Source organism: Magnolia sinica, chromosome 15 (genome assembly GCF_029962835.1).
Source record: "Magnolia sinica isolate HGM2019 chromosome 15, MsV1, whole genome shotgun sequence".
NCBI classification, from domain to species: domain Eukaryota; kingdom Viridiplantae; phylum Streptophyta; class Magnoliopsida; order Magnoliales; family Magnoliaceae; genus Magnolia; species Magnolia sinica.
This window is the reverse complement of record NC_080587.1, coordinates 41,148,649-41,292,827: the sequence shown is the minus strand read 5'-3', so window position 1 is coordinate 41,292,827 and position 144,179 is coordinate 41,148,649.

Below are 144,179 nucleotides of genomic sequence, written 5' to 3'. Positions count from 1 at the left end.
TTTGTGTGTGGTGTGGCCTACAAGAGCCACAGATTGACTTGATTTTAAGCCCCAGGCCCCACCATAATGTATGTGCTAAATCCTCACCGTTCATCCATCTTACCAGCCCCATCCATTGCACGGTATCAAAAATTACACCCATTAGAAGCTCATGCAGGCCATGCCACTTGGACAGTGGAAATTGCACTCAAAATACTCATATTTTTCTAGGGCCCACCTTAGTGATGAAAAGTATATCCGGGCCATTCATCCACTCCTTCAGACCATTTTAAGACATGAGTAAAAGAATGAGGCAAATCCACGCCTTAAGTGGACCACACTATAAGAAACAGTGGGAATAAATATCCTTACCATTAAATCCCTTGAGTTCTACCATGATGTGTAACTGTCACCAAAGTTGGGTCGGTCATTAGACAACAGAGCCAACTCATTTCATATATTTTATATCCAGGTTGTCCATCATTTAGACCATCCATGTGTTATGGGCTCCACCCGACGTATGTACCTTATAGCCATGTCATTCATCTAGTAGGTGGTATCAACTATGATGTTGTATGTTGTACAAACTGTTCATGAGGTGGACCCCACCATGTCAATGGGACCCACAATTATACAAAATATAATAATAATAATAACATTAATAAGGAAAGGGAATTGCATGCTTACCAATGAAAACTTCCCTGGACATAATGTGATGCATGTGAAGCCCACCTAGGTGCATGTGTTGTATACCCACACTGCCTATATTTTTCAGTCACTTGGAAAGTGGGCCCAACTCCTACCCTTGGACACAAGATGAAGTAGAACTCAATTTTAGGTGGGCCACGCTGCAAGTAGAAACGGTGATAATAACCATTGAAAATTCTTCGACTTTGGTGTGCCCTCCTATATGCTCGGACGCTTCCCTGACCATGGACTCCACCTTGTAGTATGATGTAGATCCATGCAATTTATCGGTTTATCCTTATCATTTTAGGGTACGGTCCCATAGACTAGTCAGATCCAAATCTCATGCCATGAGAGCAATATTGATCACTTGTCCACCATTAAATGTTTCCTAGAGTTGCAGTAATGTTTGTGAGAAATCTATCCATCTATCCCTTTTTAAACCGATCATAGGCCACCTAATATACATGTTTTACCAATCATTCATCTATTTTGTTAGATCATTTTAGAGTGTGGGGCTGCCTATATATTTATTGCAATCTAAGTCATTTCCATGGTACCCATTGTAATGGTTATTCCTCATTTAGACCATCAGTTGGTAGAAATCATGTGGATCACTACACCATAGGATTTTGGGGATTTTGGGTAGCCCAACTAGTCGTGCGGATTGGTGGAAGTTGTGTAGACCACCACACTATGTGAGTGTGTGATTTTTATAGCCCACCTAACTATATGAAATTGGGGCAATCGCATGACTACTTGTCTAAGTAGATTTATGATTGTTGTGGCCCTTAACCATATGCTCACTAATGGGATGAATGGCAGCTAGATTTGGCAAAATGGTGTTGAATATGTAGCTCATAAATCTTATGATCATGCGGGATGTGGATAGCTGTAAATCATGTGGGTATTTGGGGAATGTGTAGCCCAACCACATGATCATGAGGTGCTTAGGTGACTACTAAACTAAGTGAAATTGTGGTACTGGCCGCTTGACTATGTGAAAGATTAGTAAAGTGGTTGCCCCATCATGCGAGCTATGGTATAAAATAATAATAATAATAATAAGTAACCATCTCACCTTAAGTCCCTTATTATGACAAGTAGAGTGACATTTGTGTGGCAACTCAACCATATGGACTTCTAATAATGGAGTGGCCATAAGACTATGTGGCCATATGAGAATTGTGTGATTACTTAAACTCGTGGACTATGCTAATGGTGTAACCTCTTGGGTATGTGAACTTAAGACGTATGTTAGATTGACTATAGACCCTACCCTGATGTAAGTATTACATATTTCACCATTTATCCATTAGGCTAGCTAATTCTAAAACATGATTCCAAAATGACCTAGATCCAATTCCTAAATAAGTCAGATGATATGAAATAATGTTAATTGAATGTTTAACTTTTGAACACTTGTGAACCCACTCAATGTACATATTTTATCTGTACTATTCAATTGTTTTGCCAACCAAACAGTTTGATCATAGAGCTCGCTTACGTGTGCCTTGTGCATCTGAACTATTCTTCATTGTACTGCCTTAATATATGTGAATTACCTATACTGTCTACTTGTTGAGACCCACTGTAATGTTTGTGTGAGGACCTATCTGCTTATAGTACCACTTGGAAGTAGGACCCGCTACGTTGTATGAGACAAACCCATGTCATCCAACCGTGACTAACTTTTATGTATATATATTATATACCCAAGTCATTCAACTTAGGGCTCACTGTATTTTATGAGGTTTACCTGTGTCCTTCAAACCATGTAGAATTATTAGGATAATTATTTGCAATCCAACCTACTAACAACCCACTTAAAGGTGAAGCCCACTACATTACACGAGTTTCACTAGTACCATCCATCCAGTGGCTCATTTACTATATGTTATAATTATGCCTTTCATCTTATAACAATTGGTGCATGTACTTTGCGTCATCACCACTCATTAACCATAAGGCCCAGTTAGGGTATAACCATGTGGTCCCAATAGAAGAAAATCATGTCGGGACAAAGCCGCTAATGGAATATCATCTTGCGAAGGATATGATGTAACTCTTATTACAATTAATGCTCGTGATTATGATAGCTATGGATGATATTAGTGATGTTAGTGATTATGGTTAAAGAAGCATATGATTTAATATCTTGATTAATGTTGTTCCACTCCCTAGCATATTAAATTCATCTACTTAACCATGTTGATATTGATCATACTCATGCACCATGAAATGATGGTATGTGCAAGTGTACTTGAATACATTTGTTTGTGTGTAAGATATGTCCTCTTTAGTTTAGTCACATGACCATGGATTGATATAGTTGATAGTGGCATATGATGATTATATGTCATTTTTGGCTTAAAGGTTAAGTAGACCCTAAACTCATGGCATTATATGCATACCACATGCACTTCAATATGTGCCTTATCATAATTGCTTGAATTCATGCATAATAATGACATACATGATAATCGAAATACCACAGTCATGTCGTATAACATGAATGGGATCTTGATGATGAAATGTGCATCTATGATGATGACTTGTGTTATCCCTAAAAAGGGAAGGGACACCGAAAGTGTGGAAATAGTAGGGGATGATGTGCCCCTTGGGTGGAAAGTCCCTAAACCCCGATGCTAGCTACGGAGACCTCATCGTCGGGCCGAGTGGATACATGGGTCATGTATTTGACTCCCACTGACAAGGTCGGGTTGAGAAGAGTTGGGTCTAACCTACTTAAGGGCTAGGTGCAAACAGGGACCGGTCTGACCCGCCGACAAGGAGAAGCGAGAATGAGGTCCGTTACTAGCATGCCGGGTGGAAGTCCACCACAGGGCGGGTATGCAAGGTCGATTACTAGTGTCTAGTGCATGGGTGTCGACCATGGTGTTTCCCGAGATATACAGTTATGAAATGGCATGACAATATGATGATGATGATGTGATTACGAATACGTGTAATATAGTTATGGCTGTCACATAGGAGAAATGAAAATATGACTTGGTGATGCTGGTAGCATTGACACGTAGTATTACTATGATGCATATGTATTGCATTGGCATGAAATACACACCTTTCACCATATATGATTTCTTCGTTGCATTTTATCTTATTTGTATGTAGGACACACCACACACGAGTGTGTACTCACTAGGCTTTTTGCTTAAGCTTCCTATTTTTCATTTTTTTCAGGGCAGGAGTAGCTTGGAAGACTTAGCTTTCTCGATACATTGTATCTATTTTTTAATTTGGCAATGTTGACGTTGTGTACCTTTTAAAAAACATTGTACTTGTAACCATCAGGATCTATAATGGAAAGTGTTGCTTGGTATTTTGATCATGAATCTTCATGCTTAGGTATTATTATTATTATTATTATATATATATATATGAAAAAAAATCAGTTAAAAACCTTCCTTGTGGTGCGCCGAACTCGGGACTTGGTGTATGGAAGTCGAGTGCCGGATTCGGGGCATCACGGAAGTTGTCCGTCCCCAAATTTGGGGCGTGACAAAAGCAGTCCTAAATGGCATCAACATAGCTATTTTCTGCCCATTTTTCTTTTATTGCTGGAACTCAAATTATTTATAAAGGGCATTCGGTTCTTAGGCTTTGTTCACAACACCAATTGTAGGGTCACTATGTAGTAATAATCTCGGTGAGACCGAGGTTGAATCCATAGGGAATGAGGAACACAGTTTATAACTAATTTAAGTCTAACTTGGTTAGTCTAGGTTTTTAATCCAGCAATTTAGAAAAAAAAGTTTTAAAATAATGAAGATAAAAGGATTAAGGATCCAGGAATCCACTTATAGAAATCCCAATATTAATCTACATGATTTAATGATAACTTAATTAGAATTGAAGTCATATCTTATCTAATCAGATAATGAAGCAATTAAACCAAATCTGAACTCTTCATTGACCTAGCCACACATGAGGGAGTATTGTGATGATTGGAAGGGATTCCATCATCCTACCATGCCCAGGAGACGATGGTGATCAATAGGATTTGCTAATCTCACAATCTCAAAATATGAAAATAAGATATTCAAAGACATCACAGCATCTATTGTAATTTGAGTCACGACAAATTATAGAAGCCTGAAAATATTCCTTAAATTCAAACTAGAAATCAATCAGGTTCAACATAAACTTGAATCAAAGTAAGATAAACATCAAAATAAACTACAAGTTTCATCCCTTAGCCTGAGAAGACTAATATCCCAGAAGAAGAACAAAATGATCAACTAGAACCCGTGAAGAAATCAAAGTAGAAGAACGTTGTCAGCGCTTTGCTTAAGCCTCTTATCCCTTTCCAAACCCTAGAAGATGTTGAAAGTGCTATGTTGATAAACCCTAAGTATTGTTAAATTTTGGTGTGCCGAACCAATTCAAGTTTGTATCTTGATTTGTATCAAGCTTGTGCATCTGTTCACATTGAATCTTTGACGTTCGTTCTATTCATGCTGAATCTATCTTGCCGATATCTACGATGAACTTACTGAGATCTTCAAACTGGAAGAAAGTGAAGACTTTTATATATTGAGTGAAGACAGAGTTTTTAAGAACACTGTGGTTCAAGATCTGGAACCAGAAAAGTTCAAGAACTCAAGACCTAGTTGAATATTATATTTTGGTATGTTGAGTTCAAGCTTTGAAGATTACAAGAATTAAAGCTACTGAAGTGATCGATAGATTAAGTGTTCATATGTTCTATCTCACAAGTAAGGTATGATTGACCTAGATAGACCTTAGATCATGATTAGATCATCTCATACTTTTGGTCAGTCATTTTGGTCATTTTATAAGTGTAAAATTTTATGAATTTCCTTGACCAATCCAGGATTTGTTATGAATTTTCAGATTTTTTCTGTTGGTCTATGACCAGTCCTGGAAACTGCTCGACTAGTCGTGTGAAAATTGCTCAACCAGTCGTGCAATGCTCGACTCATTTTCCAACGTGTAATCTGAACTCACATGACCAGTCGTGTGGTGTCCATGACCAGTCGAGTAGGCCAACCAACCAGTCATGGGACCCACAAGGCTAGTAGTGCAACTGAAAAATTTTATCACGCCAGAATTTTTGAAAATCTGTTTGGATAAGGTCAGTCGTAGCTAAACAAAGGCCAGTCGTGTGAACCGATTTTTCACTTATAAATAGTGCTCGAATTTAAGAGTTTTCTATTCAATTATTATCATTCTTAAGCAATCACTCTAAGATTATTTTGAGTATATTCTAAGCTATTTTGTGCATATTTTAGATTCTTTAAAATATATCTTGTAATTTGATTTTGAATCTCTATTTCATTCTTATATTAAAAAGGATATTTGATTTACTCTTTCTTGATATCGAAATCAATACAAAGCCCTTACTAATTTAATTAAAAATTATCTAGACTTAGAACCCTATACACTTGTAAGACTGAATGTTGAACATCTACATCGTTATCAAATTGGTTTTATCAGCCTACTTCAGAATCTTCATGCTGATAAGTATTTTTCTTTTTCTGTAATTCAATTCCTTTTTGGTTTATGAGATTGTTTTAGAAAATCTCTATTTTTGGTTTGTCTAAGGTGATCCAGAAAACTCAGAGTGTGGGGTTTTTGATGTGTAAGCCCACTTGAAGAACACAATTGTGAAGGTTTTAGGTGAACCTTGAAAAACCTATTTTGATTAGTGAATGCTAATATCCCAAGGGAGTGGATATTAGGAGTGGAGTAATTGTGTGGCTGCTGTTTAACAGTGGTGTACACACAAGCGAACCACTATAGTTCTCTGTGTTTAGTGGATATGTGATTTATTTCTTTATTTTTTATGGTTTAAGATTGTGGGATGTATTTGTGGATGTGAATGTTGTAATCTTTATATTTCAGCATTGTGTGGTGAATGTTGTAATAGATTAGTTTCTATTTCTTTCATATCCTCTTGAATTTGAGTTTTTGATACTCACCTACGTTCTAGTAAGGTTGTCCTGCTATAAACCATTGGTTTTTAGTGTTAGGTTGTCCTTAGAACCAAGTTTGTATCAACCTCTCAATACTTGATTTTTGAGGTTGTTATTTCCTTTAGTTATTTACATTTTATTTGGCTATCTGTTATCTTTATTCTGCTTATTATTTTTCATTTGGCATAGTCCTATTCACCCCCCCTTTAGGACATATAGCTCGGCCTTTTCAGATGCTTTGAAGCATCCTAGGGAGTCCTATTTATAGTTGAGGAACTCCGACTTTCGCACCAAGTTGGAAAAATTTAGAAACTGCCTCAAATGTACGCACTCTACGTAGTTTTTCAAAATAGGCTCAGAGTTTAAACTGTCTCAAATTTACGCACTCTGCACAGTTTCCCAAAATAGGCTCAGAGTTTTAGAATATGTTTTTTTAGGATAATTTCAGGAATACATTTGTTTTCAGGACAATTTTAGAATTCATTTTCTTCACTTCAAATCTTTGATTATCTTCATTCCTCACTTAGTATTTTTGGATCTTTGGCATGTGAATTCTTTATTAATGACTTCCAAATCTCTAAATCTTTGCATTGATGATTCTTAAGCATCAAATCCATGCCTTTAGCATTCTTTTCAATCTAAGCTCTCTGATTCACCTTGCAACACCAACATGTATAAAATATACCATTAAGCATTATCATGTTCATACAACCAAGATATAAATGGGGGAAAATATGCAATATTTGATACTCAACAAGCTTCTTGATGGGTCTTTCGAGCAACTAGAGGTAAGGTGATCCCATATGCAAATATTGCATCCCATACCTCTATTCTTATGAGTTTCAATCAATCTCCCTTGAGATTTCAACTATAAGGAGGATTTTAACCCACCTTTGGAGATGTGCTTGAACTCCTCCATTTTCTAGAGATTGCACTTAAGCATCTTAGTAAATCATTGTCCAGGTCTTCTATGAGACCCATCTAATTGAATCTCGGAGGATAAACAACTACCCATTAGTTGCAGGAGATTCAACCCACTCCTATCACCTCGGGCATCTTAGTGGAGCACCTATTACAAGGTGGTAATCATGGAGTTGAAGCTTTGACGAAGCAGTGACAACATGATTGGGGGAGCATCGAGGAGCTAATTAAAGCAAGGGAAAGCGGAGATTAAACAACCCAAGAGGAGAATTAAAAGGGACCCAGTCCGACAAGTAAGTGTCATATGTAAGAGTCTGAGGTTGTACTCCTTCCTCGTGTAAGTTGGAGTGCAAGAGTTTGTGTTCAAACTCCATAGGGCCTAAATTACGTGGTTCTTGTGTAGGACATAGGTTGTTGGTAGCTGAAGGAAAAACCAGCTAAAGTCCTTGTGTAGGCCTCAGGCGGGAGTAAACGTTTTGGGTTCTTATGTAGGACCTTAACTTTTGTGTAGGGCCTAAATTATTGGGTTCAAGAGTTAGACCTTTGCTCTTGTGTAGGGCATAAACCTTAAGTTCTTATATAGGACCTTTGCTCTTTGTGGGGCATAAAGCATTGAGTGCTTGTGTATGACCTTTGCTCTTGTGTGGGGCATAAACTTAAAGTCCTTGTGTAGGGCTGTAAAGGTTAGAGATTAACTTGATTTAAAACTTTCGATAGTGAAATTTAGTACGCTTATGGGTTGAGTGCATCCATCGGGAGTGGAGTAAGCATGTAGCCAAACTACTATATATGATCGTGTTTAAGATTGTTATTTGCAAATTTATTTTATTATGCTTATGTGTCTTTAATGTTTAATTATAATGCATGATTAGATGAATGTTTAAAATTAATATGAATCACATCCCACACACTCTTATACACTATCTCTTATATGCTAGTTTCTTAACTTGCACATCATTTGTAGCCCATGTGATTGGACCCTCTAGTGGCTTGGAAGCCTTTGAGTTAAATTGCCATGCTTAGTTTAATTGTAAATTAGTTTAAGTTAGGTAATTTATTTCTAATTAGTCCTAATCAGCCCCCCTCTAGGGCTTAGCCTGCATTCTATAGCTCCACCATACTTTCGCACTTAGACACATTGCGGCCCATTACCACAATTTTAGTTACCACTAGTTGGAGGATGTGCATTGACTACTAAAAGTTCAATACTGTCACAAGAAAAGATCACTTTCCTTTACCTTGCATTGATTAAATTTTAGAAATGTTAGATGGCCATTCTTATTACTTCTTTTTAGATCGGTATTTGGGCTACAATTAGATAGAGATAGCCCTTGAAGATCAAGAGAAGACCACGTTTACATGTCCCTTTGGTACTTTTGCTTATCAAAGGATGTCATTTGGATTGTGTAATGCACCTACCAAATTTCAACATTGTACGTTGAGTATATTTTCGGACATGGCGGGGCAATATTTAGAGGTCTTCGGGGTCAATTTCTTTATCTTTGGTCCATCCTTCAGGTTCTTCCTTGAACATCTTAAACTTATGCTTAAGTGATGTGAAGATAAAAATCTTGTGCTGAATTGAGAAAAATGACATTTTTTGGTTCCCAAGGGAATAGTTCTTGGATACATAATTTCATTAAAGGGAATTGAGGTAGACAAGGCTAAAATTGACTTAATCTCTAACCTACCTTCACTCAAAAGCATACGCAATGTGCGTTCCTTTTTAGGACATGCTTAGTTTTACAAGAGATTAATTAAGGACTTTAGTCATCTTTCTCATCCTCTATGAAATCTCCTCCAAAAGGATGTTCCATACGAGTGGAGCGAAGACTGCCAGGGAGCTTTCTCTAAGCTCAAGGCTATGTTGACCACTGCTCCAATCATGCAACCACCCGATTAGAATATTCCTTTTAAAATTATGTGTGATGCATCCGTCTATGCTATTGGGGAAGTATTGGGTTAGAGAAAAGAGAAGAAACCCTATATGATTTATTATGCAAGTAAAACTCTAAACTCTTCCCAAGTGAACTACTTTACTGTGGAGAAGGAGCTCTTAGTTGTAGTGTTCGCTTTGGACAAATTTTGGTCCTACTTGATCAGATCCAAGATCATCATCTATACAGATCATGTGGCTCTAAAGTACCTTATTTCTAAAAATAATGCTAAGCCTCGCTTGATAAGATGGATCATCCTGCTCCAAGAGTTTGACATTAAAATACGCAGTAAGAAAGGAGTAGAGAACGTAGTGGCTGACCATCTCTCTAGAGTCATCATATCTGATCCCCTTGAGCTGACACCAATAAACGACATGTTTCCTAATGAGCAATTGTTTAAACTTTCCCAATTACCTTGGTTTACTGATATTGGAAATTATCCTGCCACAGGTTTCACACCCACACATTAGACTATGCAAGATAAAAAGAAATTCTACACCAAGGTACACAAGTTTATCTGGGGCGATCTCTATCTTTTCAAGTATTACCCAGATTAAATTCTAAGGAGATGTGTGACAGACAATGAATATCAGAGTGTAATCTCCTTTTGTCACTCTCAGGCCCGTGGTGGTCACTTTTCTATAAAAAAGACCACGACCAAAATCTTGCAATGCAGCTTTTATTGGCCCACAATGTTCAGAGATACTCGCGAGTTTTGTAAAGCTTGTGAGCGTTTTCAGAATTTGGGAGGATTGACCCATCAAAACATGATGCCCCGCCCCCATTTTCATTGTTGAAGCATTCGATTGTTGGGGCATTGATTTCAAGAGATCATTCCCCCAATCCTTTGGAAATATTTACATCTTGTTAGCAATAAACTATGTTACTAAGTGGGTTGATGCGATCTCATGCTGGACCAATGATCATCAAACGGTCATTTAATTCTCAAAAGAAAATATTTTATCCTAGTTCAAAACACCTCGAGCCATCATAAGTGATGGTGGGTCACACTTTTATAATAGGCCATTCGAAAACTTAATGAAGAAATATAGCCTCTCTTAAAATTTTGGTACCCCCTATCACGCGCAAACAAGTTGTCAAGCTGAAGTTTCCAATCGTAAAGATTGGTTAATCAAATTGACCGATGCTTTATGGGCTTACTGTACAACCTACAAGACCCCCATTGGAATGTCTCCCTTTAAACTTGTCTATGGAAAGGCTTGTCACTTGCCTGTGGAGCTGGAACATAAGGCCTACTAGGTGATTAAATTTTTAAACTTCAATTTGGACAACATTGACTCGCTGCGCAAACTTCAATTGCATGAACTCGATAAAATCTGGAACTATGCTTATGAGAACTCGCAAATTTACAGGGATGGAATGAAGGTGTTCCATGATTAGAACTTTCTTCAGAAATCATTCATAATAGGTCAAAAAGTCCTTTTGTACAATTCCAGATTACACCCTTCGGGTAAGCTTCGATCTCGTCAGATTGGCCCTTTCATTGTTAAAACTGTTTACTGTTTATTCTCATGTGGCCGTCGAGATTGAGAATTCGATGAATGACAATATTTTCAAAGTGAACGGTCATCGTCTCAAGACATTTGTTGAGAAGTTTGATTCAGATGATATGGCCATCCCTCTAATTGATTATATTTATCAGGATTGACCTCCTAGTTTAATGGAGGTATAGTTAGGTTTATTTCTTTCTTATGATTAGGTTTGATAGATTTTTTTCTTTAGTTATTCATGCTTGTCATTGCTTAACCCTTACATATTGCATATTTTCCCTATTTATTCCTTAGTTTTATGAACATGATAGTGCTTAATCGGTCTATTTTCACTTATTTTCTCTTACGAGGTGATTTCAAGAGCTTTAGAGAAAAGGATGCTAAAAACGGTGAATTAATGATCAAAAGATTACCAAAGTAAGGCTTGGAGATTTAAAGGTCAAGAATGAAGAATTTACATGCCAAAGATCCAAAAAAACCAAGTGCAAATGAGAAAGAAAAGACTGAAAAAACCACAAGTGCAACAGACTGTTCGGTTCGATCTCGGTGCGACCGAACCCTAGTTTGGTGCGACCGAAATTGCACAAAATAGTCCAGTGACCAACACTAATTATCATAGCTAATTCGGTTTGACCAAAAGTTAATTTGGTCTGACCGAAGCCAGGTTCGGTGTGATCGAAGGCAGCTTAGGTGCGATCAAAAGTATATAGAAAGTTCCATTGCTAAAAGGAGTTAATTTGGTCCGACCGAAACAATGTTCGGTGTGACCAAAGTTAGGTGACTGAAGAAGGTGGAGAATTTGAAAAGTCGAGCTTAAGAAGTCCTAGAGGGAGGGTGAATAGGACTATGCCAAATAAAAAATTACAGTTTTGAAATATTAAAAAAATCAGAAATTTTAATCACACTAGTATTGAAAAATTGATTCAAAATAATTCGTAGGACAACCTACACCCAAACCAAGTTTAGGTAGGACAACCTTATTTCACGAACATATGTAAGAATCAAGATCTCAAACCAAGCAAGAGAAAATAAAGTTATTTATTACAAACATTCACCACTTTTGTATAAATGAAATTATAAACATTCTCCACAAATACAAAAAGTAAACATTCACCACAACACCATGAGTTATAGTGATTTGGTTTATACAACAACCGTTCTCAAACAGCCACACCTACTCCATTCCCAATAATCACTGTCTACATGATTTGGCTTTCACTATAAATAAGGTTTTCTCAGGGTCACCTTAAAACCTGATACAATTGTGATTTTAAAGGGCTATCACACAAAAAAAAACCCCTCTCTGAGAATTTTTTGGCTATCTTAGAAAAACCAACAAATGAGATTCTTTGGTTATCTCAATAAAACCAAACAAATGAGATTTTTTGGTTATCTCAATAAAACTAAACTATAAAAGCAAAGTATACTTATCTTTTCCTTTAAAGATGTATCAGTTGATGTAGTTGTAGAACCGCTTTTCTTGTATTAGATTGTTCAATGTTCAGTTATATAGACAAGGGTTCAAGGTTTTAGATTGATTTTAAATAGATTCAAACCAAAGGCTACTTGTTTGAATTCCTTAAGATCTCAAAGACGAGTATTTACTCTCTTTATAAAATAAAAGATCAGGGAATTACAAAAATACAATTATAAATATTATAAATACAGTGCAATAGCATGACGATAATGGGGCCTTTTCTCTCTCTTGTAGAAGAATTTAATAGACTTGAATTATTAATTTTTGATTAAGAGAAGACCTCTATTTATAGGCAAAGAAGTTGTTGCTTCGACTCGTCTAGGACAGTCTGAACTAGATTTTGTTCTAACAAAATTTTTAATTTGAGCGTGATAAGATAAAACAGATCTTCAACTGGTCGAAGGCCCTGCTCGACCAGTCGAGGGCCCTGTTCGACTGGTCGACCAAGGTCTTTGACTAGTCGAGGGACCATCTTCGACTGGTCAAGCAGTGTGCTCGACTGGTCGAAGAAGTAATGAAAAAATCCATTTTTCTTTAGCTTAAACTAGGATTGGTCGAAAAAACCTTAGACTAGTCCAGCTACTGCTTAGACTAGTCTAACCTTTGCTTAGACTAGTCAAACCTTAGCTTAGACTAGTCGAACTCTAGCCTAACATAAGTATAAAAAACCATTTAAGTTATGTTTTAAAAGTACCTTAGCCTAAGGTCTTTCTAGGGTTTGTTATACCTGAAATGACTAAACTTTGAAGTAGCTTGAACTTCATGAAACTTGTTCTTCTACTTGATTCTTCAATAGAACTTGAAGTTGAAGATTAAGCTTGATCCTCTGCAAGAACTTTAGTGGAACTTGAACTTAATCATCTTGAACTTAGTAGAATTTGAACTTTCCAACTTGATCTTGAACTTCAGTAGAGTCCTGAACTTTCCATCTTGATCTTGAACGTTAGTAGAGTCTTAAACTTTCCATCTTGATCCTCTACTTGACTTGAACTTTAGTAGTGTCTTGAACTTTCCATCTTGATCCACATTATAAGGTCTACTTCATAAGCTATTTTGTCTAAATGAAAATTGGCAAACAAAGGTGTCCTTTATATAATATATGACTTACAATCTCCCCGTTTGTCAAATTCGTGACAAAACACTTATTATTACAACAACTAGAATGACATCTTGTATTCTTGATCCCATGTTGTAGAAGATTTGTTGCAGCTTTGATGAATGTGCGAAAAATATACTACTCCCCCTCAATGTGAGCTTCCCCTATATTATGTCATATACATTTTCCATTTCAATACCAAATGCATACTCCAAGCATATATATATAATAAAGTAACATTCATATTATGCATCAATATTCAACATTCATTCTACCCAGTAATAATTAATCTTCTCCCCCTTTTTGTCACATTATGACAAAGGAAAGAATAATCATTCAAATAAACATATTAAAATTAGTAGAAGAAAATGATGAAAATATCAAGAGATATGTATATAAAAATGTCAAGTTAAGGGTGTCATCAAGATAATAAGCATTAAAGGTAAGTAGAGTATAAGAGTGATCATCAAGCACACACAAAGTTAAAGTTTTACAAACCAAATGTTTTTTAAAATTTAAAGTAGCCTAGTCGAATCTAGAGGAAGAGGGAGGAGGTATAGAAGGATTAATATAGTGCAGTCCCTTGGCAATGCGATGAAAGTACTTTCGCATGTATTTCATTGAAGATTTATGACTTTCTACCAGATTGTCTTAAGATACCTTCAACTCAATCACCTTTTCCTCTAAGGATTTGAGCCGATCAACAACCTGAGAAGGTTGATAGTCTGGATCAGCTTCATCATCCCACTCATCAAGCTCGAAAAATATGTCATCCATCGATGTGTCCTCTGGCAAAGGTGCATCTTCTTCTTCTTCTCCTTCATCTCACTGGCCAAGAAGGAACCCCAAGTTCATTTTGTGTAGATTTGTATTATCAAAGGGTAATTTCGACTCCTGTGCCTCGGTCGAAGGAATGACAACATTACAATAAAGAGCAATGCAAATCATGGATAGGCCAAAGGAAACGACCCATGACCAAGATGAATATGGAATTGAATAATCAAATAACATATCAAAGAAGGAAGACAAATAAGAATACTAGATACAACAGAGTGAAGGACACGACTCATGAAGGGAGTAAGTTCAGACTTATTTCAAAATCCTGGATACACATTGGATGTAAAAACGTGATGTTAGACTCGATATTTAGGAAGCATCTGGTTAGCATGGAGGGCATTGCTAAACTTCTATTTGGTGTCAAAGCAACATAATCTATGAGTGATCGCCCATTACTCAGTATGAGTCCTTTTTTCTATGAGAGTGGCAATGGGAATGCCATCATCAGTGACGTTTATGTCAAGCAAACCTGAAATCAGGTGGCAATCAATAGGGACTGTCCCTTCTTGAACATTAATTGTAAATGTCAGATTTTCAAGGGACATGTCGCTTATGGATGCGTACATGATTTGCGCTATGGAGCGATAAGCCATTCCACCCCAATCGAGAATAATTTTCCAACCTATAGCAGTAAGGATAGGTAAAAGTTGAAATGGTGTAATGTGGTATACATTTATAGTTATTTCAATAATAATTTCTCTAGTGTGGAAATCCCTAACATACTCCGAATCTTCTTCAAGATATCTTAGGGTTCCCACCCTAATGAGAGTCGACCTAGAGGAGGAGCTGCTAGGGCCCTTGCGAGTACCTTCCTCTTAGTACGATGCTCCATTTAGAGATTTGAAAAGAGAAGGTTAAAGAAGATAGATGGGTTGAGTTTAGATCAGATTTTTTCTCAAAACCCACTAAAGAAAGGTTTTAAATCATAAATACACCACAAATAGAAGAGCAACTAGCAAAGAGCAACCCAAATCTAGAAGGAAATTGGAAATATACCACTTACAACAAAGATTGTGAGATGGTTTTGTCGAGAAAAGCACCGACTAGTCGAAGAAAAGGTGGAAAATGAAATAGAAAAGTGATTTTTCCCTTTTAATGTGCAAACCCGTGCTTCTCGACTAGTCGAGCATGGTCCTCGACCCATCGAAGGTCGACTAGTCGAGGATGTACTCGACTCGTCGAGCAATCCACAAATTTGGAAAAATTTATATTTAAAATTTTAAATTTATTCACATGTATACATTTAAACATTATAAACATATAATAATAATAATAAATGCATAAACATCATGATTAGTTAATTAAAAGTATACAAACCAATATCTAATTTGGAATATCTATTTCTATCAGGCGGTTTGGTCATTATGTTTGCAAGATGCTTTTCAGTTTGCATATATTCTAATGAAATACTCTTGTCCTTAACTAATTCTCGAATATAATGATATCGAATGTCGATATGTTTCATATGAGAATGTTGAATAGGATTGTTTAAAATATTAATTATGCTTGAATTATCACAATATAATGCCATTATATCTTGCGCAATCCCATAATCAGCTAACATTCTTTCCATCCAGTCCAGCTGAGTGCTAGTATTACCAGCTACGATATATTCGGCTTTAGCTATTAAGAGCGATACAATTTTTTTTTCTTGCTGAGCTAGGAAACTAAACAATTCCCTACATAGAAACATCCACCAGTGGTAGATTTTCTATCGTGATGTTTCTTGCCCAATCTACATTGATATATCTGGCAAGTTGTACAGTTGTATCATTTGGATACCATGGACCTAAGTTAGCAGTACTTGTGACATATCTGATTATCCATTTAACAACAATTAGATGTGATTCCTTAGGATCAAATTGATATCTAGCACATATTCCAATACTAAAAGCAATATCAGGTCTACTAGCAGTTTTATATAGAAGACTACCAATCATACTCCGATATCGACGGGAGTCTATACTTTTACCTGATTCATCCTTAAAAAGTTTGAGAGTTGTAGTCATAGGAGTATCAAACTTTTTTCCATTCGCAAACCCAAATCTCTTTATAAGATTCAAGGCATACTTGGTTTGTGAAATGAATATACCATCTTCCTATTATTTTACTTGTAATGCAAGAAATTAATTTAGTTCTCCAATTATACTCATTTCAAACTGGCATTTCATCAAATCTACAAACTCATTGGACAAATTAGTGTATGTAGATCCGTAAATAATATCATCAACATAGATCTGCACTATCAATATTTCATTATATTTCTTGATGATTAAGGTTTTATCGATACTTCTCAAGATAAAGTTGTGACTAAGTAAGAATTTAGTCAACTTTTCGTACCATGCCCTGAGAGCTTGTATCACGCCCCAAATCCAAAGACGGACAACTTTCGTGATGCCCTGAATCCAACACTCGTCTTCTATACACCAAGTCTCGAGTTCAGCGCACCACAAGGAAGATTTTTTACTAAAATTTTATATATACATATATATATATATATATATATATAATACCTAAGCATGAAGATCCACGATCAAAATACCAAGCAATACTCTCCATTATAAATCTTAATGGTTACAAGTACAATGCTTTCTAAAAGGTACACAACTTCAACATTGCCAAATCAAAAAATAGATACAATGCATCGAGAAAGCTAACTCTTCCAAGCTACTCCTGCCCTGAAAAAATGGGAAATAGGAAGCTTAAGCAAAAAGGCTAGTGAGTGCACACATGTGTGCAGTGTATGCTGCATTCAAGCAAGATAAATATGCCATGAATAAATCATGTATGGTGAAAGGCATGTAGTATGCAAGGTATGATGCCAATGCCAATGCAATACATATGCTATAGTAATACTCCGAGTCAATGCTATCAGCATCACCAAGTCATATTTTCATTTTTCCTATACCACAACCATGACTGTATTACACGCATTCGTAACCACATCATCATTATCATATTGTCATGCCATATCATAACTGTATATCACAAGAAAATAATGTGGTCGACACCCATGCACCAAACACCAGCAATCGACCTTACATACATGCCTTGCTGTGGACTTCCACCCGACATGCCAATAGCTGACCTCATTCACGCTTCTCCTCACCGGTGAGTCAGATTGGTCCCTGTTTGCACCTCAGCCCTTAAGCAGGTTGGACCCACCTCTTCTCAACCCGACCTCGTCAGTGGGAGTCAAATCCATGACCCATGTATCCACTTGGCCCGACGGTGAGGTATCCTTAGATAGCATCGGGGTTTAGGAACTTTCAACCCAAAGGACACATTATCCCCTACTATTTCCACACTTCTAGTGTTTGGTTCCTTTTCAGGGATAACCCAAGTGTCATGTCCTAGACTCGGTGACTGGACCCATAAGGAACCCGATAGCTAGTTCTAGCCGCAACAGCCTCCGTAGTATCCCATTCTCGGTTCCTAGCTCAGGTTCCGATTCTGGGATCGTACAAGGAGGATTTTCATATCACAATTCCAATACAATTGAGCATACCCTAGATCATAGCAAGTAAATCTCAGAAACATAGCCACAAGGAACACATTGCAAGATCCACTAAGAATTTTAAACTTTACAGATTACAAGGCTCAGAAGGGAATTACATAGATAAGATAAGGAAATCTCCAAAAGGTCTTTGGTACGCTCTTCACTCCTGCCCTGCTACTATTACTGCCTAGCCTCACTTGCACGTATCAATCATGCATAAGCTCATAGAAAGCTTAAAGGGTAGTGAAGGTATGTGTCAATGGTGCTCAGAAGAAGATAGGGGAGAATACAAAGGAAACATGAATGATACTAGTCGTACTGAGGCTAAGCTATGAATGCGGTAAGCCGTACCAAGGCTATGCAATGTAATACATGAGTACTGGATGCCATGCCAAGGTGATGTAACATGAGGCTTCTAGAGCTAATGCTAATGCAATGCAAAGTAATGTCAGTCCTCATATCCAAACCATATATCAAGTACATTTCCATCATAAGGAAACCACCGGGGTCAAGTACACTACAGAATGACTATTGCTCTCTAAGACTCGCACAGTCAGATGAGGGTAAGAGACCTCACTACCCACCTATGGATGACTAATCACCAATGAGGCTCGACGGTAACGGATCCATTTCACGAGCTGGTCAGACTCAACCTAGTTATGCCCCCTCACTCAGGCGGGTAAGGCCAAACGTCATCCCAACTGACCATATTGCAGTGGGATTCATGACCTAATGGTATAAGGCCCTCGTGCAGTCATGTTTTCCACTTGGTCTCGGTGCTGGGGCGTCCCCTTGGTAGCGAAAGTTTAGGGACTTTCACCCAGGGATTTCCTATGCACCTCAATGCTCAAGTAACATTTTCGGTGTCCAAACACGGCCATCCACGATATACCTGTGGAGGCTACAGCCCTGATGAAGCAAGGGTGAATATCCATATGCTATGCAATGCCAGATGCATGAATCACACAATCAACCATGCATCAATCCCAAGCATCCACCGTGTTCAAGAGGGTAAACTCCATCCTTTGGGGAGATACCAACATGTCCTACACAATTGTACAACCATGGCCAATCATACCTCAATCAAGCATGCATATGATGCATATGGGAGTGGATCATGAAGATGAATGAGGGTGCCAATGAGGTAAATGAGAAGATGTACTCTCTACCTAACTATGAAGGGTCTAGGCACTTAAACAATTCCTCAAGGAATACAACCTCTAGTGGGAGCCCATTTACCTGGGGTAACCCATGAGACTAAGCATACAAAGCTAAGGCCTAGCAAGGGACTAAGGTGGGCATTTAACCACACCTAGCAACTAATGGACCTACAGGGGTCCAAATGGGGACTTTTAACCACCATTGCCCCAAGGCTTCTAATCCACAAACCACATAAACATAAGGCCCAAGGCCCATATCCAAACCATATGCACATAGGTCCCACAAAAGGCATAAGGAAGTAGGTCCAATACTACCTCTAACAATCATGGCCCAAGGAGGGGAACCAAGGCCCAAAGCCCAAGTCCCATTGGCCACAAGACCTATACATTTAAGTGAACTTAAGGGGCAGCCCATGGGCACAAAGACATGGCCTAAAAATAAGTCTAAGTTGGGTGGAATGGGCCCCTTTACATCAGCCCAAAAACTAGCACATTTAAATGGAAAACCAAGGGCCCAAAACCACCTTTATCTAGCCCACAAGTCCATCTAAATTGTGAAAATCAGCCCAACATATGGTTGGGCCAAGGTGGGACGTTCCAGCCCACTCTAGGCCCACTAGGAAGTCCCAACAATCTGGTCATACTTGGGTCCACAAGGACCATAAAAAGGGGTAGCCAACTATGCACTAATCAAGCCCAAAAAGGGCACTAATCAAGCCCAAAATATTACCAAAATAGGTGTGCATCATACACCTCAGATTTCTTAATAAGTTGGGCCCCACATCTCATACACTTATTCTAAAACAATATTCATTTGGGCCCTTACTGAATTTTCAGTCCATCAACAATTTGGCTTGCTGAAGCTCAGATACTTGTTAAAACATGTGGAAAATATTTCCATAAGGGCTAGCAATATTTATAAGGGGGCCTCACATGTGGAGAAAGAGGGTGGTACACAAAAAATAGGTGGGCCTGCTGTTGGGCTGCAGGCCCAGGAGCAGCCCATGGCCTGGGTGTCCTAGCCCATACACACATCAAAGTGGGCTCCACACATCCCTGAGGTGGCCCCACATGGGATGTCCACCTAGGGTGGTCCCACACTCCATGTGGGCCACCACAGGGGGGGAAATGTTGTGGATACAAAACATACATCATGGTGGGCCAGCCCATAGACGGTGCACTATGCTGGACGTCCAGTAAGGGACATTGGTCCAGTTGGTTGGCCCCACATACATGGCCCACATGGACCTCATATACATCAGAGGTGGGCCCTAGTAAAAATACACAAGTCTAGTTGGACTGGGTCCCGAAATCAACTACAACTCAAGAGGACAGTAAGGTAGCAGAAAATTCCAGCAATGTATGTTGCTGTACTAACTTTAGGCACTCCAATAGAGCAGGTTAAGGGCCTCTAAAAATTTAGAAATTTAGGAGGGAAAGTCCATAAAGATGGCCCACCATCAAAGAAAATATTTTTAAATTATGGTTTTATGTGAGACAATGCTGGTAGAATTTACGGCAAAAAAAATCCAGCAACATATCCATCTTGGCCCACTCTTTTGGAGACCCAAATGAGATTAATTGAGGCTAAAATTTGGCATGCTTATAGGTGGAACATACACCTTCAAAAATCATATATTACTTGGTACAAGAATTCCCACCAAAAGCCCCAAAATATGGCCTCAAGTTGACCTAAAAATTTGTCTAGACAGTTTTAGTCAACAACATATAACTTAAAAGAATTAAATATAAACATTATTTAAAATGGGATTTAATCCTAGAAAATCATGGGATGGACCACCTTAGTGAGCCCCACAAGCATTCAAACCTTCCCTAATAACCAAAACCCCTTACATGTGCCCCATTTAGGTAGATTTTTGGGGCCACATGTCCAAGGTAGATTGTCATGAACGTCTAACCTCCATGGATGGTCTGGATTTTTTTGGTCCATAAGGAGGGCCACACACACATGATCAGAGCTTATCTACAAGGGAAAAATAAATATCCGGCCACAAGAGAAGGGTCTCCGCCACATTAAGGCCCTTTCCTTCATCACACATGCATCCATTATACAAGATACACAAGATATACATGGATCATATGATTCCTACTTGGGACCTATGGTGGAGATCCAATCTCCATCAAGGATCAAGGGTCTAGATGACCCAGGAATCCCTAATCAAAGGAAGAAAAGGCCATGAAGGGGTCCATGGAGAATGGCCCCTTGCATGTAATATGCATGCAATGTAGGATAGGCTTCAAGCCACATCCATGGAGTTTTGGGGCCACCACTATCTCTTGATGGGCCCCACATACTCCAATCATGAAAAGAAAAGATGGAGAACATCCAAAATACAAAGAAATCTGAAATAGAAAACATATGTACCCACCTCTAAGGATCCAATCTCCAAATCTACATTAACATGATCTCCATGCTCCAAGAAAGGGGTTCCTAAGGTTGAGATGAGTTGTTGAAGGCTAGATTAGAGGGGATTTGAGGGAGAGGGGGCCGGAGAAATGGAGAGGGTGGGAACATCCATGGGTTTGCTAGGAGGAGAGAAGAGAGAGTGAAAGAGAAAATGAGAGGGAAAGGAGGGTTTGCTAGAAAAGAGAGAGAAATGATTACTTCTCTCTCCTTGGATAGACAAAACCATGATGAGGCTATGCTGGTACAAATAATGTTGTAGGCTCATAGGTTTTCTAGGTGTAGGGTGTAGGCTTGCTAGAGAGCCTAAGCCTAGGGATGACATCATCACATGGGGAACTGTGTGGTGCTAGGGTGGGGTCCACCATCACACACAATCAACGGTCCAAATTGAGCGTGGCCCATAACTTGCGATGTACACGTCGGTTTCACGCATGATACGCAGAGTTAGAACTACGTGCTGATGCGGATACAATGACATAGGTTTCGGGTGGATTCGAGTCGGTTCAACGAGACCGGACTTAAGGATAACCACAAACACTATCCGTAGGTCGTGGGTCACCGTGATTCCACCGGTAGGACCGCGTGACCTAAAGAAACAACGTGCACACTTGAGTTAGGGTCTTACACCTAGTCATCATCATAGATGCACATTTCATCGTCAAGATCCAACTCATGTTATACGACATGACTGTGGTATTTCGATCATCATGTATGTCATGATTATGCATGAATTCAAGCAATTATGATAAAGCATATGTTCAAGGGCATATGGTATGCATATAATGCCATGAGTTTAGGATCTGCTTAACCTTTAAGCCAAAAATGACATATAATCATCATGTGCCACTATCAACTATATCAACTCATGGTCATGTAACTAAATTGAAGAGGACATATCTTATACATGAACAAATGTATTGAAGTACACTTGCGCATACCATTATTCCATGGTGCATGAGTATGATCAATATCAACATGGTTAAGTAGATGAATTTAGTATGCTAGGAAGTGGAACAATATTAATCAAGATATTAAATCACATACTTCTATTAACCATAGTCATTAACATCACTAATATCATTCGTCACTATTATAATTATGAGCATTAATTGTATTCAGAATTACATCATATCCTTCGCAAGGTAGATATTCCATTAGTGGCTTTAGCCCGACATGATTTTCTTCTATTGGGACCACATGGTTATACCCTAACTGGGCCTTATGGTTAATGAGTGGTGGTGACGTAAAGTACATGCACCAAGTGGTTATGAGATGAAAGGCATAATTATAACATATAGTAAATGAGCCATAGGATGGATGGTGCTAGTGAAACTCATATAATGTAGAGGGTTTCACCTTCAAGTGGGCGGTTAGTAGGTTAGAATTGCAAATAAATATCATATTAGTTCTACAATGGTTTGGAAGGCACAAGTAAACCTCATATCATCCATCACTATTATAATCATGAGCATTAATTGTATTCAGAATTACATCATATCCTTCGCAAGGTAGATATTCCATTAGTGGCTTTAGCCCGACATGATTTTCTTCTATTAGGACCACATGGTTATACCCTAACTAGGCCTTATGGTTAATGAGTGGTGGTGATGTAAAGTACATGCACCAAGTGATTATGAGATGAAAGGTATAATTATAACATATAGTAAATGAGCCACAGGATGGATGGTGCTGGTAAAACTCATATAATGTAGAGGGTTTCACCTTCAAGTGGGTTGTTAGTAGGTTAGAATAGCGAACAATTATCATATTAGTTCTACAATGGTTTGGAAGGCACGAGTAAACCTCATAAGATACAGTGAGTCATAAGTTAAACAACTTGGGTATATAATATACACATAAAAGTTAGTCATGGTTGGATGACGTGAGTTTATCTCATACAACGTAGGGGGTCCTACTTTCAAGTGGTCCTGCAAGCAGATGGGTCCACACACAAACATTATGGTGCGTCCCAACAAGTAGATGGTATAGGTAACTCACATACATTAAGCTAGTACAAGGAAGAACAGTACAGATGCACAAGGCACACATCAGCGGCTCCATGATCAAACTATTTGGTTGGCAAAACAATTGAATAATGCAGATAAAATATGTACATTGAGTGGGTTCACAATTGTTCGAAAGTTATATGTTTAATTAACACTATTTCATATTGTCTGACTTATTTAGGAATTGGATCTAGGTCATTTTGGATTCACATTTTAGAATTAGCTAGCCTAATGGATAAATAGTGAAATAGGCAATGCTTACATCAGGGTAGGGTCCATAATCAATCTGACACACATCCTAAGTTCACATACCCAAGAGGTTACACCATCAGCATAGTCCACAAGTCTGAGTAATCTCACAATTCTCATATGCCTACATGGTCTTATGACCACTCCATTATTAGAAGTCCATATGGTTGAGTGGCCACACAAATGTCACTCTACTTGCCATAATAAAGGATTTAAGCTCACATGGTTACTTATTTTTACTACACCATAACTCATACATCTATGAGCAACCACTTTATTAAGCTCCCACATGGTCAGGTTGTCGATGCCATAATTTCACATGGTTGAGTGGACATATAATTAGTATCATGGTCTAGTGACCGCATCTTAAAGCATCCAAGGCACAATCACAAGCATACCTACCATACCTGGTTACACTACATTACACTAACTCTTAAACTATGACCGCCTTATACTTCATACGGAGAATGACTCAGATTCGGTGTCACATGATCAAGAGGCCAAGAACTAGCTTCCATCACATTAGATATAGTTTAGTGGTCACCGCATCTGCCTCACCTATAAGCATAATGTAAGGGTTGTATTTATGTTGCATGACACCAAATTGAGGGCCCCTCCATTATCAAGTTGTATAATCTAAACTATATCATAATTCTCATGACTAAGAAAAATCTGCACGTACAACCTAATTGTTCATGGTTTAGGTGACCATGGCTATGCCCATAAGCTTGTGGTCATATCATTGGGTGGTCACCAATGCCACTTGACTTCATGTAGTTCGTTGGCCTTGTGTGCATTTCGCAATCATACGATTAGATGACTACATATACTCCACAATTGCATAGGATTAGGTGGCCATACATACATCACATGCCCACATAATTAAGGGGCCAAACACGTATATCACATCCTCACACCACTAGAGTCTACATATTTGTTATAATTAAACATGTTTATGGGTTTAAACACATGTCATATGATCCTACTACTTAGGGCCACACTCTAACCAAAGTGCCAAGTGGTGAAGGGTTGTGCACTCGTTATATAATTAAGCAATCTAAAGCAGCAACACAATACAACCTATATCACAAACCAAGTGGTGAAGGGCTATACACACAACACAATTTCACATGATTTAAGATAGCATACATTCAACAATGGAGATCACAATCTCTTACTGAAAGAGGGCCAATGATTGGCCCAACAAAGGCTACCACTGATGGGCCCACATGACATTCACTCAAAATGGGCCTTAACATTCTTAGACCCACACATCAAAGAAATTTACAATGGGTTCTATGTGGTGGAGCTCATAGGGCTTTCGCATGAGGTTAAGCTGTGTGTAACCCACTTAAGACTTAGGTCTGCTTTGATTTTAGTCTAAATCCTAAAATGATATAAGGAAGTGGATGGTTTGCATGGATTAAATAGATACACCATGGTGGTCTTAGGTTGGATTCAATGGTTAGGCATTCATTCTCATAGCCTTGTATTGTATGGTCCATTTCAGGTTAGATTAACTGATCTTTGGGACAATGGCCTAAAGGGGACCCAGTATATGGGCTGGATGGGTTGAATATCTAATATATCATCAGGATGGCCCATAATAAAATTTCAATGATGAGAGTTCAATTTGTATTATTTTAGAATGTACAGCTGTTTAATCATTGGATGGGCCTAATTCTTTATAACATACCATCAAAAGGGTTGATAAAATAGATAAACGGTGCTGACAGCCTCCGTAATACCCCATTCTCAGCTCCCAGCGCTCGTATGCCAGGTTATGATCCTGGGATCCTAAAAGGAGGATTTTCCAACGTACATTTATCTCGTAAGAAGCATAACCACAAGTTTACCCAAATCATAAAGGCAACATCACCATCACATATCCACTAATATAAACATTTAAATACAATGCTGAAAGGGAAATACATATGTCAAAATCAAAACTCTAGAAGTCAACTATATGCTCCAAACTCCACGCTGCTACAACCTAACATCACCTGCATGCATCTATTGTGCATAATCTTATAGAAAGCTCAGAGGGTGGTATAAGTGTGTGCACAAGGTAAGTGCTAAGTATTCAATATAATGCCATAATCATACAATATCAAAAGTACTGGTAAGATCATGAATCATACGATATCAGAGTAAGCAGAAATACTGACAAGTCCATAAAGATATCATCAACCTCATCCAGGATATGCGATGAAAAGACATAGCAAGCTAATGTCATATATAGAGAGAGTAATGCAAATCGCAATATGTGGTGCAAATGAAATGACCAAGCTGCAGTGTGAATTCGGGATGATAGTATGTGGTATCGCAAGCTATGGGGCCTATTACAATGGACTTCTATCCAAACCAGTCTCATACCTAAATTTGGATAGATAGACCAAATGTGGTAAGCTCCTGATCTTAGGTTAGTCTCACGCCCCAACCGAAATCCTGGCCATTACGAAAGTACACATAACAATTAGTTGCGCACCACCAGTCCGAGTGGATAGTGAATGAATGAATGAATATAATGCTAAGTATGCAACTCCTGCTCCACAAATCAGTACTGTATATCTTTAGGATCATTACCGGGGTCCAGTATACTCTACATGCAATCGGCGCCCACTGACGTGTGACCATGCAACTAAAAGAGACCTCACTATCCGGGTGGCCAGTAGTCAGCCAATATCTACCCGGCATGTCGATGGCGAACCCATTCACGAGTTGGTCAAACTCAGCCTAGCTATGCCCCCTACCCTTGGGCGGGTAAGGTCACACCCCCTCTCAACCGACCATGACACAGTGGGAGACGCAGCCTCCTGGTATTCGGCACTCGAGCGTTCATATATCCATTTGGTCTTGATGTTGGGGCGTTCTCTGGTACCAAGAGGGTTTAAGAATTTTCACTTAGGGCCATCTATGACAGCCCGATGCTAATAACAGATTTCTGGTGTCCCATCTTGCCATTTAAAATATGCCTGTGGAGGCTACGACCCTAATGTCGCTAGGGCGTATAGCAATCACAACACACAATGCAAGGTGCATGAGTCATACAATTCAGTCATGCATCAATCCTGCGCATACCATGCGCTCATGTGAGATAACCTCTGCCTATCAAAGCGTCTCATAACAACCTACCCACTGACATATGCAATGGTCAACCACATCTCATAACAAACATGCAGATGATGTATATGGGCATGTATCATGATGCTATGCTGTCACATACTCATAACCGGTATTAATAACAGACATTGAAAATTGACCTCGACAATGTGGACATTTAACCAACATCACAACGGGCCTCAAATACGGGTAGCATATACATCACATTGGGCCTTAAACACAGGCTGAATGCACATCACAATGGGCCTTAAATACGGGTCGCATAAACATCATAATGGGCCTCATCAATCGGCCTCAATAATTGACCTCAACAATTAGCCTATACAATCGGCCTCGACAATCGGAATCAGTCTCAATCATTGACCTCAACAATCGGAATCAGTATCGACAATCGGAATCGGCATCAACAATCGAAATCGAAATCGGAATCAGAATCAGAATCAGAATTGACCTTAACTATCAGCCTCGACAATCAAAATTGGTATCAACAATCAGAATCAGCCTTGATAATCAGCCTCGACAATTGGAATCGAAATCAGCCTCAACAATTAGCCTCAACAATTGAAATTGGAATTGGCCTCAACCATCTACCTCGACAATCAGAATTAGAATCAGCCTCGACAATCAAAATTGGCCTCGATAATCGGCCTCGACAATTAAAATCAGAATCGGCCTCAACAATTGGCCTTGACAATCGGCATCGGAATCGGCCTCAATTATTGACCTCAATAATCGGAATCAGCCTCGATAATCGGCCTCAACAATTGAAATCAGAATCAGCCTCAACCATCGGCCTTGACAATCAAAATCAGCCTCAATAATCGGAATCGGTATTGACAATCGAAATCGGCCTCGATAATCGGCCTCGATAATTGGCCTCGACAATCGAAATCGGTGAGAATGAGCCTAATAAGGCCTAAGGGAAGGTCATAATGTGGACATCCAACCATCATTGCTCATTAATGTGGATATTTAACCAACATCGCTCCCAAGCAGTGGCCCACATAGAGCCAAACATAGAGTGGGCCCATGGCCTCACACAACGGCATAATATACATCGCAATGGGCCTTACCAAATGGGCCGAAAATACATCACAATGGGGCATGACATATGGACCGTAAATACATAACAGGTGGGCCTCAAATAGCCAATAGGTGGGCCTCAAATATACATCATAGGTGGGCCTTGCACATGTGTCTTATATGCATCAAATGTGCCACATATCTAGGTCTCGAATACATCAAATGGGCCACGCGTCATGGGCCTAATACACGTCATAATGGGACGCACGATAAGGCCCTAATACACATTACAATGAGCCTTTCCCATAGTCCACAAATACATCACAGTGGGCCTTGCCCATAGGCCTCAGATTCAAGTAGGCGGGCCCCATCATATGGGCCTTAAATACAAGGCAAGCGGGCCTTGTCACATGGGCCTCAAATATACATCACGATGGGCCTCATAGATGGGCCGCACCAATGGGCCTTAAGTGGACTTGGACCCCCCAAAAATCATTTCAATGGTTACAGGTGTAATATGTGTATCGCTATGCACTATCACTCTATGGGGCACGTGGCCACTAATGATGAGCAGCACTGTCCAAACATTGTCCAGCACTGTCTAACACAATCTAGATGGTGTGGAGAAAATCCATACAATTGAGGTGGGACCCACAGATCCTGCTGATGTTGATGTAGCAATTGTTGTTGCTGATGTGACCTACTGGCCCACCATCTAGATGATGGATGGTGCAGCAATAGAATACAAAAATCAAGGTGGACCACACCTCTTCTGAAAAACGGATGGATGGTGTGGGTCCAAAACATATATCAAGGTGTGCCCCACCATCCCACCTATTGGACGATGGTGGGGATACAACACAGAGGGATATGGGACCCACATCTAGGTGCTGGACCATGTGGTTAAAACACTTACATCGAGGCGGGTCCCACTCCCACATGCGCCACACGTGTGGAGTAGCCCTCATCACCAAACGGATGGACAGTATAGATAGAATACATACATCATGGGCAGCCCCTCTCTACACGGTCCAGAAATGGATGGTGTGGATTTGCACATCAAAACAAAGTGGGCCCCACTCACGGCCATGGTGGGGTCCGCGTCTAGTAAATAGACGGTATGATGAAACCCATATATCACAGTGGACCACACGTGTACAGTGTGGGTCCAAGACATACATCATGTTGGGTACCACAACAGCATGGATAGTGCTACTCGCTGCAATGTGCAGCCCACCAAAGCATGCCTTGCACATCCAGATGGATGGTGCAGGTTAAAATACATACATATAAGGGGCCCCACCCTCACACGAGTCACATGTGTGAGGTGGCCCCATGTCCCAGAGAAATGGACGGAAGGTGTGGATATATGCATACATCATGGTGGAGATCCACCGTCCCAACCAGGGATGGTGTGGATCAAACCATACATCATAGTGGTCCTCTCGGCACCGTCCAAATGGATAGTGTAGCTGAAACACATGCATCATGGTGGCCCACCACGGGGCTAATCCAGCACCGTCCAGATGGCCTGAACGATGTGGATGAAATAAATACATCATAGTGTGGCCTTCACAGCACCGTCCAAACTGTCCAGCATCATCCATACTATCTGGACGGTTTGGAATATCACATATATCATGGTGGAGACCCACCATCCCAACTAGGAGCAGTGTGGACTAGTGGGCCATGCCCATCACAAGGGAGAGGGAGAGAGAGAGAGAGAGAGAGAGAGATCGATGAGAAGGGGAGGGACCTCGCCACTATGGGCCCTCCCTATACAATGCATACACTGTGATGGGCCCCACAACAAGTGGTCCCTAAATAAAATGAAATCCAACAGTTGATCACCCACCTATTGGCCACCTTCTTGGTCTGATGGAACACCAAACTCCTTGGCTTCGGCTTTGACGAAGGATGATGGAGATTGGATGGTTGGATTGGGTGGTAGGGAGGTGGGCCACACATAACTTCTCTCCCATGGACGTCCAACTCTCCCAAGGTTGCTTGGAAGATGGATTTTGAAATGAGAGTGTAATGACCCGAAAAATTTGATGTAAAGACCCGAGTACTACCTCAAATTCTTTTGAAGTTAAATGTGAATTAACTAGCGCTAAACTCGATTGCTTGTGAAATTAGCACCAATCAATTTAAATTTGATCTGCAAGACCCAAAACCTATAGAATCGTTAGCATTATGTTACCCTGAAATCTAGGATTCAACACTAAATCCAGTTGCTCTCGGGAGTACTTAGAAAATTTGTATCGGACCTGGACCACACGTCGAAAGTCCGATAACGATGATCTTAGACATTTATGATCACCTTGTTGGGCTTGAAAATCACCTAAAAAATCAAGTCCAGATGATGTCCTGAGATGATTTGCTTGAGTCTGGAGTAAAGAGTGCAAGAAAGGTGAGAAATTAAATATGAATTTATGAAATCTAAGTCGTGTCGCTTGCGCGCCAATTTTAAGCATTCTGACCATTGGATTCTGACCCAAATTTACCCTCGGATTAGGAAAGATGGCCCAGGCATGTCGTAGTGCCGGTGGACCTGATCGAGTTTTGGTGACCGTTGAATTGAGATTAGTCCGCCATGAGCGATCTGTAAATCTGATCGGTACAAAAACTTAGCCTGACCTAGATCCATGGTCAATGAGCTTAAGTCCGACCGCACGTGGAAAAGGGACCACCAGAAGTGCTCCATTGGATTGAAATATACCCGATTTGGTTATAACCTTAGTATACCTTGGCCCTGGGGCTATTTTCATCAATTTTAGGCCTATATAAAGACCTTAACACCCTCAATCTCAATTGCATACGAATTTCCTAAACCCTAGCTAAGAGAGAGGAAAAGAGAGAGAGAGTGAGAGAGAAGTTGGTGAATCATCTTGAGATTTTCTCCTATTATTCTGCGTACCTAAACCATCGCATCTGAATCGTTATTCCGGCAATTCTAAGTTCATTCTTGGGTAAGTCAATCAAACCCTAGTCTATTTTAGAGCTTCAAATAGTCTAAGTGTTGATGTAGCTAATTTCATTCATGCCTTAGGTTATCCAGTCGCCATTGACGAAGACTTATCGTCTGAATCAGATCTGTTGCGCACTTTCTGGTTTAAAGTGCGGACTATATTCGTATAGGTTATGGTTTTCAAGGCTTTCAATGTCGGTTAATGGTTTATTATTGTTGTGGGTGTAATTTCACATGCCAAATGCGATGTTTGTATTGCGTTCCTGATATATATGAGCTATATTGAGATTTGTGTATCCTTGTATAGGTAGAAATACCGTGTGAATATGAAATATGAACATGTGTTTGCCATGATTACTTATCGAGTATTTGTGCTAGTTGTATGTGTATCAACTCCTTGGCGAAAGGAATTGTCCAAATGTGTGTTATCACCAACATACGTCATGTATGTTGGAATATGTAGCCTAAGTGTTTGTAGAAATGTCTGAATAATAAGTGTGTCATATATTGTACTTTTTATGGGCGTTGAGAAGAGATTCTCAACTATCTTATTGATGTGTATGATTTCCTACATGCAATTTACATTATTTGTTGTTTAAGTTCAGGCACTACTTATGTGTAAATCCATGTTAAGTTGATATTCATCAAATGCTCACATACTGTATGATTAGAATTGTTGATCCATTACTGTTCTGAATTGCTGGTATGAATATCTGTTATACTTGAATGCGTTTGGGACTATGAAATAGTCCAGGTAATCAGTAACAAACCTTGAGTTCGTGGCCGAGGTTGTTTTCGCCACGTAGGACGTATTTGATGAACCCAAGTCGTATTAGGGTTATCTGCAGTGGTTTGGTCGCACAGAGTGTTTGTGCACTCTATGTCATTCAACCCAACGTGCGCTCATGCTAGTCGAGCTCGTCAAGTAACCTGTTTGTGTCAGTGGATGTGCACCATGTATGGACACTATTGTTTGAATCTAGGGTACCAAACTTACCAATGCAATCCTGTTAACAATTGTACCTTGATCTGCTAAGACTCATGAGCCGGGCATGGTGGTATGGTACACCGTGGTCGACCTGTCGGCCTACGCTGGGGTGACAAGCCTCCCCGTAGTGACCAGTGAGCACACCAAACTCGTGAGCCGATTATGGTGGTATGTGACACTATATTTGTGTTGTCGGCCTACATTGATTGGTGATGAGCCCTTTGTAAAGACCTTGAGCATACCTTGATACTGCATTGAGGTGACAAGCCTTAGGGTAATAACTAAGGTATGATAGGCATGCATTGATTGGTGACGAGCCCTTTGCAGTGACCTAGAATTATAATATCGTATGAGATTGTCTAGGACTGACGACCCTAGAATGGATCACCGTTTGAGAATTGATATGAGGAAGGTACCTTAGCTTCCCAATCCTACTGTATGAAAAAGGACTAATAACAACTTGGTAATCATGTTCATGCACCACATTGCATGTGCTTTGGCGTCGTGGGCACTGCGGGAGGTTGTCATGCGTATCGTAAGATGAAGACGCTGAGGGAGTGCAGGCGAGAGCATGCATCATTTCTACATACATCCTTGCATTAACAAGAGTAATTAGGACGTATTTGATTGTATTGCCTTATCTTATTGCTTGATTGATTTGATAATATGTTAACTTTTACTGTATAGTTCCTCTGAGTTGATCACTCACTCCCACATTCTGGGACAGTTTTTCATCACCAACCAGACTCTGTCTTAGATGCAGATGATGATGCGACCCCCGAGGCAGAGCAGGAGTATGAGGATGACGAGGACGTGTTTTCTTTTATGCAGTTCTCAGGCGGGTTTATGTGAGTCATGCCCTGAGCTATGGGGATTCTGGGTCTTCTTTTGTAATAGATGATTTCATTTGATACTTATATTTTGAAATAAACACTTGTAATTATGACTTGGCAGAACATACATATCACAGGGACTTACACATATACACATGTTTCTTCAGTCTTCTGCTTGCAGATTTCACCTATCCCTGGATTATGTTTGCAGTTTGGCTTAATTTACTCCATGTTTTATGCACTCATACAGACAACATACATCCATCATTGCATATGTTCCATAAGTGATGTTTTGAAACTCAGGAGCTGAGTTATGCTCGACCCCCGAATTTCAGGGCGTTACAAGTTGGTATCAGAGCATGATTTGGATTAAACCAGGCCTGGGTTATGGTCACACAACGCACGTTGATGCCACCTTAGTGTAGGAGGGTGCGAGATTAATCTAGAATTTGTGTAGGTGTTCCTGTTGCTCTTATTGGCAAAAGTTTACTGAAAACGATCGCAGAGATCGAGTCCGTGCACACTCCTGATCACACACAGCGACCCCAAATCTCTTCTAGACCATCCATTGATGGGTTTAGACTATGTATCATCCCTTTCTAGCCATTAGAAAGCCAGTAATAGTGAATATGTATCAGATTCTATTCATAGTGGCCTGATTAGATTCGAATTGGACTAAGGGCCCAATCGGGGCATTTATAGGGGGACCCAGGGTGGGACCCACATCAAATGCTGACCTAGGGGGCAGGAGGACCTCGCCCAAATGGTGAGTCCTCGCCAGAGTATCCAGAGACCGGCGATGACCTCGTCGGTTCGGCGAGCCCTCGCCGCCGAGTGGGCCAGGCCGGGCGGGCCAGCTCGGGCCGACGCATGTGGGGACTAGTGTGGCCCACTCCTCCACAGCTGCACGGTTTTAACTCCCCCAAAACCCTCCTTCCTTCACAAAGCTACCCTCCAAGCTTCCCTTTTCTTGAAATTTCTCTCAAAACCCCACAAAAATCCCTCCCCAAACGCATTCTTCTTCCATTTTCGTGCATCCCCATTCTACCCATCTCAAAACCCACCTCCATTGCTGTTTTCCTTCTCTTTTCTTTCCATTTGAGCACTCAAATCCTTCCTTTGAGTCTCACATTTGTGGAAGCCTCACAATTCTTCCCATTTCCCTCTTTTCTCTCATTTTTCATGGCCCTATTTGAGCTTATTACAGCCATATTTTCTATTTCTACCATTCTCTCTTTCATGGGGAAGAAAAGAGTTCCCGTTGATGAAGCTGAGCCTAGCCGCCCAACCCGTGCACGGAGGCCGAGAGGTGCCGCCGCGAGCACGACCGCCACTCGAGAGTTTCAGACAAAGCGGGATCTTGATCCTCAGTCTCCTGTTGGAAGAACTTTGTTGGCAGAGTTATCTCATGGAGTTTATGAGGGCCGTAGGGTCCTTTTTGAAGCTCATGTAGAAATGCGGCTATTTGGTGAATTTCTCTTATTGGATGGCCTGGAAGGGGCCGGTTGGTGTCCACTATTCGAGGGCGAATACCGCGCCAATGTGGGTACTGTCCAAGCTTTCTATGCCGACATTCGAGAACCTTCGCTAGAGCCATTGTAGTTCAAGATCCCTTGCGAAAGAGATCGGGAGGCTACAATCAACGTCGCTTTGACATCCCGACTTCTGAACATGCCGCTTGGCGAGGTTCATGCAAGTGAGAAGAATCTTAGTAGTGCGCATGAAAGGGATCACCGCACGCGGTTCCTATGTGGTCATCTGGTCGAATGGCAGCCTAACAGAAGCCTTTTAGTAACCAACATGACAGACGACTTTCGCTTGCTTCACCACATCTGCACATTCAATGTTTATCCAAGGTGGAGCAACCGCAGTGAGTGTACGCGCCTGATGGTAGATTTCCTGTATCAGGTGGGGCACGGAGAGTGTGCCAATGTACATCTTGCGTCAGATTGTCCTTATCGCTCATTCGAATAGGAGGACTGAATTGCTCCCATTTGGCCGATTCATCTGTAAGCTTGCACATGAGTTTGGCTACAGGCTCGAGGCAGAAAAGCCGGTACATATCCGTTACATTAATGAGATGACTCTTAATCAGATGGATATCGGGCCTCATCGACGACGAGCCTTACTTGAAGAAAGTGAGGGTGAGAGTGAGAGCGATGAGGAAGAGAGTAATGGCAAAGGTGGAGCTGAGATAGAAGAAGAAGAAGAACAGGACAAGGAAGAAGTGGAGGCCCAGGACACTAGTGAGAGTTCTCCTCCTGCGGCACCAGAGCAGGGCACAGATTAGGCTGCCAAGGATGCCTGTATAGTTCGACTTGAGGGTCAAGCTGTCCTACGGTTGGACATTATGGATCTTCAGGGCCTCGTGAAACATAAGTTTAAGAAGGTGTCTCGCACTCTGAAGTCTATCCTGTGTTGCCTGTAGGATAAGGGTGCCCCTCCTCCATCTCCTGATTCCGACGAGTAGTTACGGATGTAGTCGTCCCTAGCTCTGTTTTGTTGCTTGTTATTGTGTGTAGTCATTATTGACGTAGTAGTTTAGAAGTTATTTTGTGGTTTGAAGCTTAAGATGTATTAGCTCGCATGCTTTCTCTGTCACGATCTATGTAATGCTGCACTTCTTGTATTGCGACAATTTTGTTAAATGAAATGCATGTTGTCTTTCCATAAGTTGTGATGTGAATGCTGTGTGGGTGGATTATATTGTAACGCCCTGAATTTTCAAGACCCGAGTATATGACTCGTGTCCTTAAAACCCAAGTGTTAACTTTAAAGGATGGTCAAATTCGAGTATACATTTTTTTTCCTTCATCAGAGTAAGCAAATGAGCGTAGTGTGGACAAATTGACATAAAGGAAAATTTCATTATCGTTCAAATTTATAAGAAGCTGCCCATAATGACTTATACAAACCAATGTATCTGAATTTAACAAGTACAAGATTTACAAGAATTTAATACATGAAGAAGAGCGGAAAGCATATAAATATAAGCCGCAAGATCATGCAGCTCCTCCAAACGAATACAGTCATGCATCCCTGGCGATCATACTCTACTCCTCATCAAGTCTAAACAAGCATATTACTTAAGCTACCTGAATTACCTGTACGGTTGTATATTTGATGGATGAGTGACCAACTCAGTGTGAATTCCCCTCAAGATTACGCACTGCCGCATTAGGTAAGAAATAGTATAAAACATCCGGACAACCAAAACAGAGTAAATGCAGTCTTATTAGGTGCATGGATGCATGAATGCAATCATCGACTTGGGTAAATCATCCGGACGGTCGGTGCCCCAGGAAAAACATCCAGACAGGCAATGGGGTCGTCACCCAAGGATGTGACTAGTCATTAGCGCAACACGCAGTGTAATCGTATAGGCATGAGTGATCCAAGTCATCATCATAAATCGATCAGCTGGTCATTAGTGCAACACACGGCGTAATCGTATGGGCATAATGATCCAAGCCGTCGTAGTATGCTATGCGTGCATGATTTACAAGCCCATTATTAGTCCAATTGCAATTAGCCATTTTAGAATAAGCTCACGGTCACTACGGGGAGCACAGGGCCCAGCGTAGGCCGACGGCTCGGGCATAGTGTCCCATTACCACCATCCCTGGCTCATGAGGCTACCATCTTAGGATGTTTAATGGAAACCTGTCGACTAGTGGCCAATCATATTATACTATATGGGGCTTACCATCGCATGGTTACATAGTATAAAACATCGAACCCATATAGGAAAAATACCAAAACAAAATCACATAGGGCGATATTAAACAAGTCACATAGGGCAATTATCAAAATAGGCCTCATAGGGCGAGTATCAAAATCATGCGATAAAAGACCATCCTTAAAAACTATTGGACACAACGACCCTTGATGGTAGGCCCACATCAATGATCCATTTAAACCACCACTCAATAACAACTAAGTCGAAGGTCTATTTTAATTACAACCAGTCGGGTTACATCCCAAGTATGGGTGTACATTTATAGGTGGGGGTTTCCCACTAATGTACCGGTTTAAAGTCCATAAGCAATACACAAATAATCCACAAGCATGAACAAATATACAGGATGAATATCAAGCAAGCAATATAACAATTCAATTTCCACTAGTTAACACATGTGATTATAAGAGAGGGATATCAATTATAGTTTTTAATAGAAACTATAACTTAAGCTAATGAGAAGATGGAAAGCTCAAGGGGCATAATCATCACCGTATACTTTGAATCACCTTCTAGTGTCGCTAAGTAATTGCACCGTTAGAATCGTATCCTATCACAAATCATGAACTTGTACAATTAGATCCAAGTTTTACATACTACCTAGGTTTAAAATCATATCCCAGGGTTTGAGTTATCTATCTTAGGGTTTTAATGTGGAATTAGGGTTTTCATCCTAGAGTTTAGTTAAACACCTAGATCCTAAGACTTGAATCCTGAATTTTTATTAATATTATTAATATTATTAATATTATTATTATTATTATTATTATTATTATTGTACAGTGGCCAATTAATGTTCATAATAGGAGTATAAATCCATCCATATTAGTAATGATGGTTCATAAGTTGAGATTTAGACCTACCAACAATATCTGATATTCCTATAATGACTAATAGTCGATTGGCTAATACAAGTAATAACAGTAATATGATAAGGACTAATACTATCAATCATGTTAACAAGGATTATACTAACCCTATAGGGAAAGTGACAATAATTTCTAATGAATATAACAATAGCTATCTTTAATCAATCTAGTTGTGATAAAAATCCTATGGTCTAACATTATGGAAAATAAAATACTTCTATTTGGTAATTACAACTCTGTTCATAATAACTAGTTTGAACATAAAAACCTACTAATGACAACATAATATTAATAATGATATTGGTTAATATTGAGCATCCATGATAACTAATATTAATAAAATTATCCCACCAATGGTTAACCATATATAACTAGCTGGGATTTTAGGGATCCCATGAATACGATCATTTAGGCCTGCATTGGGGTGACCAGGCCCACCAGATTTCATCCAACGAGTGGCCCAGATTGGGCCCAAAATTTATGACCATGGATGGCCCAAAAATGGGGCTGAACTGGGCTTGTTTTGGCCCAAATATTGGGTCTGATCATAAGCCAAGTGGGGCTGGCCCACTGCATATGTGGTGAGGCTCACGTGTATTTTGATCTTAGATGCGGCCCATAGAAGTTTCAAAATCCTAGAGTTGGGCTGGATTCAGCCCACTTCATGCAACAATCTGAAGGTTGTTTTCACGGCCCGGCTAAAGGTCTAATTTTCACCTCCCACATATGGCCCTCCAAGAGCCCCTTTTTAGCTAAGATTAGGACCCATCTACTGGGACTTTTGCAGCCCAAAATGGAACTGGTGAAAGCCTATTCCTCAGCTCAATGGACGTTCATTTCCAGCCCTGGTAACTACCCATATTTTAGCCGTTACATGGCCTGGTTCTAGCCTGTGTTTTAACCATCACACGGCCTGATTCAAAGAGTCAAATGGCTATAAATCAAATGGATTAATGGAGCTGGGTTGCTGGTGTTACCTGGGCTCCCCAACTCAATCGAGTTTTGAGCTAACTCAGGCTGCTGATGTGGTACGGCACCAACCCGAACCCAACATCGGCCCTCTTTCTTTCTCCTTCCATTTCTTTCCTTTATTTCTTTCTTTCTTCCTCCACCACTACTGAGGGCCCTTTGAATAGCAAGGATTCGAAATCAACTCAGCTTAAGCCGAGTCAAACTCAAGACAGACCCACCTGACCAGATTTAACAGGTTTTTGATGAAGTCATTACCTCCAACACGCTGATCTAATCTTGATGAAATTAACAGGAATTAGACACCATCAAATGAGCTACGGAATAGACGCCTTGCATGAGTAACTAATGGTCGGGTTGGGCTCAACGACTGGTGTAGCTTGGCGAGGAAGAAGATGTCCCCATTAATGGCAGATCTCGAATGGAGGCTCCCTCCTCTAATCTGACAGCATGGGAGGATTCCTAGGGGTGTATTGGGGCTTGTAGATGAGGGGTTTCGAAGCTTTGCAAAGGTTTTCTTGGTGGGTTCGCATGGAGAAGGTGGTGGTCGATTTTTCTCATTTATAGCAAGAACGTGAGAGAGGTCCGTTTGCCACATGATCCACTCACCTTATATCCAACCCTAGATGCTCTTAGGGTCGTAGGATCGCCAATGGGCATCCCAGATTTATCCTGGTATAAACTGCCTCCCAAACAATGGGTGAAAACCAAAACTATCCCTGGTTTTGCAAGGAACGTCCTAAGAAAATGGATGGCTGAGATTTTCCCAGACATACGGTCGGGATACATTGAATCAAAGGGCTGGGATTGGAGAGGGGAGAGAGCACACGGATTGCCCTCGTGGCAAGGAGGACAGTTGCCATTTTCAGGAATATGGTTTTGTAGGGCCGTTTTGCAGCGAGTTTTGTGTGTCCATAAATGAATGAAATTATGATGTGAAACTTGTGTTTTGGTCTCACGCACGTCCTCTATTAGATGGACGGTTTGGATCATCAAGGTGGGGCCCAGACGGTGGACCACCTCGTGACCAAAAATGGGCTCTGTCCATTTAAAATCTTAGCAGTGGAAGGAAGGGATCCTTCCTATTCGGGTAGCCACAGTCAAGTGCTTTTTGACCAGCATGGTGCATTGCGAGCGTACAACCCCTAGTGCACACACGTAAATTGTGCGGGGCCCACAGCGATGCCCTGAGTAATCCACTCCATTCGTAGGGCTCCGTAGGCCTAATTGGGTCCTTTGACCAAAGGTGTGGTAGATCAAATGCTTGGGTGGGCCATACTAATGAAACTAGGGTCCTACGTGGGGATTCTTGTCGATCTAAGGCTCGAATCCTCCTGAAATTGAACGTCGATGGTTAAAAAGGTCCAAGGGGCCATTTGTAAGGTTCTCATCCTATATTACTAGCTGATACTAATATCAATATAATTTTTGTTATTACTACTATACATTACTTATAATTTCAATGATTCAAATCTCATTCACATATAAAAATATAATTTCAATATTAACATAGTACTATAAGCATGCCATTGATCTCCTATTTATTAATATATAATTTAAAATATATAGTCTCATATTATACATGAATTGAAAATTGTACAATATCCTATTTAAAATCACATTGCTAAATAATATAAAATTTTATCTAAATATCTAATAATTTTTGGTATACATGCTTATAAAAATATTCAATACTACATTAATATTTATAATTCAATTATATGTTATAAATTTATTAGTCACTATGTTTAGTTAATATAATATATATATTTTTTCATAATATTTTATATACATTAAATATATACGTATTACTCTTATTATAATATATTTTCATACACTTCTATATGATAAATAATTTACATCTATAATTTTTTCCTTATCTATGTTTGTGTAAAATAAAATAATTATACTTATTAAATATTATACGACTATTAGATGGTTTGATCCATCCATCGAGGTTATCGAAGTCGTAACAATGGGTTGCGCTGATGACATGATGGTTCGTCTCAAAGATCAACGGATGGATAGCTTAAAACATAGGTGCAGACTGCTTTTAACAGTCAGGTTTAAACTAGGATGAATGTGAATGTTTACTTAAGTCAAGCTTGTATTTATACTAAGTTTGGTTATACGGTAACACCTGAGTACTGGAAAGTACGGGGTGTTACACATAATTAACAACATGGTTGGTCAGTTGGTGGACTAAACCCCCCAAATTTAGGTGAGCATGTAACGCACAACATCGGGTGTAAGCAACCCACGTAGTCCTACTACTGTCGTCCATTTGCGTCCACCCAAATCGGTCGACTCCTGTAATACTACCCATGGTTCCTCTAGTCACGCCTTCAGTTCCTGAGTCGAACCGTGCATCTTCGTCCGCTTCACCTCCTGATAGGCTTGAGCAGATGATGCTGTTGATGCATCAGTAACAGATCTAGCAGCAACAACAGCAGTTTTTGTCTTCTATGGCTGGCAACTTTTCTCAGTCGATGGGGGCGACAGCACCTACTTCACCTATTCACCCATCTGGGAACACTAGTGCTAGCGGCACATTTGAGCGATTCCAACGCTTACAACCTCCCACATTTACGGGTTCTCATAGACCCAAGGAGGTCGAGTACTGGATTGATCGCATCTCTAAGATACTGAGGCCGCTTCACTGTTCCGAGGCTAAGCAGGTCGATCTTACCTCCTTCATGTTTGAGAAGGAGGCCAGTCTATGGTGGGATAGTGTTCTTTGCACAATTGCGGAGGGTTTTGAGGGACATGGCAGACATTTGAGGCTCACTTCCACGAGAAGTATTTCCTGGTCACTTACCGACACGAGAAGGAGAGTGAGTTCCTTCACCTCCGTTAGGGAGGGATGTCGGTGACAGAGTATGAGAACCGGTTTATTGAGCAGGGTCGATATGCTCCATTGCTCTTAGGTGATCAGCCGATGCGGATGTGGCATTTTTCTGAGGGGTTGAGGCTTGAGATTCGATCGAAAATGTGGTGTGCTAGCATATCTTCTTATGCTGAGTTGGTGAGCATGTCCCTGCGAGCTGAGCAGGACGGGGACAGGTCGTCCCGTATGCGAGCACTTATGGTTCCCAGACAGCGACTTGACTTTTCGAGTACACCATTTCTCGACAAGAGGTTACAGGCAGATTCTCCTCCGAGACGTGCAGCGTCATCGGCTCAGCTGATGCGTTCAGACTTGCACTGTTCATACTGTGGAAAGATTGGGCATTCGGATCGTAATTGCTTTACGTGAATGCAGGACAGTGGATTTACGCCACCGTAGAAGATTAGCCGTCCAATGCCTTAGGTCATATCAACTCCACCCCTTCGTTCAGTGCCAGCTCACCCATCCTTCAGACCTTCTGTACCTCACTTCAGGCCACCTCAGCGGCCCATGGTACCACCGCCGAATCGCCCACATCAGGCTCGAGTTCACCACTTATAGCTGAAGCACCTAGGGTTGACTTAGCACCGAGATCTTTTGAGGTTATAACTCACATCCAAGGTATTCCTGTTTCCATGTTGGTGGATACTGGGTCCACTACCTCTATTATATCATATGCGGCAGTTAAGCGCCTGAGTTTGGGCGGTGTTACTATGAAGGGAGTGACACTCACTACCACTACAGGGACCTCCTCTGATATTACCAAGATTTGTTTGGGTTATTTGATTAATTTAGGGAGCAGATCGATCCTAGTTGACCTGTTTATCGCACCTCTATATCATTACAACGTCATTTTGGGTATAGATTGGCTCACGAAGATGCGAGCAGAGATTGATTGTGAAGCTAGACTGGTGACAGTCCATGGACCTGAGGGCAAGACATTTACTTTCCCAGTTTAGGTTAGTTACCCTTTCCGTTTTGGTTGTTATACTTCTCTGTTGGAGAGTATTGCTGGTTCGGCGCTTGAAAGCACACCAGTAGTTCGGGATTTTAAAGATGTATTCGAGTCGATTCCTGGATTACCCCCTCAGTGCGAGATTGATTTTACTATCGATCTCATGCCTGGTGCAACACCTATTTCATTACCCACCTATCGCATGCCTCCTAGTGAAATGGAGGAATTGAGGAGGCAGATAGATGGCTTGTTGAAGTTGGGCTTTATTGGACCTAGTGTGTCCCCTTGGGGAGCACCTGTTCTGTTTGCCAAGAAGAAGGATGGTTCCTTGTGATTATGTATAGATTATCGCAGGTTAAATCAGGTGACCGTGAAGAACAAGTATCCCTTGCCCAGGATTGATGATCTATTTGATTAGTTGAAGGGGGCACGGTACTTTTCAAAGATTGATCTGTAGGCAAGGTATTATCAGTTGCCGTCAAGAATGACGACGTGCAGAAGACCGCATTCAGGACTAGTTTCGGCCATTATAAGTTCCTTGTGATGTTGTTCAGTCTTACGAACACACCGGCCATGTTCATGGATCTGATGAACAGGGTGTTTCAGCCATTTTTGTTCCGATTCGTCATTATCTTTACCAATGACATTTTGATATACTCTGCGAGTCGAGAAGAACACGAGGAGCACTTAAGAGCGGTCTTGGATGCTCTCAGGAAGAATCAACTTTTTGCACAGTACAAGAAATGTGACTTCTGAAAGGAGGAAGTCAAGTTCCTAGGACATGTGGTGTCCAAGGAAGGGATAGCTGTCGACCTCGCTAAGGTAACTGCTGTTCAGGACTGGAAGCAGCCTAGTTCAGTTACTGAGGTGAGAAGCTTTCTGGGTCTAGCAGGCTATTATCGACGCTTCATTTGAGACTTCTCGAAGATAGCCAGACCGTTGTCTTAGTTGACACGGAAAGACTTGAAGTTTGCTTGGAATGAAAAGGTGAAAATAGCTTTTCAGGAGCTGAAGGACAAGTTGACGTCCACCCCTGTTCTAGTATTACCAGAGCAAGGGGTAAAGTATACGATATATACTGACGCCTCTCGCATTGGTCTGGGTTGTGTCCTTATGCAGAAGGACAGGGTAATTGCATATGCCTCGAGACAGTTGAGGAAACATGAAGAGAATTACCCTACACACGACCTGGAGTTGGCAGCTGTCATTTTCACATTAAAGCTCTGGAGACATTACCTCTACGGAGAGGAGTTCGAGCTCTTTTGCTACCAAAAGAGCCTTAAGTATATCTTCATGTAGCGTGACTTGAATATGAGGCAACACCGATGGATGAAAACATTGAAAGACTTTAAGTTCGATACTCTTACCATCCGGGCAAGGGAAACCTTTTGGTAGACGCGTTGAGTAGCAAGAAGGCTGTAGAGTTTGCGGCTCCGCTAATGATAGTAGAATGGGACATGATGGAGTTTGTGCGAGACTTTGAGCAGAAACTCACGGTGGAAAAGCCGTATGAGGTTATTGCACACATTCGAGTACACCCCCTCATTGACGAAAGGATCATTGCAGCTCAGGTAGATGATGAGCTATTGGCAAATATGAGAGAGCAGGTTTGTACAGATGAGGACTCCGAGTGGAGTGTTGGTTCAGATTGGGGCCTACGATATCATGGCCGACTATGTGTCCCAAACATTCCTAACTTGAGATGGGAGGTTCTCGAGTCAGCCCATAATTCGAAGCTTGCAATGCATCTAGGTAGCACAAAGATGTATCAAGATATGAGGAGATCCTATTGGTGGGACAACATGAAGGTTCACATTGCTGAGTTCGTATCTCATTCTCTCACGTGCCAGTAGGTCAAGGTAGAGCATCGCCGACCTCCTGGACTACTTCAGCCTATGCCTATAGTAGAATGGAAGTAGGACTTCATCTATATGGATTTTATTTCAGGGCTACCGAGAACGAGGAAGGGACATGACTCTATTTAGGTGATTGTCGACCATTTGACGAAGTCTGCTCATTTCTTACCGATCAGAGTCACAAACTCTGCAGACAAGTTGGCTAGGTTGTACATCAAGGAGATTGTATGTCTACACGGAGTCCCCTTGGAGATTGTGTCTGACAGAGACACGCGATTCACATCTATCTTCTGGACTCGTATCCAGGAAGCGATGGGTGTGAAATTGAAGTTCAACACCACGTTTCATCCGCAGATAGACGGGCAGATGGAACGTGTGAATCAGATTCTGGAGGACATGTTGCAAGCTTGTGTTTTGGATTTTAAGGACAGTTGGGATGACTGTCTCCCCTATACAGAGTTCACGTATAACAACAACTTCTAGGCGAGTATCGGCATGGCTCCCTATGAGGCATTGTATGGTTGCCCGTGTAGAGCACCGCATTGCTGGGTAGAAGTTGGCGAGCGTAGTTTGATTGGCCCAGAGTCGGTTCAGGCGATTCAGAGAAAGTTGACATTATTCGACGTCGACTTCTGACAGCCCAGAGCAGGCAAAAGAGTTATGTTGATACGAGGCAGTGATCGCTTGAGTTTGAGGTTGGACACCATGTATTTCTTAAGGTTTTCCTTATGAAGGGAGTCCTGCGGTTTGGTAAGAAGGGGAAGCTCACGCCGAGATTTATTGGTCCATTTCAAATACTGGATCGAGTGGGAGCGGTAGCGTACCACCTTGCTTTTCCCACACCACTTGCGGGCGTGCATAATGTATTTCATGTTTCTATGCTGAAAAAATACGTTCCTGATCCTTCACTATTATCAGTTGGGAGTAGGTGCAATTGAGCGAGGATGCCATATATGTACCGTAAGGTCATCCCTCTTGTGAAAGTACTGTGGATGCATCATAGTGAAGAAGAGGCTACTTGGGAGACTGAAGCTGAGGTCAGAAAGAACTACCCTCAGATCCTTGAGGAGTATGAGAAGGTACGAATTTCAAGGATGAAATTTTTCTTCAAGGGGGGTAGATTGTAATGACCCAGAAAATTTCGTGCATAGACCCGAGTACTACCTCAAATTCTTTAGAAGTTAAATGTGAATTAACTAGCGCTAAACTCGATTGCTTGTGAAATTAGCACCAATCACTTTAAATTTAATCTGCAAGACTCAAAACCTGTAGAATGTTAGCGCTATGTTACCCTGAAATCTAGGATTCAACACTAAATCCAGTTACTCTCAGGAGTACTTGGAAACTTTGTATCGGACCTGGACCGGGCGTCGAAAGTCCGATAGCGATGATCTTAGACATTTATGATCACCTTGTTGGGCTTGACAATCACCTCAAAAATCAAGTCCAGATGATGTCCTAAGACAATTTGTTTGAGTCTGGAGTAAAGAGTGTGAGAAAGGTGAGAAATTAAATATGAATTTATGAAATCTGAGTCGTGTCGCTTGCGCGCCAATTTTAAGCATTCTGATTGTTGGATTCTGACCCAAATTTACCCTCGGATCAGGGAAGATGGCCCAGGCATGTCATAGTGCCGGTGGACCTGATCGAGTTTCGGTGACCGTTGAATTGAGATTGGTCCGCTATGAGCGATCTGTAAATTCGATCGGTACAAAAACTCAACCTGACCTAGATCCATGGTCAGTGAGCTTAAGTCCGACCGCACATGGAAAAGGGACCACCAGAAGTGCTCCATTGGATCGAAATAGACCCGATTTGGTTATAACCTAAGTATACCTTGGTCCTGGGGCTATTTTCATCAATTTTAGGCCTGTATAAAGACCTTAAAACCCTCACTCTCAATTCCATACGAATTTCCTAAACCTTAGCTAAGAGAGAGAGAGAGAGAGGAAAAGAGAGAGAAAGTGAGAGAGAAGTTGGTGAATCATCTTGAGATTTTTCCCTGTTATTCTGCGTACCTAAACCAACGCATCTGAATCGTTATTCCGACGATTCTAAGTTTATTTTTGGGTAAGTCAATCAAACCCTAGCTTGTTTTAGAGCTTAGAATAGTCTAAGTGTTAATGTAGCTAATTTCATTCATGCCTTAGGTTATCCAGTCGCCGTTGACGAAGACTTATCGTCTGAATCAGATCTGTTGCTCACTTTCTGGTTTAAGGTGCGGACTATATCCGTATAGGTTATGGTTTTCAAGGCTTTCAATGTCGGTTAATGGTTTATTATTGTTGTGGGTGCAATTTCACATGCCAAATGAGATGTTTGTTTTGTGTTCCTGATATATATGAGCTATATTGAGATTTGTGTATTCCTTGTATAGGTAGAAAGTACCGTGTACGTATGAAATACGAACATGTGTTTGCCATGATTACTTGTCGTGTATTTATGCTAGTTGTATGTGTATCAACTCCTTGGTGAAAGGAATTGTCCAAATGTGTGTTATCGCCAACATACGTCATGTATGTTGGAATATGTAGCCTAAGTGTTTGTAGAAATGTCTGAATGAATAAGTGTGTCATATATTGTACTTTTTATGGGCGTTGAGAAGAGATTCTCAACTATCTTATTGATGTGTATGATTTCCTACATGCAATTTACATTCTTTGTTGTTTAAGTTCAGGCACTACTTATGTGTAAATCCATGTTAAGTTGATATTCATCAAATGCTCACATACTGTATGATTAGAATTGTTGATCCATTACTATTCTGAATTGCTGGTATGAATATCTGTTATACTTGAATGCGTTTGGGACTATGAAATAGTCCAGGGAATAGGTATTAAACCTTGAGTTCGTGGCAGAGGTTGTTTTTGCCACGTAGGACGTATTTGACGAACCCGAGTCGTATTAGGGTTGTCGGCAGTGGCTTTGCCACACGAAGTGTTTGCGCACTCTATGTCATTCAACTCAACGTGCGCTCATGCTAGTCGAGCTCGTCAAGTAACTCGATTACCCGGTGGATGTGCACCATGTATGGACGCTATTGTTTGAATCTAGGTTACCAAACTTACCAATGTAATCTCGTTAACCATTGTACCTTGATCCGCTAAGATTCATGAGCCGGGCATGGTGGTATGGGACACCATGGTCGAGCTGTTGGCCTACGCTGGGGTGACGAGCCTCCCCGTAGTGACCAGTGAGCACACTAGACTCGTGAGCCGATTATGGTGGTATGGGACACTATATTTGTGCTGTCGGCCTACAATGATTGGTGATGAGCCCTTTGTAGAGACCTCGAGCATACCTTGATACTGCCTTAAGGCGACGAGCCTTAGGGTAGTAACTAAGGTATGATAAGCATCCATTGATTGGTGACGAGCCCTTTGCAGTGACCTAGAACTATAATATCGTATGAGATTATCTAGGACTGATGACCCTAGAATGGATCACCTTTTGGGAATTGATATGAGGAAGGTACCTTAGCTTCCCAATCCTATTGTATGAAAAAGGACTAATAACAACTTGGTAATCATGTTCATGCACCGCATTGTATGTGCTTTGGCGTCGTGGGCACTGCGGGAGGTTGTCATGCGTACCGTAAGATGAAGACGCTGAGGGAGTGCAGGCGAGAGCATGCATCATTTCTACATACATCCTTGCATTAATAAGAGTAATTAGGACGTGTTTGATTGTATTGCCTTATCATTACTGCTTGATTGATTTGATAATATGTTAACTTTTACTGTATAGTTCCTCTGAGTTGATCACTCACTTCCACATTCTGGGACAGTGTTTCAACACCAATTAGACTCTGTCTTAAATGCAGATGATGATGCGACCCCCGAGGCAGAGCAAGAGTATGAGGATGACGAGGATGCGTTTTCTTTTATGCAGTTCTCAGGCGGGTTCATGTGAGCCTTGCCTTGAGCTACGGGGATTCTGGGTCTTCTTTTGTAATAGATGATTTCATTTGATACTTATATTTTGAAACAAACACTTGTAATTATGACCTGTCAGAGCATACATATCACAAGCACTTACACATATACACATATGTTTCTTCAGTCTTTCGCTTGCAGATTTCACCTATCCCTGGATTATGTTTACAGTTTAGCTTAATCTACTCCATGTTTTATGCACTCATATAGACAACAAACATCCATCATTGCATATGTTGCATAAGTGATGTTTTGGAACTCAGGAGCTGAGTTATGCTCGACCCCTAGATTTTAGGGCGTTATAGAGAGAGAGAGAGATAGAGAGAGAGAGAGAGATTGAAATAGAGAGAGTGATGGGTGTAGTTGAAAAGGGATGGGTGGAGAGAGAGAGAGAGTTGACTTTGGGTTACTTTTGTGTGATGTGACATGTACTTGATTGATTTAACATACTGTAGAGATTCTCTTGGGATTTCACAAATGCACGGCATTTTCTCGAAGTAAACGTCAGCCAACATCTCTTGGACTGTGTATCGCCTCGGCGCGTAAGACGTGGTGACGGTGCAGTCGCTAGGGTGCAAGTTTCGAGTCGAGTTGACTACAATATATAGGACTCGGCTTAGGATCGCGCGCAAACATGGGATATAGGTTTAGGGTTGTCGGAATTCGACTGGGAGGACCGCGGAAGCCTATAGAATGGTACGGACTATGACACGAGCCTTACACACTTTACGATGATCCACTCCATTTATTAGATTCTTTAGCTCGAGATGGGTCCAATAAGCCCAATATGTGATATGTTTTGACACATAAAAGCTTCACAGCGGGCCCTAATAGTTTATCACTTATTAAAACAATCCTTTTGATGGTGTGGCCTACCAGAGATTTGGATTGGCTTCATTTTTTGGCTCAAGGCCTAAAATGAGCTGGGAAATTGAATGGACGGTGTGGATCAAACTCATATGTCATGGGTGGGGCCTACTGTGGTCCCACAGCCCCTTCCCTCTTCTCTTTCAAGAAATAGAAGGGACACTGCTTGCTGCAGCGTCATCTAGACGCTGGCAGCAACATCATCTATCCCTAATGTGCTTTTTTATTAAGTTATCAATTAATTTTTATTTATTATTATTATTTTTTTAATGTGGTGTGTGTGCACATGTGTATGTGTGAGTGTGTGGCCGGCCCAATGAGCCACACTTTGGATGGCTTGAATGGCGTACAAAATTCTGGTGGGGCTCACTATCAATGAGTCCCACATGGAGCCTATGACAATTTGAGTTTTGTATATTTTCTCCTATACATCCACACCATTAATCATGTCATTATCATCATATCATTACCATTATTAATCATCCTTTTATATGTATTGTCTTATGCATTCACACTATTAATCACATCATTATCGTCAACATCATCTCCCCCATACATAAACACAATGAAAACAAAATAATGAAAATAAAATAGGAATGAGTAGGGTGGGTGTACTCACCTTGATAGATTAGATGGATGGTCGACATGGATAGAAGGGATGGGATTGATGGAGTTGATGGCTCACCAAGATCACTCCTCTCTCTCTCTATCTCTCTCTCTCTCTTTATTGTAGGAAATGGTGAAAATGATAAGACATGGAGGGGTATTTGTATAGAAATGGATAAAAATTTAGTTAAGTTGGGCTAGTGTGATTATGTTAGCTTAGGCTAGGATTATGGGAAATTGCGCATGATTAAGAATTAATGGTGGATTAAAGGGGCATGGGATGACATCATGTGATGATATCATGTATAGGGTATGGTATGAGAGAAGTTAACTTTGGGGAGAACATGAGAGAGGATTGGCATGGGAGGGTGACATCACACACATGGGTAAAGATTCTCTCACCCATGTGTGGCATGGCATGTGTTGTGCACCATACACACATGATACACATGCACGGCTAGTCTAGCTTTGGCTAAGGGCATCGATCATTTTGCACATAAGCATAGAAAATGGTATGGAATGGAAGAGGTTTTATAGCTTATTTCCAACCATAAAGTGCCTTTTTAAGAAGTACACATGATTTGAAAGTTTAGGGTCCTTAAAACCCTTAGGTTGTTCAACATATACTTATTCATGTAGATCATCGTTTAAAAACGCACTTTTGACATCCATTTGATATATTTTTAATTTCTTATAGCAAGCAATTGAAATGAATAATCTAATGGATTCAAGGCACACAACTGGTGCAAAGGTTTCATCATAGTCAATTCCTTCTATCTGAGTGTAAACTTATACAACTAGTCGTTCCTTGTTTCTAATGATATTCCCCATTTCATTAGATTTGTTCTTAAAATTCCATTTAGTTCCGATTATATGTTTATCAGAAGGTCTAGGAACCAAGTACTAAACATTATTTCTGACGAATTGATTTAACTCTTCTTACATAGCCAATATCCAACTTTCATTGGCAAGTGATTCTTTTACATTTGCCGGTTCAATTTAAGAAGTGAAGCAAACATAATTACAAATATTTTCTAAATTTCTTGTTTGAACACTAGTATGAGATTTACCCAATATCTTATTAGTAGGATGCTCTTTAACTAATCTTAATTCAGTATTATCTGATTTAGATGAAGAGTCAGGTTTATCTATAATGTTGATTTTATCATCATCTTGAGTTGGTGTGGGTGTGATCAGGTGACTGTCAATTACTACATTAATAGATTCCTGAATCACCTTTGTTCTTTTGTTAAGAACACGATATGCTCAACTATGTAGAGCATAACCAAAGAATATTTTCTCATCACTCTTGGCTTTGAACTTTCCTAAAAAATTTCGGTCACATAAAATGAAACATTTACTTTTGAACATCTAAAAGTATTTGACTGTCGGTTTCTTATTAAACCATGACTTATAGGCTATTTTACCTTTATCTTTTCTAACATACACATGATTTATAATGTAGTAAGCAGTATTAACAGCTTCAACCTATAAGTTTTTCTGTAAGTTCATGCTATTTAGCATTACATTGGCCATTTCTTGCAATACTCTATTTTTTCTTTCAACAACTCCATTATGTTGAGGAGTTTTAGGAGAAGAGAACTCATGTGATATACCATGGTTAGTACAGTACTTCTCAAAATTGGTATTTTCAAACCAGTACCATGATCACTTCTAATTTTGATCACAGGTACTTCTTTCTCAGTCTCAATTCGTTTTAGAATTTTTCTAACTTCATCGAGAGTATCTGATTTCTCTCTTAAGAAGGCTACCCAAGTATATCTGGTAAAATCATCAACAATAACTAAAAAATACTTATTTCCACATTCACTCTCCATTCTTGTTAGTCCCACCAAGTCCATATGGAGTACTTCAAGAGGTTTGACTGTGGTTAAGGAGTTCACTTTCTTGTGACTACTCCTATTTTGTTTGCCAATTTGACATGTGCTACAAATTTTTTCTACCATTTTTAATTTGGGTAAGCCATGAATGTGATCTTTCTTGCTCAATCTATAAAGGTCTCTAAAGTTAACATATCCAAGACATTTATGTCATAATTTTATTTCGTCTGTTTGGACTATGTAACATGAATAGTTAGAACAGCATGAGTCATCAATAAAATAGCAATTTTCAGAGGTCCTACAACCATTTCATATCACACATCCCTTCTCATTTGTAATCTCACATCCATGATTTGAAAATTTTAAACTATGTTTATTATCTCAGATTTGAGATATACTTAAGAGGTTATGTTTTAGACCTTCAAAATACAGTACATTTTCAAAAGGAGGAAGATTAGAGAGTTGAATAATACCTTGGTCTACAATTCTGCAGTTGCTTCCATCTCCGAAAGTAATTGAGCCATCGTTTACCTTTTTGAAGTTAGTGAATATTGCTTTGTCACTTGTTATATGTCTTGAACATCCACTATCCAGGTACCATTTTAAATGGATAGTAGCTTTGAAGGCTGTGTGGGCAACAAGACATGTAACCTTTGGAACCCATTTTATTATGGTTCTGGGTTTAGGAGTTCTATTGGATTTTCTCTGTTTTTATGAGTTGGAATTTTTCTACTTTCTATTTATTCCAATTCCATCTGAGTTGGATTTTAGAAGCTCTTTTATTTCTATAACTAATGCCATTAGAGTTAATTTTAGGAACTTGAAGGGGTTTTGAGTTTTTGAAATCATTTCAACCAAAATCTCTAAAATTCTTACCTTTAGAGTTTGAGGATTCTCCTTTTACAAATGTAGGAGGTAAATTCTTAATTTTCAGAGAATCATTTTTTATATAGCCCAAACTTGATTTGTCACCACATTTTCTTGATGAGGTTAACAATTTTTCCAGTTTTGGGTCTCTGTGGGCATACCTCCAAGTATCCTTAGAACTCAAAAGGAAAGAAACTTCAAGTTTTAGTTCTCATTTTCAGTTCTGAGTTTTTGTAATTCTGAGGTTTTAAAATTTAAGTCTAGTTTTATTTTTTTTTAAAATAGTCTAAAAGATAAGATTTTTCTAAAACATTGTTTTCAAGTTCTTCTTTTAATGTAACATATTTCTCTATTTGAATTTTCAGTTTGACAGCAATTTTACAACTTTCCCTGCATAGGGCATTATAGACATCTTGAAGATCATCCTCATTTTCATTTTCGGGATCACTCTTAAGATTTTCATAATCAGATATGTTATAGCTATCTGAGGAGGTGACTATGGCTATAGTCATAAGGGCTTTCACATCATTTGTATTTTCTTGTTCTGATTCATCTGATTCAGAAGAACTTTCAGAGCCAAATGATTCATCCCAAGTAGTTATCATGCCCTTTCTTTTTTATTTATCTCTTTTAGGACATTTATTCTCCAAGTGCTCGTATTCATAACAGTTGAAACATTGACTGTCTTTTGTTTTAGTTTTTCAAGACTTAGATTTTCCTTTTCTTTTATCAGATGGTTTTTGAAAATCTAATCTTTTCTTGTTTTTGAAAATTCTATAAAATTTCTTAGCTAGAAATGACATATCATCTTCTATATCTTCAAAATCAAAATTAACACAATTTTCTTTTAAAACAGATTTAGAAGATTTAAGAGCAATAGACTTACCTTTAGGTGCTTTAAAGTTTAACTCATATGTTTGGAGAGAGCCAACTAACTCCTTGTAACACCTTGAACTTTTCAATACCCGAGTATTGAAAGTTTTCAAGTGTTGCCATGAAGTTTAAATTAATATGTATATGTGTACGATACGAATCTAGCTATCCTGAACTTACATCTATTCTTCAATATGAATATGACAATTGAGAATAATCTTCATCCATAAATCAAGTCATCTGACCGTTGATTTTAGGATGAGATCATCATATGTCTGAATAAACCCACTTATAATCATCTGCTTACAAAACTGACCTTACACCCACCTACGTACATGACTAGATTACTAACCATCAAGCTTTCCTATTTTAAACATGTCATCTAACCATCCATCATGTGGTTTGATACATATATATTTCCTTGATTAATTTGGTGAATAACTCCTTATTCATAATGATATAGATATACGTTCTTTTATAAGAATTGCTTAAAAATATGCCTATAACCATATAGAACCATTAGACTTCCCAAAACTCTTAGATTATCAATAATTATGAAAATGCCATTAACCTGGACCGTTGAATTCCAGAACACATAGTTCTCATGATTCGTTTCATGTAAAATTTTGTATCATGCCTATCTATCATAAATTAACTATACACGTCAAATTTCAGCCTTTAGATCATCGTAAAAATGGCCCAATTGACAAATCAGCCTGTAACCATAGGTTTTGGTACTTTTTGCACCATCGATCAACCACTAAAATTTGCCCAATCATTTTCCTATCCGGACTACACATTTCTCCCAAATTTGGGCCCTGATCATTAAGTGTGGACTATCAATTAAAACCAAGTCCATTTTGGTGCCCACCACGACAACTTCCAAGATAAGCTTGTGATCCACTCCATCTTTTGGCCTATGGCTAACATGAGCCTACGAAATCGATGAAGGGAATGGATTTCCCAAAAAATGATCACAATGGACCCACCTTTTCCTTACAACCAAACCAAAGTCGATAGCTTCCACCCGCTTGCGACGATGCCTAAAGAGAACGCATAATGGAGAGGATCTCTCCCACTAGGATTCAAATCCTCCACAGATCCAAACCATCCAATCCTCTCCCTATGAAATTTTGATGCTTTTGACGGAAGGAGTCGTGAGGAATGAGGAAATATTACTTTCCTTCACTTCTTTTAGGAAGCAACCACACTATGCGGAATCTTTTTTGCTACGAACCATTGATTAAAGGACCCTCAACCTTTGATTTCTCATGTCCATAACCTTTCTACATCAGATCCAAAACCTCCGCAAGAAGTGGAACGAAGAAAGATACCTTGGGTTAATTTCTTCCATTAAATAGTTATCTCTTCATCAAGGAAAACCCATGGTCGTTGATCCTCGATTGGCCACATTTCGATGATCTGAATCACTTATTGGATGGATCTAATGAACATTAACAAAACCCTAAAATTCAAATCATAGTAGGCCAACACTTAGGGAGCAACCACAAAAAGGAAATCTATCAGGCCCGTATCCTAGTACCATAGCATTCCTTAAACTCCACGATCCTCCCCGTCGAATTCCTGCGACCCGCGACCTGTAAACAGCATTTGCACGTGATCTTAAGTCGCATCCATTGCGACTCAACCCAAAACCTATACCATTGCGATCGCGCCGTTGCCGCGGTTCCAATGCCACATCTCGCACGCCAATGTTATGCCTAAGCTAGGAGATATGACCCGCGTATAATCCCTGCATACACTGCGGGTTGCAAGACCAAATGATTCCATATTAGAAAAGATCTCTACAACAACCCATCGTTACATGACATCACCATAACCTAACATAACCTAGCATGACATCATGCCTAACCATCATACCCCATAAAGCCATCATTACTAGCATTCTCTCTCTCTTCCCATGCTTCTTACAAACTATAATTACTTCTTACTACCCATCATTTCTTCTCTATACTACCTCTTTATCTTCTATTCTCTACCATTGCAACCCTATAGAGAGCTAGGATGTCCAAGGGAGAAGAGAAGAAACCCAAAGAACCCAGCCACTTTTCCTAGCAAATCCCATCCATTCAACCATTAAAGCCTCATCTCCCACCGTTAAAGAAGGACCTTAGGAGCTAAGGGACCCTAGAAGCCAAGAAGAAGAAGAAGAGGCGGGTGCTCATTAGAGTAGATTTCCCTATTTTCATGCATGGGGCAAATGGGGCCTACCAATCAATGGTAGGGATCCCATCTTGGTCCTTGGGTGTGGCCAATAGCCCACTATGATTGCATGCATGTATCCATGATGGGGTCATTCTTCATGGACCCCATCATGATGTTTCCTTGATGCCTAACATGTAATTTGTGGTGGGGATGATATCCCCACATTGATTGGCTGATTTGAGGACCCACATAATTCTGGAACCCATCTTGATGTATGTATTACACACCTAGAGGGGCTCATAGTGGCGGAGCCCCTCCACCACTCGTTCTCTCTCTCTCTCTCCATGCTGATGTATGGCCCACCTGATGTGTCCATGGCAACCAGACCATCCAGCAGTGGGGACATCCCTGCTGTTCAGGCTATTGGACGTCCAGTAGTACCTTGCTAGTCGTTGGGCCTGCATGGGTCGGACGGCCACAGAGGCCTGATGTATGGAGAGCATAGATATTAGCTTGGTCTGGATGTGTGTGGCCCTTCTAGGTGGACCCTACCATGATGTATGTCTTATATCTACACCGTCTAGCCATAGGGGACGCCGTTCTGGTGTGGGCCCAGCAGGTTTGGACGGTCTAGTTACTGGTATCGTCCAACAGGCATGGACTAAGTGGAAAGACAAATATCAGCTTGATTTGAGACTAGTGGGCCACTCTCATGGACCCCACCTTACTGTACATGTGAGGAATACACACCGCCCATCTATTCCCCCATATCCAACAGGCCATGGGTCCAACTAGGAGGCAAATCCCACATCCAATTTGGGCCAACAGCCTGACCATCCAGTAACCTACTGGACCAGCCTTGATGTATGTTTTTTATCCTCTCCATCCACCTGCTTTATGGCCCACCTAACCAGGGCCCACCTTCTAGTGACCCACATATAGTGGGACCCACCTCATGTAAGAGTTTATCCAGTCGTCCAGCTATTTTTGGGATGTCCAGTAGGGCTGGGACACCGCTGGACTGACTGTCCAGCAGCAGGCCCACCTTGGTGCATGTATTGTATCTACACTATTCAGCTGGTGGGGCCCACTGTGATGTATTAGGTCCACTATGAAGCATGTATTTCATCTAGGTTGTCCCTTGTTTGATGCCCAAGCAGGGCCAGCCCGTTGGGCGGGCTGACCGTCCATCAAAGTGGCCACCCTACTGTTTGTACTATGTATTCATGTTGTTCATCCATTGTGGGGCCCATTAACAATGTGTGGGGCCCCCCACAACCCCCACCATCTTCTCCTAGGCCCCACTCTGCGATGTGGGCTTAACTTGAATGGAGCAGACCCAAATTTTTTATGAACACCCACTAGCCATAGTTTGGGCTGGGCGTCCCACCATGGAGCCATGTTGAGAGGCCCACTATGATGTTGGTGTTGTATACATAGTGGCCCTCCATTTATCCAGTTCTCTATGGCTATGGGCTCGATTATCATGTAAGGCCCACCTTATATTCAAGACCAGTCAGGCTGTCTAGTTCCTAGACGTCCAGTAGGCCCAGATGGGCTTGACGTCCAGTCACTAGAGCCCACATTGTTGAAAATGTTGTTCACGCTATCCATCTACTTGCCAGATCATATGGGCTGCCTTGTGAAGTCCACCATGATGTATGTGGTTCTATTCATGCTGCCCATCCTTTTTCAGATTGCGTAAGGGCCATGGGCCCTATTGTAAGTTAGATTCTATATCCCAAATGGGCCACACCTTGGGAGTAATGGTGGTTAAATGTCCATGTTATAAACCTCCTTAGGGTCCGTTGTTAAGCCCAGTACTATCCTTCCCTTAGTAGGCTATCCCAAATTATTATGCCCCTCATAAGTGTTACCCATCTTACCCTAGTGGGGTAACCCAAACCGTTGGGCCCCCATTTATGCTATTACTTTCCACCACACCTCATTGGAGTAAACATGTCTTGTAGGCTCACCTTGTTCGTATTGTGTTAGACCTATAAACTATTATCCATTCCATTCCATTAGGTCCCACGGTCCTTCCGGTCGAATTCTGGTGACCTGCGACCTATAGGTAGCATTTGCGATCATCCCTAAGTTCTGCCCTGTAAACCCAAATTGATTCGACCCGAAACCTATGCCATTGCGACCACATTGTCACCGCGGCTCCAACGCTGCGTCTCATGCGCCAATCTGAGGTTTATATCAAAAGATGTACCCCGTGCAATATTTGGACCATTGATCATGATGTGAGACCCACCTTGTTGCATGTGCATGTTTTCCTAGATGGGTGACCTCACCCTACTTTCATCATTACATATAGCTACCTAACCTACCTATGATAGCTACATAGCCTATTACCTATAGCCCTAGCCTAGCAATCTCATTATAGGTTTTCTTCCCAAAGCCTTCATTGGATTCTCTACCCCATGTACTATGATGGGTTCTCTTACTGAAACTCATAATGGCCTTACACCCTTATCATTCCACTTCTACAACTCTCTCTCTTTCTCTCCTTTCTCCTTCATTTCATCCCACTTCCTCCTTTTCTAGAGAGGAGAAAACATCCCACCTCCCTCCATTTTATAGCCCTCTCTTCTCTATAATCTCACCTAATCCAGCCCTTGTAATCCCATCTCAACCATAGATCCTTCTTCCTTGGAGTTAAAGGAGCATAGTGTTGAAGAAAGAAGAAGATCCTTAAGGTGGTTGTTCTCCTATGGTAGATTTTTTGATTTTTCTTCCTTAGATCTTCATCTTTCCTTCATGGTGGTGTGTAGGACCTACCAATCAATGGTGGAGATCCTACATGACTCCATGAGTGTGGCCAATGGCCCACTTTGTGCATGCATGTCGCCATGATGGGGCCATTCTCCATGGACCCCATCATGATGTTTTTCCTTTAATCTATAGTTTCTGGGGTCATCTAGACCCTAGATCCATGGTGGGGATGATGTTCCCACCTCAGATTTTTTATTATAGGGCCCATGCATGCATGGGACCCATGTGTGTTTGATTGTATGGTTGTGATTGCTTGAGGACTCATAGTGGAGGAGCCCTCCCTATGGCTGAAATCTCCTTTCTCTCTCCTTCTCTCTCTCCTTTCTTTGGTTTTCTAATGTGTGTGGCCCACTTGTTGTGTTCATGCATCCAGACCATCCAGTTGTAAGGACATACAGGCCCAAGTTGCTGGACATCCAGGCTCATCATTCTTGCCCAATTTAGTTTGCATGGGTTGGATGACCATTAGTCCTGATTGTATCGTTGTTTTAAATGGGGCTTGGGTCTAGAGTATGTGTGACCCATCTAAGTGGACCCCACCTTGATGAATCTGAGATAAATCCCCTAATGAACCACATTATGGGCTGGAATGGACAACAACATGTTGTTGTCTAGATTTCTGGCCCATTGTGTATGGTCTTGTATGAAGTTTAAGCCCTATTTATAACTCTTTTTCTCCCTAATTTTTTGGGTATTCCTCTGAGGTGTGGGCCCTACCCTATAGTGTTATGAAACCCTTTGCATCCACCATTGATTGGAGCCTCATGGAGCAGCCAAAGTGGGCCTGGATAGTCCAGAAATCTGGACAGTCCAACAGCCCTATATGTTAGGAAAACACAAATATTAGTTGGATTTTGGGGATGTTGGGCCACTCATATGGACCCCACTTGTTGTTCATCCATGGGTGCATGTAATCCACCCATTTTCCCCTTGATTGGGTAGGCTTGGGCCCACTCTATTGGGTGCACAAGATAGGGACAACAACATTCCTGCAGCAGATTTTATTTTTTTAAAAACCTTGCTGTCCAAATTTTTAATTCCTATTTGTATGTATTTATAGCTTCTCCCCTTACCTTCCTTGTGGCCCACCTTGTTGGGACCCACCTTAGGTGTATGTGGACCATCTGGACTGCCCATTTTTGGGGTTATCGTAGCTGGGCCAGTAGGCCACCTGCTGGACGTTCCAGCTAAGCTGACATCCAGCAGGAGCTGGCCATTCCCCCCATGTGGCCCACCTTGACTATGTGTGTTGTCCACTCTGTCCTCCCCTTTATGTGGCCCACTTGGACGTGGTCCACCCCCCTGGTGACACATCCACAAGTGGGGTCCACCTTGGGTATTTGTAGGGTCAACTGTCCAGCTCATTGGGACATTCAGACCATTTGGGGTGTTGCTGGACTTGCGGTCCAGCAGCAGGCCCACTTTGATTTATGTGTTGTATTCTCACCTTCCATCTAGTGGGGCCCACTATGATAATTATGGGCCATCATGAAGTCTATGTTCACTTAAAATTAGCATCTATTGGACCCCAATAGGCTTAGGAAGTTGGGTGGGTTGGATGTCTAGCAAAGGTCTTAAAAAACTTCTGTATGTAGTTGGAAGCTGTTATGTTATGAGGCCCACCAGATTGAGGGTGTAGTTTACTCACTTTATGTAGGCATTTTCCTGTGATTATTAGACCCCATTAGTTCCTTGTGAGGCCCACCTTTGGCTGATTGTTTGAGGACCAAGACAGTCCAAATTTTTGGACATCCAACAGGCCCAGATGGATTGGACGTCCAGCCTTGAGCCCTGTTTTGTGTATGGGCTACTTACCTATTGTGCTAGACCTTGTGGACTGATATGTTGCATGTAATTAGATCCTTATTTCCCATCTATCTTATGTTTTCTTGGGTTAAATTGTAAGGCCCATCTTGGTGAATCTTGGATATGCCTTACCTATGTATTTAGGCATATGAGCTGCTATGAGGTCCGTCATAATACATGTATTCGTTTGCCATGATACTTGGGCCATGGTTTGCCCCATTGAGCCCATGTTAATGTATGTAGGCTCTGAGCCGTCTCTTGAGGCCCATCATGTGGTATGAGATGTTATGGATTACTGTCCATTTTTTCCATAGTTGTATCCAGGCCAAGAGCCTTATTTTAGCTGGATTCCTTGTTGGGCTGCCTTCTAGGGAATAATGGTGGTTAAATGTCCACATTGTGAACCTCTTTAGGCCCTTTGTTAGGCCCACTCTCATCTATTGGGCACATAGTATTACTTACCAAGACTTTGTGGGCTACCCCAAACCGTTGGGCCCCCACTATTGGTTATGCTTCTTCCATACCATGTAGAATCGTCTAAGTACCTAGACCCGACCTTGTTAAGAGGAGAGTACATCATCGCCGCATGTTATTCTTAGTTATCTTCATGATTCATTCCTATGTGCATCATATGTATGCTTGGTTGAGGAGTGATTGATCATGGTATGTGCCATTAGGCAGGTTGTTTATGGGACTCCCCGAGTGATAGAGTTACCCCACATGAGCGCGCTGCATGCGCAAGACTAATGCATGGTTGATTGGTATGATTCATGCATCTCGCATTTACATGGCACGGTTATTATTCATCCTAGTATCATCAGGACTGTAGCCTCCACGGCACATCATGGATGGTAAGATTTGGACACCGAAAATACTTGATTCTAGCACTGTGGGCACGTAGGATTCCTTGGGTGAAAGTTTTAGAACCTTTTTGGTACCAAGTGAAAACATGAGTGTCGGTGCCGAATACCGTTAGGCTGTCTCTCCTACTGTATCGCGGTCAGTTGGAAGGGGGTGGGGCCTTATCCACCTGAGTGAGGGGGCTATAAGCTAGGCTGAGTTTGACCAGCTCGTAAATGGGTCCGTTATCGACGAGCTAGGTAGACTGGCAGACTACAAGCAGGTAGTGAGGTCTCCTCCACTCGCTGGGCTGCGTGGCTAGGGAGGTGGTAGTCAATGTGGAGTATATTTGATCTCGGTGATTTCCCAGAAAGAAATTGTACTGATATGTTAAGGACTGGCATGATCGCATTACATGTTGCATATGACATTTAGTTATATAGGCCCCACATCGCATAGCCCTGGTATGACTGATATCATTCATGCTTGGTGTAGCATAGCCTTGGGATGGCTGATGGCATTCCTGCCTTGTATTGCATAGCCTTGTTACGACTAGTGGTATTCATGGTCTTGTCAACATATTCTGCATACTCTAATATTGCATAGTTGACACCTATCCTCCACACACTTACACCACCCTCTAAGCTTTCTATAAGCTTATGCATGATTGATGCATGCAGGTGACATTAGGCAGTAGCTGAGTAGGAGTAGGAGCATGTTGTGGAGCTTTTGGAGTTTTATTATAGCCATTGTATCTTTCCCTTTATGCGCCTTGTATTGTAAAAGTTTTTATTCTTAGTGGATTTCGTGATAATGTTCCTGTGGTAATTATTTGTGGTTATGATATTGGTTATGCTGATTATGAAATAGACTTATGTTATAGAAATCCTCCTTGTAGGATACCAGGATCGGAACCTAGTGTATGGATGTTAGGAGTCGAGAATGGGTATTACGGAGGCTGTCGGCACCAGATTCGCCGATCGGGAATTTTGTGAGCCCGATTTTAAAGTTTGGGGCATGACAGGAGTTGGTATCAGATCATAACCCGATAATAACTTAGGATAACATCACATATTTGCTTCGAGCTTAAGACAAGTAGTGTCCCGAGTGCGTACTCTTTTGATTTAGTTCTCTAACGTCTGAGCCTTCGAGGGTTCTGTTCTTAAGGCTGATGGACACTTTTGTTCTTTTTGTACACCATACCACCTAGACGGGGCATGAGAGGTACCTGTGGTACCCGAGCACATACGGCTCCACCTCTTAGGGATCCTATTCCCAAGGTTCTCATTCCACCTCCAGTTGCTCCAGTTCCCCCGCCTGAGCTTACTGTACCTATGTCAGAGGCCCCCGCAGTTCCCATGCCCCCGCCTGAGGCAAGTGTAGCTGTAATGACATTGGAAATTTTGTGTTAATCTTTCCTTAAGTAGTTGTTTTTGGGGTAATTAGTGCTATGCTCGATTGCTTGTGAAATCTGCATCAATCACTTTAAATTGTATCTACATGGCTCAAAACTTGTAGATTAGTTAACGCTATGTTACTCTGAAATCTGGGATCCATCGCTAAATCCAGTTGTTCTGGGAAATTTTTGGAAGTTCTGGATCGGACCTAGGCCGTGTGTCGGAAGTCCGATAGCGATGATCTTAGGCTGTTGTGGTCACCGTGTTGGGCTTAACCATCACCTCAAAAATCAAGTCCATGTGATGTTCTGGGTCGATTTGATTGGGTTCGGAGTGAAGAGTGTGAGAACGGTTGGAAATTTAATAAGCTTTTATGAAATCTGAGTCGTGTCGCTTGCGCGACGATTTTAAGCTATCTGACCGTTGGATTCTGACCCAATTTCACCCTCTGATCAGGGAAGGTGGCCCAGGCATATCTTTGTGCTTGTGGACCTAATCGAGATTCTATGACCGTTGAATTGAGTGTGGTCCACCACGGCTGATCTGAAGAGCCGGTCGGTACGAAAACTTAGCTTGACCTAGATCCATGGTCAAAGAGCTTAAGTCCGACCTTTCGTGGCTATAGGCCCACCAGAAGTGCTTCGTTGGATCGTGAGAGGCAGGTTTTGGTTATACTCTAAATATACCTTGGCCCTGGGGTTATTTTCATCAATTTGAGGCCTATTTATAGTCCTTAAACCCTAGCTCTCTTTTCCATACGAATTTTCTCTAACCCTAACATGGAAAGAGAGTGGAAAAGAGAGAGAAAGTGAGAGATAAGTAGGTGAATCATCTTGGATTCTTTCCTGTTCTTCTACATCCTTGAACCTTCACTTTGAATCGTTATTCTGACGGTTCTGAGTTCATCTTTGGGTAAGTTAACCTAACCCTAATCTATGTTAGAGCTTAGATTAGTCTTGGTGTTGTTGTATCTCATTCCTATTCTTGCTTTAGGGTATTCTATCGCCGTTGGCGAAGACAACTCGTCTGAAATCAATTCGGTGTTCTTTTCTGGCTTAAGGTGCGGACTTTAAGTGTATAGGTTATGGTTTTCAAGACTTTCAATGCCAGTTAATGATTTATTCTTGCTATGGATGAGATTTCACATGCCAAATGTTGTGTTTACGTTGCTTTCCTGACATGCATGTGTTACTTTGAGATTTGTGTATTCTATGTGTATTTATAAAGTACCGTATACGTATAAAATATGCACTTGTGTTTGCCATGATTATTTGTCATGTATGTATGCTAGATGTATGTGTGACAACTCCTTGGTAAAAGGAATTGTCCAAATGTGTATTTTTCAACATACGTCATGTATGTTGTATCATGTATTCTAAGTGTTTGTAGAAATGTCTGAATGATCTAAAGTGTGATATTTGAACCTAGTGTGGGCGTTGAGAAGCGATTCTCAACTCTCCCACTAGCGTGTATGATTTCCTTCTTGCTAGTTACATTCCTTGTTGTTTAAGTTCAAGCGTTACTTATGCTTACATTTATGTTAAGTTGATATTCTTCAAATGCTTGAGTACCACATGATTTGAGTTGTTGTTCCATTACTGTTCTGCATTCAATACAGTTATCTGTTGTAGTGTAATGTGTGTGGGACTATGCATTAGTCCAGGAAGTCGGTAATCTACCTTAAGGTTGTGGCTGAGATTGCTTTCGCTACAACGGACGTATTAGACGAACCCGAGTCGTATTAGAGTTGGCGGCAGTGGTTTGGCCACGCGGAGTGTTTGCGCACTCTATGTCGTTCAACCCAACGTGCGCTCGTGCTAGTCGAGTTCGTCAAGTAACCTGATTGTCCGATGTATGTTCACCATGTATGGACGCTACTGCTTGAATCTAGGATCCCGAACTTACCGGTGAAATCCTATTAACCATGGTACCTTGATCCGCTAAGACTCATGAGCCGGACATGGTGGTATGGGACACCGTGGTCAAGCTGTCGGCCTACACTGGGGTGACGAGCCTCCCCGTAGTGACCAGTGAGCAACTAAACTCCTAAGCTGATTATGGTGGTATGGGACACTATATTCGTGCTGTCGGCCTACATTGATTGGTGACGAGCCCTTTGTAGTGACCTCGAGCATACCTGGATACCGCAATGAGGTGTTGAGCCGAACTGTGGAAATAAATGTGTGATAGACGTGCATTGATTGGTGACAAGCCCTTTGCTACGACCTCAAACCATATGATCGTATGAGATGCCTAGGATTGATGACCCTAGAATGGATCACTGTTTGGATGGTGATATGAGGAAGGTATCTTAGCTTCCCAATCCTGCTGTATGAAAAGGACTAATAACAACTTGGTAATCATATCCATGCACCGCATTTGCATGTGCTTTGTAGATGTGGCACACTTTGAGGTGCTGTCATGCATAACGTAAGATGAAGACGCCGAGGGTGTACGTGTGAGGGCACGCATCATTCTGCATACATCCCTGCATTAACAAGAGTACTTAGGACTTGTCTAATTGTTCTGCTTTATCATTATTGCTTGATTGAACTGATAACATGTTAACCAGTGCCTTATTGTTCCACTGAGTTGATCACTCACTCCCACCTTCTGGGGCGGTGTTAAACACCCACCGGACTCTGTCTTAGGTTCTGATGTTGCATATGTTGATGCGACTTCTGAGGCAGAGCGGGAGATGGATGATGATGAGGCTGTTTTCTCTTATATGCAGTTTTCAGACGGGTTCTAGCGAGCCTTGTTCTGATGCGCGGGATTCTGAGATCATTTTTGGGATTTAAATGATATAACTTGATACTTGTAATTTTGATAAGTAACACTTTCATACGACCTGGTTGGTATTTGTACTTCAGGGATTTACACTTATACACACATATTTCTATAAGTCTTCCGCTTGCTTTCTTCACTTATCCTTAAATTATATCTATGTTTTGGCTTAATCTATTCCATGTTTTATGCATTAATACAGTCAACATACATCTATCATTAAATATGTTGCATAAGTGATGTTTTGGAACTCGGGAGCTGAGTTATGCTAGACCCCCAAATTTCAGGGCGTTACAGTAGCCCCTACATTCCTTACTATACCAGTTGGAGCAGAGTAATTACAGTAGATGCTGCAGGCTATCATAGCCGCCCTCTAGGGGTAGGGCAGACATCCAGTGGAGACTCTAGGGTAGACAGAGAAGGTGCGCACAAGCACTCTTCTACGAGACTTTCGTCAACATGATCCCCCTTATTTTCAGGGTGAGTCAGACCCTACAGTAGCTGAGTTATGGCACTCTGAGGTTAAGAAGATTTTTGACACCATGCGATGCACGACTCAACAGCGAGTCCCATTAGCAGTATTCCTTCTTTAGGGAGAGGCTCAGCATTGGTGGGCTTTTGTTTCCCAAGTGGCTAGGCCAGATTTTATGTGGACTTGGAAGGACTTGGTGGACCAGTTAAACTAGAAGTTCTTCCCCGAGCATGTTCAGCAGTAGCGTGCATTGGAGTTCGAGATGCTTGTCCAGGGGGACATGACTGCGTCACAGTATGAGGCACGTTTTGTCGCATTGTCCAGATTTATAACTTATCTTGTGGATGATGAAAGGTGGAAGGCCCGCCGTGTCCTACCTTCAGGAGTCGTGTGGTCAGACACTTGCTTATGATGTTCGATCAGGTTGTTTAAAGAGCCCTGGTCTACGAGGATGATTGGGCCACCTTGTAGAGGACCCGTGACCAGGGAGGAGACCGGAAGAGGAAGGTACCCTCCAATAGCTCCCGTCAGCAGCAACACCATCGGCATACGGCTCACCCGGGATTTTGAGCACCAACAGCGCATCCAGCATTATCTTAGGGACCATTCACTTGTGTTTTCTTTAGTTGTGGTAGGACAGGACATTGTAGGCACGAGTGTCCCCATCTTTAGTAGCAGCAGTAGCCCCCCCCCCCCCCCCCCTCATTAGCCTCCACATCAGCAGCAGTAGCGACCATAACACTAGCCTCTGAGGCCTCCCCCAAGTAGCAGAGGTAGCAGATTAGGCAGCCGCAGCGGCAACAGCAGCAGTAGAGACCGCAGAGGGGACAGTCACCTCCCCTACTGGCCCAAGGCAAATTTTATGCTGCTCAGCAAGACCCTCAGTCATCAAGAGGGGTAGTTGAGGGTATTCATCCTGTTTCCGCTTACATTGCACATGTATTGTTTGATTTTGGATCATCTCATTCTTTTATGGCCGAGGAGTTCTGATGATCGACTGGTCCACCATTGGAGTCTACTCATGAGACTTTATCGGTATCAACTCCCTTAGGGAAGACTGCAGTATTGGGCCGATTTTGCTCATCTTACCCCATTCTGATTGGGGATATCTTTTTGCTTGCGGATTTGTTTGTGTTGACGATGTCCGAGTTTAATATTATCTTGGCCATGAATTGGTTGGCCGAGTACCACGCCATATTGGACTGCTTCGCAAGGACGGTCACGTTCTATATAACCGACTTGCCACTGTTCCAGTTCGTTGCCGAGCCCAGAGGAGAGTTGTTGTCTAATTTGATGGCGTGTACAGTAGAGGAGCAAGTAGTTGTGTGCATCAATCAGTTGCTAATTATATATGATTTCCTCGACGTGTTCCAAAAGATTCCAGGGTTGCCACCACACTGGCGAATTGAGTTCCATATTGATCTTGTGCTTGGTACCGTGCCTATCTCGAAGGACCCGTATCGTATGACACCGATGGAATTAAGGGAACTGCAGGAGCAGTTGGATAAGTTACGGGAGTTAGGCTTTATCCTTTTGAGCAGTTCACCGTAGGGAGCCCCGGTACTATTCGTGAAGAAGAAGGATGGCTCGTCGAGGCTCTGTGTGGATTACCTTGAGCTCAACAAGGTCACGATCAAGAACAAATACTCGCTCCTGAGGATTGACGATTTATTTGATCAGCTGCAGAGTGCACAGTTCTTTTCAATGATTGACCTGCAATCCAGCTATTATTAGATTCGGTCCGAGAGGAGGACATCCCGAAGATAGCCTTCCGGATGCACTACGATCATTTTGAGTTTCAGGTCATGCCCTTTGGTCTGACCAATCCACCCGCCGTCTTTATGTAGTTGATGAACGAGGTCTTCCGACCTTACCTCGATCAGTTTGTTGTGTTCTTGATCAATGACATTCTGATCTATTTGAGGACCCATGAGGACCACGAGCTGCATCTGCAGATTGTTTTACAGATCCTCCGTGCCCACTAGCTCTAAGCGAAGCTGGAGAAGTACGAGTTCTGGTAGGAGGAGGTGAAGTTCCTGGATTACGTAGTGATGAGGGAGGGTGTCATTGTGCACCTCTCTAAGAGAGATGCAGTACATCAGTGGTGCTAGCCCACGAACACATCCAAGATCTGTAATTTTCTTGGTCTAGCAGGATATTATCGGCGATTTATTGAGGGATTCTCCCGCATGCAGCACTGCTGACCAAGTTGACTCGGAAGGGCATCAAGGTCATTTGGAGTGATGCCTATGAGCAGGCATTTTTGGAGCTGAAGGACTGCCTCATATCCACTCCTGTCCTTGCTCTTATGTTTGGGAGTGGTGGATTTATTATTTTTACAGATGCCTCGAGAGTTGGATTGGGTGCTATCCTGATGCAGCATGAGAAACCAGTGGCTTATGTGTTGCACTAGCTCAAGGTCCATGAGCTGAACAATCCCACACATGATCTGGAGTTGGTAGCAGTTGTCTTCACACTGAAGGTGTGGAGACACTATCTCTATGGGTTTAAGTTCAAGAACTTCTCTGACCACAATAGCCTGAAGTATCTATTTTCTCAGTTGGAGATGAATATGAGACAGAGGCGCTGTATGGAGCTCCTGAAGGACTATGATTTTGACCTTTAGTACCACCCGGGCAATGCGAACATGCTGACGGATGCGCTCAGCCATCAGCCACGAGGTTTGGTGGCACAGATGATGGTCTGGGAGTGGAAGATGCTCGAGGATGTAGCAGAGTATGACTTCGCATTTGCTCTGCAGTCTTTCATTGTTCAACTATCGAGCCTGTTGATTCGACCCTCTCTTGTCACAAAGGTAATCGAAGCTCAGCAGACAAACGAGTTGTTATAGGGTTACCGAGCAGAGGTCGCATCCGTGGAGCAGTCAGATTGGCAGATTAGTTCCGATGGTGGACTTCATTTCAGAGGCCGATTGTGTGTTCCTGACGTGCTAGAGTTACGTAGAGATCTGATGACCAAGGCACATCGATCACGACTTACTATCCACCTGGGCTCCACAAAGATGTATCACGACATGAGGAGGTATTATTTTTTGTCAGGGATAAAGCACCAAATTGCCAGCTTTGTGGCCAAGTGTGATACATGCCAGCATGTCAAGGCCAATCACCAGAGACCCCTTGGTCCCTTGCAGCCGTTGAGCATTCCATTGTGAACGTGAGAGCATGTATCCACTGATTTCATCATGGGTTTGCCGAGGACTCATCGTGGTCATGACGTCATCTGAGTTGTCGTCGATCGTCTGTCGAAGTCAACGTATTTTATTTTAATTTGTGCGACCTGGCCATCGGATCGGCTTGCAAGGATATTCATCAAGGAGATTGTGAAACTGCACTGCATTCCCGTTTCTATTGTTTCTGACTAAGATGTGAGATTCATCTCTCAGTTTTGGAGGAGCTTCTACTCAGTGATAGGGTCTATTTTGCAGCTTAGCACCGCATATCATCCGCAGACCAATGGGCAGACTGAGAGGGTCAACCAGATTCTTGAGGATATGCTAAGAGCTTGCGTGATCGACTTCGCGGGTAGCTGGGATGAGCATTTTCGCCTGGCCGAGTTTGTGTACAACAACAACTATCAAGTGACCATTAGCATGACTCCTTTTGATGCATTATATGGCAAACCATGTAGATCTCCTAGTTGTTGGACCGAGGTTGGAGAGTGGTGTCTCCTAGGTCCCAAGCTTGTGTAACAGTCATCAGAGGTCATCGACATCATCAGGCAGAGGATGTGCACAACTCAAAGCCAGTAGAAGAGTTTTGTTGATCGACGACATCGTCCCCTAGAGTTTACAGTTGGGGACAGGGTGTATCTCAAGGTCTCGTCCATGAAGGGTAATGTTTGATTTGGAGCGAATGACAAGCTTGCCCCGAGATTCATAGGACCTTTCGAGATCATTGGGTGCATGGGCGCTGTGGCCTACAAGCTTGCCTTACCTTCTGAGTTGTCTGGTATCCATAACATTTTTTATGTTTCGATGTTGTGAAAGTGTGGATCAGACATTATTCCTGTGATTGATTGGCAACCTCTTGAGGTCCGTGAGGATGCTTCTTATATTGAGTAGCTAATTCACATCCTTGATCGGAAGGAGTAGGTTCTTCGGACCAAGGTCATTCCACTAGTGAAGGTTCAGTGAGGTCACCATTCTGAGGCAGAGGCATCTTGGGAGCGCGAAGCTGAGATTAGAGAGTGTTATCCCCATTTGTTTGTTGAGTGAATGATTATATTGTGCCATGTATTGCCTTGTATTGATTGTTATCTATGTGATGATGTTTTGTCTTCTTCCTTTATTTTGTCCTGGTTATAGTAAATTTCAAAGATGAAATTTTTTGTTAGGTGGGGAGAGCTGTCGGACCCATAAACTAGTATTCATTCCATTTCGTTAGGTCTCGCGGTCCTTCGGTCGAATTTCGGAGTCCCATGACCTGTAGGTAGAATTTTGATAATCTCTAAGTTCCGCCCTATAAACTCGAACCGATTCGACCCGAAACCTATGTCATTACGACCGCATTGTCGCCGCGGTTCCAACACCGCGTCTCGTGCACCAATCCGAGGTATAAATCAAAAGATGTACCCAATGCAATATTTGGACTGTTGATCATGATGTGGGACCCACCTTGTTGCTTGTGCATGTTTTCCTAGATGGGTGACCTCACCTTAGTTTCATCATTACATATAGCTATCTAGCCTACCTATGATAGCTACCTAGCCTATTACCTATAGTCCTAGCTTAGCAATCTTATTATGGGTTTTCTTCCCAAAGCCATCATTGGATTCTCTACCCCATATGTTATAATGGGTTCTCTTACCAAAACTCATAATGGCCTTACACCCTCATCATTCCACTTCTACAACTCTCTCTCTTTATCCCCTTTCTCCTTCATTTCATTCCTCTTCCTCCTTTGCTAGAGAGGAGAAAATGTCCCACCTCCCTTCATTTTCCAGCCCTCTCTTCTCTAGAATCTCACCTAATCCAACCCTTGTAATCCCATCTCAGCCATAGATCCTTCTTCCTTAGAGTTAGAGGAGCATAGTGTTGAAGAAAGAAGAAGATCCTTAAGGTGGGTGTTCTCCTAGAGTAGATTTTCTGATTTTTCTTCCATAGATCTTCATCTTTCCTTCATAAGGATGTGTAGAACCTACCAATCAATGGTGGAGATCCTACATGACTCCATGAGTGTGGCCAATGGCCCACTTTGTGCATGCATGTCACCATGATGAGGCCATTCTCCATGGACCCCATCATGATGTTTTTCCTTTTATCTATAGTTTGTTGGGTCATCTAGACCTTAGATCCATGGTGGGGATGATGTCCCCACCTCAGATTTTTTATTATAGGGCTCATGCAACCATGACACCCATGTGTATTTGATCGTATGGTTGTGATTGATTGAGGAGGACTCATAGTGGAGGAGGCGGAGCCCTCCATATGGCCTAGATCTCCTTTCTCTGATTTTCTTATGTGTGTGGCCCACCTGATGTGTTCATGCATCCAGACCATCCAGCTGTAGGGACGTCCAGGCCTAAGCTGTTAGACATCCAAGCCCATCATTGTTGCCCAATTTAGTTTGTATGGTTTAGATGGCCATTAGGCCTGATTGTATGTTGTTTTGAATGGGGCTTGGGTCTGGAGTATGTGTGACCCATCTAGGTGGACCCCACCTTGATGAATTTGAGATAAATCCCCCAATCAACCACATTATGGGCTGGAATGGACAGCAACATGTTGTTGTCCAAATTTTTGGCCCATTGATGTATGATTTTGTATGGAGTTTAAGCTCTATTTATAGCTCTTTTTCTCCTTAGTTTTTTAGGTATTCCTCTGAGATGTGGACCCTACCCTATAGTGTGATGAAACCCTTTGCATCCACCCTTGATTGGAGCCCCATGGAGCAGGCCCAAGTGGGCCTGGACAATCCAGAAATCTGGACCATCCAACAGTCCTACATGTTGAGAAAACACAAATATCAGTTGGGTTTTGAGGATGGTGGGCCACTCATGTGGACCCCACTTATTGTCCATCTATGGGTGCATGTAATCCACTCATTTCCCCCTTGATTGGGCAGTCCTGGGCCCACTCCATTGGGTGTACAAGATGGGGATAGCAACATTGCAGCATCAAATTTTATTTTTTAAAAAACCTTGCTATCCAGATTTTTAATTCCTGTTTGTATGTATTTATAGCTGCTCCCCTTACCTTCCTTGTCGCCCACCCTGCTGCGACCCACCTCGGGTGTATGTGGACCATCCGGAATGCCCATTTTAGGGGGTTATAGTAGTTGGGCCAGCAGCCCACCTACAAGACATTCTAGCTAGGCTGACATCCAGCATGGACTGGCTGTTCCCCCCATGTGGCCCACCTTGATTATGTGTGTTGTCGACGCCATCCTCCCCTTTGTGTGGCCCACTTGGACCTGGTCCACCCCCCTGGTGGCATATGCACAAGTGGGGCCCACCTTGGGTATTTGTAGGGTCAACCGTCCAGCCCTATTGGGACGTCCAGACCATTTGGGGTGTTACTGGACTGCAAGTCCAATAGCAAGTCCACTTTGATTTATGTGTTGTATTCTCACATTCCATCTAATGGACCCCACTATGATAATTACGAGCCATCATGAAGTCTATGTTCACTCAGAATTACCATCTGCTGGACCCAAGTAGGCCCAAAAAGTTGAGTGCGCTTGATGTCCAGCAAAGGTCTTAAAAACATTCTATATGTAGTTGGAAGCCGTGATGTTGTGAGGGCCACCAGATTGAGGGTGCTATGTACTCACTCTATTTAGGTATTTTCCTATGATTATTAAACCTCATTGGTGCCTTGTGAGGCCTACATTTGGCTGATTGTTTGAGGACCAAGACAGTCCAAATTTTTGGACGTCCAGCAGGCCTAGATGGATTGGACGTTTAGCCTTGAGCCTCGTTTTGTGTATGGGCTGCTTACCTATTGTGCTAGACCTTGTGGGCTGATATATTACATATAACTTGATCCTTGTTGCCCATCTATCTTGCCCAGTCTTGGGCTGAATTGTAAGGCCCATCTTGACAAATCTTGGATATGCCTTACCTATGTATTTAGGCATATGGGTTGCCCATGAGGCCTATTATAATACATGTATTTGGCCATGATACTTGGGCCATGGTTTGCCCTATTGAGCCCACGTTGATGTATGTAGGCTCTGGGCCGTCTCTTGAGGCACATCATGTGTATGAGATGTTATAAATTATTGCCCTTTTTTTCATAGTTATATTCGACCATAGGCCTTGTTTTAGCTAGATTCCTTGTTAGGCTACCTTCTAGGGAACAATGGTGCTTAAATGTCCACATTGTGAACCTCTCTAGGCCCTTTGTTAGGCCCACTCTCATCTATTGGGCCCATAGTATTGCTTACTAAGACTTTGTAGGCTACCTCAAACCGTTGGGCCCCCACTCTTGGTTATGCTTATTCCATACCATGTAGAATCATCTAAGTACCTAGACCCGTCCTTGCTAAGAGGAGAGTACATCATCACCGCATGTTATGCTTAGTTATCTTTATAATTTATTCCCATGTGCATCATATGTATGCTTGGTTGAGGAGTGATTGATCATGGTATGTGCCATTAGGCAGGTTATTTATGGGACTCCCTGAGTGATGGAGTTGCCCCACATGAGGGCGCTGTATGCGCAGGACTAATGCATGGTTGATTGGTATGATTCATGCATCTTGCATTTACATGACACGGTTATTATTCGCCCTAACATCATCAGGGTCGTAGCCTCCATAGGCACATCGTGGGTGGCCAAATTTGGACACCGAAAATGTTTGATTTTAGCACTGTGGGCACGTATGATGTCCTCGGGTGAAAGTCCCAGAACCTTTTTGGTACTAGGAGATGCTCCAACGTCTAAACGGAGTGAAAACATGACTGCCGATGCCGAATACCATTAGACTGTGTCTCGCACGGTGTTGTGGTTGGTTGGAAGGGAGTGTGGCCTTATCTGCCCAAGTGAGGGGCTGTAAGTTATGTTGAGTTTGACCAACTCATAAATGGGTCCGCTACCGATGAGCCGGGTAGATTGGTAGACTACAGGCGGGTAGTGAGGTCTCTTCCTCTCACTAGGCTGCGCGACTAGGGAGGTGGCAGTCAGTGTGGAGTGTTTTTTACCCTGGTTATTTCCCAGAAAGGAACTGTAATGATATGTGGACTTGGTATGAGGACTGGTATGATCGCATTGCATATTGCATATGGCATTTGGCTATATAAGTCCCGCATTGCATAGCCCTGGTATGGCTGATAGCATTCATGCTCGGTGTAGCATAGACTTGAGATGGCTGATGGCATTCCTACCTTGTATTGCATAGCCTTATCACGATTGATGGTATTTATGGTCTTGCTAACATATTTCGCATACTCTGATATTGCATAGTTGGCACCTGTCTTGCGCACAATTACACCACCCTCTAAGCTTTATATAAGCTTATGCATGATTGATGTGTGCAGGTGATGCTAGGTAGTAGCTGAGCAGGAGCAGGAGCATCCCACAGAGATTTTGAAGTTTTATTATAGCTATTGTATCTTTCCCTGTATGTGCTTTGTATTGTAAAAGTTTTTATTCTTAGTGGTTTTGTGATAATGTTCCTGTGGTTATTATTTGTGGGTTATGATCTTGGTTATACTGGTTATGAAACAGATTTATGTTATAGAAATTCTCCTTGTAGGATCTTAAGATTGGAACCTGGTGTATGGCTGTCAGGAGTCGAGAATGGGGTACTACGGAGGTGTCGGCTCCAGATTTGGCGATTAGGAATTTTGTGAGCCCGGTTTCTGAGTTTGGGGCGTGACATATTGGGCCTCCATAAGGAAGCCCAATTCATTGCATGATAGAGTGGGTGAGGAAGTCCACTTAATATACTTAGGGTAATCCTCTTGACTCCCTTTGTTATATGATTCACCCCATGAGGTCCATCCTTAATGTAGTATGACATCTAGACCGTCTACTATCTATAGGTGAGTACAACATCACCCCTTGCTGTAGATGGCAGAATCTGTGGTATTAAGTTGGTATATCCACTGTTTAGAACTGATCTTGATGTTTTGGATGAGATATGTCGTCTTTTTGTAGACCCCATCATGTGTTTAGGCCATTTATTGTTTATATCTGATAATCATGCTAGTGTGCCTAGTCCAGTAAGACACATTGAGAATATGCTTAGTATAATATCATGATACATACCCATGCGCATTATTTGTATGCTTGTTGTGAGGAGTGTTTGATCATAGCATACGTCATTGGGTTGAGATGTTTATGGGATACCCTGAGAGACAAATTTGCCCCACATGAGTGTGCGGTATGTGCAGGTTTGATGCATGACTGGATGGTGTGACTTATGCATCTCGCATTCTATGTGACATGATCATTATACGCCCTAGCGACATCAAGGATGTGGCCTTCATAAGCATATCATGGATGGTAGGATAGGATACCGAAACTATTTGGTTCTAGCACTAGGGCACCTAGGATGTCCTTGGGTGAAAGTCCCAAAACCCTTATGGTACCAGGAGGATGCTCCAACGTCGAGACCTAGTGGATACATGAGTGCTCGAGTATTGAATACTAGTAGGCTGCGTCTCCTACTGTGTCGTGGTCGGTTGGAAGGGGGTGTGGCCTTATCCGCCTAAGGGGAGGGAGCAAAGCTAGGCTGATTTTGACCAGCTCGGAAATAGCTCCGCTATCGATTAGCCGGGTAAATATTGTTAAACTACTAGCCAGACGGATAGTGAGGTCTCTTCCACTTGCACAGTTGTGTGCCTTGGGTAGGGTAGCAATCCAACGTAGAGTGTACTAGACTCTGGTGATATTCCAGAGATGAATTGTACTAATATGTGGATCGAGCTGAGGACTGGTGTGCTTGCATCTCATCTTGCATATGATATTTAGCTACGTAGGCCTTGCATCGCGTAACCTTGGTATGGTCGACATCATTTATGGACTTGCCAGTATTTTCGCTTACTCTAATATTTATATGTTTGGCACATGCATTGCACACACGTACATCACCCCCTGACCTTCTTGTAAGATTATGCATGACTGTTGCGTGTAGGTGACACTAGGACGTAGCCGAGCAGGGGCAGGAGTGTGCAGTGATATTTTTAAAGACTTAATATATACTTGTATTTCCCTCTCTGCATTGTACTAAAATGCTTTGATTATAGTAGATATGTGGTGATGTTATTTTATTGTAATGACCCAGAAAATTTTGTGCCAAGATCCGAGTACTACCTCTATTTTCCTTATAAGCTATTTGTGGGGTAATTAGCGTTAAACTCGATTGCTTGTGAAATTTGCACCAATCACTTTAAATTTGATCTGCATGACTCAAAACTTGTAGAATAGTTAGCGCTATGTTACTCTGAAATCGGGGATTCATTGCTAAATCCAGTTGTTCTTGGGAATTTTTAGAAGCTTTGGATCGGACCTGGACCGCGCGTCAAAAGTCCGATAGCAATAATCTTAGGCTGTTGTGGTCACCATGTTGGACTTGGCCATCACCTCAAAAATCAAGTCCAGATGATGTTCTGGGTCGATTTGATTGAGTTCGGAGTGAAGAGTGTGAGAACGGTGATAAATTAAATGTGATTTTATGAAATCTGAGTCGTGTCGCTTGCGCGACGATTTTAAGCAATCTCACAGTTGGATTCTGACCTAATTTCACCCTCTGATCAGGGAAGGTGGCCCAGGCATGTCTTTATGCTTGTGGACCTGATCGAGTTTCGGTGACCGTTGAATTGAGTGTGGTCCGCCACGGTTGATCTGTAAAGCCGATCGGTACGAAAACTCAGCCTGACCTGGATCCATGGTCAGTGAGCTTAAGTCCAACCGCACATGGAAAAAGGACCACCGGAAGTGCTCCGTTGGATCGAGAGAGTCCTGTTTTGGTTATAACCTGAGTATACCTTGGCCCTGGGGTTATTTTCATCAATGTTAGGCCTATATATAGACCTTAAAACCCTCACTCTCTTTTCCATACGAATTTCCTAACCCTAGCTAAGAAAGAGAGAGGAAAAGAGAGAGAAACTGAGAGAGAAGTTGGTGAATCATCTTAGATTCTTTCCTGTTATTCTTCATTCTTTAACCTTCACTTTTAAATCGTTATTCCGGCAATTCTAAGTTCCTTCTTGGGTAAGTTAACCTAAACCTAATTTGTTTTAGAGTTTAGAATAGTTTATGTGTTGTTGTAGCTCATTTCTATTCTTGCTTTAGGTTATCTTGTCGCCGTTAACGAAGACATGTCGTCTAAATCAGTTTGGTGTTCTATTTCTGGTTTAAGGTGCGGATTTTAATCATATGGGTTATGGTTTTTAAGGCTTTCAATGTTAGTTAATGGTTTATTATTGTTATGGATGAAATTTCACATGCTAAACGTTATGTTTATATCGTATTCCTGATATACATGCTATGTGTTGAGATTTGTGTATTCTATGTATATGTAGGAAGTACCGTATACGTATAAAATATGAACATGTGATTGACATGATTATTTGTCGTGTACTTATGCTTATTGTATGTGTGACAACTCCTTGGCAAAAGGAATTGTTCAAATGCGTGTATTTCAACATGCGTTATATATGTTGAACTTTGTAGTCTTAAGTGTTTGTAGAAATGTCTGAATGGTTTATAATGCTATATATTGTCCTATTTGCGGGCATTGAGAAGTGATTCTCAACTCTCTTCTTGGTGTGTATGATTTCCTACATGCAAGTCACATTCTTTGTTGTTTAACTTCAAGTATTACTTATGTTTGAATCCATGCTAAGTTGATATTCTGTAAATGCTCACATACTACATGATTTAAATTATTGTTCCATTACTATTCTAAATTGTTGATATGAATATTGGTTGTAGTGGAATGTGTTGGGACTAGGAAATAGTCCAGGAAATCGGTAATCGGCCTTGAGTTCGTGGTTGAGGTTGCTTTCGTTACGAAGGACGTGATTTGACGAACCGGAGTCGTATTAGAGTTGTCGGCAGTGGTTTGGCCACACAGAGTGTTTGCACACTCTATGTCGTTCAACCCAATGTACGCTCGTGCTAGTCGAGTTCGTCAAGTAACCTAATTGTCCGATCTATGTTCACCATGTATGGACGCTCTTGCTTGAAACTAGGGTACCAAACTTACCAGTGCAAATCCCGTTAACCGTTGTACCTTGATCCGCTAAGACTCATGAGCCGGACATGGTGGTATGGGACACCGTGGTCGAGCTGTCGGCCTACGCTGGGGTGACGAGCCTCCCCGTAGTGACCAGTGAGCAACCAAACTCGTGAGCCGATTATGGTGGTATGAGACACTATATTCGTGCTGTCGGCCTACATTAATTGGTGACGAGCCCTTTGTAGTGACCTCGAGCATACCTGGATACCGCATTGAGGTGACGAGCCTTATTGTAGTAACGAAGGTATGATAAGCGTGCATTGATTGGTGACGAGCCCTTTGCAACGACCTAAAACCATATGATCGTCTGAGATTACCTAGGACTGACGACCCTAGAATGGATCACTATGTGGAAATTGATATGAGGAAGGTACCTTAGCCTCCCAATCCTGCTGTATGAAAAGGACTAATAACAACTTGGTAATCATGTTCATGCACCGCATTGCATGTGCCTGAAAGAGGTGGAGCACTTGAGGTGATGTCATGCATAACGTAAGATGAAGACGCTGATGGTGTATAAGCGAGGGCATACATCATTCTGCGTACATCCTTGCACTAACAAGAGTACTTAGGGCATGTTTGATTGTTCTGCTTTATCATTACTGCTTGATTGAATTGATAACATGTTAACCTTTGCTATATTGTTATACTGAGTTGATCACTCACTCCTACATTCTGGGGCGGTGTTAAACACCCACCAGACTCTGTCTTAGTTATAGATATTGATGCGACCCCTGAGGCGGAGCAGGAGTTCGAGGATGATGAGGTTGCATTTTCTTTCATGTAGTTTTCAGGCGGGTTCTAGTGAGCCTTGTTCTGATGCGTGGGATTCTGGGATTTCTTTTTGGGAATAGATGATATCATTTGATACTTGTAAATTTTGATAGTAACACTTGTAATACGACCTGGTATGTATACGTATTTCAGGGACTTACACATGTACACATGTTTCTATAAGTCTTCCGCTTGCGTTTCTCACTTATCCCTGAATTATGTTTGCAGTTTGGCTTAATCTATTCCATGTTTTATGCACTCATACAGACAACATACATCCATCATTTAATATGTTGCATAAGTAATGTTTTGAAACTCAGGAGTTGAGTTATGCTCGACCCCCGAATTTCAGGGCATTACATTTATGACATGGGTATACTTTACGGTTATGCTTTTTTACAAAAAAGTAAAAAATAAAAAATAATCCTCCTTGTAGGGTCCTAAGATTGGAATCCGGTATATGGTGCTGGGTGCCAGGAACGGGGTACTATGAAGGCTGTCCGTGCCGGATTCAGCGATCAGAAATTTTGTGAGCCCGGTTTCCGAGTTTGGGGCGTGACAAAATTAGCACAAATCATACTCATTTATGCTCTTTATGCGAAAGAGCTTTGCACATTTGATAACTTTGTCGAGTTTTTCTCCCCTTGCTCAAATCAGATATGAAATATTATAAAAGGAGCCTCTCCAGGAAGAAACGAATCCCATAGATTAATTTTTTTTAAAAAAAAGAGATAGAAATAAGAGAGAGAGAGAGCAACGGCCAGCGCCCTGCTGACGTATTAATAAGAAAAGGAGAAGCAAGAAAGAAAGGAAGAAAGAAGAAAGAAGAAAAAGAAAGAGAAAGAGAAAGAAAAGAAAAAGAAAGGAAAGGAAAAGAAAAGAAAAAGAAAGAAAGAACGAAAGAAAGAAAAGAAAAAGAAAGGAAAGGAAAAGAAAAGAAAAAGAAAGAAAGAACGAAAGAAAGGAAAGAAAAGAAGGGAAAAGAAAAGAAAGGAAAAGGAAAGAGAGAGAGAATGAGAGAGAAAGAAAGAGAGAAAGAAGAGAAAGGGAGGTCCAAGTCAAGTCAGACTCGAGGTAGGCCCACATCCAGTTTCTTCCTCCCCGTTTGACTTCTTTTCTCTCCTAAAATTCTTTCCTCCTTCCTCTCTCAATGCTTCGATATAGAATTTGAGCTAAGATGACCAGTCAGTTAAATCAAATCTAACCATCTAAATTCTTAAATACTAGATTAAGGGCCTAATCCTTCAACGCATGACCACCTTCATGGAAAGAACAACACTAGAGGTGAGGGTTTTATCCTTTAAGCTTACCTTGATTTAATTGTTGTGAATTATCCCACCTTTTTTATGTTTACATATTACTGAGAGTTATCCTTTCAATTGATTGATTTACTACCAGCATTTGTTTACCCTTTTAGAACTATGGTATTATGCGCAATCTTTACAAACTTATGTGGGGTGATTGATACAAGCCTTGCCCTTGCCTTTATCAAATTATTGAGTTAGTCATTGCCACTCCTCTTTGTTGAGTTAGCCATTGCTACTCATCACCTTTATTATGTTGGCCTTGTGCTATTTACCCTTATGGCTAGGCATGTGTCATGGATTCCAAAACTCCCATGATTCAATGAGTTTTCCTCTTTGGTGCATGTACCATGTTGGATATCCCACCTCTAGCGATCGAATAAATATCGTGGACGTAATTCATTTTTGGTGGTGGTCCTTGGGGCAACACGTAATTCCATGTTTCATGGGTAATGGTGTATGAATCGATGTAAGTAATTAGCAATGCATGTTACGTCACTTTCGAGATTGGATATCACAAATAGTCGCTCCATGAACAAATCGTATCACATAATTCATCCAGTCATGTGTTGTGTTTGTCTTAGGATAAATGCATAAATTCATGTTAAATGTGGGATAAGCCGTTGAATCTCTGTAGTATGGGATGCGGGGTGAGTCGGATAACTCTAATTATATTCCACATTGTGGGGATCGGTAAGTTTGATTAACCATATATACTTTGCTAGGCATGCATCTCATGTAGATTGCTTGTGCATATTGATACCTCTTGTAGTTGTGGAGTACGGGACATATCATAACCTTTATATTGCTTTAATGAATCTCTTGAATTACTGTTAATTTTAAAGGATGACCATCACTATGAGTAGGGCGTTGACCCTCTCCGACCATACAAATGATGCAGGTGATGTGCAGATTAAAGATCTAGATGACAATCTCCCTATAAAAGATTATGTTGAAAGAATAAGAAGATAGTTTTATGATTTAGTTTTATACTTCCGCTGTGAACTCAATAAATGTAATAAGCTCCCATTGAGAGGGCATTTGATTATTTACTAAATTCTTTTACTCTGATGAAATAATTAATATAGTCGATTTTATTATAATGAATGTTACCGTCATGAATATATCTAGATGTGATTTAATTTTTTTTTTAAAAAGAGTGTAATTTTTAAAACATCCAATTCATGCGTTATTAACACCTGGCTGTGAAAATTCGAGATGTTACACTCCTCAACCTTTATATTATCAATATCTCTTAATTCCTGAATGGAAGTGACCTTAGAATTGAATCTATCAGGAAGAGATCGCAGTATTTTTGCACAGACTTTAGTTTTTGGGATGCCATCTCCTAGACCCCACAAGGAATTTACTATATCATTTAGTTTCGTATAAAAGTCCATGAAATTTTCATTTTCTTCCATACGAATCTCCTCAAATCTAGTAGTGAGGAGTTGAAATTTTGATTTCCCAACTATAGTAGTTCCTTCATGTGTAATTTCAAGAATATACTAAGCTTGTTTGGCTGTATCGCATTAAATAATTCTCTTAAATTCATCAGGCAAAGTTATGACATTTAAGGCCTTAGCATCAACACTGCTTTCACTTTTTTGAGATCAAGTCCATAAGTAGAATGCAATTTCTCTCATGGACTTGGTTCCATCTTCGGCTTTCATTTTGGCTTTCAAGTATGCATAGTTAGAACCATCAAAAGGTGGTGGCCTAGTAATAGATAAGCTATCGAAATTTGATATTAAAAAAGCTCTAGATCTTTTAACTAAAGGAAATTAATTTAAAAAAATGAGCAACTTAGCTCTAATACCACTTGAAAAGGTGAGCTTAAGAAGTCCTAAAAGGGGGTGAATAAGACTATGCCAAATAAAAAATTACAGTGCTAAAATGTTTTAAAAAAAATCAGAAATCTCAATCGCACTAGTATTGAAAAATTAATTCAAATTACTCCGTAGAACAACCTACACCCAAACTAAATTTAGGTAGGACAACCTTATTTCACGAACGTTTGTAAGAATCAAGATTTCAAACCAAGCAAGAGAAAATAAAGCTATCTATTACAAACATTCACCACTCTTACATAGATGAAATTACGAACATTCTTCACAAATGCAAAAAGTAAACATTCACCATAACACCAAGAGTTATAGTGGTTCGGTGTATACAACTGTTCTCAAACAGCCACACCTACTCCACTCCCAATAATCACAATCCATGTGATATTGGCTTTCACTAAAAAAAAGGTTTTCTAAAGGTCACCTTAAAACCTAATACAGTTATGATTTTAAAGGGCTATCACAAAAAAAAAAACCCTCTCTGAGAATTTTCTCGCTATATCAGAAAAACCAACAAATGAGATTTTTTGGCTATCTCAATAAAACAAAACAAATGAGATTTTCTAGCTATCTCAATAAAACAAAACTATAAAAGCAAAGTATACTTTTCTTCTTTGAAGATGTATCAGTCAATGTAGTCATAGAACCGCTTCTCTTGTAGTGATTGTTCAATATTCAGTCATATAGATAAGGGTTCAAGGTTTTAGATTGATTTTAAATAGATTCAATCCAAAGGCTACTTGTTTGAATTCCTTAAGATCTCAAAGAAGAGTATTTACTCTCTTTATAAAATAAGATTTAGAAAATAAAAGATTAAGGAATTAAAATAAAAAACTATTAAAAATATTATAAATACCATGCAATAGCTTGACAATAATGGAGGCTTTTCTCTCACTTGTAAAAGGATTTAATAGACTTGAATTGTTAATTTTGGATTGAGAGAAAGCCTCTATTTATAAGCAAAGAAGTTATTGCTTCGACTCGTCTAACACAATATTTGACTCATATAAGAACCAGATTCCGTCCCAATAAATTTTCAAATTTGAGTGCGATAAGATAAAATAGATCTTTGACTAGTCGAAGGCCCTACTCGACTAGTTGAGGGCCCTGTTCGACTGGTCGAGAAAGTTCTTCGACTAGTCGAGGGTGCCTAAAATCCGAACTAATTCAGTTGCTGGTCTTCGAGTTGAGTAACCCTCGACTGGTCGAGCAGTCTGCTCGACTGATCGAAGAAGTAATGGAAAAATCCATTTTTCTTCAATTTAAGCTAGGACTAGTCGAAAAATCCTTAGAGTAATCGAGCCACAGCTTAGACTAGTCGAACCTTAGCTAAGACTAGTCGAACTTTAACCTAACATAAGCATAAAAACCCATTTAAGTTATGTTTTGAAAGTACCTAAGCCTAAAGTCTTTCTAGGGTTTGTTATACATGAAATGACTGAACTTTGAAGTAGCTTGAACTTCATAGAACTTGTTCTTCTACTTAATTCTTTAATAGAGCTTGAAGTTGAAGATTGAGCTTGATCTACTACTAGAACTTTAGTAGAATTTGAACTCAATTATCTTGAACTTAGTATAATTTGAACTTTCCATCTTGGTCCTCTACTTGACTTCAACTTTAGTAGTGTCTTGAACTTTCCATCTTGATCTACATTACAAGGTCTACTTCATAAGATGTTTTGTTTAAACGAAATTTGACAAACAAAGGTGCGCTTTCGTATACACATTACACATTCATAAATTGACATAAATTATCATGCATTCATCTATTTACTACATAAACCATTAATTATGGCATAAGTTTGATAATTGGCAACCTAAAGGTAATGGTCTGCACCTTTAAAAATGAATCTCCAATTTCGGGCTTCTAGGGTTAGAGATTTGGGGGAAAATGAATCTAATACTAATTTTAAAGAAATTGGGTAAGAATCATGCAATTAATCCTATAAAACTTAAGTTGAGAAGCACGGTTCGTTTCTTACCTCTCAATCAAAGAGGGGTGGATTTGGTAGATGAGAACGGTTAAGGCTATGACTTGGTCAAAGGAAATCCATCAGTAATGCTCCAAGATCTCCCTCACAAGACATCCCTCATCTCTTTCTCTCTTCCTCCCTCTCCCCTTTCTTGCAATGAAAATTTGTATTTATAATGCTAGAATGTGCACAAATAGGCTCGGCGACTCATTTTCCATTAAGGTTTCCCTTGGGCAGGTTGTTTTCGATTTTACAGGGCCTCACCAGAGGTCCACTAGCTTATCTACACTATTGTAACATCTCGAAAAAATCCATACAAAGGCCTAAGTACCACCTCTAGCAGAAATCCCTAAGGACCATATTTTGTAGAAATTAGACGAAAATTAATTAAGGACTAAACTGAATTAATTGGTGGATTTGCTTGAACCATTACCAATATAAATGGAAATTCCTAAACCCCTCAAAATCACTAACTCAACACTACTTAAAAACCTAGGAGAAATCCTAAAAGCCAGTTGCTCTCAAGAGCACATTGAAACCTTGTATCAGACCTGGATCGCATGTCGAAAGTCTGATAACCACGAAACTATAGGGTTATGACCATCTTATTGGGCTTGACAACCATCACGGGAATCGAGCCCAGATAGTATCCAGAAATGCATAACTTGAGCCCTGAGCAAAGTGTGTGAGAAACGCGAATATCTTTAGAAAATGAACTAGAACTTAAGTAAATTGGGACATTGGCATGCGAGTAAAATTGAAGATTTTAGACCATCAGTTTTTGACCGAACTTCACCCATGGATCAGGGAAATTTCCCTGCACATATCTGTATATTTGTGGCCCTGATCGAGCGACAATGACTGTTGATCTGACACGAGTCTTCACGGTCGATTCGCTAACCCGGTCGTACTAAAAATCATAACCTCGCTTAGATCCATGGTCATAGAACTTACTCCATGCTGTAGGTGAGTAATAGACCTCCATATGTGTCCCATTTGCCCGAAATAGGCACCCTTTGGCTGTAACCTAAGTATACCATGGCCCTAGGGCCATTTACACCAGTTTTGGGCCTATATGATGCCCTTAAATCACCTCATTCCCATTCTATACGAATTTATCTAACCCTAGGAGAGAGAAGAGAGAAATGAAGAGAAAAGAGTGAGGAGAAGAGAGAGAGTTCGGGATATCGTTGTCGGGATTCACTCCTACTACTCCACGAGCTGAATTACCTCTCTCATTTTACTGCACCATCATTTTCAACTACAATTTTTGTAAGAAATCCTAACTCTAATCTCGATTTAGGAATCTAAATAGAGTAATCGATGAAATAGCTAACCTATTTCAATGTTTGGGTAACGTTGTTCTATATTCGAGACCGTAGGATTCAAACCGAGTTCGAAATGAGCAATCCGAGAAAAGGTGCAGACTATAAACGTTTAGGTTATGGTTTTCAAGGCTTTCAATGTCAGCAATGATTTATGCTTAATTGCTGCCATATGATCTTAGTTACAACGTTTTCGATATACTATACATGTGTGAACTATGTAGAATATAAGGCGCATTCCATGTGTTTGTTGAAATGTTTGATTGAATGTGAAATTGTGATTTATGCTTGCCATGATTTGTAAACTATGATTAATGTTTGTCATATGCTTTATAACCTAATTTGTGTAAGGTTTTGCTATAGTCCTTGTCATAACTAATATAATCTATGTATTTAGTAATGTGTAGTTCTAGTGTTTGATAAAATGTCTGAATAAAAAATTATTGATGAATTGTGTTTAATAAGGGTATTGAGATAGGATTCTCAATTACCTTATCTATATGTATAGTTTCCTTCATGTAATCTTAATTTTGATTACGCAATTTATGGATGAAATGGGAACAATTGGTAACATGTTCAATGCGTTTGATGAAATGCTCAAATGAGGAATTGATTGGAATTGTTTGTCAAATGCTGATATGACCAATACATGTATTTACATGCTACATTTAGGACTACAACGTGGTCTAGGTAATCGGTAATAGTTCCCGTTGGAATGACCAAATTAGTCTTGCCACATTTGATACATTCGGTGAATCCGGGTCGTACGATGATTATCGACAGTGGTTAGGCCACATGGAGTGCTTATGCGCTCCATGTCGATTAATTCAGCGTGTGCTCGTACCAACCGAACTCAGGCACTACTTACCAATGTAAAAGCCCGATTAGCCTATTATGTGTTTACCATGTATGGATGCTACTGCTTAAATCTAAGGCACTAATTACTAATGTAAAAGCCCATTTCAACCATAGTATGATGATCTGTTAAGACTCATGAGCTAGGCATGGTGGTATAAGACACCGTGGTCAAGTTGTCGGCCTATGCTGGGGTAATGAGCCTCCCTATAGTGACTAGTGAGCAAACCAAACTCATGGGCCAAATATGGTGGTATAGGACACTGTATTCGAGTTGTTGGCCTACGTTCAGGTGACGAGCCTCCCGTAGTGACCTCGAGTATAAACACTTGAATTTGCCTATCCACTGCTTTCATTAGGGGTGATGTCCTACAACTTGCCTATTGTATATGACTAACTAGGATTGACTACCCTATATGGATCCCCGTTTGGGTTAATGATGTAAAGGGAGGTACCTTAGCTTCCCAAATCTATTATATGAATAAGCCTAATTAAGTACTTGGCTAACACGACCATGCACCGCATTACATGTGCTTTAGTGAGGAAGTGCACGTTTAGGGAGTTTGCCATGCGTGAATGGTTGATGAAGTCACTTAAAGGAGCTTTGTACGAGGGCATGCATCATTACTGCACTCCATTCCTGCATTAATAAGAATAGTTAGGAAATGTTTGTTGTATTGCTTTATCATTACTGCTTGACTGAATTGATAACATGTTAACCTTTGCCTTATATTACCACTGAGTTGATCACTCACTCCCACTCTGGGACAGTTTTTTAAAAGACCAACCAGACTCTGTTATAGATGCAGGTGATGAGGACGTATATGCAACAGAGTTGGACTTCGTAGATGAGGAGGAAGAGTTCTCCTATGTTCAACTCTCTAGCAGGTTTATGTAGACCTCGTGCTGCTTTGATGAGATTACACTGGGATACTTGATTAGTTGGACATTTACATTTTGATATTTTGTATGTTTTGAAACAACACTTGTATATATTCAGCCTGGCTACATGATCATACTCTAGAGATTGGGAAACACTCATCGTTACAATATACATGTTTCAATCTTCCGCTTGCTTGATTAAATTACATCTAGAGTATGATATGCTATTTTAGTATAATCCCACTCATGTTTAATGCACTAATATGGACAACATTGAAACATCATTATCTATGTTGTATAAGTGATGCGTTGGATCTTAGGAGTTGAGCTTAGCTCGACCCTCGAAATCCAAGGCATTACAAGTTGGTATCAGGGCATGATTTGGATTAAACTAGACCTGGGTTATGATAACACGATGCACACTGATGCACTTTGACTTAGGAGGGGGCGATAAATTGTAGAAATGATCATAGGATCATAAGGTTTTGCCGATAGGTGAAATTGACCATTATAATGTAGCCTGTACGCATTCGAGATCATGTGAAATGATCTCTGCCCCTTTATAAGCAGTCAATCGACAAGTTAGAATGAAAATTCGGTGAATCCCGAATTTGAAACAAATCAGAAGGAGCGAATATGTGCGAGTTAGACCCGGAAAGCACGTCACGCGGCTGTAGGGGCACATAGCACAATTTTCGATGGGACCAGGGGGTCCCCCGCATGTTTTCAGCCCCCCAGGAGGGGGTGGCCACCGCCAAGAGCTCAAGGAGGTGCGGCAACACACCACCTAGCTACATAGCAGGCCACTGTGGGCCCACGGTTCTGGCGGCCCACCACCCTCCACCCACTCATGTGGGCCTTGTCCACATGTGGGACTACTCCGTTTAACCTCCCTTTGCTCCCCTTTATTCATTTTACCCCATTCCAAACCCTCTAAACCCCTCTAAAATCCCATTTTCTCTCTCAAATCTCCCTTCCATATACATAAAGCTTCTTCTTCTTCTACATTTCACACCCATCTCCAGTATTTCCTCAAAACCACCTCTTACAACTCCCTACCTTCCTTATTTCTACCATTTGAGAGCAAAGCTAACATCTTTGTGTCTCATAACTCTCAAACTTCCTAAATCCACCTCATTCTTAAGCTTTTCCAACTCCATGACTCTTTTTGAGCTTGTCACCACTATTTTTTCCATCTCAACGCTCATTTCCCTTATGGGAAAGAGAAGAGTGGCCCTAGATGAGGTCGGGCCGAGCCGTCCAACCCGCTCGAGTAAGCAAGCAAGTGTCATGGCTACTACGAGCACCGAGTAAGAGTGAAGAACAAAATGGGACCTCAATCCCCAAATCCCGCTCGAAAGATCTCTACCGGTGGGCACCAAACTTGGTAAGTTACGTAACTGCAAAGTCGTATTTGAAGCACATGTTGATGAAAGGCTATTTGGGCTGTATCCAATGATGGGCCTCCTGTTAGAGTCCGAGTGGGGTCCCATATTTGAAGGCAAGTCTCATGCTAGTGAAGGCATTGTCCAAACCTTTTATGCGCACATACAGAATCCACTACTGGAGCCACTTCAGTTTATTATTCCCTTGGGGAGGTAGGATGCCATAGACGATGTAAATGTGATGGCTCGTATTATGGGAATTGAGCGTAGGGTGGTACATACTAGTGCATCTCGTCTCACTAGTCTGCAAGAGAGACATCACCACACACGGTTTCTTTGTGGTCGACTGGCTAATTGGAGGTGAGACAATAGTCTCCCATCGACTAAGATGACGGCAGACTTCTGCCTACTCCACCATATTTGCACGTACAACGTGTATCCTAGGTAGAACAACCATACAGAATGCACTCGTTTGATTGTGGACTTCCTGTATAGAGCTAGACAGGGAGACAATATGTGTCTACCTACTTTCACCCTGACACAGATAATCAGGACAGTACGCTCTACTAGGGGAGATGCCTCACTCCCATTCGGTCAACTTATCTGTAAGATTGCCCGTAATTTCATCTTCAGACTTAATATGGATGAGCTTACACCAATCCACTTCATTAATGACACTACACTCAACAACATGAAATTGGTCCTAGGCAACGTCAAGCTTGACTCGATAAGTATGGGGATGAAATAGAAGATGAAAGTGAAGAGGAAGATAAAAATGAAGATGAGGAAGAAATTAAGGAGGAACGAAGTAGAGAGGGAGAAGGCACTGAGGATGAGGAAGGCAGTGAGGAGGAAGAGCAAGATGAAGAAGAGGAGGCTCAAGATTTAGATGGGGGCTACACATGACGATCGCCATGATCAGGCTACCTTAAAAGCCCGCATGGCCAAGATTAAAGAAAACCAGGCCGCCCTGAGACAGGAGGTCAAGGAAAATCAGGCCTACCAAAAATAGAAATTCAAGGGGATGTCTTGCACTTTGAAGACCCTCCTGTGATGTATGCAGGATAAGGGTGTGCCTCAACCTTCACCAAAGTCAGCGGACTAGTCCTGTGTTATAGCTGTCTTTTGGTTTTCCTTATTTCTTATTTTTCTTTGTGATAGCCTTGGTAGGCTCAGTTGGATGTTGGTGTGCTTAGTGTTTAAAGCTTCTGTTAAGTTAGCTTACATGCATTCTTTGTCATGATTCATGTAATATTATATCTCATGTATTGTGACAATTTTTGATTAAATGAAATGCATGAAGCTTCTTTTGATTTGGAATGTGTAGAATGTTTAGAAAATTGAGTAATGTTACTCTAAATCTCACACATGTTGCGCCATATGTTGTATATAGTGAATGCCTCATAAAAACACTCGGAACATTTCACGTCTCGCACTTGGTGGATCGATTGACGGGGCACCTCCCCTAAGCGATAGCCATACGGACCCCAGCTTGGGCCGAATATTGAGACTATGTCAGATTCATAGCCAGCCACTAGCCCCACCAATGGGCCAACACCTTGTGCACCACCGATTTAGGAACAGAACCACGCGTCTACATCGACGCCACACATGCCTTAGGTGGCTCCTCCCCCTGATAAGTTGGAGCAGATAATGCTCCTAATACAGTAACATCAACAAGTTTGGACCGCTATTGCGGGGGCCATTGCCCAAAACATGAACATGCTCCCACCTATGCCACTTGTGCATCCTACTAGAGCCATGAACACTAGTGGCTTGTTTGAACACTTTTAGCATTTTCACCCTCCTACCTTTGCAGGTACTCACCGACCTAAGGAGGCTAAGTATTGGTTGGATCGTCTAACTAAGATGCTAAAGCCATTGCACTATACTGAGGTAGAGCAAGTAGAGCTGGTTACATATATGTTCGAGAAGGAGGCTAGTCTTTGGTGGGACAGCATCCTATGGACCGTCCCCACAGGACACATGTGGATGTGGGACACATTTGAGACTCGCTTCCATGGAAAGTATTTTCCCCTCACTTACCGTAATGAAAAGGAGGGTGAATTTCTCCACCTCCAATAGGGAGGGATGACTGTTGCTGAATACGAGAACCACTTTATAGAGCTGGTGAGATATTCTCCACTGATCCTAACAGACGAGTCGATGAGAACGCGGTGATTTTCAGAGGGTCTGCGGCCTGAAATCCGCACAAAGATGTGTTGCGCTAGCATTCCCAACTATACTGAGCTAGTGAACATGTCCTTGCAAGCCGAGCAAGATGGCAAGAGACTGTCCTAAACACGTATGCCCATGGGCCCGAGGCCGAGGCCTGAATTGTCAAATCGACCATTCCTCGACAAGAGGCCACGTGCAGATTTACCTCCCAGGCTTATGCCTTCGCCGACCTAGCAGAGGCGAATAGACCTTTGGTGCACCTCCTGTAAGAATATGGGCCATACGAACACCTATTATTTTACTAAGATGAGGGACAACGGCTTTATGCCGCCTCAGAAGATCAACCGCCAGCTGCCCCAAGCTATTTCGGCTCCACCTCTATGATCAGCACCACCAGCACAGCCTTTTTACAGACTAACCGTACCTTGAAATATGCCGCTTCTATGGCCTATGACAACGTAATCGAATCATCCTCAACAAGCTCGTGTATATGCACTTACAGCTAAAGCATCTGAGGCAGCAATTATATTGCCTTTAGCCTTTGAAGTCACTGCCCACATTTAAGGTACACTTATATTTCTATTGGTGGACACCAGGTCCACTATTTCGATAATATCGTGCTCTACAGTCAAGCGATTAGGGTTGAGCACTACCCCTATGGTTGGGGTGAGAGTCCTTACCGCGACAGGGACTTTCTCCGACACTACTAAGTTTTGTAAAGATTGCCCAATAGACTTAGGAAGCAGAATGGTGCGCATTGACCTGATTGTCACCCTACTGCATCATTACACATCATCCTCGGCATGGATTAGCTCACCGAAATGAAGGAAAAGATCAACTATGATACCGGATTGGTGATAGCTCGTGGACCTGAGGGCACGGCCTTTACTTTCCCAGTTCTGGTTAGTTGGCCCTACCACATAAGTTGTTACACTTCCTTATTGGAGAATGTTGATGGTCCGACACTTGGGGACATGCCTATAGTCCAAAATTTTACGGATGTGTTCAGAACGATACCTAGACTACCTCCTAGGTGCGAGATTGACTTTATTATCGACCTTGTGCCTTGTGCAACACCCATTTCCTTACCAACATACCGCATGCCTCCGTGTGAGATGGAGAAATTGAGGAAATAGATTAATGAATTACTAGACTCAGGTTTTATACGATTAAGTGTATCTCCTTAGGGAGCACTTGTATTGTTTGTGAAAAAGAAAGACGGATCGCTGCAGTCAAGAACAAGTATCCTTTGCCTAGGATAGATGACCTATTTGACCAGTTGAAAGGGGCACAATATTTCTCTAAGATAGACCTACAGTCTGGGTATCATCAGTTGCGCGTCAGGGATGAAGACGTGCAGAAAACAACATTCGAAACTAGTTTTCGGCACTATGAATTCCTTGTGATGTCGTTTGGACTTACAAATGCACCGGTCGTGTTCGTGGACCTCATGAACCGAGTGTTTCAGTCATATCTGTACCAGTTTGTTACCGTATTAATAGATGACATTTAATATACTCCAAGAGCCGAAAGGATCACGAAGAGCACTTGTGAGCAGTCTTCGATACTCTCAGGAAGAATCAGTTGTTTGCTCAATACCGGAAATGTGACTTCTGGAAGGAAGAAGTCAAGTTTCTGGGACACGTGGTGTTCAAGGAATGAATTGCCGTGGACCTTGCCAAGATGACGGTGGTACAGATTGGGAATAGCTCGGTTCAGTTACTGAAGTGAGGAGTTTCCTCAGCCTTGCAGGCTACTATCGTCAATTTATTAAGGACTTTTCCAAGATAGCCAGACCGCTATCTCAAATCACTCGAAAAGATCTTAAGTAAGCCTGGAACGAGAAAGCAGAAGCAGCCTTTCAGGAATTGAAGGACAAGTTGATGTCCGCACTCGTGCTAGTATTGCCAGAGCAAGGGGTCAGATATACTATATGTCATGCCCCAAACCTAGAAATTCAGCTCACAAAATTCTCGATCACCGAATTCGGTGCCGACAGCCTCCGTAGTACCTCATTCTCGGCTCCCAGCGTGCATACACCAGGTTCCGATCCTGAGATCCTACAAGGAGGATTTTTCAACGTACATTTGTCTCGTAATATGCATAACCACAAGTTTACCCAAATCACAAAGGCAACATCATCATCACATATCCACTAATATAAACATTTGAATATAGTGCTGAAAGGTAAATACGTATATCGAAATCAAAGCTCCATAGGTCCGTTGCTTGCTCCAAGCTCAACGCTGCTGCAACTTAACGCCACCTGCATAAGCTTATAGAAAGCTTAGAGGGTGGTGAAAGTGTGTGCACAAGATAAGTGCTAAGCACACAAATACAACGTCCTAAATTATACAATATCGGAATAAGAAGAAATACTGACGGGATCATGAATCATACGATATCAGAGTAAGCGGAAATATACTGGTAAGTCCATGAGTGCTATCAGTCGTACCAAGACTGTGCGATGCAAGGCATGAATACTAACGGCCATATCAAGGCTATGCAATGCAAAACATAATAAGACAATAACAGATGTCGAGGATGCAATGCAATATGTAAATCCTGATGAGCCACGAATACCATCAACCTCATTTAGGCCATACATCAAACCTGCACATATTGCACGATCATGTGGGGATAACTCCATCTCACAAGGAGTCCCATAACCATCTCAACCCAATGACATATGCGTTAATCAATCATCCATCACAACGTGCATATGAATGATGGAGGTCCACAAAAGGACAGTGGATCTAGTCCAAATATTAAGATAAGCTCACTAATTTTAAATATGTCACGATAGTTAAGGAAAGAATCCAACTTATAACCACTACAACATCGGACGATGAAACCGATGTGGGACAAAGTTCTACCTTCACTGTGTGCACAGTAGCCTACCAGCACAGTAGCCTGCCAACCACTGGTAGCTCGCCCAGGCTCCTTAGGCCCCGCCCACATCAATGTCCGTCCACATGCACCCGCCCACATGTGATCACACTGATGGAGCATCATAATATCCCCCCACTAAGGGCAGATCCAAGTCTAACTGTAATAAGTGGGCTTTCTTGCCCTCTCTATCACGCAATAAACTGGACTTTCCTATGGGCCCAATATATACATAAGGTGGCTCCAAGGTGTAGGTATTATGATGTTATGCTGTCACATACTCATAATTGGTATCGATAACCTGCACTGATAATCGGCCTCGACAATCGGCCTCGATAATCGCCCTCGACAATTGGCTTCGACATTCAAAATCGGTCGAACAAGGCCTAAGGAAAATGTGGCCATTTAACTAACATTGCTCCCAAGGAGTGGCCCATACAAAGGATTCATACACAACTTAACGGGCCATACATACATCGCATTGGGCCTCAACCATGGGGCTTGAATACATCACAATGGGCCTTAACCAACGGGCCCTAATACATCACAATGCGCCTTAACCCATGGGCCCCAAGTACATTACATCAGGCCTCATCAAATGGGTCATATCAACGGGCCGAATCAAATGGGCTTCATTATATCAATCGGGCCCACCCTTATGTATTTTTGAAATCCTACCTATTCATAAGTTAACATAAAGGTAGATGAAGTAAGAGCAAAAACGTCAAATTGATCGGAACTACCGTGACCGTTATAAAGTTTTGAATGGTGGATGTCATTGACCACTACTTTAAATGGTAGGATCCACTTGAACTTTAGATCTAACTTATTTTTAGTCTAAAGCCTGCAAGACAAGCTTGCCAAAGGATTAGACGGTTTGGGTGTAACACATGCATCATAGTGGGTCCCATAGGGATGGACAACAGAAATAAAGCACATGCCTCATGGTGGGGGTCCACACTATTGGAAGGAGTGGATACAATACATACATCAGTGGGTCCCATGTGGGGCCCACCATAATGTTTATTTTCCACCCAATCTGTTGGTAAGGTCGCGCAAACCCAGCTGAAGAGGGAAACAAATTTCATAATGATCCAAACTTTTGTGAAACCTAATGGGTTTCAATGACAGACGTTCAATCCTCCACTATTCCCTGTGATGTGGGCCATCTAAGCACCACATACGGCTGATCTTTGGAGTGGGCCCACTATTGGAAGGTGGCCTACTAAATGCACGGTGTTGATGTGCATCGCACACATCACGGTGGGGCCCACGGCTGGGACCCAACGGTCCCTGCCCGTGCATGCCACAGCAGCACAATAGCACCCTGCTGACACGTCCTCTGGACGTCAGCGGCAGCAAGGCTGCTACATATATATTATTATTATTATTTTAAAAATGGTTTATCTGTGGTTTTTCATAAGTGGGGTCCACATTAATAAAATCCAACCCAACCATTGGTTTCTATGGCCCAAGACAGACCCATCAAGCCCAATATTCAACATGCTTTAGTGTACAAAAACATCAAGGTGGATTTCAATGGTAAAAAAAAACACGGTTTCCTATGTTATGGCCCGCCAGATAGTCGGATTGGATTCATTTTTCGGTTCAACACCTAAAATGATCTGGGGAACGAGATGGATGGCGTGGATTAGATCAATGCATCAAGGTGGGGCCTACACGAGTGGTCCTTAAATCAAGCCAATTTATTTTTGTGTTGTTAGCTCACAGTACACCTAACTGTCAGTTCACACTTCTTTGCATAGCAACGTCCAACGTCCCTGGACGCTGGACGGTTTGCATACAACACAATTTCAAGGTGGGCCTTGCTCAGGTGGGCCACCAAATGCACAAATAGTGTGGATAAGATATACACCAAGGTGGGGTCCATCCGAGTGGGCCACGTAGCCACATCATCACACAATAGAAAAATGAAAGAGAAAGAGAGAGAGAAAGGGATACACGTGTGATGGAGGGACTCCCCACTATGGGCCCTCCCTTCCATACATCACAACATAAATCAAGTAGGTCCCATTACATGTGGGCCCACCGATCAAAAATCAATGGTGGAGATTACCTCTCCACTAAAATGAAAGGTCAAGATGACCTCTTTAAATCTAGAAAGTAAACATCATGATGGGGTCCATGGAGATTGGCCCCATCATGGAATGATCATGAGAATCATAGTGGATCATCGGCCACATCTAAGGTCCAAAGTGAGATCCATACCATCAATCGGTAGGCCCCACTTGGCCATCATCAAAATAAGAAATCTAGGCCTGCAGAAACACCCACCATTTGATCTTCTTGGTCCGATGGAATGCCGATTTCCATGTGCTTCAATTTGATGGAAGATGATGAGAAAGGAAGGGCTAGGATGATGGATCTTAGGAAAGGAAGTGGGCCACACAAAATACACTTTTCTCTCTTAGAAAGGCTTAGACGTCCACCACTTTTGCTTGAAACTTTTGTTGAGAAAGACAGAGAGAAATGGTGGTTGTAAGAGAGAGGTGATGGATGTGAGTGATGAATGTGAGGTGATCGTTGTACTTAAGATGTATGTGTGTGTAAGAGAGAGGCAAAGAGAGAGTTGACTTTGGGGTTCTTGTACTTGACATGAGGTGATTAATTGATTAATTGATGGGACATATTTTAGAGATTCTCTTGGGATTGTAAATGCTTGGTGTTTTCTCGAACTGAACACGGGCCCATATCTCTTGGCCTGGGTATCGCCTCGGCGCGTGAGACACGACATCGGAACTACGACGATGGCACAGCGCATTAGTACAAGTGTCGGGTCGAGCCGATTCTAAAATACGGAATACAACTCAGGGTAGCGCAAACATAGTTTACGCGTCGCGGGTCACCGAAATTCGACCGGGAGGACCGTAGAAGCCTACGGAACAGTACGGACTAGGATACGGGTCTTACACTATATACACCGACATGTCTTGTGTTTGTTTGCATTATGTTCTTATACAAAAGGACAGAGTGATTGCCTATGCATCGCAACAGTTAAGAAAGCATGAAGAAAACTGCCTCACACACGACCTAGAATTGGCAGCAGTCGTCTTTGCATTAAAGCTCTGGAGACATTACCTCTACGGAGAGGAGTTCGAGCTCTTTTGTGACCACAAGAGCCTCAAGTACATCTTCACGCATAGAGACCTGAATATGAGGTAGCGTCATTGGCTGGAGACCTTGAAAGACTTCAAGTTTGAGGTCTCCTACCATCCTGGTAAGGCCAACCATGTGGCTGAAGCATTGAGTCACAAGAAAATAATAGAAATTGTAGCTCCATTAATGATAGAAGAGTGTAATATGATAGAATTTGTGTGAGACTTCAATCAAAAACTTACAGTAAAGGAGCCGTTAGAGAGCGTCGTACACATCCACGTGCAACCATTTGTTGATGATCGAATCATTGTGGCTCAGAAAGAAGATGAACTGTTGGTGAAAAGGAAGGAGCATACAAGTGACAGCGAAGAATCCTATTGGAGGATTGGCTTAAAAGGAAGTTTACGATATCGTGGCCGCCTATGCGTCCCGAATCTCCATGACTTGAAGAGAGAAGTTTTAGAGGCCGCACACAGTTCAAAGTTGGTAATAGATCTAGGTAGTATGAAGATGTATAGAGACATAAATCGTTCGTACTAGTGGGACAACATGAAGGCCCAAATAACAAACTTCGTATCTCGTTGTCTCACGTGCCAGTAGGTTAAGGCCGAGCATCGCCGACCTCCTAGTTTACTTTAGCCCATGCCCATAGCTAGATGGAAATGGGATTTCATATCTATAAATTTCATTTTTGGGTTGTCGAAGATAAGAAAGGGGCATGACTCCATTTGGGTGATTGTGGACCGATTGACGTAATCGGCTCATTTCCTCCCGATTAGAGTTTCAAACTCAGCAGATGATTCAAACAAGTTGTACATCAAGGAGATTATACGTCTGCATGGTGTTCCTATGGAGATTATGTCAGATCAAGACACGCGATTCACGTCTATATTCTGGACTCGAATCTAAGAAGGAATGGGAGTACAACTGAAGTTCAGTACCACGTTCCACCCACGGAACGATAGGCAGATGGAACGAGCAAATCAGATATTAGAAGATATGTAGCGAGTGTGTGTGCTTGATTTTAAGGACAGTTGGGATGACTGTCTTCCTTATGGCGAGTTTTCTTATAATAATAGCTTCTAAGCGAGCATTGGCATGGCCCCCTACGAAGCTTTTTATGAACGCCCATGTCGAGCACCACATTGTTGGGTAGAAGTTGGTGAGAAGAGCTTGGTTGGCACAGACCTAGTACAAGAAACCTTAGAGAAGATCGATATTATCAGGCATCGACTTCTTACAACCCAGATCAGACAGAAAAGTTACGCCGATACCCGACGGCGATAGTTGGAATTTGAAGTTGGGGACCATCTATTCCTGAAAGTTTCCCTAATGAAGGGAGTCCTTCATTTTGGCAAGAAAGGGAAGCTTATGCTTAGATTCATTGGCCCATTCCAGATTCTAGATAGAGTGGGTGTGGTAGCATATCGTCTCGCCTTGCCCACACCACTCGCAAGTGTACATAATGTATTTGACGTATTGATGCTGAAGAAATACGTTCCTGACCCTTCTCATATTATCAAATGGGAGCAAGTACAACTAAGTGAAGATGCTACCTATGTACTTCGACCAACACGTATTCTAAATAGAAAGGAACAAGTGTTGTGCAACAAAGTTATCTCACTTGTGAAAGTATTGTGGACTCACCACACTGAGGAAGAGGATATTTGGGAAATGAAAGCCGAAGTCCGTAAGAACTACCCTCAAATCCTCGAGGAGTACGAGAAGGTACTAATTTCGGGGACAAAATTTTTCTTTAAGGGGGGTAGATTGTAACATCTCGGAAAAATCCATACAAAGGCCCGAGTACCACCTCAGGCAGAAATCCCTAAGGATTGTATTATGTAGAAATTAGACGAAAATTAATTAAGTACTAAATTGAATTAATCGGTAGATTATCTTGAACAACTATCTATACAAATAGCAAGACCCAGACCTGTCAAAATCACTAACTCAGCACTACTTAAAAACCCAGGAGAAATTTCAGAAGCAGTTGCTCTCGGGAGCATAATGAAACCCCGTATTAGACTTGGACTGCACGTCGAAACTCTGATAACCGCGAAACTTTAGAGTTATGACAGTCTTATTGGGATTGACAACCATCGCAGGAATCGAGCCCAGATAGCATCCAGAAATGCACAACTTGAGCCCTGAGCAAAGTGTGTGAGAAACGCGAATATCTTTAGAAAATGAACTAGAACTTAAGTAAATTGGGCCATTGGCTTGTGGGTGAAATTGAAGATTTCAAACCGTTAGTTTCTAACTGAACTTCACCTATGGATCAAAGAAATTCTCCTGCACATATCTGTATATTTATGGCCTTGATTGAGCGACAATGACCGTTGATCTGACACGAGTCCTCCACAGTCGATTCACTAACCCGATCGTACTAAAAATCATAACCTGGCTTAGATCCATGGTCATAGAACTCGCTCCATAACATAGGTGATTAATGGATCTCCACATGTGTCCCGTTTGCCCAAAATAGTCACCCTTTGGCTGTAACCTAAGTATACCATGGCCCTGGGGCCATTTACACTAATTCTAGGCCTATATAATGCCCTTAAACCACCCCATTCCCATTCCATACGAATTTCTCTAACCCTAGGAGAGAGAAGAGAGAAAAGAAGAGAAAAGAGTGAGGAGAGGAGAGAGAGTTTAGGAGATCGTGGCCAGGATTCACTCCCACTACTCCACGAGCTGAATCACCTCTCCCGTTTCACTACACCATCGTTTTCAACTATGATTTAGGTAAGAAATCCTAACCATAATCTTCATTTAGGAATTCGAATAAAGTAATTGATAAAATAGATAACCTATTTCAATGTTTAGGTAACTATTGTTCTGTATACGGGAGCGTAGGATTCGAACCAAGTTTGAAATGAGCAATCCGACAAAAGGTACAGACTATAAATGTTTAGGTTATGGTTTTCAAGGCTTTCAATGTCAGCAATGATTTATGTATGACTTGATTGTTGCTATATGATCTTAGTTGCATCATTTTTGTTATACTATACATGTGTGAACTATGTAGAATAGAAGGCGCATTCCATGTGTTTGTTGAAATGTTTGATTGAATGTGAAATTGTGATTTATGCTTGCCATGATTTCTAAACTAAGGTTAATGTTTGTCATATGCTTTATAACCTAATTTGTGTAAGGTTTTGCTATAGTCCTTGTCATAACTAATCTTGTCTATGTATTTAGTAATGTGTAGTTTAAGTGTTTGATAAAATGTCTGAATGAGAAATTGTTGATGAATTGTGTTTAATAAGGGTATTGAGATAGGATTCTTAATTACTTTATTTATATGTATAGTTTCCTTCATGTAATCTTAATTTTGATTACGTAATTTATGGATGAAATGCAAATAGTTGGTAACATGTTCAATGTGTTCGATGAAATGCACAAATGAGGAATTGATTAGAATTATTTGTCAAATAATGGTATGATTAACACATGTATTTACATGCTACATTTGTGTAAGTTTGGGACTACAATGTGGTCTAGGTAATCAGTAACAGTTTCCATTGGAATGGCCAAATTAGTCTTGCCACATTTGATACGTTCGGTGAATCCAGGTCGTATGATGATTGTCGACAGTGGTTAGGCCACATGGAGTGCTTATGCACTCCATGTCGATTAATTTAGCGTGCATTCGTACCAACCAAACTTGTCTAATAAACTGATTTGTCTATTATGTGTTTACCATGTACGGACGCTACTGCTTGAATCTAAGGTACCACTTACCAATGTAAAAGCCCGTTTCAACGATGGTACCACGATCCGCTAAGACTCATGAGCTAGGCATGGTGGTATGGGACACCGTGGTCGAGCTGTTGGCCTACACTAGGGTGACGAACCTTCCCGTAGTGACTAGTGAGCAACCCAAACTCGTGAGCAGAATATGGTGTTATAAGACACTGTATTTGAGTTGTCAGCCTATGTTCAAGTGATGAGCCTCCCGTAGTGACCTCAAGTATAAACACTTAAATTTTCCTATCCACTGCTTCATTAGGGGTGATGCCCTACAACTTGCCTATCGTATGTGACTAACTAAGATTGATGGTTTGTAACGACCTTGGAATTTTTGTGCTAATCTTTCCTTAAGTAGTTGTTTTTGGGGTAATTAGCGCTATACTCAATTGCTTGTGAAATTCGCATCAATCACTTTAAATTGTATCTGCATGGCTCTAAACTTGTAGATTAGTTAGCGCTACATTACTCTGAAACCTGGGATCCATCGCTAAATCTAGTTGTTCTGGGGAATTTTTGGAAGATCTGGATTGGACCTGGACCGCGCGTCGAAAGTCCGATGGCGATGATCTTAGGCTGTTGCGGTCACCGAGTTGGGCTTGACCATCACCTCGAAAATCAAGTCCATTTGATGTTCTGGGTCGATTTGCTTGAGCTCGGAGTGAAGAGTGTGAGAACGGTTGGAATTTAATAAGTTTTTATGAAATCTGAGTCGTGTCGCTTGCGCGATGATTTTAAGCTATCTGACCGTTGGATTCTGACCCAATTTCACCCTCTGATCAGGATAGGTGGCCCAGGCATATCCTAGTGCTTGTGGACCTGATCGAGATTCTGTGACCGTTGAATTGAGTGTGGTCCGCCACGGCTGATCTGAAGAGCCGGTCGGTATGAAAACTCCGCTTGACCTAGATCCATGGTCAATGAGCTTAAGTCCGACCTTTCGTGGTTATAGGCCCACCAGAAGTGCTTCGTTGGATCGAGAAAGGCTTACTTTGGTTATAACCTAAGCATACCTTGACCCTGGGGTTATTTTCATCAAGAATAGGCCTATTTATAGTCCTTAAACCCTAGCTCTCTTTTCTATACGATTTTTCTCTAACCCTAGCTTAGAAAGAGAGTGGAAAAGAGAGAGAAAGTGAGAGAGATAAGTTGGTGAATCATCTTGGATTCTTCCTTGTTCTTCTTCATCTTTGAACCTTCACTTTGAATCGTTCTTCTGACGGTTCTGAGTTCTTTTTGGGGTAAGTTAACCTAACCCTAACCTATGTTAGAGCTTAGATTAGTTTTGGAGTTGTTGTATCTCATTTCTATCCTTGTTTTAGGGTATTCTTTCGCCGTTGACGAAGACATCTCGTCTAAATCAGTTCGGTGGTTCTTTCCTTGCTTAAGGTGCGGACTTTAAGTGTATAGGTTATGGTTTTCAAGGCTTTCAACGCCAGTTAGTGATTTATTCTTGTTATGGATGAGATTTCACATGCCAAATGTTGTGTTTACGTTGCTTTCCTATTATGCATGTGTTATATTGAGATTTGTGTATTCTATGTGTATGTATAAAGTACCGTATACGTATAAAATATGCACTTATGTTTGCCATGATTATTTGTCATGTATGTTTGCTAGATGCATGTATGATGACTCCTTGGTAAAAGGAATTGTCTAAATGCATGTATTTCAACATACGTCATGTATGTTGTTCCATGTATGCTAAGTGTTTGTAGAAATGCATGAATGATCTAAAGTGTAATTTATTACACTAATTGTGGCGTTGAGAAGTGATTCTCAACACTCCTATTGATGTGCATGATTTCCTTTATGCAAGTTACATTCCATGTTATTTAAATTCAAGCATCTCCTATGCTTACATTTATGTTAAGTTGATATTCCTCAAGTGCTTATGTACCATGATTTGAGTTGTTGTTCCATTACTGTTTTACATTCCATATGATTATCTGTAGTAGTGTAAGATGTTTGGGACTATGCCTTAGTCCAGGAAATCGGTAATTGACCCTATATTCGTGGTTGAGATTGCTTTCGCCACGTAGGACATATTAGACGAACCCGAGCCATATTAGAGTTGTCGGCAGTGGTTTGGCCACGCGGAGTGTTTGCGCACTCAATGTCGTTCAATTCAACGTGCGCTCGTGCTAGTCGAGTTCGTCAAGTAACCCGATTGTCCGGTGTGTTCACCATATATGGACGCTACTGCTTGAATCTAGGGTACCGAACTTACTAGTGAAATCCTAATAACTATGGTACTTAATCCGCTAAGACTCATGAGCCGGACATGGTGGTATGGGACACCGTGGTTGATCTGTCGGCCTACGCTGGGGTGACGAGCCTCCCCGTAGTGACCAGTGAGCAACTAAACTCGTGAGCCGATTATGGTGGTATGGGATACTATATTCATGCTGTCGGCCTACATTGATTGGTGACGAGCCCTTTGTAGTGACCTCGAGCATACCTGGATACCACAAGGAGGTGACGAGCTGAATTGTGGTAGTAAAGGCATGAAAGGCGTGCATTGATTGGTGACGAGCCCTTTGCTACGACCTCAAACATATGATCGTATGAGATGACTAGGATTGACGACCCTAGAATGGATCACTGTTTGGATGATGATATGAGGAAGGTATCTTAACTTCCCAATCCTGCTGTATGAAATGGACTAATAACAACTTGGTAATCATATCCATACACCGCATTTGCATGTGCTTTGTAGATGTGGCGCACTTTGAGGCGATGTCATGCATAACGTAAGATGAAGACGTTGAGGGTGTACGCGTGAGGGCACGCATCATGTTACATCCATCCTTGCATTAACAAGAGTACTTAGGATTTATTTAATTGTCCTGCTTTATCATTACTGTTTGATTGAACTGATAACATGTTAACCAGTGCCTTATTGTTCCACTGAGTTGATCACTCACTCCCACATTCTGGGGCGGTGTTAAACACCCACCAGACTCTGTCTTAGGTTCTGATGTTGCAGATGTTGATGCGACTTCTGAGGCAGAGCGGGAGCTGGATGATGATGAGGCTGCGTTCTCCTATATGCAGTTTTCAGATGGGTTCTAGCGAGCCTTGGTCTGATGCGCGGGATCTCTGGGATTATTTTTGGGACTTTGAATGATGTAACTTGATACTTACAATTTTGTTAAATAACACTTTCATACGACCTGGTTATATATGGACTTCAGGGATTTACACTTGTACACATATTTTCTATAAGTCTTCCGCTTGCTTTATTCACTTATCCCTAAATCATATCTATGTTTTGGCTTAATCTATTCCATGTTTTATGCACTAATACAGTCAACATACATCCTTCATTAAATATGTTGCATAAGTGATGTTTTGGAACTCGGGAGCTGAGTTATGCTCAACCCCCAAATTTCAGGGCGTTACATGGTCGTAGATGGATCCTCGTTTGGGTTAATAATGTAAAGAGAGGTACCTTAGCTTCCCAAATCTGTTGTATGAATAAGCCTAATTAAGTACTTGGCTAACACGACCATGCACCGCATTGCATATGCTTTGGCGAGGAAGTGCACGTTTAGGGAGTTTGTCATGCGTGGATGGTTGATGAAGTCGCTTGAGGGAGCTTTGTACGAGGGCATGCATCATTACTGTACTCCATTCCTACATTAATAATAGTTAGAAAATGTTTATTGTATTGCTTTATCATTACTGTTTGACTAAATTGATAACATGTTAACCTTTGCCTTATAGTACCACTGAGTTGATCACTCACTCTCACTTTGGGACAGTGTTTTAAAATACCAACCAGACTCTGTTATAGATCCAGGTGATGAGGATGTATATGCAGCGGACTTGGACTTCGTAGATGAGGGGGAAGAGTTCTCCTATGTTCAGCTCTCTGGCAAGTGTATGTAAACCTCGTGCTACTTCGATGGGATTACACTGGGATACTTGATTAGTTGGAGATTTACATTTTGATATTTTGTATGTTTTAAAACAACACTTGTATATATTCAGCCCAGCTACATAATCATGCTCTAGAGATTGGAAAACGCTCATCGTTACAATATACATGCTTCAGTCTTCCGCTTGCTTGATTAAATTACATCTGGAGTATGATATGTTATTTTAGTATAATCCCACTCACGTTTAATGCACTAATATGGACAACATTTAAACATCATTATCTATGTTACATAAGTGATGCATTAGATCTCGGGAGTTGAGCTTTGCTTGACCCTTAAAATCTGGGGTGTTACAACTATGGGGCAGGTGCCCTGCCATGAGATCTACGTTTCGTCACGACCGAGCAGCAATTGGATGCTCCAATTAGTCGTGGGGATTCCACTTACGATGGACGGTTATGGATGATTGATCAGAGCCATGGCTATATGGATAAGTGTGGGGAAATATCCTTAACTCACACATTGTGTTTGGTTGAAACCCAATGGTCAGAAAGTTGCAACTTCACAAAATATCAAAGAGCCCAATTCACTTAAATTTCAGGTTTCTGCCTAGGGCATTTGCACATCCCATGCACCCGGCCTTCAGCCTAAGTTGAGCTATTATAGAGACCATCCCAAACCAACATCCACGATGGACGTCAAGCATGGTAAGATGGTCGTTATTCTATAGTTTCAAGTCTAGCGAGCCATTAACGTGCGATCTATATCTAATCTGTTGAATCAGGGCATCTTTGGGATGAATTAGGTAGCGATTTTTCTCATGCACGATGATTGGGGTTTGGATTAGCTAAATTCATAGTATGGCCTACTCATAATTAGTGAAAATGGTAACTCGGGTCTAATCACCCTAATCAAGGACAATAATTCAACTATACTCGAAGCTATCCGAATTAGTAAAAATACTAAAAATTAGAAGATATTAATTTAATTAAATAAGATGATTCCTAGTATGATTATAAATAATTCCTAAAAACACATCAAATACAAAAACGGTAAGATGAAAAATATATGCACGGTTCATCGTCAATGTTTAATTGCAGAAATTTTTAGTTTCAATAGGTCTATTTCATATAATAATTTTGCTACTTTTAATTATTATATTATTTTTTATCATTTTTATATTAGTTCATCATCAAGTTTACTTTATCTCTACCAAAATTTATTACATTTTGAGTTATAAAAAAATTCTAAAAATTATGGGAGTACTAGCTGCCTGAAACTAATGATTTTGGTATAGTTTTCAAAAAGTCCTAAAATTAAACTCCTTTAGTTTTAGTTTTTATTTATTATTTACTTTTTTATGAGATTAGATTCATCAAGCTTCAATCGCATTTTTGAATCACCTCAATCAGAGTTGTAGAAAAATAGATATGAAGTTTTGAAATCAATGCACTGAAACTATCAAAATTCGGACGTGTAGAATATTGCTAAATAGAGCAACTGAACCCTGCTGTCCAAACTTGTTGGTTGCTCGAAGTTTACTGGGTGCAACTGAACAGTGTTGTCCTAGTTACCTCAGTTTTCTTGGTGCAACTGAACCTTTCTATCTATATTCTTCAAATTTCTTAAATTTCACTCAGTCGGGCGGTTTTTGTAGATCCAAGGTCAATCCTTTTGGTCCCAAACATATGTGAATACATACATGGACATGCACTCAAGTCGATAAATCAATGGTAATACCCTAGTACATCTAATTCCTAGCTGTTAAAAATCTGGAGCGTTACAACTTCAATAGTGATCTTGGACTTCTTGAGAACCACCTGAGTTGCACTCACCCATTGGCTATCGGAATTGGGTATATGATACCCACATCTAATAGTTTAAGCACCTGGACTTTGACCACCTCTCTCATATTTGGATTTAATCTATGTTGTGGTTGTCTAGAAGTTTTAGCATCATCCTCAAGATGTATGCGGTGACTGTAAATCAAAGGATGAATGCCCTTGAGGTTCGCAATGGCCCATCTAAGGGCTCCCTTATGTTCTTTCAGAGTAGCAATGAGCATACTCTCTTGTTCTTCATCAGGGTGGGAAGAAATTACCACCAGATATGTCTCATCTTGACCTAAGTAAGTGTATTTAAGATCATCCAACAAAGGTTTTAGGTCAAGCTTCGGTGCCCTGATGCTCGATAATAGAGGCTTTATCACATTAAGAGGCAACTTTTCAAATTATGGCCTCCACTGGTCAATTTCAAGGACCAGCGATGCATTAAGTAAGGCATTCATCTCCCTAATCATCTCATCATCTAAATCAGAGGAGTGGGGCAAGCACATCTCTAGAGTGTCAGATTATAGAGTCAGAAGGGCTCTCTATCTTCCATGAATAAATCGATCAAGTTGACTTCGTAGGCATCATCCTCCGGTTGTATTAAGCTTTAATGTCATGTTCCCTAAAGATAATTCCATGATCTCATTCCTACAATTAATAATGGCATTTGACGTGGCTAAGAATAGACGACCTAAGATGACTGAAATCTAAGTGCTTGTATCTATAATGGGCTTTGTATCTAAGACAATAAAATCTACTAAATAGTAGAATTTATCAACTTGTACTAGCATATCCTTGATCATTCCTCTCGATATATGAATCAAATGATCAATAAGTTATAATGTGGTCCTTGCAAGTTTTAATTCAACTAGACCAAGTTGTTCTTAGATTCAGTAGGGAATCAATTTTACACTCGTTCATATGTCAAGAAGTGTGTGCTCAATCCGGTGGTCCCCAATCACACAAGAGACAGTTGCACTACCCGGATCCTTATATTTTTGAGGCATATATTAAGTTAGGATGGCACTGTAACATCTCGAAATATCCGTGACCTAAGTCTATGCTTCGCACGAAGATCCCATGTCACACCCCAAACTTGGAAACTGGGCTCACGAAATTCCCGATTTGCCGAATTCGGTGCCGACAGCCTCCTTAGTACCCCATTCTCGGCTCCCAGTGCGCATACACTAGGTTCTGATCTTGGGATCCTACAAGGAGGATTTTCAACCTCAATTTATCTCATAAGAAGCATAACCACAAGTATACTCAAATCACAAAGGCAACATCATCATCACATAAAAATCACCCACCTTTGATCTTCTCGGACTCCTCCTTCCACCGATGCGATCTAGAGCTCCAAAGGGTGAATTTTAACAGTTGAGATGAAGCATGGATGGTGGAGATGGGAGGTAGGAAGTTGGGCCACAACAAGCTCTCTCATGGAGGTAGGGACGTAAGTTGCTTGGAGAATGAGAGACAGATGAGAGAGAGAGAGAGGTTGTAAGAGAGAGAGGGATAGGGTGTAATGGGTGTACTTTGTTATAAGTGAAAGTTAACTTTGGGGAGGGTGTTTGTTTTAAAACCGTATCCTAATCCGTACTGTTCCGTTGGCTTCTGCGGTCCTTCCGGTCGAATTTCGGCAGCCTTCGCACCATATCTGACGTTTGCGTGCGATCCTAAATCGAGTCCCGCTTATCGAAGTCGGCTCAAACCAAAACCTGTACCTTGGCGACCGCGTCATCTCTGCGGTTCCAACGCCCTGACTCGCGCACCAAACCGATACACAGGGTAGAAGATGTAGGCCCACGTTCAATTTGAAGAAAATGCCACGCGTTGCAAATTTCAAGGGAATCTCTACAACGTGTCCCATCAATCAATCAATCACTCATGTCAAGTACAAGTCAAGTCACTCCATACCCCAAGTATATCAACCCATACCCTATCCTTACCTCTCTCTTACACAAGCTACCCAAAGTCAACTCTCTCTCTCCACCCATCCCTTTCTTACAACCCATCACTCCACCCATCACCCATCACACCTCACCCATCCTTTTCACCCATCACTTCTCTCTCTTCCTCATTTCTCATAAACCTCTCCCAAGCAACAAACACCACACGTCCAACACTCTCTCCCAAATGCCAAGTGTGGTCCACTTTCCCTACTCTCTCATCTTCCATCTCAACCATTCATCTTTCATCAACCACCATCAAAAGGCAAGGCAAGGAGCATTGAAGGCTAAGGGAGCAAGGAGGAGGCCTAGAGGTGAGTGATCTTTGAGTTCTACTATTGATTTCATGATTCGGGGGCCCACTTGTTGGTGGGACCCATTTCGATGTATGTGATGTATCAGTGGAGGGCCCATGGTGGTGAGGTCCCTCCTCTCTATCACCATATCTCTCTCTCTCTCTCTCTCTCTCTCTCTCTCTCTCTCTCTCTCTCTCTCTCTCTCTCTTTCCTTTCCCTAGAATGAAGTGAGCCCCACCAATCTACTCCATCCATCAAGCGGTGTGGCCCACCGCATTTCAGGCGGGATCCGCCGTCTGTTGGGATGGTGGGAAGCCCCACACACTGACTAAGTAATATATATAATATATTTTATATATATATACATCAATGGTGGACCACGTCCATGTGGGACCCACCATGATAACTGTGTCGTTTCCACACCATCCAGCGTCCAGGGACGCTGGACGTGGCCCAACAATGAAGTGCGTATTGGCGTGGGGTGAGGCTAACAGTACAGTGTGAGCTGACGTAGGGGTGTAGTAATTAGCAATGCTTGGGGTGGGCCATTCATGCGGGCCCCACCTTGATGTATGGGACTGATCCACACCGTCTATCCCATTACCCAGATCATTTTAGCCGTTGAGCCAAACTTTGAGACCAATCTGATAATCAAGCGGGCCATACCGTAGGAAATAGAGGTATCACCATTGAAACCCACTTTGATCCTTCTATTCACCAAAAACATGTTGCATATTGGTCTCATTTTGTCGATCATGGGCCGTAGAATCCAATGGCTGGGTCGGATCGAACTGATGTGGGCCCTACCATGGAAAATCTGTAGAAAAACTATTTTCTTTAAAAAAAGACAAAAAGGAGGAGGCAGGCTGATGCTGCTGCTGCAGCTGCCTGCTGACGCTGAAGGACAGCGGATGGACTGGGCCTCACGGCCTTAGCTGTGGCCCCACTGTGATGCGTTTCGAACATCAACGCAGTACATTGGGTGGGCCCTTAGGGTAGTGGCCCCCCTGCCAAAAATTAGCTGTATACGAAACTCAGGTGGGCCATGCCATTTAAAATCATGTGAAGACATGCCTAAACATATAAAATCACTTAGTGGGGCCTACTTGAAATTTGGATGCGGCTAAAACTTGCTCTGAACCCTCAGCCAAGTGGGACACACATGATGGGTGGACTAGATTTGCGAACCACATTTGGTGGGCCCCAGTTTCCCTTGGTCCACATGACCCTATGTACAGGTTGGATGTAAATAAACATTATGGTGGACCCTGGTCCACGTGACCTTATGCACAGATTGGATGTAAATAAACATTATAGTGGGCCCAAGTTAGGTGGAAAATAAACATTACTGTGGGCCCCAGGTCTGAGTGACCTTATCAATGGGTTGGATGGAAAATAAACATTATGGCAGGCCCCATATGGGACCCACTTGTGTATGTATTGTAATCCACACCCTCCATTAGTATGGGCTCCACCATGATGCATGTGTTTCATCCAAACCGTCCAATCATTTTGGAAATTATATTTAAGGCCATGTGTTGAGGCCCATCTTGGTGTATTTGTGGGCCGTCCATTGAGGCCCACCTTGATTTGTATAAGGCCCATATTATGAGGCCCATTGTGATGTATGCAAGGCCCATGTGACTAGGCCCATGTTGATGCATTTGTGGCCCGTCATTGAGGCCCACCTTGATGTATATATACGAGACCCATCTATGAGGCCCATGGGTCAAGGCCCAATAGGACGTACATAAGGCCCATTGTAGTGTGATTCCACCATGGTATATGCGTCGACCTTTATAGCAGGCTATGCTTTGGGAGCAATGATGGTTTGATGTCCACATTGCAAGGATGATGTTGGTTAAATGTCCGCATTGTCACTCTCCCTAGGGCCCTTTGATAAGCCTATACCTATAATGTGTAGGCCGTCTAGGCCCATCTTCGTTTTGATCAGATCCCATCACCACATAACATGTATAGCATAGATCCATGATTCATGATCATACGCATCATATGTATGCCTGATATGAGAAGTGATTGATCATAACATATGCTTTCGGGCAGATCGTTTATGGGCTCCCTGAAAGGCGGAGTCGCCCCACATGAGCGCTTGGTACGCGCAGGATTGTTGCATGTTTGGTAGGGTGATTCATGCACTTGCATTTATGTGATCATGATTATTGTATGCCTTAGTAACATCAGGGCCATAGCCTCCACAGACACATTGTGGGTGGCTGGGTTGGATACCGAAAATGTTTGGTTCTAGCATATGGGCGCCATAGATGTCCTTGGGTGAAAATCCCTAAACCAGATGATACCAGAGGATGACTCCAACGTCGAGACTGAGTGGATATATGAGCGCATGAGGGCCAAATACCAGGAGGCCGTGTCTCCCACTGTGTCGTGGTCGGTTGGAAAGGGGTGTGGCCTAACTCACCCGAGGGTAGGGGACAATACTAGGCTGAGTTTGACCAGCTCACGAATGGGTCCACTATCGACATTCCGGATCGGTATTGACAGACTATTGGCTGGGCGGATAGTGAGGTTTCTTAATCTCACTTGGACTGTGCAGCTAGGAGAGCGGCAGTGCCACTTGGAGTGTACTGAACCCTGATGATTATCCACAATGAGAACTATACTGATATATGATGAGGATTGGCATGCTCGAGTTGCATCTCGCATCGAATGGCCGTGTTATGGCCGATAGCATTCATATCTTGCACCGCATAGCCTTGATACGGCTGATTGCATTCATGTACTCATCACCATGATTCCGTATTACTCAGACCTTGCATTTTGAGCACGCTTATATTGCACACACACTTACACCACCCTCTAAGCTTTCTATAAGCTTATGCACGATCGATGCGTGCAGGTGACGCCAGGACACAGTCGCAGCCATAGTCTCGCCGCAGTTGGAGCGTGCAGCCGAGCTTCTGAAGTTTTGTTACTTTCACAATATTGTATTTCCCTTTCATACGCATTGTACTCAAAAGTTTTTGATCATAGTGGATTTTGGGATGGTGTTCTTATGGTTATTGTTCATGGGTTATGCTTTTGGTTATGCTCATTACGAATTAAATTGATATTAGAAATCCTCCTTGTAGGATCACAGGATTAGAACTTGGTAAATGGGTGCAGTGAGCCGAGAATGGGGTTTTACGGAGGCTATCGGCGCCGAATTCGGTGATCAGGAATTTTGTGAGCCCGGTTTCCCAGTTCGGGGCGTGACAATTGTACTTGGGATGGGTGTAAGTGATGGGAGTGATGTGTACTGGATTGATGTGGTTGATGTGATATTCTCTAGGGATTGCGACGCCCGACGTTTTTCCTCAAACTGAACGTGGGCACACATCTCCTGGCCTAGGTATCACCTCGGCGTGTGAGACGCAGCGTCGGAACCGTGGCGATGACACGGTCGTAAGGATACAAGTTTTGATTCGAGCCGACTCTAATATACGGGACGCGACTCAGGATTGTACGCAAATGCCGATAACAGATCGCAGGTCATTGGAATTCGACCGTGAGGACCGAGGAGGCCTATAGAACGGTATGGTCTAGGATACGGGCCTTATAGCTCTCCAAATCTAATAAAAATTTCATCCTTGAAATTTACAGAATAGACAAGGGAAGAGGAAACATCATCAAGTATATATGTCAAGGCACAATCAATCTACAAAAGGATGAAGATATCGCTCTCTAATCCAAACATCACCCTCCAAGGACGCCTCATCAATGCTATGATGACCCCACTGATCCTTGGATTCTGGATCAGAAACGATTGAAATTAGAATACTATGCAGCCTCATAATCTCAACGGTAGGGAACTATGTCAAAAATTCTCTAAGTTATTTGAACTCGGGGATATAACCATTCTAAGTTCTCAACAATCATAGAGTGCAGGGTAGCTATCAGCAAATATGTGATGTTATCCTCAGGTATTCCCAAGTTATGCTCTGATACCATCTTTTGTCACGCCCCAAACTCAGAAACCAGGCTCATGAAATTCTCGATTTACAGAATTCGGTGCCAACAACTTCCATAGTACCCCATTCGTGGCTCCTAGTATGCATATACTAGGTTCCGATCCTGGGTTCCTACAAGGAGGATTTTCAACCTCAATTTGTCTCATAAGAAGCATAACCACAAGTATACCCAAATTACAAAGGCAACATCATCATCACATAAAAATTACCCACCTTTGATCTTCTCAAATTCCTTCTACCGATGCGATCTAGAGCTCTAAGGGGTGAATTTTTACGGTTGAGATGAAGCTTGGATGGTGGAGATAGGAGGTAGGAAGGTGGGCCACACCAAGCTCTCTCATGGAGGTTGGGATGTGGGTTACTTGGAGAATGAGAGAGAGATGAGAGAGAGAGGGATGGGGTGTGATGGGTGAGTGAGTGATGGGTGTACTTTATTGTAAGACAAAGTTGACTTTGGGGAGGGTGATTGTACTTGGGGATGGGTGTGAGTGATGAGAGTGATGTGTACTTGATTGATGTGATTGATGGGATTGATGTGATGTTCTCTAGGGATTTCAATGCGTGACATTTTTCCTTGAACTGAACATGGGCATACATCTCCTAGCCCGGGTATCGCCTCAGCGCGCTAGACGCGGCGTTAGAACCGCGGCGACGGCGCAGTCGCAAGGGTAAAAGTTTTGAATTGAGCCGACTCTGAGATAAGGGACACGACTCAAGATCACGTGCAAACGCCGATAATAGATCGCGGGTTGCCGAAATTCGACCGTGAGGACCGCGGAAATCTAAGAAATGATACAAGCTAGGATATGGGCGTCATATCCCAGGTGTTAATTCTTTTGTGCCCTTTGATTAGGCCATTTAATTTATAACCAACTAGTATTTCTCATTCATAAATATGGGTACTCATGAGAATGGAAATTAACTAGTTTCATTATTCCATAAAGGTAAAATATAAATTCAAAACTTCTAATGCTCTCACAATGGGAGCTTATTATATTATCAAGTTTGAAGTAGGAATATAAGTAAAACTAAATCATAAACTTTTTCTTATTCATTTAGCATAATCTTCCATTAGGAGATGGTCCTCTAGATCTTCAATTTGTGCATCACCTACATCATTTGTACGGTTGGAGAGGGTCAACGCCCTACTCATAGTGATGGTTATTGTAACGTCTCAGACAAATCCGTACAAGGACCCAAGTACCACCTCAGGCAGAACCACCTAAGGGTCATATCTTGTCGTAATTTAGATAGAAATTAGTTAACTACCAAATTAAATAATCGGTGGATTAAGCTCAGGCCACCATTTTTACAAATGAGAAGGCTTAAAATCATTAATACCTCTGACTCAACATTACATAAAGACTTGGGAGAAATCCCAAGAGTCGGTTGCTCTCGGGAGTACATTAAAACTCCGTATCGGACCTAGACCGTACGTTGGGGATTTGATGATCATGAAACTATAGGATTATGTCTGTCCTACTGGGCTTGACAACCATTACGAAAATCAAGCCCAGACAGTGTCCAGAAACATATTTTAAGCGCCAAGTGAAGTGTGTGAGAAACACGAATATCTTTAAAAACTAAAATGAAACTTAAGTGAGTTAGGTCGTTCACTCTCACACAAAATTGAGGATTTCAGACCGTCAATTTCTAACCAAAATTCACATATGGGGAAAGGAAATTACCCTACACATATCGGTATAACTGTGGCCCCGATTGGGGAAGTATAACCGTTGAACTAACACAGGTCCTCCATGGTCAATCGGCTTATCTGATCACACCAAAATCGTATCCTGACATAGATCCAATGTCAGGGAACATACCTTATGATGTAGGTGGGTCGTGGGCCTCCCTATCAGCCCCGTTTGTAAAAAAAGTCGCCAAAGGAGTATAAACTAAGTATACCGAGGCCCTGGGGCCATTTGTATCACTTCTGGGCTTATAAATAGCCCTTATATCACCCCTCCCCTCTCTTTTACAAATTTCCTAAAACCCTAAGGGAGAGAGGAGAGAAAAGAAGAGAAAATAAGAAAGAGAGAAGAAGGAGTTTCGGGGATTGCTACAAGAATCCTCTCCCACGATTCCACGCCCCAAATCACCTCCCCATTTCACTACACGATCTATTTCGATTACAAATTTAGGTAAGAAACCCTAAACCTAATATCGTTGTAGAGATTCAGATTGATTATTTATCAAACTAGCTAACCTATAACGCCATTTAGGTGCCTGACGTTCTGTTTTCAGGAACATAGTGTCTGGACCGGGTCCGAATTGAGTATTCTGATGAAAGGTGTAGACTATAAATGTTTAGGTTATGGTTATTAATGCTTTCAATGTCAGCTAATGATTTATACCTGACTTGATTGCTGCTGTATTGTCCTAGATATGTCGATTTCAGTATAATATACATGTGTGAACTATGTTGAGCAAAAGATGCATTCTATGTGTTTGTTGAAATGTTTGAATAAGCATTTGAATATGATTTGTGCCTGCCATAATTGCTGGCCTATGATTAATCATTTTTATATGTATGTTGATCTCTCCATATAACGAATTATTAAAATATATGTTGTAACTAACCTAGTCTATGTATTTGGTGAATTATAGTCCAAATGTTTGATGAATTGTCTGAATGAGAAATTTATTGATGTTATGTATTTGTTACGAGTATTAAAATAGGATTCTTTATTACCTTATACATATGGATAGTTTCTTTCATGTAATCACATTTGCCTCTACGCAATGCATTGATAAATTACATGTGTTTAGTAACATGATCAGTGTGTTTGATGAAATGCTCAAATGAGGAAATTACTTAGGTTGTTTGTTAAATGCTAAATTAATAATCACATGTGTTTATTTGCTACATCTGAGTAAGATTGGGGCTAGAGTGTAGCCCCAGCAATCGGTAACAGTTCTCCGTTCGGGTGGCCGAATTTGCCTCACCACATTAGGTATACTCAATGAATCTAGGTCACACGACGATTGTCGACAGTGGTTTGGCCATGAGGGGTACTTATGCACTCCATGTTGATTAAGTCAGCATGTGCCCATACTAATCAAACTTGCTTAACAAACCGATTGGCCTATTATGTGTTTACCATGTATGGACACTACTCCTTGAATCTAAGGTACCCCTCACCAATGTAAAAGCCTACTCTAACCATGGTACCACGATCCGTTAAGACTCATGAGCCAATCATGGTGGTATGGGACACCGTGTTCGAGTTATCGGCTTACATTGGGGTGACGAGTCTCCCCGTAGTGACTAGTGAGCAACCAAGACTCGTGAGCCGGGCATGGTAGTATGGGATACCGTGTTCATGCTCTCAGCCTACGCTGAGGTGACGAGCCTCTCATAATGACCGCAAGTATAACTTACCTATCAAATGTGCTTAACTAGGAGTGATGAACCTAGATTGTTCATTCGGTTCGAGTCATTGATATAAAAGGAGGTACCCTAGCTTCCCAAATCTGTTGTATGAATAAACTTAACTAAGTTTTTGGCTAACATGCCCATGCATTACATTACATTAGTTAGGATGTGCCTTAAAGAAGGTGAAGTTTGCACAGGAGGCAGTGATGTCATGCATGAAATAGGCTGTCGGAGTCACTTGTGAGGGAGCTTTGATGTGAGGGCATACATCATTACTTACACTCCATTCCTGCATTAACAAGAGTAGTTAGAGAGTGATTGTTATGATTGCCTTATCATTATTACTTGATTGACTTGATAACATGTTAACTTTTACCTTATAGTACCACTGAGTTGGCCACTCATTCCCACCCTGGGACAGTGTTTTAAAACACCAAACAGACTCTGGTTTAGATGCAAGTGCTAATGATGTCTATATGATGGAGCAGGACTTGATAGATGAGGAGGAGGAGTTCTCCTATTTTTAGCTCTCAGGCAGGTTTATGTAGACCTTGTACCGATACGTAAGGATTACAGGGATACTTTGCTTAGTGGACACATTTACTCTTTCGCATTTTGTATATTTTGAAATAATACTTGTACATATTAAACCCGGTTACGTAATCATACTCTGGAGGTTTGTGAGACTTCCACATACTTGAATATATATATGTTTCAGACTTTCGCTCGCTTAATTTAATTATATCTGGAGTATGATATGTTATTTTGGTATAATCTCACTCATGCTTAACTCATTAATATGGACAAAATTGGAACATCATCATCCATATTGTATAAGTGATGTTCTGATCTAGGAGTAGAGCTTTGCTTGACCCTCAAAATCTGGGGCATTACAAGTTAGTATCAGAGCGTGATTTAGAATAAACTGGACCTGGGTTATAGGTAACATAACGCACTCTGACACACTCTGACTTAGGAAGGGGGCAATGGAATTTAGCAACCATATTAGGATCTCAACGTTTCATCGATAGGCGCGACCAAACATTGTAATGCAGTCTCGACGTACACCTGAGGGACCTAGCTCGTGTGCATCAACCTAAGTCACCTTTGAGCTGTCAATCGACGGGTTTGATTCGTGAATTGACGAATTCCAAACTCAAAACAAATCCGAATGGCACAAATACACGCATGTTGGACCCCAAAACGGACCCTACAGGCCAAAGGACCCAAAACACGAAATTTCATGGGGTCCAAGGGGTCCTACAGGCCAAAAACCATCACTGGGGAGGGCTGACCACCGCCCTATGGTGGTGGCACCTCCAGATAACCCAGGAAGGAGTGGCAGCACCACCCGATCGGTGGCGCATCGCCGGCCAGCCCAGCCGGGCATGGCGGCACCACCGACCAGCCCAGCTAACCACGGTGGCACCGGGAAACAGCGGCGCACCGCCAACTGACAAGCCATGTGGGGCCCCTCCCACATGTGGGACCTCCCATTTAACCCCCTAAGCCCCATTTTCTCCCCATTTCACCCTTTCTTACCCCACTAACACCTCCAAACCCTCCAAAACTCCCTTTCTCTCTCAAATCCCCACTTCCATACACTCAAATCTCTTAAATCCTCTACATCTTACACCCCTCCACCACTATTCCTCTAAAAACTACCATTTACATCACTCCATCTCCATTATTTTCACTCATTTGTACACAAAAACCCTCTTTTTGTGTCTCATAACCTTCACACTTTCAAATCCACTTCATCCTCAAAGTTTTTCCATCTCAATGGCTCTCTTTGAGATTGTGACCCCCATTTTCACCTTTTCAATGCTCCTTTCCCTTATGAGAAAGAAGAGAGCGGCCACAATGAGGCCGGGCCTAGCTGTCCAAGTCGGTCTAAGAAGAAGACAAGTGTCAAGGCACGTGCGAATGTCGAGCAGAGGTTAAAACGAGACCTCGATCCTCTAATCCTAGTCGAGAGGTCCCTACCAACGGGCACCGGACTCAGTAAGTTCTGAAATCACAAAGTTATTTTCGAAGCACATGTGGATGAGAAGTTATTTGTGACATATCCTGTGATCGACCGCCTCATGGAGACCAGGTGGGGTCTCATATTCGAAGGGAAACTCATACAAGTGAAGGCATTGTCGAGCCTTCTATGCTCACATATGGGACCCAACTCTGGAGCCTCTCCAGTTTACTATTCTGTTGGGGTGACATGAAGCTAGAGTCGATGTAGATATCATGGCACATATTATAGGAATAGAGCATGGAGTTGTACATGCTAGTGATACTAATCTTACTAGCATACGGGAGAGAGATCATCACACATGTTTCCTTTGTGGCTAACTTGTCAATTAGAGGCGAGGAAATAGCCTCGCATCATGGCCAACTTGTCAATTAGAGGTGAGGAAATAGCCTCGCATCACCACGTATGGCAGACAATATCCACGTGCTCCACCATATATGCACATATAACATGTATCCTAGGTGGAGTAATCGCACAGAATGTACAAGATTTATGGTGAATTTAATGTATCGAGTTGGACAAGGAGAAAAAAGTGTGCCTGCCTACTCTCACCTTGACATAGATAATTAATACTACACGGTCTACTTGGGGGGATGCCTCCCTCCCATTTGGCCAACTCATTTGTAAGATTGCCCGCAATTTTGGCTTCAGGCTTCATATGGATAATCTTGCGCCTATCCACTTCATCAATGAGACTACACTCAACAATATGGGAATAGGTCCTAGGCAACGCCAAGCCAGGATTGATGAGTACGAGGATGGGATAGAAGAAGAGACTGAAGAAGAGGAAGGAAATGAAGAAGAGGAAGGCAGTGAGGAAGAGTAGGAAGAAGAAGAGGCCCAAGACTCAGACGGGGGACCTCCTACTGCTCCCGAGGACTGCCATGACCGTGCCACCTTAGAGGAACGCATGGCCAAGATTGAGGAAAATCATGCCTATTTAAAGTAGAAGTTTGAGAAGAACCAGGCCTATCTGAAGTAAAAGTTTAAGAGAATGTCTCGCACCTTGAAGGCCCTCTTGTGCTGTATGCAAGATAAGGGTGCACCTCTTCCTTCACCGGAATTGGAGGACTAGTTATATATTTGTAGTTGTTTTCCTTATTTTTGTAATAGCCTTCAATAGGCTTAGTTTGAATGTTAGGTTAGTAAGTGTTAAAGCTTTTTGTTAATTAGCTTACATGCATCCTTTGTCATATTTCATGTAATGCTACATCATATGTATTGTGAAAAATTTTTGTTAAATGAAATGCATGAAGCTCCTTTTGTTTAGAAATGTGTAAAATGGTTGGAAAAGGTGGATGATGTTATCCTAATCCCGTAAACGTTGTACCCTATATTGTATATAGGGAATGCCTCCTAAAACCACTCAAAATATGGCACGACTCCCACTTGGCGGATCGATTAACGGGGCCCCTCCCCCAAGCGATAGCCACACAGACCTTAGTTTGGGCCCAATTATCAAGACAATGCTAGATTCACAACCGGCCACTAGCCCCACAAATGGGCCAACACCAAGTTCACCACCAGTTCTGAGTCAGAATCGTGCATCTTCGTCGACGCCACACATGCCTCAGGCGGCCTCTCCCCCTAATAGGTTAGAGAAGATGATGCTCCTAATGCAACAACAACAAGTTTTGGCCACTATAGCGGGGGCCACTGCACAAAACATGAATGTGGTCCCACTGATGCCACCCGTATAGCCTACTAGGGCTATGACTGCAAGTGGCTTATTTGAACGCTTTCAGTGCCTCTGTCCTCCCACTTTTATGGGTACTCGTAGACCCAAGGAGGCTGAGTACTGGTTGGATCGCATATCCAAGATGTTGAAGCCATTACACTGTACTGAAGTAGAGCAGGTTGAGCTAGTCACTTATATGTTTGAAAAGGAAGCTATCTTGTGGTGGGACAGTGTCCTTCGAACCGTTCCTATAGGATTCGTGTGGACGTGGGATGGGTTTAAAACACGTTTTCATGAAAAGTACTTCCCCCTCACTTACCGTAATGAAAAGGCGGGTGAATTTCTCCACCTCAAACAAGGGGAAATGTCAGTGGCAGAATACGAGAACCGTTTCATGGAGCTGGCTAGATATGCTCCTTTAATTTTGGCAAATGAGACGATGCGAATGCAGTAATTTTCAAAAAGGATTGCGGGCTGACATCCACATCAAGATTGTTGCACTAGCATTCCCAACTATACTGAGCCAGTGAACATGTCCCTGTGAGCTGAGCAAGATGGTGAAAGGGTGTCTCGAACACGCATGACAATGGGCCCGAGGCCTAGGCCTGAATTTCAAAACAAGCCGTTCCTCGGCAAGAGGCCACATGTGAACTCACTTCTGAGACTGATGGCTCCACCAACACAGCAGAGGAAAACTGATCTTTGGTGTACTTATTGTAACAAAGCGGGCCATGTTGACCCCTTTCGTTTTACCAAGATGAGGGACAACAGCTACACATCGCCTCAGAAGATCAACTGCCCGCCACAACATGCCATTTCAGCCCTACCTCTACAATCTGTACCACCGACATAGCCATTTAACCGACCTCCTGTATCTCAAAACAAGTTGCCTCGATGACCTATGACAATGCAACCAAATCGTCCACAACACGCTCGAGTACATGCACTCGTCCCTGAAGCGTATGAATCTATGATTGCAGTGCCGCTCACTTTTGAAGTCACTGCCCACATTCAAGGTACACCTATATTTCTGTTGATGGACACCAGGTCCACTGTTTCTATGATAGCATGCTCTACAGTCAAGAAATTAGGGTTAGACACTACCCCTATGGTTGGGGTGAGAGTCATTGTTGCAGCAGGAACTTTCTCAGATACTACTATGCTTTGTAAGAGTTGCTCGATAGACTTAGGAAGGAGAATAGTGTGCATTGACCTGATTGTCACCATGATATACCATTAAGATATCATCCTCGGCATAAATTGGCTCACCAAAATGAAGGTAGAAATTGACTGTGAGACCAGATTGGTGACAGCCCATGGGCCCTAGGGCACGACCATCACCTTCCCGGTTCAGGTCAGTTGGCCCTACCACATTAGTTGTTATGCTTCCCTGTTGAAAAACTGTGATAGTCCGTCCCTTGAAGACATGCCAGTAGTCCAAGATTTCACAGATGTGTTCAGAACGATCTTTGGACTACCTCCTCATCACGAGATTGACTTTACCATCAACCTTGCACCAGGTACAATACCTATTTCTTTATTGACATACCGCATGCCTCTATGTGAAATGGAGGAACTGAGGAAGCAGATTGATGATTTGTTGGACTCGAATTTCATACGACAGACAGTATCTCCTTAGGGAGCACCCATGTTGTTTGTGAAAAAGAAGGATGGATCGTTGTGGTTGTGTATTGATTATCGCAAGCTAAATTAGTTTACGGTGCAGAACAAGTATCCTCTGCCCAGGATAGATGACTTGTTCAACCAACTGAGGGGGGCGTAATATTTTTCTAAGATAGATCTACAGTCCGGGTATCATCAGTTGCACGTCAAGAATAGAGATGTGTAGAAAATAGCTTTCAGGGCCAGCTTCGGGCACTATGAATTCCTCATGATGTCGTTTGGTCTTATGAACGCACCGGCCGTATTCATGGATCTCATGAACCAGGTATTTCGGTCGTAACTTTGCCGATTCGTCATCATATTCATTGACGACATTTTAATATACTCGAAGAGTCGGAAGGATCAGTAAGAACACCTGCGAGTAGTCCTTGATACTCTCAGGCATAATCAATTATTTGCATAGTACCGAAAATGTGACTTCTAGAAGGAAGAAGTCAAGTTCTTAGGACAAGTGATTTCCAAAGAAGAAATTGCCTTGGACCTTGCCAAGGTGACCGTGGTACAAGACTGAGAGCAGCCCGGCTCGATTACAGAAGTGAGGAGTTTCATCAGACTTGCCAACTATTATCACTGATTCATTAAAGAGTTCTCCAAGATAGCCCAACCATTGTCGCAAAACACTCGGAAGGATCTTAAGTTTGCTTGGAATGAGAAAGCAGAGGTAGCCTTTCAGGAATTAAAGGACAAGCTGACGTCTGCACCCATGCAAGTACTGTCAGAGTAAGGGGTTAGATATACTATTTACACTGATGCTTCTTGAGTCGGTTTGGGTTGTGTGCTGATGCAGAAGGATAGGGTAATTGCCTATGCCTGACGACAGCTGAGGAAACATGAAGAAAACTACCTCACTCACGACTTGGAGTTGGCAGCAGTCATTTTCGCGTTAAAACTTTGGAGACATTATCTCTTTGGAGAGGAGTTTGAACTCTTTCATGATCATAAGAGCCTCAAGTACATCTTTACATAGAGAGACCTGAATATGAGGCAACGACGTTGGATGAAAACTTTGAAAGACTTCAAGTTCAAAGTCTCCTACCATCTTGCCATGGCTAACCTTATAGCCGATGCACTGAGCCGCAAGAAGGTTATAGAATTTATAGCTCCACTGATGATAGGAGGTGGAATATGGTGGAAATTGTGTGAGATTTTGAACAGAAGCTGACAGTGGAGGAACGATTCGAGACTGTTGCACACTTCCACATGCAGCGACTTATTGATGACCGAATCATTGTGGCTCAGAAAGATGATGAGCTACTATTAAAGATGAGAGAGCGTACAAATGACAGTGAAGACTTGGAATGGAGTATTGTCTTAGATAGAGGTTTGCGGTATCGTAGCTACCTATGTGTCCCGAACATTCGTGACTTGAGGATAGAAGTTCTTGAAGCTGCCCATAGTTCAAAGTTAGTGATGCATCCGAGTAGTACAAAGATGTATCGAGATATGAAGCGTTCATACTGGTGGGATAACATAAAGGCACAAATAGTAGATTTTGAGTCCCGATGCCTCACGTGCCAGCAAGTCAAGGCTGAGCATCGTCGACCCCCTGGTTTACTTCAGCCCATGCCCATAGCTGAGTGAAAGTAGGATTTTATATCTATAGATTTCATTTCCAGGTTACCAAAGACAAGAAAGGGGCATAACTCCATTTGGGTAATTGTAGACCGGTTGACGAAATCAGCTTATTTCCTCCCAATTAGAGTTTTTACTTCAGCTGATGATCTGGTCAAGCTGTACATCAAGGTGATAGTATGACTGCATGGGGTTCCTATAGAGATTATGTCGGACCGAGACACATGATTCACGTCTATTTTCTAGACTCGAATAGAAGAAGCAATGGGAGTAAAATTGAAGTTTAGTATCGTGTTCCACCCACAGATCGATGGATAGATGGAGCAGGTAAATCAAATACTTGAGGACATGTTACGAGCGTGCGTACTTGACTTCAAGGACAGCTGGGATGACTGTCTCCCTTATGCCGAGTTTTCTTATAACAACAACTTCCAAGTAAGCATTGGCATGGCTCCTTATGAAGCCTTGTATGGACGCCCATGTCGAGCTCTGCATTGTTAGGCGGAAGTTGGCGAGAAGAGCTTGGTTGGCCCAGATCTGGTTTAAGCAACCTCAGAGAATATTGATATTATTAGGCGTTGACTCCTTACAGCCCAGAGTAGGAAGAAGGCAGTTGGAATTCGAAGTTGGGGACCATGTATTCCTTAAAGTTTTTCCAATGAAAGGAGTACTTCATTTTGGCAGAAAGGGGAAACTCACGCCAAGATTCATTGGCCCATTCCAGATTTTAGACCGAGTGGGTGTGGTGGCATACTGTTTAACCTTTCCTACACCACTTGTAGGCGTGCACAACGTATTTCATGTATCAATGCTGAAGAAGTATGTTCCTGACCCTACCCATATTATTAGGTGGGAGCAAGTATAGTTAAGTAAAGACGCTACCTATATACTGCAACCCACATGTATTCTAGATAGGAAGGAACAGGTGTTGTGCAGCAAGGTTATCCCGCTCGTAAAAGTGTTGTGGACACACCACACCGAGGAGGAGGCTACTTGGGAAACGGAAGCCGAAGTCTGTAAGAACTACCCTCAAATCCTTAAGGAATACGAAAAGGTACTAATTTCAGGGACAAAATTTTTCTTTAAGGGGGGTAGATTATAATGTCTCGAAAAAATCTGTACAAGGACCCGAGTACCACCTCAGGCAAAACCACCTAAGGATTGTATCCTGTCGTAATTTAGGTAGAAATTAGTTAAGTACTAAACTAAATAATCGGTGGATTAAGCTCAGGCCACCATTTTTACAAATGAGAAGGCCCAAAATCATTAATACCACTGACTCAACATTATATAAAGACTCAGGAGAAATCCCAAGAGCCGGTTGCTCTCGGGAGTACATTAATACTCCGTATCGGACCTAAACCACACGTCGGGGATCCGATGATCGTGAAACTATAGGATTATGTCCGTCCTACTGGGCTTGACAACCATCATGGAAATCAAGCCTAGATAATGTCTAGAAACATACAATTTGAGCGCTGAGTGAAGTGTATGAGAAACACGAATATCTTTAGAAAATAAAATGAAACTTAAGTGAGTTGGGCCGTTCACTCTCACGCGAAATTGAGGATTTCGGACCGTCAGTTTCTAACCAAAATTCACCTATGGGGAAAGGAAATTTCCCTGCACATATCCATATAACTGTGGTCCCGATTGAGGAAGTATGACCATTGAATTGACATAGGTCCTCCACGGTCTATCAACTTATCCGATCGCACCAAAATCGTATCTTGACATAGATCCATTTTTAGGGAACATACCCTATGACGTAGGTGGGTCGTGGGCCTCCCTATCAGCCCCGTTTGTCAAAAACAATCACCAAAGGTGTATAAACTAAGTATACCGAGGCCCTAGGGCCATTTGTATCACTTTTAGGCTTATAAATAGCCCTTATATCACCTCTCCCCTCTCTTATACGAATTTCCTAAAACCCTAAGGGAGAGAGGAGAGAAAAGAAGAGAAAAGAGGAAAGAGAGAAGGAGTTTGAGGGATTGCTATAAGAATCCTCTCCCACGATTCCACACACCAAATCACCTCCCTATTTCGCTACACGATCTGTTTCGGCTACGATTTTGGGTAAGAAACCCTAACCCTAATATTGTTATAGAGATTCAGATTGATTATTTGTCAAACTAGCTAACCTATTACGCCATTTAGGTGCCCGGTGTTCTGTTTTCAAGAACGTAGTATCTAGACCGGGTTCGAATCGAGTATTCCGACGAAAAGTGCAGACTATAAACGTTTAGGTTATGGTTATCAATGCTTTCAATGTCAGCTAATGATTTATACTTGACTTGATTGCTACCGTATTGTCCTAGATACGTCGATTTTAGTATAATATACATGTATGAACTATGTTGACTAAAAGATGCATTCCATGTGTTTGTTGAAATGTTTGAATGAGCATTTGAATATAATTTGTGCCTGCCATAATTGCTGACCTAGGATTAATCATTGTTATATGTATGTTGATCTCTCCGTATAAGGAATTACTAAAATATATGTTGTAACTAACTTAGTCTATGTATTTGGTGAATTATAGTCTAAATGTTTGATGAATTGTCTGAATGAGAAATTTGTTGATGTTTTATATTTGTTATGAGTATTAAAATAGGATTATTTTTTACCTTACGCATATGGATAGTTTCTTTCATGTAATCACATTTGCCTCTACGCAATGCACTGATAAATTGCACGTGTATGGTAACATGATCAATGTGTTTGCTGAAATGCTCAAATGAGAAAATTACTTGGATTGTTTGTTAAATGCTGAATTGATAATCACATGTGTTTATCTACAACATCTGAGTAAGATTGGGCTACAACTTAGCCCAGGCGATCGATAACAGTTCTCCGTTCGAGTGGTCGAATTTGCCTCGTCACGTTGGGTATACACGATTGTCGACAGTGGTTAGGCCACAAGGGGTGTTTAAGCACTCCATGTCGATTAAGTCAGCGTGTGCCCGTACTAATTGAACTTGCCTAACAAACCGGTTGGCCTATTGTGTGTTTACCATGTATGGACACCACTGCTTGAATCTAAGGAACCCCTCACCAATGTAAAGGCCCACTCTAACCATGGTACCACGAGCTGCTAAGACTCATGAGTCGGGCATTGTTTATACAAATGGCAAGACCTAAAACCATCAAAATTGCTAACTCAATAGAGCTTTAAAACCTTGGAAAATCCCAAAAGTCTGTTGCTCTCGGGAGCACATTGAAACTCTGTAATCGACCTGGACCACACGTTGAAAGTCCGATGACCACGAAACTATAGGCTTATGTCCATCTTATTGGGCTTAACAGCCATCTTGGGAATCGAGCCCAGATAATATCGAAAAATGCACAACGTGAGCCCTGAGCGAAGTGTGTGAGAAACGTGAACATCTTTAGAAAATACAATGAAACTTAAGTAAATTGGGCCATTCGCTTACGCGCGAAATTGAAGAAACCGTCAGTTTCTGACCAAACTTCACCCATGGATTAGGAAATTTTCCCTACACACATCTGTATATTTGTGGCCCTGATCAAGTGATAATAACCGTTGATATGATACAGGTCCCCCAAGGCTAATCAGCCTATCAATCGCGTCAAAATCACATCCTGTAATAGATCCATCGTAAGGGAACTTACCCTATGCCGCAAGTGAGTAACAGACCTCCAAATGAACCTCATTTGCCCGAAACTGGCACCCTTTGGTTATAATTTAAGTATATCATGCCCATGGGGCCACTTACACCAATTCTGGGCCTATATAAAGCCCTTAAACCACCCCTTTCCCAATCCATACGAATTTCTCCAACCCTAGGAGAGAGGAGAGAAAAAAAAGAGAAAAGAACGAGGAAGGAAGTGAGATTTCGGGAGATCATTGCTGGGATTCCTTCCCACAACTCCACGCACTGAATCGCCTTCCTGTTACGCTACACGATCCATCTCGGTTACGATTTGGGTAATCAATCCTAACCCTAATCTTGATTTAGGGATCCAAATAGGGTAATCGACGAAATAGCTAACCTATTGCAGTGCTTAGGTGCCCGTCAGTCCATTTTCGGGAACATAGGACTCGAACTGAGTCTGAATTAAGTATTCCGACGAAAGGTGTGGACTGTAAATGTTTAGGTTATGGTTTTCAATTCTTTCAATGTCAGCAATAATTTATGTCTGACTTGATTGCTGCCATACGTTCTTAGTTACGCCATTTTCGATATAATATACATGTGTGAACTATGTTGAAACAAATATGCATCCTATGTGTTTGATGAAATGTCTAGATGAACATGCAATTATGACTTGTGCTTGCCATGACTATTAATCTAGGATTCTTGATTGTCGTATGCATGATGAACCCGTCGTGTAAGGAATTGCCATAATATATGTCGTAACTAATATAGTCTATGTATTTGGTGATGTGTAGTCTAAGTGTTTGATAAAATGCCTAAATGAGAAAATGTTGATGATTTGTATTTATTAAGTGTATTAAGATAGGATTCTATATTTCCTTAATCATGTGTATACTTTTCTTCATGTAATCATATTTGTTGTTATGTAATTTATGAATAAAATGGAAGTGCTTGGTGACATGTCCAATGCGTTTGATGAAATGCTCAAGCGAGGCTTTTATTTAGATTGCTTGTTAAATGCTAATATGATTATCACATGTGTCTAACTATTGCATCTGAGTAAGATTGGGACTACAACATGGTTCAGTCAATCGACAATGATTTTCGTTTGAGTGGCTGAACTAGCTTCGCCACTGTAGATATGTCCGATGAATCCAGGTCGTATGGCAATTATCGACAGTAGTTAGGCCATGTGAAGTGCTTATGCGCTCTATATCGATTAATTCGGCGTGCACCCGTACCAGTAGAATTCCTCAAATAAACCAATTGGCCTATTGCTTGTTTACCATGTATGGACATCACTGCTTGAATCTAAGGTATCACTTACCAATGTTAAGACTCGTCTCAACCATGGTACCATGATCCGCTAAGACTCATGAGCTGGGTATGGTAGTATGGGACATGGTGGTCGATCTGTCGGCCTACGCCGGGGTGACGAGCCTCCTCGTAGTGACCAGTGAGCAACCCAACACTCGTGTGTTGAATATGGTCGTATGGGACACCGTATTCGAGTTGTCAGCCTATGTTAAGGTAATGAGCCTCCCATAGTGACCGCGAGTATAAACTTTTAAATTTGCCTATCCACTGCTTTTCATTAGGGGTTATACCCTACAACTTGCCTATCGCATTGATTAACTAAGATTGACGACCCTAGATGGATCTTTCAGTTTGGGTTAATGATATAAAGGGAGGTACCTTACCTTCCAAAATTTACTATATGAATAAGCCTAATTAAGTACTCGACTGACACAACCATGCACTGCATTGCATGTGATTTATCCAGGAAGTTACACCTTTAGGGAGTTTGTCATGCTCGAACTTGGTTGTTGGAGTCGCTTTTAAGGGAGCTTCATGTCAGGGCATGCATAATTACTGCGTACCATCCTTGCATTAACAAGAGTATTTACGAAGTGATTGTTGTATTACTTTATCATTACTGCTTGATTGACTTGATAACATGTTAACCTTTGCCTTATATTACCACTGAGTTGATCACTCACTCCCACTTTGGGACGGTGTTTTAAAACACCAACCAGACTCTGGTTTAGATGCAAGTGATGCCGGAGTCTATGCAGCTGAGTTGGACTTCATAGATGAGGAGGAGGAATTCTCCTATGTTCAGCTATCAGGCGGGTCTTCGTACACCTTGTTCTGATTCGATGGGATTACAGGGATACATGGATTAGTTGGACTCCTATATTTTGACATTTTATATATTTTGAAACAACCCTTGTATATATTAAACCCTACTACATCATCATACTCTGGAGGTTGGAAAACATTTACCATTCTGATATATATATATATATATATATATATATATATATATATATATGTTCCGGCCTTCCGTTTGTAATCCCACTCATGTTTAATGCATTGAAATGGACAACATCTAAACATCATTATTCATGTTGCGTAAGTGATGCGTTGGATCTCGGGAGTAGAGATTTGCTCGACCCTCAAAATTTGAGGCGTTACAAGTTGGTATTAGAGCATAATTTGGATTAAACTGGACCTAGGTTATAGGTAACACGATGCACTCTGACGCACTTTGACTTAAGAAGGGGGCGATAAAAAATAAAAATGATCGTAGGATCCCAAAGTTTCACCGACAGGTGATATTGACTATTGTAGCGTAGCCTATACGCGTCAAAGATCATGCAAATTGATCTGAGTCCCTTTTAGGCCATTAATCGACAGGTTTGAATGATAATTCGGTGAATCCAACACTTGAAACAATCCAAAAAGTGTCAATACGCGCTTGTTGGACCGAGAAAACATATCACACGGGCATGGGGGCCCAAATCACAAAATCTCGTGGGACCCTGGGTGTCCCCCGCACATGTATAACACCCCGGGAGGGGGTGGCCACTGTGCTAAGGCGGAGCCACCGTCAGACACCCCAAGGGGGTGCGCGACACCGCCAAGGAAGCAGCGCACCGCCCGGTCCCCCAGCGAACCGCGGTGGCCCCGCGGTACCAGTGGCGCACCACCCACCACCCACTCATGTGGGGCCCTCCCACGTGTGGGGCCCTCATTTAACCCCTTTTCTCTCCCCTTTTTACTATTTCACCCCTTTCTCACCCCTCTAACACCCCAAATCTCTACAAACCCTCTTTCTCTCTCAAATCCACTCTACCATACACTCTAAACTTCCATTTTCTTCCACATTTTACACCCATCTAACAACATTACCCAAAAACCACCTCTTATAACTCTCCATCTTCCTCATTTCCCCACATTTGAGCACAAAATCCACATTCACTTCATTCTCTTAGCTTTTCCACTCTTATGGCTCTTTTTGAGCTTGTGACTGCCATCTTCTCAATCTCAACACTCCTTTCCCTTATGGGAAAGAGAAGTGCAGCCCCGGATGAGGCTGGACCGAGCCGTCCAAGCCGCTCGAGGAAGAAGACGGATGCTGAGGCTAGTACAAGTGTCGAGTGAGAGCGAAGATTGAAACGGGACCTCGATCCTCAAATTCCGTTGGAAAGATCGCTACTGACGGGCACCGGACTTGGTAAGATTCGTAATCGCAAAATTGTATTTGAAGCACACATTGATGAGAAATTATTTAGACTGTATTCAGTTATTGACCTTCTGTTAGAGACCAGGTGGGGTCCCATATTCGAAGGTAAGGCTCATGCAAGTGAAGGCACTTTCTGAGCCTTTTATGCTCACAAACAGAACCCACTACTAGAGCCTCTTCAGTTTACTATCCCTTTGGGGAAGAAGGAAGCCATAGTTGATGTGAAGGTCATAGCTCGAATTATGGGAATTGAACGTGGTGTGGTACATGCTAGTGCATTGCATCTCACTAGTCGATGAGAGAAAGATCGCTACACACATTTTCTTTGTGGCCGGCTCGCTCATTGGAGGTTAGACAATACCCTCGCATCGACATGCATGATGGCATATTTTTGCCTGCTCCACCACATATGCACATATAACATGTATCCTAGGTGGAGTAATCATAAAGAATGCACTCGTTTGATGGTGGACTTCCTGTACAGAGCTAGACAAGGAGACAAGTTGTGCCTGCCTACCTTCGCCCTGTCTCAGATAATCAGGACCGTACACTCTACTAGGGGAGCTGCATCACTCCCATTTGGCCGACTTATCTGCAAGATTGCTCGTAACTTCAGTTTCAGACTAAACATGGATAATCTTGCGCCCATCCACTTTATCAGTGAAACTACACTCAACAACATGGGGATTGGCCCTAAAGAACGCCAAGCCCGTCTCGATTTGTACGGGGATGAAATAGAAGAAGAAAGTGAAGAGGACGATGGAAGTGAAGAAGAGGAAGGAAATGAAGAGGAAGAAGGCAGTGAGGAATAAGGTAGTGGGGATGAAGAAGGAAGTGAGGAGGAAGAGCAGGAAGAGGTAGAGGAGGCCCACGACTCAGATGGGGCCCCTCCTGCTGCACATGAGGACCGCCATGATTGGGCCGCTTTAGAAGCCTGCATGGCTAGGATTAAAGAAAACCAGGCCACCCTGAGACAAGAGTTCAAAGAAAACTAGGCTTATCTGAGATAGAAATTTAAGAGAATGTCTCGCACCTTAAAGGCTCTCCTATGTTGTATGCAGGATAAGGGTGCGCCTCCACCTTCGCTAGAGTCGGAGGACTAGTCATGTATTACAGTCATTTCCATGTTTTTCTTGTTGCCTGTTTTCGTTGTAATAGCCTTGGTTGGCTTAGTTGGATGTTAGAATAGTTAATGTTTAAACTTTTACTAAATTAGCTCACATGCATCTTCTATCATAATTCATGTAATACTACATCTTATGTATTGTGACAAATTTTGGCTAAATGAAATGCATGAAGCTTCTTTTGATTTGGAATGTGTAGAATGTTTAGAAAAATGAATAATATTATCCTGATCCCACACATGTTACGCCCTATGTTGTATCCAGGGAATGCCTCCTAAAAACACTCGGAACACAACACGTCTTGCACTTGGTGGGTTGATTAATGAGGCACTTCCCCTCAGCAATAGCCATACGGACCCCAGTTTGGGCTCGGATAGTGACACAATGCAGGATTCACAGCCGGCCACTTGCCCCACCAATGGGCCAACACCTAATGCATCACCAGTTCTGAGACAGAACCATGTGTCAACATTGACACCACACATGCCTCATGCGGCTTCTCCTCCTAATAAGTTGGAGTAGATGATGCTCTTGATGCAGCAACAATAGCTGTTTTTTGCCACTATTGCAGGGGCCATTGCCCAGAACATGAATATGGTCTCGCCTATGCCACCCGTGCAGCCCACTAGGACTATGACTGTCAGTGGCTTGTTTGAGTGCTTTCAGCGCTTCCACCCTCCTACATTTGCAAGTACTCATTGACCTGAGGAGGCAGAGTATTGGTTGGATCGTATATCCAAGATGCTGAAGTCGTTGCACTGTATTGAGGCAGAGCAAGTGGAACTTGTTATGTATATGTTTGAGAAGGAGACTAGTCTATGGTGGGACAGCATCCTGAGGACCGTCCCTGCGGGATATGTGTGGACGTGAGACGCGTTTGAAACTCACTTCCATGAAAAGTATTTCCCTCTCACTTACCGTAACGAAAAGGAGGGTGAATTTCTTCACCTCCGATAAGGAGGGATGACAGTGGCTGAGTACGAGAACCGCTTCACGGAGCTGACCAGATATGCTCTGTTAATCCTAGCAGACGAGCCAATGAAGATGCGGTGATTTTCAAAGGGTCTACAGCCTGACATCTATACTAAGATGTATTGCACCAGCATTCCCAATTATGCTGAGCTAGTGAGCATGTCCCTGCGAGCCGAGTAGGATGGAGACAGAGTGTCTCAGACATGTATACCTATAGGCCTCAGGCCTCAGCCTGAATTGTCGAACCGAACATTCCTTGGCAAGAGGCTGCGTGAAAATTTACCTCCCAGGCTAATGGCTCCACTGACCCAGCAGAGGCGAACAGATCTTTGGTGCACCTACTGTAAGAAGACGAGCCATAACAAGCCCTTTTGCTTTACGAAGATGAGGGACAACAGCTTTATGCAGCCTCAAAAGATCAATTACCAGCTGCCACACGTTATTTCAGCTCCGCCTTTACAATCTACACCACTAGCACAGCCGTACAACTGACCTCCCGTATCTCGGAATAGGCCGCCTCAACAACCTATGGCAGTGCAACCAAATCTTCCACAACAAGCTCATGTACATGCACTAGCAGATGGAGCATCTGAGACAGCAACTGTAGTACCATTAGCTTTCAAAGTCACTACCCACATTTAAGGTACACCTGTATTTCTATTGGTGGACACCAGGTCCACTATTTCGATAATATCGTACTCTACAGTGAAACGCTTAGGGCTGAACACTGCCCCTATGGTTGGGGTGAGAGTCCTTACCGCAACAAGGACCTTCTCCGATGCTACTAAGCTTTGTAAAGGTTGTTGATAGACATAGGAAGTAGAACAGTGTGCATTGACCTGATCATCAACCCGCTGTATCATTACGACATCATCCTCAGCATGGATTGACTCACTGAAATAAAGTCAGAGATCGACTGCAATACTAGATTGGTGACAGCCCATGGACCCGAGGGTATGACCTTTACCTTCCCAGTGCAGGTCAGTTAGCCCTACCGTATAAGTTGTTACGCTTCCTTATTGGAAAATGTTGATGGTCTGAAACTTGGGGACACGCTTATAGTCCAAGATTTCACAGACGTATTCAGAATGATACCTGGACTACCTCCTCGGCGTGAGATCGACTTTACTATCGACCTTGTGCCTAATACGACACCCATTTCTTTACCAACATACCGCATGCCTCCATGTGAAATGGAGGAATTAAGGAGTAGATAAATGATCTGCTAGATTCAGGTTTTATACGGCCTAACGTATCTCCTCGGGGGAGCACTTGTATTGTTTGTAAAGAAGAAAGATGGATTGCTGCAACTGTGTATTGATTAGCGCAGGCTGAATCATGTCACGGTCAAGAACAAGTATCCTCTGCCCACGATAGATGACCTGTTTGACCAGTTAAAAGGGGCACAATATTTTTCTAAGATAGACTTGCAGTTCGGGTATCGTTAGTTATGCATCAGGGATGAAAACATGCAAAAAAAAGTATTTAGAACCAGTTTTAGGCACTGTGAATTCCTTATGATGTCGTTTGGACTTACAAATGCACCAGCCGTGTTCATGGATCTTATGAATTGGGTGTTTTGGCCATATCTGTACCAATTCATCATCGTATTTATAGATGACATTTTGATATACTCCAAGAGTCAGAAGGATCACGAAGAACACCTGCGAACAATCTTCGATACTCCCGGGAAGAATCAATTGTTTGTACAATACTGAAAATGCGACTTCTGGAAAGAAGAAGTCAAGTTTCTAGGCCACGTGGTGTCCAAGGAAGGAATTGCTGTAGATCTTGCCAAGGTAACCGTGGTACAGGATTGAAAAAAGCCTAGTTCTGTAACAAAAGTGACCAGTTTCCTTGGACTTGACGGCTACTATCGCCTATTCATTAAAGACTTTTCCAAGATAGCCAGACCATTGTCTCAACTCACTTGGAAGGATCTTAAGTTTTCTTAGAACGAGAAAGCAGAAGCAGTATTTCAGGAATTAAAGGATAAGCTGACATCCGCACCCGTGCTAGTATTATCAAAGCAAGGGGTCAAATATACTATATACACCGATACCTCTCGTGTTGGTTTGGGTTGTGTACTAATGCAGAAGGATTGGGTGATCGCCTAAGCCTCACGACAGTTGAGGAAGCATAAAGAAAACTACCCCACACATGACCTGGAATTGGCGACAGTCATCTTCGCATTATAGTTCTGGAGACATTACCTCTACGGAGAGGAGTTCGAGCTCTTTTGCGACCACAAGAGCCTTAAGTACATTTTTAGACAGAGGGACTTGAACATGAGGCAACGACGTTGGATGGAAACCCTGAAGGACTTCAAGTTTGAGGTCTCATACCATCCTGGCAAAGCCAACCTTGTGGCTGACGCGTTGAGCCGCAAGAAGACAATAGAATTTGCAACTCCATTGATGATAGAAGAGTGGAATATGGTAGAGTTTGTGCAAGACTTCGAACAAAATCTGATAGTGGAGGAGCCATTGGAGAGCATCGCACACTTCCACTTACAGCCAGTTATTGATGACCAAATTATTGCAGCTCAGAAAGAAGATGAACTGTTGGTGAAAATGGGAGAACGAGTGAGCGACAGTGAAGAATCCAAATAGAGAATTGGTTCGGATGGGGGTTTACGATATCGTGGCCGCCTATGCGTCCCGAATCTCCACGACTTGAGGAGAGAAGTTCTAGAGGCTACCCACAATTCAAAGATGGCAATGCATCCGGGCAGTACAACGATGTATCGAGATATGAAGCGTTCGTACTAGTGGGACAACATGAAGGCCCATATAGCAGATTATGTGTCCTATTATCTCACATGCCAGTAGGTCAAGGCCGAGCATCGCCGACCTCCTGGTTTACTTCAGCCCATGCCCATAGTTAAGTGGAAATAGGATTTCGTATCCATGGATTTCATTTTTGGGTTACCGAAGACAAGAAAGGGTCATGACTCCATTTGGGTGATTGTGGACCGATTGATGAAATCGGCTCATTTCCTCCCGATTAGATTTCAAACTCAGCAGATGATTTAACCAAGCTGTACATCAAGGAGATTGTACAGCTGCATGGAGTTCCTATAGAGATTGCATCGGACCGATTCACACTATTCATGTCTATTTTCTAGACCGAATCCAAAAAGCAATGGGAGTGCAACTGAAGTTCAGTACCATGTTCCACCTATAGACCAATGGGCAGAGGGAACGGGTAAATCAGATATTAGAAGATATGTTGTGAGCATGTGTGTTTAATTTCAAGGACAGTTGGGATAACTGTCTCTCCTATGCCGAGTTTGCTTATAAAAACAACGTCCAAGCGAGCTCCACATTGTTGGGCAGATGTTCCCTACGAGGCATTGTATGGGCGCCCATGTCAAGCTCCACATTGTTGGGCAGAAATTAGCAAGAAGAGTTTAGTTGGCCTGAATTTAGTACAGGCGACCTTAAAGAAGATCGACATCATCAAGCGCCGACTTCTTGCAGCCCAGAATAGACAGAAGAGTTATGTCGATACCAGACGGCGACAACTGGAATTTGAAGTTGGGGACCACGTATTCCTGAAAGTTTCCCTAATGAAGGGAGTCCTTCGATTTGGCAATAAAGGGAAACTCACTCGGAGATTCATTGGCCCATTCTAGATTCTAGACCGAATGGGTGTGATAGCATACCGTCTCACTTTGCCCACGCCACTCGCAGGCGTGCACAATGTGTTTCACGTATCAATGTTAAAGAAGTATGTTCCTGACCCTACCCATATTATCAAATGGGAACAAGTAAAGCTACGTGAAGATGCTACTTATGTACAATGACCAACACGTGTTCTCAATAGGAGGGAACAAGTGCTATGCAACAAACTTATCCCACTTGTGAAAGTATTGTGGACACACCAAACTGAGGAAGAGGCTACTTGGGAAACGAAAGTCGAAGTCCGTAAGAATTACACTCAGATCCTCGAGGAGTACGAAAAGGTACTAATTTCGGGGACAAAATTTTTCTTTAAGGGGGGTAGATTGTAATGTCTCAGAAAAATCCATACGAAGACCCGAGTACCACCTCAGGCAGAAATCCCGAAGGACCATATTCTGTAAAAATTTAGGTGAAAATTAATTAAGTATTCGGTGAATTAATCGGTGGATTCAACTCGGACCACTGTTTATACAAATGGCAAGACCCAAAACCATCAAAATAGCTAACTCAACTCTGCTTTAAAACTTAAGAAAAATTCCAAAAGCCTGTTGCTCTCGGCAGCACATTGAAACTCTGTAATGGACCTGGATCGCACGTCGAAAGTCCAATGACCGCGAAACTATAGGCTTATGTCCGTCTTATTGGGCTTGACAACCATCGCGGGAATCGAGTACAAATAGTATCAAAAAATGCACAACTTGAGCCCTAAGCAAAGTGTGTGAGAAACGTGAATATCTTTAGAAAACGTAATGAAACTTCAGTAAATTGGGCCATTGGCTTACGCGCAAAATTGAAGATTTCAGACCGTCAGTTTCTGACTGAACTTCACCCATGGATCAGGGAAATTTCCCTGCACACTTCTATATACATGTGGCCCTGATCGAGTGACAACGACCATTGATCTGATACAGGTCCCCCACGGCTAATCAGCCTATCCAATCATGTCAAAACCACATCCTAGCATAGATCCATCATCAGGAAACTTACCCTACATCGCAAGTGAGTAACGGACCTCCATATGAACCCCGTTTGCTCGAAACAGGCACCCTTTGGTAATAATTTAAGTATACCATGGTCATGGGGCCATTTACACCAGTTCTGGGCCTATATAAAGCCCTTAAACCACCCCTTTCCCACTCCATACGAATTTCTCCAACCCTAGGAGAGAGAAGAGAGAAAAGAGTGAGGAAGGAAGTGAGAGTTTGGGAGATCATTGCTGGGATTCCTTCCAAAAACTCCATGCACTGAATCATCTTCCTATTACGCTACACGATCCATCTCGGTTACGATTTGGGTAAGCAACCTAACCCTAATCTTGATTTAGGGATCCAAATAGGGTAATCGACGAAATAGCTAACCTATTGCAGTGCTTAGGTGCTCGTCAGTCCATTTTCGGGAACGTAGGATTCGAACTGAGTCTGAATTGAGTATTTCGATGAAAGGTGTGGACTATAAATGTTTAGGTTATGGTTTTCAATGCTTTCAATGTCAGCAATAATTTATGTCTGACTTGATTACTGCCATACAATCTTAGTTACGCCATTTTCGATATAATATACATGTGTGAACTATGCTGAAACAAATATGCATCCTATGTGTTTGATGAAATGTCTAGATGAACATGCAATTATGACTTGTTCTTGCCATGACTATTAATATAGGATTCTTGATTGTCGTATGCATGATGAACCCGTCGTATAAGGAATTGCCATAATATATGTCATAACTAATATAGTTTATGTATTTGGTGATGTGTAGTCTAAGTGTTTGATAAAATGCCTGAATGAGAAAATGTTGATGATTTGTATTTATTAAGTGTATTAAGAAAGGATTCTATATTTCCTTAATCATATGTATACTTTCCTTCATGTAATCATATTTGTCGCTATGTAATTTATGAATAAAATGGAAGTGCTTGGTGACATGTCCAATGCGTTTGATGAAATGCTCAAGCGAGGCTTTTATTTGGATTGTTTGTTAAATACTAATATGATTATCACATGTGTCTATCTATTACATCTGAGTAAGATTGTGACTACAACGTGGTCCAACCAATCGGTAATGATTTTCACTTGAGTGGCCGAACTAGCTTCGCCATGGTAGATACGTCCGATGAATCTGGGTCATATAGCAATTATCAACAGTGGTTAGGCCACGTAGAGTGCTTATGTGCTCCATGTCGATTAATTCGGTGTGCACCCGTACCAGTCGAATTCATCAAATAAACTAATTGCCTATTACGTGTTTACCATGTATGAACATCACTACTTGAATCTAAGGTACCACTTTATAACGACCTTGGAAATTTTATGCTAATCTTTCCTTAAGTAGTTACTTTTGGGGTAATTAGCGCTATACTCGATTGCTTGTGAAATTTGCATCAATCACTTTAAATTGTATCTGCATGGCTCAAAACTTGTAGATTAGTTAGCGCTATGTTACTCTGAAATCTAGGATCCATCACTAAATCCAGTTGTTCTGGAGAATTTTTGGAAGTTTTGGATCGAACTTGGACCGCACATCGAAAGTCCGATAGCGATGATCTTAGGCTGTTGCGGTCACTATGTTGGGCTTGACCATCACCTCGAAAATCAAGTCCAGATGATGTTCTGGGTCGATTTGATTGAGTTCGGAGTGAAGAGTGTGAGAACGGTTGGAAATTTAATAAGCTTTTATGAAATCTGAGTCGTGTCGCTTGCGCGATGATTTTAAGCTATCTGACCGTTGGATTCTGACCCAATTTCACCCTCTGATCAGGGAAGGTGGCCCAGGCATGTCCTTGTGCTTGTGGACCTGATCGAGATTCTGTGACCGTTGAATTGAGTGTGGTCCGCCACGGCTGATCTGAAGAGCCGGTCTGTACGAAAACTCAGCTTGACCTAGATCTATGGTCAAAGAGCTTAAGTCCGACCTTTCGTGGTATTTGGCCCACCAGAAGTGCTTCGTTGGATCGTAAGAGGCAGGTTTTGGTTATACTCTAAGTATACCTTGGCCTTGGGGTTATTTCCATCAATATTAGGCCTATTTATAGTCCTTAAACCCTAGCTCTCTTTTCCATACGAATTTTCTCTAACCCTAGCTTAGAAAGAGAGTGGAAAAGAGAGAGAAAGTTAAAGAGAAGTTGGTGAATCATCTTGGATTCTTTCCTGTTCTTCTACATCCTTGAACCTTCACTTTGAATCGTTATTCTGACGATTCTGAGTTCATCTTTGGGTAAGTTAACCTAACCCTAATCTGTGTTAGAGCTTAGAATAGTCTTGGTGCTATTGTATCTCATTTCTATCCTTGTTTTAGGGTATTCTATCGCCGTTGACGAAGACAACTCGTCTGAAATCAGTTCGGTGTTCTTTTCTGGTTTAAGGTGCGGACTTTAAGTGTATAGGTTATGGTTTTCAAGGCTTTCAATGCCAGTTAATGATTTATTCTTGTTATAGATGAGATTTCACATGCCAAATGTTATGTTTGCCTTGCTTTCCTGATATGCATGTGTTACTTTGAGATTTGTGTATTCTATGTGTATGTATAAAGTACCGTATACGTATAAAATATGAACTTGTGATTGCCATGATTATTTGTCGTGTATGTATGCTAGATGTATGTGCAACAACTCCTTCGCAAAAGGAATTGTCCAAATGTGTATTTTTCAACATACGTCATGTATGTTGTTTTATGTATTCTAAGTGTTTGTAGAAATGTCTGAATGATCTAAAGTGTGTTGTTTCAACCTAGTATGGGCGTTGAGAAGCAATTCTCAACTCTCCCACTAGTGTGTATGATTTCCTTCTTGCAAGTTACATTCCTTGTTGTTTAAGTTCAAGCATTACTTATGCTTACATTTATGTTAAGTTGATATTCTTCAAATGCTTGAGTACCACATGATTTGAGTTGTTGTTCCTTTACTGTTCTACATTCAATACGATTATCTGTTGTAGTGTAATGTGTGTGGGACTATGCATTAGTCCAAGAAATCGGTAATCGACCTTAAGATCATGGCTGAGGTTGCTTTCGCCACGTAGGACGTATTAGACGAACCCGAGTCGTATTAGAGTTGTCGGCAGTGGTTTGGCCACGCGGAGTGTTTGCGCACTCTATGTCGTTCAACCCAGTGTGCGCTCATGCTAGTCGAGTTTGTTAAGTAACCCGATTGTCCGATGTATGTTCACCATGTATTGCACGCCACTGTTTGAATCTAGGGTACCGAACTTACCAGTGAAATCCTATTAACCATGGTACCTTGATCTGCTAAGACTCATGAGCCGGACATGGTGGTATGGGACACCGTGGTCATGTTGTTGGCCTACGCTGGGGTGACGAGTCTCCTCGTAGTGACCAGTGAGCAACTAAACTCGTGAGCCGATTATGGTGGTATGGGACACTATATTCGTGCTGTCGGCCTACATTGATTAGTGACGAGCCCTTTGTAGTAACCTCGAGCATACCTGGATACCGCATTGAGGTGACGAGCCGAACTATGGTAATAAAGGTGTGATAGGCGTGCATTGATTGGTGACGAGCCCTTTACCACGACCTCAAACCATATGATCGTATGAGATGCCTAGGATTGACGACCCTAGAATGGATCATTGTTTGGATGGTGATATGAGGAAGGTATCTTAGCTTCCCAATCCTGCTGTGTGAAATGGACTAATAACAACTTGGTAATCATATTCATGCACCGCATTTGCATGTGCTTTATAGATGTGGCGCACTTTGAGGTGGTGTCATGCGTAACGTAAGATGAAGACGCTAAGGGTGTACGCGTGAGGGCACGCATCATTCTGCATACATCCTTGCATTAACAAGAGTACTTAGGACTTGTTTAATTATTTTGCTTTATCATTACTGTTTGATTGAATTGATAACATGTTAACCAGTGCCTTATTATTCCACTGAGTTGATCACTCACTCCCACATTTCTGGGGCAGTGTTAAACACCCACCAGACTCTGTCTTAGGTTCTGATGTTGCAGATGTTGATGCGACTTCTGAGGCAGAAAGGGAGATGGATGATGATGAGGCTGCTTTCTCTTATATGCAGTTTTCAGACGGGTTCTAGCGAGCCTTGGTCTGATGCGCGGGACTCTGAAATTATTTTTGGCATTTAAATGATGTAACTCGATACTTGTAATTTTGATAAATAACACTTTCATACGACCTGGTTTGTATATGTACTTCAGGGATTTACACATGTTCACATATATTTCTATAAGTCTTCCACTTGCTTTCTTCACTTATTCCTGAATTATATTTGTGTTTTGGCTTAATCTATTCCATGTTTTATGCACTAATATAGTCAACATACATCCATCATTAAATATGTTGCATATGTGATGTTTTGGAACTCGGGAGTTGAGTTATGCTCAACCCACGAATTTTAGGGCGTTACAAGTTGGTATCAGAGCATGATCTGGATTAAACTGGACCTGGGTTATGGTCACACACCGCACGTTGTCACCACTTTAGTGTATTTGGGTGTGGGTCTATCGTAGATTGTGTGTTTGTGTTCCGTAGCTTCTATCGGCGAAAGTTTCCTGAAACCGTTCGCCGAGATCGAGTCTATACACTTACCTGATCACACACAGCGACCCGAAACCTTTCCTAGACCATCTATTAATGAGTCTAGATGGTCTATCATCCCATCTTAACCCTGTAATTTTTAAGAAATCTTTATTTGAATCAGATTTCTGCCCGAATGGCCCGATAGGCGTCAAATCATGCAAGGGACCGATCGGGGCATTTCCTGTGGGGCTCAGGGGGGGAACCACACTTTTTTGAGCATGGGGGACCAAGAGGACCTCACCCAAATGGTGAGGCATCACCGGTCAGTCCAGAGACCGGCGATGCCATCGCCGGTTCGGCGAGGGCTCGCAGATCAGCGGGCCGGGCTGACGCGGGCTGATGTTTTTTAGGCCTAGTGTGGCCCACCCCTCCACGGTTTGTTGTTTTAAAACCTTTCTAAACCCTATTCCCTTCACAAACTCCCCTCCCAAGCTCTCCTTTTCTTGAAAACCTTCTCTAATCTTCTCCAAATCTTCTTCTTCTTCCATTTTCGTGCAAACCCAATCACCCTATCTCAAAATTTCACCTCCCTTTGCTGTTTACCCTTTCTTTCCTTCTCATTTAAGCTCTCACATTCCCTTTTGGGCTCTAAAGTATGTGGAAGCTTCACCATTTTCCTATTTCTCTCTTTCTCTCATTTCTCATGGCCCTCTTTGAGATTGTGATGGCCATCTTTTCCATTTCTTCCCTTCTTTCTTTGATGGGGAAGAAGAGAGCGCCCGTGGATGAAGCCGGGCCTAGCCGCCCAACCCGTGCATGGAGGCCGAGAGGTGCCGCCGCGAGCACGTCTGCCACTCGTGAATTTCAGACTAAGCGGGACCTTGATCCTCGAGCTCCCGTTAGTAGAACTTTGTTGGCGGAGTTGTCACATGGAGTCTATGAAGGCCGTAGAGTCCTTTTTGAGGCTCATGTTGATCCGTTGCTTTTTGGTGAGTTTTTATTGTTGGAGCGCCTAGAAGGGGCTGGTTGGTGTTCCTTGTTTGAAGGCGAGTATCGCGTGAATGCTAGTACTGTTCGAGCCTTTTATGCCAACATTCGTGATCCTTCATTGGAGCCTCTGCAGTTCAAGATTCCTTGTGGTAGCGGTCGAGTGGGTATTGTCAATGTTGCTCTGATATCCCGACTCCTGAATGTGCCACTTGGTGAGGTGCATGCCAGCGAGAAGAATTTGAACAGTATGCGCGAGAAGGATCGTCGCACCCGATCCTTGTGTGGTCGTCTAGTCGAATGGTAGCCGAATAGGAATCTTCTGGCTACCAACATGACGGACGACTTCCGTTTGCTTCACCACATGTGTACGTTCAATGTATACCCAAGGTGGAGCAACCGCAGTGAGTGTACGCGCCTGATGGTGGATTTCCTGTATCAGGTGGGGCAAGAAGCGAAGTCGTGTATGCCGACATACATCCTGCGTCAGATTATTCTCATCGCTCGTTCGTCGAGGAGGACCGAGTCGCTTCCATTTGGTCGCCTCATTTGCAAGCTTGCACATGAGTTTGGCTATAGGCTTGGAGCAGAGAAGCCGGTTCCTGTTCGTCATATCAATCTGAGGACTCTTAAGTAGATGGAGATCGGTTTTGGTCGACATGCCTCAGAGGGTGAGGTTGAGTCAGAGAGTGATGGTGAAGAGAGTTATACAGAAGGTGGTGCTGAGATTGAGGAAGAAACAGAGCAGGATGAGGAAGAGGATGAGGCATATGATTGAGTGATAGCTCTCCTCCCGTGGCGCCAGAGCAGAGCGCAGAGCAGACTGCCAGAGATGCTCATATTGCTCAGCTTGAAGAAGGGCAGGCTGGATATTATGGATCTTCGAGGCCTTGTTAAACATAAGTTTAAGAAGGTGACTCGAACTCTGAAGTATATCCTGTGTTGCTTGCAGGATAAGGGTGCCCCGCCTCCATCTCCTGATTCCGACGAGTAGCTGTCGTCGTGGCCGTCCTTTGCTTTGTTTGTTGTTTTCTTTCTGTGTGTAGCCGTTGTTGGCTTGTAGTTGGAGTTGTTGTAGTTGTTTGTAGTTTCTGTGGTTGTTTGAAGTGTTAGATGTTGTTGTTCTCATGCTTTCCTAGTCGTGATTCATGTATTGCTGCACTACTTGTATTGCGACGATTTTGATTAATGGAATGCATGTTGTTTGTCTTTGGAGTTGTGCTGTGTTGCTGTGTGGATGGATTATGTGACGTAGAATCTGACAGGTTGCATCCTCTGTTGAATGTAGGGATGCCTCCTAAGGGTTCGAAGTCTTCGGCCCGTCTCTCCTTGATTGAGTCGCTTACTGGGGTTCCTCCCTTGAGCGATAGCCAGTCAGATCCACAGGCGGGTCCGTCTCATACCGGTGTTGGGCCGACACCTATGGCTCCTCCAGTCACGCCCTCGGTTCCTGAGCCGAGCCGTGCACCTTCATCTACTCCACCTGCTGATAGGTTTGAGCAGATGATGCTGTTGATGCAGCAGCAGCAGATTCAGTAGCAACACCAGCAGCAGCAGTAGCAGCAGGAGTTCCTCTCTTCCATCGCTGGCATCTTTTCTCAGTCAGTGGGGGCGACTCCACCTGCGTCACCTATGTCTCCATCTGGGAGCGCCAGTGCCAGCAGCACTTTTGAGCGATTCTAGCACTTGCGACCTCCTACTTTTGTGGGTTCTCATAGACCCGAGGAGGCCGAGTATTGGATCAACCGCATCTCTAAGATGCTGAGACCGCTGCATTGTTCAGAGGTCGAGCAGGTTGAGCTTGCCTCCTTCATGTTTGAGAAGGAGGCCAGTCTGTGGTGGGACAGTGTTCTTCGCACTGTCGAGGAAGGTTTTGAGTGGTCATGACAGGCGTTTGAGGCACGCTTCCACGAGAAGTTTTTTCCGGTTACGTACCGACATGAGAAGGAGAGTGAGTTCCTTCACCTCCGCCAGGGAGGGTTATCGGTGACGGAGTATGAGAACCGGTTTACTGAGCTGGGTCGATATGTTCCTTTGATCCTGGGGGATCAGCCGATGAGGATGCGGCGTTTCTCTGAGGGATTGAGACCTGAGATCCGATCGAAGATTTATTGTGCTAGCATTTCTTCTTATGCGGAGCTGGTGAGCATGTCCTTGCGAGCAGTGCAGGACAGGGATAGGTCGTCCCGCATGCGAGCACCTATGCTTCCTAGGCCCGACCGGACTTTCAGGGTGCACCTTTCCTCAGCAAGAGGCCGCGAGCAGATTCTTCTCCTAGGCGTTCAGCGCCACCCGCTCAGCAGATGAGAGCTGATCTTCGATGTTCATATTATGGGAAGGCAGGGCATTTGGACCATTTTTGCTTCTCCCGTATGCGAGCCAGTGGTTTTACTCCACTGCAGAGGATTAGCTGTCTGATGCCTCAAGTTATTTCTCCTCCACCTCTTCGATCAGCGCCAGCTCATCCATCCTTCAGACCTGTAGTTCCTAGCTTCAGGCCACCTCAGCGGCCCATGGTTCCTCCACCGAATCGTCAGCAGCAGGCTCGAGTTCATGCGCTTTTAGCTGAAGTGCCTATGTCTGACTTAGTGCCGAGGTCCTTCGAGGTGACAACGCACATTGAAGGTATTCCCATTTCTATGTTAGTGGATACAGGGTCCACTACTTCTCTTATATCTTATGCGGTAATTAGGCGTTTGGGTTTGAGAACTGTTTCTATGCAAGGAGTGACGCTTACTACCGCTATGGGGATTTTCTCTGCTTTGGACAAGTGTTGTATGGATTGTTTGGTC